Below are 129,858 nucleotides of genomic sequence, written 5' to 3'. Positions count from 1 at the left end.
CCTTTTTTACACCCAAATTTCCGTTCCAAGGCATAGCATTTTTGTCTTATTGAGAAAAACAAAACAAAGAAAGCGGCTCCAAGGCATAGCATTTTGTTCTTATCGAGAAAAAAAAGAAAGAAATCCGCTCCAAAGCTTTGCATATCTGCTGCAATTTTGGTGAAAAGCGGCCGCCGAGCACTGTCCGACCATCGTCTCTGCCCGAGCGCACCTGGCGGAGGCCACGCTAGCTGCATCATACACGCATGCCCGTTCCATAGGGGTGCATGTACGCACGTACTCACACGCTGGCGATCCGTTCCAAGGACCCCCGTTTTCACAAAATTGTAGTTCCGAAGCATAGAGATATGCCTAATTAGTATACATAACTATGTTCCGAAGCCCGTTCTGAGGACCCTCCTTTTTACAATAAACCCGCTCCAAGGCCCCCGTTTTTTGTCTCGCCCGCGGCACACCCCTACCACTTTTTTGGTCGAGTGCCCCCCCCCCCCCCCCCCGGCATCAAATTTCTTGTGTATATTTTATTTGTCTCCACCGAAAATCACCAGAAGTCAATGATTTAGCCTTAATAAACACTCTCCTGGGATTTTAAGTACCTTATCTTTTGTGTTGTATAATTTAGAGGCAGTGGCGTAACTACGCACGGGGGGGGGGGGGGCATGGGGGCACGTGCCCCCCCCCCCATCAGCTGACAAAAGGAGAAAAAGAGTGAGAAAGGAAGATAAACGTAGTGGGAAAGAAGACATTATTGTTCATTATAATGTTATATCATAATTATGTTATGCTATATTACATTGTACATAAGAAGCTTTTTTTTCATAACTTCATTAAACATAATTTGCTCAGGGCCTATGTCTTCATTGTTCCTGGTGATCGCATTGTCTGTTTACCAATAATTATTAATCCTGTTATACTAAAACCTCCTGTTGTCAAGTCAATTTACACCAAACTGCCAAATATATTTCCGCGCACTTCGAGTTATCATTGCTTTATGTACAATAGTACGCTTCTTTTTCATGACTATTTAAATTGATTGCCCCATTTTGAGGTCTTAATATGAAACATTTCCTGTCCGTGCTTACATTCGCAGTAGAGGATTGGTGAGATATGTCTGCCCTCCATGAATTCCTAAAATCAGTCCTTAAAATGTCCCCTTTTCTGATCTGAATATCAAAAATTTTCAGCTCACTCTTTGCGCTCGCATCATCTGGTTAGTGAACTACGAATAGTCTTTGTGAATTCCTACAAACAGGCCTTAAAAAGACCCTCTTCAGGTCTAAATTTTCAGCTCGTGCTCGCAAGATTTGATTAGTGACATGGGTATGTTAATCATGATTATAAGTGCTTTATGTGCATGCTTAGATGTAATTCTAACAAAATCAGCAAGTGCATATTGACACTCGCATTAGATGACTATGGCGAGATGTGTATACTCTTAATGGTTTCCTAAAATATAGTCCTTCAAATCTTCGTTTGGGGGTCAATATTAACAATATATATTTATAATTTACATTATTTAGCGAGACAGGCACGTATCATGTTTATGAAAGAATGATTATAATGTCCCTTTTTAGGTCTGAATATAAAAAATTTAAGCTCGCACTTGGCGCTTGCATTATTTGATCAGTGAGATACATATCCGTTTAATGGCACTGTCCTTAAAATGTCTCTATTAGGTCAGTATACCTGGCAACTGAGCACACGAAGCGCGCTCACTAAGTGACTCAAAATTTTAGCTGGTGCCCCCCCCAATACATTGTATTAAGCCCATAATCCATATATTATTTCTAAACAAACCACGAAATAAATTCTGCTAAAAAAAATCATTTTTTTCTGTTTTTTATATTCAGGATCTAACTTATATGGAGTCAGATGTATTTTAGGTCTAAAAGTAAATCTCAAAAATGTCTACTCTCCCAATACATTATTTCATTTTTTTTATAACCAAATGCACACGTCAGTGCCAGTTGGCAGTTATATTTGTATTCAAATTAGGGTAATGTTGAAATAATGAATGATAATAAAATATGCATATGCATATGAAAACCTATTTATTGAAAAGAACTTGATTCTCAAGTATTGTTTTTAATAGGCATAGATCTGATACTTTACGTTTTTCAGATTAGATTAGTAATCTTATACAGATTACATTAATAATTATCCTGTCAGAATTATTTGCAATGTATTCAGCTCATATTTTCTCATCAACCCAAACATTTTCCTGGAAAGATGTTACACTCAATGTATAACTGCTTGATGACATTTAGTTGAAATGAAATGAAGAGGATGTACCTATTATTCTCTAGATGATAACAAAACAGTAAATTAAAGGCCTCAAAATTTAAGACCTAAAGAAGCTACTCGAAATTAAGTATTGTGTGTAGATGAAATTAACATCCTGTGTGCAATATATTATATTAATATGAATGGAACATGAGGAATCGTGAAGTTATTTAGTTTGATATCGAGATATTGTCATGTACAACAGTTTTACATTTGTCAATCTTAAATATCCATGCCAATTCCATTTTATTACTGTCTAAATAATAATGATAATAGTGATGATTATAACAACAACAATAATAACAATAATAATAATATTGATAATAATCATAATAATCATAATGATTATACTAATAATAATAAGAATATGACGAATGATGCTTACATATGGCTTTTAACTTATTTATTTTATTGAAGGTCTCTGAGTGTTCTTCCTGTATGTGTTGTAATTGCCCTGACTTTAGCAGACCACCTGATATGTGCGAAGTATGGAATGGTTGTGCAGTATGTAGGCCTATATACACATGTTGGAAGGTTTCTTGTATCATGGTATATTAAATCAAGACAGCTTATTTGATGATTTGATGTAGATTTCAGATGACTCCAAGTTGAGACAATATATTTGTTGTATTTAATGAAAATAATTACAGAGGACCGTATTGGTTATCAAAATGAAATATATTTTAACGGAAATTTAAGTTGGTTTTGTTCTTATATATTAAGGCTTGCAGACCAGGTGGTGAAATGTAAAGATCAGATAATATGCTTGTTGGTGGTGTGAGTATTTTTTTTTAACCAAAGTAACATATCGAAAGTTTGCGTACAAAAAATTGAATGAACAATAGAAGAGTTATGAGCGCTTGAATAATGAGATCACTAACGTTAGTGTTATGTACATGTGACCAAGATCTGTGCATAAAGAACATGTACAACTTCCCCATTACATTGAACCAAGAAAAGTAACAATAACAAGGAAGTGGAATAACAATAAGCATAAAATGCCTATTTAGAAGAAGCAGAAAAAAGTTGAAAAAATCAACGTCTTCTCCGGATCAAGGTTTACATTGACTACACGATGATTATTCGCCCGTCCAATTAAAGGAAACCAAAACCCAAGAAGAGTAGCAATCTTATTGGAAAGAGTAAAATGAGAGGAACAATTAAAAAAAAAGTTTCATCAAAATCGGTTATGAAATCAGCAAGTTATGGACATTTAAAAAATCTTGTTGTACTTTCAGTGGGGATCCTCAAATTGGCAAATGTGCTTCAAAATAGCTGATTTTGTAGACAACTCTCCATTTGTTTTGTACACAAATTTCAGATTTTCATCATTATCTTTCAAATTGCATCTTGCTTCCTTCTGAGCACAACATATGTCATGGGAAAATATAACTCACACCACATATTACAAGGTCAGGAGGAGATAATGTGAATATGTCAAATAAAGGGGGAAATCTGAAAATTTGTGTACAAAACGAATGGAGAGTCATTATCCACAAAATTAGTCATTTTGAAGCACGTTTGCCAATTTGAGGATCCCCATTGAATGTACAACAAGACTATTTTAAACGTCCATAACTTGCTTATTTCATAACCGATTTTGATGAAACTTTTTTTAGATTGTTCCTCTCATTTTACGCTTTCCAATAAGATTGCTACTCTTCTTGGGTTTTAGTTTCTTTTAAATAGTAAACGTTGACATTGTCATAGTTCAGTTCGCCCCTCTTTAATTTTGAACAAGAGATGGCGCTATATCAGTTTGATCAAGGCCCTATATTATATAGAGCCTTGAGTTTGATTGGCACTAACAATCCAAAACAAAATTTGAAAGAAATAAAGAATTTTTTTATCAAATTCTATACTCACAACAAGAAAGGATAAATGAGACAGATGATCTTTTTTGGTAACATGTCTCACCTAAACAAATGAGGATAGTAAGAAATCTTGTGATGTTAAAATGTCTTTCATTATTGAATAAAATGCCTTTAAATAAATCACCTGGGAATGATGGTTTGACAGTAAAATTTTATTGTACTCTTTGGCCTTATATTTGGCATCTGGTTCTAGATACTTTCAATGCTTCTTTTGAGAATGGTCACCCACATAAAGACAGAGTAATAACGTTGATTAAGATGCTTTGTTTATTCAAATCACCCTTCTCAATGTTGACTATAAACTTTTATCTAAAGTCTTTGCTGAGAGAATAAAACTTGTATTAGGAGAAGTGATACATGTGGATGAAGTAGGGTATCTTTAGCAGATAAGAATATTGGGGAAGCAGTGGGAGTTATTGATGATATCATATTTTATAAAAAAGAGTGATATACAAGGTTATTTAGTTGCAGTTGATTTTGAGAAAGCTTTTGATACGGTTTCACATTCATACAGTACATAATGAAAAAGTATGGTTTTGTTCTATATATATTTATAGATGGATAGAAGTAATATACAATAATGCAGTCAGTTGTGTTATGAATGGAGGATTTTTTTCTACAGTTTTTGTCTCACCCACCAGAGGTGAATTCGAAGGCGAGACTGAGGGATCCAAATGACGTCCTTCCGTCGTCCGTCCGTCACAAACCTAATTGCACATAACTCCACAACCGCAAGTCGCTTTTCAACCAAACTTGGATGGTAGATGGACTTGAGGGATCTGCATGTTATGCTGCAGTCAGAGGGGTCAAATGGTAAGGTCAAAGGTCATTTTCAGGTCAATGTTAAAGTTTACATGCAAGACTCTTATTACACCTAACTCCGCAACCGTAGGTAACTTTCAACCAAACTTGGATGGTAGATTGACTTGGGGGACCTGCATACTATGCTACAGTCAGAGGACACATGGTAAGGTCAAAGATCATTTTCAGGTCAACGTTAAAGTTTACATGCAAGACTCTCTTATGACACCTAACTCCGCAACCGTAAGTCGCTTTTCAACCAAACTTGGATGGCAGATGGACTTGGGGACCTGCATGTTATGCTGCAGTTGGAGGTCACATGATAAGGTCAAAGATCATTTTCAGGTCAACGTTAAAGTTTACATGCAAGACTCTCTTAGGACGCCTAACTCCGCAACCGTAAGTCGCTTTTCAACCAAACTTGGATGGCAGATGGACTTGGGGGACCTGCATGTTATGCTGCAGTTGCATGGAGGTCACATGATAAGGTCAATTAAAGATCATTTTCAGGTCAATGTTAAAGTTTACATGCAAGACTCTTTGACACCTAACTCTGCAACCGTAAGACGCTTTTCAACCAAACTTGGATGGCAGATGGACTTGGGGGACCTGCATGTTATGCTGCAGTCTGAGGTCACATGATAAGGTCAAAGATCATTTTCAGGTCAACGTTAAAGTTTACAGGCAAGACTCGCTTACGACACCTAACTCCGCAACCGTTAATCACTTTTCAACCAAATTTGGATGGTAGATAGACTTGGGTGACCTGCATGTTATGCTGCAGTCGGAGGTCACATAAGGTCAAAGGTCATTTTCAGGTCAAAGTTAACGTTCAAGGGTCTTATGACAAAATTGTGTTATTTCACCCCAGTCATTTCACAATGAAGTTTCGATACAATTCTGTTGCATGCCCTCACAAATCACAATATTACTGGTTATTTTCATAAGTGGGCGATCGAGACACAAAATCGTTTTTGCCTTGTTTTAATATTGGTAGGGTAGTAAGACAGAGGGATCCCTTTCTCCATATATTTCATTTTATCAATTATCGAAAATTTAGCAGCGGTTGTTCGAAATGAGTAAACTTTAAAAGGTATTTCAATAGGTGACATGGAAATAATGATAGTAATGTATGAAGACGATTGTTCAATTTGTTTAAATGATACAAACAATATAGAAACAGATGAAATATTGAATTCATTCTACCATATTTCTGGATTGAAAATTAATAGGGACTTATTATGGTACTAGGTTCTTGTAGTCAAAATAGTGATCGCTTGCCTGATATTTCATAAGAAAACTTTGTACAGGTTCTTAGGATATACTTTTCTCTTGATATAAACATCAAAGATGAAAAGAATTATGAACAAATACTGAAAATAAAACGATTGTTAGGATGGTGGAAACAATGGGATTTAACCCTATTTGGGACATGACTTTTTATACGCCCGTCTTGACGGGACGTATTGTGGTATCACGCTCGGATGTCCGTCCGTCTGTCTGTTCGTTAACTTTTCCTTGTAAACGTAATAACGTCAGTTTAACTTAACCTAGGCTCATATGATTTGGCATGTATAATACTACATGTAGCATGGATTCAAGGAAGCCTATTGATTTTGAGGTCAAAAAGTCAAAGGTCAGGGTCACAATGACCTATTTTCATTGTACCCTTCTGCAGTCCTTGTTAACGCGATAACTTCAGTTTAACTTAACCTAGGCTCATATGATTTGGCATGTATAATACTACATGTAGCATGGATTTAAGGAAGCCTATTGAATTTGAGGTCAAAAAGTCAGAGGTCAGGGTCACAATGACCTATTTTCATTGTACCCTTCTGCAGTCCTTGTAAACGCGATAACTTCAGTTTAACATAACCTAGGCGCATATAATTTGGTATGTATTATACTAGCATGAATCCCAGGAAGCCTATCGATTTTGAGGTCAAAAGGTCGAGGTCACAGTTACCTATTTTCATTGTACCCTTCTGCAGTCCTTGTAAACACAATAACTTTAGTTTAACTTAACCTAGGCTCATATAATTTGGTATGTATGATACTAGCATGGATCCAAGGAAGCCTATTGATTTTTAGGTCAAAATGTCAAGGTCACAGTGACCTATTTTCATTGTACCCGTCTGCAGTCCTTGTAAACACGATAACTGTAGTTTAACTTAACCTAGGCTCATATAATTTGGTGTGTATGATACTTGCATGGATCTCAGGAAGCCTATTGGTTTTGAGGTCAAAAGGTTAAGGTCACAGTGACCTTCTAAACACGATAACTTAAGTTGAACTAGACGTAGGCTCATATAATTTGGTATGTATAATACTAGCATGGATCCAAGGAGCCTATTAATTTTGAGGTCAAAAAGTCAAAGGTCAAGGTCACAATGACATATTTTCATTGTACCCTTCTGCAGTCCTTGTAAAAGTGATAACTTTAGTTTAACTTAACCTAGGCTCTTATAATTTGGTATGTATGATACTAGCATGGATCCAAGGAAGGCTATTGATTTTTTGAGGTCAAAAGGTCAGTGACCTATTTTCATTACAAGTACTCTTTTGCAGTCCTTCTAAACACGATAACTTAAGTTGAACTTGACCTAGGCTCATATAATTTGGTGTGTATGATACTAGCATGGATCCCAGGAAGCCTATCGATTCTGAGGTCTAAAGGTCAAAGTTCAAGGTTCACAGTGACCTATTTTCATTGTACCCTTCTGCAGTCCTTGTAAACGCGATAACTTCGGTTGAACTTAACGTTGTCTCATATAATTCGGTGTGTATGATACTGGCATAGATCCCAGCAAAAAGTCAAAGTTCAAGATCATAGGGACAAGTTTTCATCTTTTCCTTCTGAAGTCCTTGGTAATGAGATAACTTTAGTTGAACTTAATCTAGGCTCATGTAGTTTGGTGTGTATGATACTAGCAATTCTATGTCTATTAATTTTGAGGTCAGAAGGTCAAAGGTGAAGATGCCATCATCCACTTTTCTTGCTTCAATAGCTCAATTTTTCGCGTTACAGACGGGCGTATTAATATGTGCTCGCCTTAGCGACACTCCTGTTATTTAAAGCCTTTGAAATATCAATTTTTTTACATGTATCTTCCATAATGTTAGTACCACAATGGGTGTTCAAAGAAATGGAGAAGATCTGTTTTAATTTCCTTTGCATTGGTCGTGGTAAGATAAAGAGGAACACTCTTTACACCAATTATGATGCAGGAGGTTTGAAAGTGTTCAATTTTAAATACATGGTTGTGCTCAGCGTGTTATGTGGATGAAAAGACTTCTTGATGGAAATAAGGAAAAGAAATGGAAACAATTTTTACAACATGTATTCAGATCTATAGGAGGGAGTTTAATATTTCATTGCAATTACAATCCCATTGAGCTTTCAACATCAATGCACCAAACCTCTACTTTGAATTTTTGGATATTTGGAATCGTTTAAAATAAAAGGAATTTATTATCAGAAAAATGCATAATGAAAACCAAAAAAAAAATTTTAACAATACCTTTATCAAAGGTAGTACCTTTCCTTTTAATGAAAAATATGTAAGGTTAACATTTTTCAAGTTAAACACATTGTTGACACAGGTGGCCGCTGAGAACAAGAGATTTTTTCTTTGGAAAATGTTTAAATGTAAATAATTTGCTTTCTCTTAACGAGTTGTATAACAAGATGCCAACTGAAGGGAAGAATCGGAGAACATCTATTTTGATATCTACAAGAATGTGCTTTTCTTTACCTCTGTGTCGTCCTATATGATCTGTAATATATTTATTAATAGAATACAAGATTTATTCGCTTTTGAACATCCAGATGTATCAGCTTTAAACTTGAATAAGTCCGTAGTTGCAACTTGTTTTTCTATCCCTCAAGTCTCCACATTTAATAGACTGGAAGCTGAGAGAATTTCAATACAAACTTTTACATAGCATCATATTTTGTAATGACAAACTTTTCCAGGTTGGTATAATACCTTCCAATAAATGACTTTTCTGTAGAAATTATCATGTCTTTTATAAATGTGCTGAAATGTCTAAGATTTGGACTGAAAAAGGAAATAAATTACATTTTTTTTAATTCCTTGATATCAGTGGCTTGAAGTATTACTTGGTGTTAGAGACAATTGATTTACAATAACTGTAAACTGGGAAGGGTCCCTACATGTAAAGAAATATGCAGTGCCATTAAAAGGTCAAAACATATCGAATATGTAAAGGCAAAAAGAAAGGATAAACTTGACTCTACACCGTACTAAATGGAAAAAAAATCCAAGTTGTCGGTTTGAGACAATTACACTCAGGTGTTTTTTTTTTCTTCTTTCTTCAAACTTTTCCTCCTTCTGATCTTTATCCATCAATTTAAATATATATATATATATATAAGATCAAAATACGATTATCTTCCTACAAAGCTTAAAATGATTTATAGTATAGCATTGGAAAAATAGTAATTCACTATTATAAAATATATCATGATGCCATTATGGGTAAAAGATAAATTAGATGGGTTTCAGTTTAGCTGCTCTCCCTTTACAATTTTTGTTTGTTTTGTTGCAATTTTGTTTTTGTGTGTTTTACATATAAGTTATTTATTCAGATTGTTGTACACTTTCTAAATATAAACATAAAAACTTACTTTTTTATTGCCATTGTCTTAATAGCAGGGCCCTCTGGGAGAACAGTTTTCGGAACTGTAGTGTAGGCTATACCCTGGGTAAATATACCGCTATTATCATATATATATACCTTGTATGTATATATATATATATATTTACCTTGTATGTACAATTGATTATTTTTATGGACTATAATTACTTATCTTCGTAATATATTACATTGCATAGTATTTACCATTGTTATTAGTAGGCCTATATTTTGTATTTTATATATTGGTTTAGATCCTGATGAAGGGCATGTGCCCGAAAGCTTGATGAAGACGGGTATTGACCTTGCTACGGCCCTCTCCATACTACTGATCTCAAATATAATTATGAAGGAGACCCGTACACGTACATCATCAAGAGTGATCACATAATATATATATATATATATATATATATATCTATATATATATATATATGTATTATCGGATAGCCTATTAGCATCTCTGTTATTATATCAATTTTATTATTTGCTCAAAACTCAAAAAGTCATGTTTGGATTTGTTTAAATCATACAATACCACATTATTATGAAAGATGGCCTTCAACCACAAGTAAAATTCTTAACACAAAAAAAATTGACAAGCAAAAAAAAAAGTCTTCGGGTTCAAAAGAGGGGGCACATGTCTATTTTCATTGCTTTTTTTTACATTACAAATGACTAATTTGCCTTCTCAAGAAGGGGGGGGGGAGAGCATATCCCCTGGATTAATTGTGACTCGTCACTGGGAGGGGGGGCAGACTGCCCACCTTAGGTACACTATAGTGCCCACCGGTATAACCACTTTAGCTGTTAGATGAAATGTTTAGGAACTAAATTTTCATTTGGTAAAATTATACCTCGGCGATATAAAAATGGGTATTAGATCAAGCGTAGTAAAGACCCCGTACAGACCAAGCAGTATAGTTGCAGAGAAATAGATTGGATCAAAATTTCAGAGATTACTCTGGATGAGTTACAGTATTGCGGGCAGTATTGGGCAAAATATGCTGACGGTTTTTCTTTTTATGTAGAGGGTACATCTTCAACGATCAAGCCATTGCCGCAATATAAAAAAAATACACTTTCACCGTACCCCGCAACTAAATCTCTCCTCAAAACTTTTGACCAATCGTCATTCAAAACATCACAACACAATCATGTCCGAATTTGTGGGCGCGGTCAGTTCTCATCAGTGTTATTCCTTACAGCGTGACAATCGGACGTCGCGGGTTGTCACCTGCATACAGCGCAGCCGATGCTAAATAACCGCAGCCCTGTGCGCCGGAGGCGCGTTTCCGTTTTACACCCTGGCGAAGGCATTTTCCGGAAAAGTAGCCAAAAGGCGACTAGTGAAGAGTCTACACACGTCGCTGGTTGCATGCAGCGTGCGACACAGGCGAGTCCACCACCGCTAGTAGATCTTGTTAAGAGGTTGAACGCTGCATTTTTTAGTACAAATATCACACTTGGCACAAATGTTCCTTGAGTCAAAAGAAAAAGATTTATCCAAAGAGACACGCTGTATCTATGCAAATAAGCAAGTAATTTGCATAAATTTGCATATTATGTCGATATGGTATAAACAAGTAATTCAGAATATATATTTCACCAGAACTGCCCTAAAATTGGAAATAAAGACTTAGGGTAAGACAGGGAAGAAAATTGTCATAAAATAATTGGGATATCCTCGTTTATTATTACCTAATTTACATAAATTATGCAAATTATGATTTAAAACAGAGTATTTTTTCAAGAATCCTGAACTGTTTTATAAAAAACAGCAATCAATACAAAATGTCAACATTCTACATGAAAGAGAATATGTTAGCGAAAACATCGATATGCTTCATGACAGTATTAGTGTCTTTATTTGCTTTGAAAGAGGGCAAATATGTCAAAATGTATGAAGTAATATTGCGCTAAAACGAGACCAAAACAACCTCTATGTCACAGTCACACTCACGAATCGGACAATAAAGCGATCAATGGTATGTCATTCGAGATAACACAATCTCAACACAATAGCTTCCATCGGCTTCTCGTATCGCTTTTGTTGGTGTGTCTGCCACACCGTAATCTATGATACCTACGGGCAAAATGCATTTCGGTATCGGTAAAACACTATTAATTTAGTTTTATTTGTCTATAATTTGTTTCTCTTGGAAAATTTACAGGAGACATTGCTTTGCAGGTTACTGCTTTAATGAAGCTCTGCATGGCACATGAATCATGACGAATGTATACCCCACCTCAATCTATACACTCATATACGCGCTCTTTAAGAGCTAAATTAGCACTTCATTTTTTAGAGTGTATATTAACTTTGTTAAAATATATATCTTTTGGAGACCCTAAAGTGGCAAAACTGCATCTCCCCAGCATTCCCGCTACTTTACAAAACCAGTTTGACTTGTATTATCAACTTGGAAAACACAGATATATGGGACATCAGACAACATGATTCCTGAAAAAGTTTTTTATTTTTGTTTATTTAAGCCCACGGGAGCCCTCCGAATTTACCCCATCCCCTCTCCGTATTTCGACTTTAAATAAAAAGAAAAAATATCATGTTTTAAAGCCATCGGCAAGGCGAATTGCGGTTTTTGGTATAATAAAGCAACTTTTATATCTATATTTTTATATTTACAATCATCATTATTGATATTATTATAATTATCATTAATATTATTATTATTATTACTATTATTGTTCTGCCGTTTGTAATAGTGCTCTAGCACAGTAAAGGATAACCCAACAGGAGCATGCCTATAGGATACCCTTTCCCTTTTGGTTTTACGTATTAAAAAAATAGTTTATTGTCTTTAGAACTCTTAAAAGATTACTTTTGTTTGTATTGATACCTTGGAATAGATTGAGGAGAAAATACTCTTCAACTGACATGTAGAGGAGCTGTGGTAAATTATTGAAGAACAGCCACACGGCCATTTATTGATTCCACTCTATGTTGAATTTAAATATTTTGAGAGCCAAATCGGAATAAAGATACATTTCTACTACACACATTAAAGCCTCTTTGCGTTCTCTTGAAAAAACAAACAAACATAGAAGGCATTGTTTTATATCTTATAAAATAAGTTCGTGTACGTGACGGTGGCCTGTCGAAGTTGCCAAAACCGTTTATTTTGTTTTGAAAATATATATTTAGAATATCGTCTAAATGAAGCCCTCATCTGGAAAAGGGCACTTATTAAAGGCAGCATCTACATTATATAGAGGAGGCCTTGGCACTGGGACGAGGGGGCTGAAGCTTGTTTAATTTCTTGGGACCAAAATTTTACATTGAAGCTTTTTTTATTTTCAAATTTACATCAATTAATTTTACAGGCAAATAAACAAAAAGGATTGCACTACAAAATTAAGTTTTTTGGGAAACGTTTCTTTTTTTGTCACATCTGCCGGAATTCCAGGGGGTGCTATCTATCGAGAATAATACACGCAGCACCCCCCCCCCCCCCCTCTTCCGGAAAATCTTGCGGGTGCTTCGGCCCCCGCTTCCAAGTACCAGGGCCTACTCTATGTAATGTAGATGCTGCCTTTAATAAGTGCCCTTTTCCAGATGAGGGCTTCATTTAGACGATATTGTCAAAACAAAATAAAGTGTTTTGCAACTTCGACAGGCCACCCTCATGTACACGAACTTATTTTATGCGATATAAAACAATGCCTTTTTTTTCAAGAGGAGAAAGTAAAGAGGCTTTTACTCTGTGTAGTAGAAATGTATCTTTCTTCCGAATGGGCTCTGAAAATATTTAAATTTAAAATAGAGTGGAAGCAATAACGGGGTTTGAGTATTATAGAGCTTACGTGTGGCTTCTTTTTTCAATGTACTACAGCTCTTCTGCATGTCAATTGTAGAGTATTTTCTTCTCAATCTATTCCAAGATATCAATACAAACAAAAGTAAACTTTTAAGAGTTCTAAAGACAATAAACTATTTTTGAATACATAAAACCAAAAGGGAAAAGGGTATCCTAGGCATGCTCCTGTTGGGTTATAGCCTTTACTGTGCCAGAGCATTATTACAAACTGCAGAACAATAATAATAACATTAATAATAATATTAATAAAGATAAAGAAAAATAAGAAATATAGATATAAAAGTTGCTTTATTGTACCAAAAACGCAATTTGCCTTGCCGGTGGCTTTTAAACACGATATTTTTTTTTTATTTAGTGTCGAAAGACATAGAGGGGATGGAGTAAATTCGGTGGGCTCCCGTGGACGTAGGCTTAAATAAACAAAAAAAAACTATCTTCAGGAAACATGTTAACTGATGTCTCATACATCTGTCTTTTCCAGGTCGATAATACAAGTCAAACTGGTTTTGTAAAGTAGTGGGAATGCCGCGGGGGAATGCAGTTTTGCCACTTCGGGGTCTCCAAAAGACACATATTTTAACAAAGTTAAAATATGGATTGAGGTGGGGGTACATTCGTCATGATTCATGTGCCAGAGCTTCATTTAAGCATTAACCAGCAAAGTAATGTCTCCTGTAAATTTTCCAAGAGAAACAATTTAGAAACAAATAAACAAACTTAATAGTGTTTTACCGATACCGAAATGCATTTTGCCCGTATATATAGCACAGATTACGGTGTGGCAGACACACCAACAAAAGCGATACGAGAAGCCGATGGAAGCTATTGTGTTGAGATTGTGTTATCTCGAATGACATACCATTGATCGCTTTATTGTCCGATTCGTGAGTGTGACTGTGACATAGAGGTTGTTTTGGTCTCGTTTTAGCGCAATATCACTTCATACATTTTGACATATTTGCCCTCTTTCTAAGCAAATTAAGACACTAATACTGTCATGAAGCATATCGATGTTTTCGCTAATATATTCTCTTTCATGTAGAATGTTGACATTTTGTATTGATTGCTGTTATTTATAAAACAGTTCAGGATTCTTGAAAAAATACTCTGTTTTAAATCATAATTTGCATAATTTATGTAAATTAGGTAATAATAAACGAGGATATCCCAATTATTTTATGACAATTTTCTTCCCTGTCTTACCCTAAGTCTTTATTTCCAATTTTAGGGCAGTTATATATTCTGAATTACTTGTTTTTACATATCGACATAATATGCAAATTTATGCAAATTACTTGCTTATTTGCATAGATACAGCGTGTCTCTTTGGATAAATCTTTTTCTTTTGACTCAAGGAACATTTGTGCCAAGTGGGACATTTGTACTCAAAAATGCAGCGTTCACCCTTTTTTTGCAGTTAACAAGTCTACTACGCATGCAATTTGCACAGTTACTGATCAGAGCACAGGGGCCGATTGCACGAAAGGGTCTTTCCAAGGACCGTCTTTCGTGTCGCCCATCTTTTATGATACGCTATAAGCGGGGTGTTTCTGAAATTTGTGATAAAGAATAAGATTTGTTAACTTGCTTTTAAATCAAATTTTATACAATTTCACGATATATCATATCATTTTATAAACAAATATTCTGTTAATTTTAAAGGACGAATGAAATATGTTTGGAGATGATTTATTTAAAATGCGTATCACACGGTGCATCATAAAAGATGGGCGACACGAAAGACGGTCCTTGCAAAGACCCTTTCGTGCAATCGGCCCCAGAGTTCCTCGGCACTTCATGTACAGAGAGAGCGGCAGTCAGGAGTGAAATCCAAACATGCTTTTGCAGTCGCGTTGTTTATGATAGTTTTTTTTCTAGAAATAAATTATTAACTAAATGAATAGAATGACAGACAAAATCAAAATAAACAGATACTTATAATGGAAAGACAAATTGAAGTTTGATACACTTAGAAGCTGCCGAAAGATAGATATAGAAGGCTGATAAATAGATAGAGACAAGATAGACAGATAGATAGATTGAAATAGAGAGAGAGAGAGAGGTGGATAGATAGATAGAAAGAGAAAGAGGGAGAGATGGATGGATAGATAAATAGAGAGAGGGGAGAGACCGAGAGGTGGATATATATAGAGGGAGGGGGGGGGGGGAGAGAGAGATAGAGAATTTGAGAGACAGATAGATAGATAGAAAGATAAAGAATGAGAGAGACAGCGAAGATAGACAAATTAACAGATAAATAGATACATAGATAGATATATAGATAGAGAGAAATAGAGAAAGACAGACAGATGGATAGATAGAGGATTTGAGAGATAGATAGATGAGAGATAGATAGGTGTTAGATAGATAAAGAGGGAGAGAGACAAAGAATATTAACAAATTAACAGATAGATAGATACTCTAGTTTAAAAATAGATAGATAAATAGAAAGATAGAGAGAATGAGAGAAAGACAAACAGATGGATAGATAGATAGAGAGATAGATATTAAATAGATAAAGAATGAGAGAGACAGAGAAGATTATTAACAAATTAACAGATAGATAGTTTAAAAAATAGATAAATAGATAGAGAGAAATAGAGAAAGACAGACAGATGGATAGATAGATAGATAGGGAGAGATAGGAGAATTTGAGAGATAGATAGATGTTAAATAGATAAAGAATGAGACAGGGAAGATTATCAACAAATTAACAAATAGATAGATACTGTAGTTACAAAAATAGATAGAAGATAGATAGATGGATGGGGGAGAGAACTTGAGAGATGGAGATATGTTATAGATATATGGACGGAAAAAGAGAAATAGAGAAAAAGACAGACAGATGGATAGATAGAGGGAGGGAGAGAGATAGAGAATTTGAGAGATTAATAGATGTTAGATAGATAAAGAATGAGAGAAACAGAGAAGATAGACAAATTAACCGATACTGTAGTTTCATAGATAGATAGATAAATAGATAGAAGAAAAACAGACAGATAGATAGAGAGAGAGAGAGCTGGAGAATTTGAGAGATAGATAGATGTCAGATAGATCAAGAATGAGAGAGAAGAGCGACTAATTAACAGATAGATACTGTAGTTACTTAGGTAGGTAGAGAGAGAGAAATAGAGAAAGACAGACAGATGGATGGATAGATAGAGAATTTGAGATAGATAGATGTTAGATAAAGAATGAGAGAGACAGAGAAGATTATTAGATAGATAGATACTGCAGTTACATAGATAGATAGAGATGAAATTTGAGAGATAGATATATAGACAGAAAGAGAGAAAGACAGACATCAGCAAATCGGCAAGGCAAATGATCAAGGCAAACATTCGTATTGAACCTGGAAAGTATAAGCTCAGCTGCATTTGCAAGTATGGTATGTTCTGAGGATAACTTCGGTGCGGACTTTGGATCGCGCGCCCAGCTGATAATGTAAACAAACGTAGACGTAGACTCTTCACTAGTCGCTTTTTGGCTACTTTTCCGGAAAATGCCTTCGCCAGGGTGTGCGCGTACGGTACGCGTACTAGACTACTAGTACCGTACCGGTGCTTTAAGGCTAGCTTAATTTAGCAGCATCAACTCTAAGACTAAGTTCATTGAAGGAGTGTTCGAGACCCTGAACGCATTCGTTGATATTTATTCTTATTTGTTCACCATCGTTTAGATCATTCATGGCTTATCCAGGTGGAAATCAAGGACACGTATGTATAGTCACCTATTTAGACAAATCGTTGTAGATCAAGAAATAAAGTTATGACAAATTGTAATGTACCGGTACCATTTACTGCGGCAGCCCGAACACTTACCGTACCGTACAAGACGTGTCGAGGTCCCCCTGCCGCGCCGGGGCAACGGTACCGTATGTAACGCCTGTTTGCGCAGCCACAGCAGAAATTTGAATCATACAGTCCCAAACACACATTAATTTGACATGTGAGCCACAAAGAAGTTTGGCATTACCGTGTTATAGGGAACCACCGTTCACTTCATACAGCAGCGCTTTATTCAGTCACACGCACGGTTCCCTATCTTCTAGTTCTATTTCCACTAAGCCTGAGTCGAATCGATTTTAAAATCGGTGTTCTTCGATCGATGTCATCGAACACCGGTGCAGATTTTGCAAAATCGGTGCATCGAAAAAAAAAAAAAACGTCGGCCTGCCGATTCGTTTGGATCACACAATCAATCATCAAAATATCAGTAATGTCCAACTTGACTACTGCTTACTTGATTTCTATTGCCCCCCAAATGAAACCGATTGTGTAATTATGATGCCTATTCACCATTAATTTGAAGTTTATTTCGATCATAGTTCGAGTCTTACTCGACTGCTCGTGCTGAGATAATTTATGCACGATGAATTCATGAATGGAAGTCATGGCCATCGATCGTGCATGCGCAGTACTGTTCTTTAATCAAACCAGAAAATGGCCGGAGATTGACGCGATCAACGTAAAATAAATCTTGCTTTCATGAACAATATTAATATCATGACCACAGAACATTATTTAATCGTAATATTTAACAATAATTTGCATATGATAATTAAATGATAATCATTAATATGAATTTAGAGCTTGATGTGAAACGTTTGTATTTCGTTTCAATTTTCAATGGCGGACATCTCATGACGATCGACTTGAGTCGAGAGAGTGCACTTGTCTAAAAAGAAATAATTATCACATCAGGATTGATTCTCGAACATTGCCTACATTCAAAAACTCTTTTCAAGATCGTAATATAACCATATAATAACATTTTACATGACAAAACAGAGAAAATTGCGTTTGATATTTTTTTCCCATCAATTTGAAGCTAGTTTGTGCCCAACTTTGGGCTCTGATTTCATGAATGGAAAATATGTCATACGTCATCGAACACGCATGCGCATTGTGCTTCTTTTCTCGGAGCTCGGAGAAGACGTCCAGAGATGGAATAACAAAAGAGATAATGCCAGTATTAATTCTTCAATATGAACATAACATACTTTGCTGACATCGTCAATATTCTTAGTATGACCATAAAATCTTGTTAAATCATAATAATTTATATGAATTTAGGGCTCGATTCGAAACATTCGTATTTATTTCGATCGCATGCTCAATATGGCTAGAAAATATGATCATGTGTCTCCTTTGTTCAAAGAACTTCATTGGTTACCGGTAAGAAAAAGAATTACATATAAGATTGCATTGCTTGTTTACATGTCCATGAATAACCTAACACCACAATACATATCATGTCTGTTTTCTCCAGTTCAACAAAGTCAATATTCATTACGTTCTAGAACAGACCCTTTTCTTTTACAAGTCCCAAGAATAAACTCCAAGAAAGGTCAACAATGCATAGGTTTCACAGGTCCCAGTATTTGGAATAATCTCCCTATCAACATCCGCTCATGTCCTTCACTGCAATTATTCAAAAACAAACTAAAGACCTATTTATTTTTTTGTAATATCCATTTGATTAATGTTGTTAGCACTTGGAGAGCAGAATATTCAACATAATTATAATATGATACTGTAAAGCGCTTTGAGCATGTTTACATGGAAAAGCGCTATATAAATATTAAATGTATGTATGTATAATATTGTGTCCACAACAAAAAATGGATTGTCATCATCAGGATTAATTCTCGAACATCATCATAACTCATATTCCACAATCGTTATATCAGCATTGAATAGCAATTCAAATGACCATCCAGAGAAAATTACGTATTTATTTGCATAAATTTATTTGGAACTCATTTTGGAGCCAACTACACAATCTCAGGCAAGTTATAGCGCTCTCCGTTGGTTGCACTTGTTTGCTGGCGCTGACAAGCACGCCTGTCGTTTCGGGAGAGTGAGTGTACGGGGCTGCGGACGGGGCTGGTGAATGCGAGTCTGGACTGCGAATGCTAGTTGACCGAAAATCATTCGGATCGACTCTGCCTGATTCATGTCTTTATTATTGTTTCACTTTAAACTTATATGTTGTCATCTGCAAATATCATTGTTGAAGATATTTTGGGAAGAATTCTGCATTGGTCCCCGGCCTTTTTTTTGTGTGTTTTGTGGTCATGGAAAATACAAACAAACTTTGCTCTGTCATCTGCTTGTGCAACGCTCACCCGGCTAACGCCAGCGCTATCGTCAGTGCAGTGCGTAGTGCATGCATAGCGCACTGACGCGATGGCCGGAGCAAATTTTTTCCCGCCTTCAATATTCGATGCATCGATGTTCGATCGAATTAAAGCTGTCGAACACCGGTTTTCAAAATAATCGATATGACTCAGGCTTAATTTCCACCTCCATTCACTTTGTACACTAGTGCGCGTACACAAATCTACGAGTGGTTCCCAAAACCACGATTTGGCCAGAAGTTTTATGGAGGTCGATGTATGTTGCAAGTTGTCACACACAAAAATGATTGTTTTTCGTGGAGGGTTATGCGGCAAGTGTGATGCAAAGAAAACAGTTAATTGGTATAATTAACGAATGGTTCAACCGGTACCGGTAATGAAAAATGAAAAAAATGATGAAAATCCATGATTTATTGTTCGAAAATAAATATAGGCCTGTAGTTACAACATGAAATGAAAATTTGCTTTGCCCAATTGATCTTTGGCCCGGCAGCCGCTTTGTGCAGCGCCAGATCGACGAGGCTCTACTTCTAGACCTATCCCCTTAATTGTTGAACGCCAAACAGGGTAGCACTAGCAGCTCTGCAGCTCCCATCTATTTTTCTTTTGGTCCGACGCGGCCGGAGATTGAACCCCCGACCTCCCGGTTGTGAGATGGATGCTCTACCAACTGAGCCAACACTGCGACTGGTCATATTTAGAATAGCAAACTTCTTGAATGTATTTCATCTAATCATCATTTTTAAAGCACTGAAATAATGGTGTCCTGCTACATGTATATACATGTAGGATACACTATCATACCAATATTCTTTGAAAGGTTGATTTCCTAATGGCTAACATTGTTCATAACCGTATGGCAATGCCCTTGCAGGCAGGAGGCACTTGAATGATGATTTGATGGGACTCATGAAACCTAGTTTTGAATTGGGGGTCTTTAGAACTGGCTAGAACAAGGTTTGAAATACAGGGGATTGGGAACTGAACTAGCCTCAAGTGCTAGGTCTAACCATCAACCTTTTTGGTCTTATTTTCACAGAATCCTTTAGCCCAATATGCTGGGGTATATGGGCCTCCTCCAACTGGTGCTCCAGGACAAGGATACCAGGGGCAGGTTCCACCTCCTGGAGGCCAGGGCTATCCCGGACAGCCACAGCAAGGTTTCCCACAGCAAGCTCCTCCCCAAGGCTACAGACCCCAGGCTCCACCTACAGCCCCGTGCCAGGCACCGCCCCAGGGATACCACCCAGGGCCGTATGGACAACAACAAGGTTAGTAGGCTTGATAAGTGGGTTCATAAATGAGGAAATCCAATTCAATTCAGTTGAATTAAACATTTATTTTTTACTGATTAACATTTCATCTGTTTTGATACAGACACAAATCGATAATATGATATGAATAAACAATGGATGTAAAGTAAAATGCAGTATGTAAATTATGTACATGTATATGGAAGAAGGCGTAAAATACCCAAAAGTAATGCTATATGTACATATGTGGTAACCCGACACAAGCTCCGGCGACGATTGCTCCGGTGACAAATGCTCCCCAAAATGCGACATTTACTCCGCGACATTTGCTCCTCGACATTTGCTCCGCCGACATTTGCTCCGCCGACATTTGCTCCGCCGACATTTGCTCCATCGACATTTGCTCCGCCGACAGTTGCTCCGCCGACTGTTGCTACGCCGACAGTTGCTCCGCCGGCAGTTGCTCCGCCGTCAATTTCTCCGCCGACAGTTACTCCGCGGACAGTTGCTCCACCAACAATTGCTCCACATTTAGCGACAAATGCTCTGGCGACAAATGCTACCCGAACGACACATGCTCCGGCGACAATTGCTCCGCCAATATTTGTTCCGCATGTAGGGACAGTTGCTCCACCGACAATTGCTCCGTATGTAGGGACAAATGCTCCGCCAATAATTGCTCCGTCCACAATTGCTCCATCGACAGTTTCTCGGCATGTTGCTTTAAAAAATAAATATAAGACCTAAATAAAATACCTGTGGCAAATGCTCCTAGAATAACAATTGCTCTGCTCACGATTGCTCTACCGACAGTTACTAGGCCTAAAGGAAGACAAGACATTTGCTCTGACGAAAATATTTGTTACATCCTTTTGCGTTACATACTTTTTTGTATTGTTTGGTTTTACCATTCAAGTTGTAGTGCCATTTACATCATAGGCGGATCCAGGGGGGGGGGGGCGAGGGACCCGGGTCCCCCCTATTGGCGGAGCAAAAAAAAAGAGAAAAAAGGGGGAAAAGGAAAAAAACAGGGAAAAGAGAGAAAAAAAGAAGAGGAAGACAAGTGAAAGACTTGGAAAATGAAATGAGTCTTTCATATTTCTCTATATAAAATTTTCGCTCGCACTTCGTTCTCGCATTGCCTGTTAGTTGATTTACATATCTTGTTCAATATGGAGCTTAAATATCAAGTTTGGAAGTCAATATGCAAAGGATATTTCGCCGCGGAAATCGAACTTTCATTATTTTGTTTGATTTACAAATTGATTGTTTTAAAGTGATTTGTAAAAATGTTAGTTAAACGATCTGAACATTAATATTTTCTGCTCGTGCTGCACGCTTGCAAATGTTAACTTATCAGTTACCTATTTTCGTGTATTCCATAAAGTTTTCAAAATATCCCTTTGCAGATTTGATTGTCAAAACGTATCAGCTAGCGCTGCACGCTCACATTTTGATTGGCAAGTAATGTATGTCTCAATATTGATTATACAACAAACTTCTTAAAATCCACATTTCTTGACAGTCTATCAAAAGTTTCGGCTCGCGATTTGCGCTTGCATTAATTGTTAAAAATGTATTTACTTATTCATAATTACCAAAGTTCTTAAAATGTCCAGTTTTCAGGCCATGATTTCGTGCCCTACTTAGGCATATTAGCTTAATAGATAAGATAAATAATTTTATAATTAAATTGTCCCTTTTGTTTCATCTCGCATTTAGCAAGAGGAATAGGAAGATCATGTGATAACATGTCCTAATGATGTACCGGTCTCTTGTCAAAACCTAAAGTAACAAAAATGAAAAACATTAGCTGTTTTTTAAGTACGATCCATATCCACCTCACAATTTTCCTACAAATTGCTTGAATTATAGAGCTGAAATACACCCTTTTTAAAATGATTTTCATGATAAAAGATATATACTTAGAATGCCTACATGTAGTTTCTAGGTCTAAATATGAAACACACGCGAGCATGTTTCATCAGATACGCAACTTGTTCTCTCTTTAAATCATTATCCAGTTTCAGATTACAATATCAACAATTTTCTGCTCGTGCTCTGTTCTTGCATTATTAAATGATTATTAATATAGGAAGATCCCATATTACTCATCCAATTCATGATTTACAAAACATGAATAGAGTGTCCCGTTTTTAGGACTAAATTTCGAATTTGTTGCTCGCGCTTCAATCGTTTAGTTATATAGCTATCCTGTTCACGATTAAAGAAATTGATTGAATTTTCTCATTCTTTATGTAGAAAGGTAAAAAATGTTCAGCTCGCGCTTCGCGCTCGCATTATTTGATTGCTGAAATAATATGTAGAGTCTTCATGGCTAACTACAAGCAGTCCTTAACAGGTACCTTTTCGATAAGTTCAAAACGTATATAAAAAAAAATTGCTTGCGCTTTGCGCTCGCATTATTAGTGTTAGGAAGATCCTCAATTACTCATCCTTTACATAATTTTCAAAACGTGAATAGAGTATTTCGTTTTAGGTCTAAATCTTGAAATTTTCCGCTCGCGCTTCGCGCTCGCATCAATTGTTTAGTTGTATACCTACATGTATCCTGTTGAAATCACAAAAAGTGCTAAGAATTTCCATTTTTTAGAAATGTCAAAAAAAATTCAGCTCGCGTTTCACGCTTGCATTATTTGATTGTTAAAATATGTAACTCCTTCATGGCTAACTGCAGGCAAACCATAATAGGTACCTTTTTGATCAGTTCAAAGCGTGTACAGGTATTAACAATTTCTGCTCGCGCTTTGCATTCGTAGTTTTTATCCAGTTGCATAGACATCTTTTCATGATAACATTGTCCAGAATGTTCAAATTTTAGGACAAAACACATAAAATCAAAAAGAATTGTTCGCGCTCGCGATTGCAAATAAGGATTATGATATCATATATTTATGTTGATTTATAAGAATAAAGCTAAGAAGTGACTACAAGGACTACCCCTTCAAAGAAATGTTAAACAATTATAATTTCACATATTCAGGGGGAAATAAAACTTTTTCACAGGAAAATGAGGAGAAAATTTGAATATTGTATATTTCTTATAATAAAATACGAAAGAAATAGTGAGTGAGTGATGTCATCAGTTCTATCATTTGCATACCGACCAGGATGTGCATATAACTATTTTGTGAAATTAAGTGAAACTTAAAAATATAACTTTCTTATTTTACATCCGATTTCGAAGAAATTTTTAGTGTTACGCTTGTGTGATTTTTCTCTTTTTATCCAAATCAACTTTTTTTGTGGTGGACATGTCCTTTAAGACGAGAGTTGTTTTCACAATGCACGTAATTGAAGGGAAAAAATAAAAGATAATGAAGTGAAAGTGACAGGAATCACCGTTCTAACAAGATTGTAAAACTTTATTAATTTTCAATTACATTAGAGAGGGTAGGAAAAAGTTAGAAGAATAAACAGTGAAAACAGAACAAAATAGCATTAGAGCGAGAAGAAAGAGATAGGAGAAGAAGGGAGAGGTTGTAAAAGAAATAGGAACAGAAGTTACAAAGAATGCAGAGAGAGAGAGAAAAAAATAAAACAGGAGAGAGGGACGGGGGAGAAGGTGGTTTTCAAGGAAAGAAAGGGAGAAATAATCGAGATAAAAGCGCTGATGGGAAATTGAATTTGAGCCAAACTATTTCTTTCCGCTGAGCAATTCAATTATGAATGTTAAAAATATATAGAATAATGATAATTACCATACAGCTTTGGAGAAGAAGCATTGTTAGTTTTACAAAAAAAAACAATAATTTTTCGGTGGATGGAATTTTCGGCGGAGCTATTATCAGCGGAGCATTAGTCCCTTCATGCGGAGCAAATTTCGGCGGAGCAACTGTCCCTACATGCGGAGCAAATATTGGCGGAGCAATTGTCGCCGGAGCAAGTGTCGTTCGGGAAGCATTTGTCGCTAAATGTGGAGCAATTGTCGGTGGAGCAACTGTCGGCGGAGTAACTGTCGGCGGAGCAATTTTCGGCGGAGCAACTGTCGCTGGAGCAGCTGTCGGCGGAGCAAATATCGGCATAGCAAATGTCGGCGGAGCAAATGTCGGCGGAGCAAATGTCGAGGAGCAAATGTCGCATTTTGTGGAGCATTTGTCACCGCCTCACCGGAGCAATCGTCGCCGGAGCATGTGTCATGGATTCACATACATGTACAGTATGTATGTAATAAAATCATGGTTTCACTATGGAGATATATGTGTACATACACAGAACTCGGGTGCCGCAGAGTGGTTTTGAGGAGGGGGGGGGGAGGGAATGCTGACCATGTAAAAAAAATCACAATTAGGTTGATATTTCATTTGTTTTGTACACAATTATTGGGAAAAAATTGTGGGGGGTGTTGCCTATAGCCTGAAGCCCTGAAAAATATATTTGTGAATGTGAGGGAGCAGCACCCCCCCCCAAAAAAAAGATAAAAATAAATGAAAATAAAAAAACAAAATTGATCAATATAGGGGAGAGTGGGGTAATTGAGGCCAAAGGGTAAATAAGAGCACCTATATGTTTTGGCTCTCTGCTCAAGTTTACCTGGGATAGCTGTTTGTGTGGTATTTGAGACAGTTCCTATGCACATATCTTGAGCATAAACAATGTTTCATAGACATAGCACAATGAACATGTCCAGGAGGAGCACAAACTTAGCAGCACTGCATTACAAATTTAGCAGCACTGCATTACAAATTTTTGAAAATAGCATTGCCACTTTAAAGAGGAGAGTAGTGTACCCACCTCATAATGTGTATCAAATTTTATCTTGGTTTACTTAAATTGTACTATAGGCATTATGGTACACGCCAGTACTGTAGTAAGATTCACCACTTTTCCTCCCTTTTTCCAACTGGAAACCTATAAACTTTACATGCCTGATGGGGCAAATGAGGCCCTCTGGATTAAAACGTCATTAAAACTGTATGGTTTACTTATAAAAACAGTAAAATATGCAGTGTAGACATACATGTATCCACAGTTTGTTTATGTACACTAAAAGTGTTAATTTCCAATAGAACATGTAGAAACAGTTCTACATGTATGACATTGAAAACTCAATCCGACAATCATTTTCAAAAATAATATTGGAGAGGATTGATTATAGATCCTTAAATGGGGTCCTTTGGGAAAATAATTAAATATCATGTGATTGTTACCGTACTACAATGTTCAGTGATTGTACCAAACCAACTAAACTATTTACTTTGAATGTAGCTACACAAAATAGTTTTTAATCAAGGGGCCTCATTTGCCTCACTTTGATGGGGCAAGTAAGGCCCCCCCCCCTTGACAACAGTAGTTAATGCTCATTAATATGCAAACATGAGATTGATTAGATCTCCTACATGTATTTCCATTGGACAATGTAGGTGGGCAGGTCCAAGCTATTGTCCCCTCTATGGCCAAAATTAAATCTTTGCCAAAATCTAACATATTGTATGTCATTTTAAAGCTTATACTCCGAAGTTTTTTGCCCTATATTTTTTTCTTCTGAAAACATAAGTTAATGAATGCCAAGGTCACGATTTCAAGAAATCATTAATTAGCGTGACGTACGGGACATCCCATTTTTTGATCTGCAGATAATGCAAATTATGTATTTGAAAATATTTCTGTGGGGACTTGTTGTGCTAAGTTCATGCAAAAATTTGAGAAAGAAAATGATTTTGAAAATTAATTAGTGAAGTTAATTACATGTATCTGGCGTCCAACAGGCAGTGTCCCGTATGTCACAATTTAGCATCTGTTTTTTAGATTCTAAATAAGAAAAAGTTGAACAGTTTTCTTCACACTTTGGAGTGTTCTAATTTATATTACTGGTCGCATGTCATAAGGTGGTCCAATTGCACGAACAGGGTAAAAATGGTCAAAAATTTTATTTTTTGATATGTTATAGCTATTACCATTCTCTAGATAATGAAAAAAATTTAAGTCTCGAATACCTTTATTTTTCCTTAAAATGACTAATTAACAGCTAATTATTACATAGACGTCAATGTAAATGTGAATTTTGAAATGTGTTTTTCTCAAATTGGACCTGCTGCACATAAAATGGTGTCAAAAGTTAATGGGCAAGTCCAAGAATTTGCGCGCGTTACGTAGGGGACATTTCAGAGGCTTCAATGACCTGCAAAATAGTGTAAATTGACTTTGATTATATTGAATACCCTCATGATGGTAGACATCTAGGAGAAGAATAATCATGGAAAAAATGGTGGCATATGACCTCGACCTTGACCTTTTAGAGAGAAAAGATGGGCCGTTACGTATGGGACGCAGAAAAAAGACAATTTTTAAAACAATTTTTACAAGTTGAGAATTCTCTGAAAGTATTTCATTTGACAACTTGTAACTCAGTGTGATAGAAGTCACAATACTCTAGTATATCTAAGGCAAGTTTCATGTCATAAGCCAAATCCCTCTAATTACAGACTCTAATTAAACAAATTAATGACATGTTACGTATGGGACAGTTACGTATGGGACATTTTGTCCCCATAGAGAATGTACACAATTTCCCCCATAATTAAAAAAATTTAAAAAATTTAAAATATGGAAATAAAAGAGTTTCTGTCTTTTAAAATGTTCCATTGAGACATATTTGATATGACTGAAAAGGAAATTAGCCATTTCAACATTTTTTTCCTTGTTTTTCATGGTTTCATGAATTTCTTATGTATTTCTAATGTTTTTTATTTTATTCATATTTTCCATTTTCACAATTCTTTCGCTTCAATTCTTTTCATTAATCAGTATTCATAACAAATCAGTCTTTAAAAACTAAAGAAAAGGTAAATAATCACTTTTTAGAGCACTCTTGAAATTTGTTTTTCTCCATTCACTTTGTACACAAATCTCCCCATTGACATTGTGTGTAAATGTCCCATACGTAACATGGTCCCATACGTAACAATTTTTTAATTAACTTTTAATTAAAAATTAAACTCTATTTTTGAAACTTTTTGGGGTATAACATTTTCATACTTTATAAATTAGAACTTCCCAGAGATGCAACAATACAAGTATTGTATTATGAGAAATAACGTAACAAAACGACCTCAAAATGTTACGTATGGGACATTCCGTCCTTGGACAAGACCTAATTTGCATAATTAATTAGATGACATCACTTCTTTTCCCCAAAAAGGTAATAAGATGCTAGGGGGTCCATGTCCCACCTATGACTAAATCTCACAAATTTCGTTTTTATTTTCTATGAGTTTTTATAATTGTCCCATACGTAAAGCCCATTTCACCAATTATGCAAATTAGGTGCCCCAAATTAGCACAAATATGCATATTATCAAATTTTTCTTAATGAAAGTTTAAAATTCAACATTTGGGCTTTCTTACCCCACCAAAGGTAACTTCTTAAATTAAAGATGAAATTTTGCCTTCTAGGGTGACCTTTTCTTGGACTTGCCCATATGCAGTGTTGGATCACCCTAGTATTTTTCAGTTATAATCTTTAACATCAATAATTAAATCTGTACCAAAAATCAAATAATTATCTATTATTATATGCATATTAATTATACTAATTAATTAACAGTATTTAATTTCACATTTTTGCCCCCAAAATACCTGTCACTGTATTTATATGCTTGGCAAAATGACAATATCATGGGTAGAAATGTTTGTTGCAATGATACACAACATTTGTACTAAAAATTAAGATTACAAATTAGATAATTAACCAAATCTCTCCGGTTTACTAATTGATTAGGTTGCAGATCAGAGCTGACATACACATGTATTCCATTGCTGCATATTTTCAAAATTGTCAAATTTTTATGACATTTAGTTGTTCCCTGCTTTAAAACGCCCAGAAATATGAGGATAACAGTCATATTACATATTATAGTAAGTTGTTAATTAGGTTTAATTAATATTTTATCATTTACCACATCCACCGGCTCCGCATCCACCGGCTCCACCACCCCTGTTACTTCAAACTTAATGTGCTACAGTTTTTGTTCCTGATATTTTATTGATTTAATTCATAGTAATATATTTAGCCTATAGTTCTAGCTTCAAAATGAGATATTACTCAATAAATTTGGTCAAGATGCTGTGATGCAGCAACAATTTATCCATGGCACCGTGTGGAAAATTGTTCATACGCCACCCTTTTTGCATACCCAACTTATGAAATGCGACCACCTGTACATCCAAAAATTAAATTGAATTAACTGAATTAATTTCATGTTTAATTATATCAGCTAATTAAGCTTTGTGACGTACGGGACACACCATAGGATTTCTATGTAATTCTATTTAGGGTTATTTTTCAATAAGGAGCAAAGATATTGTAAATTGGGATAAATAATATTATATCAGTGGTTGAATATTGGTAAAAGGCTGATATTAAAGTTATGATTTGTAATGAATAACATTAATTATTATTGATTAATTAAGTTATTAATTAAATCTTTTATAATTATCAGCTTATAAAGTTTACTAATGTTTTGTTTAATCATATACTATAGAAATACATGTATATCAATCAAAATAATCCATGTAAAATTTACTTACTTTGGTTTACATCCAGAGCGTGGATAGAAATGTGGTTTTTAGAATTTTTGTACATTTTTATTTTTTCTATCTAAACAGCTTAACATGGACCAATAATTGTAAATGCAACTAATACTCGGGTATGTTAGCTTCTACATGTATGTTCAGCATATTGAATTCTTAACCAATATCAAACTTCTGAGAAAATTGCAAATATTTTCCATCACGGACGGACATCATGGACGGACACAAACAAAATACATTGGAAGTACATGTACCCTGTAACAAGTTCTTAATACTTTTTTGGGGGAACAAATGCTATTGTATTGATGATTTGTACATATTTTAATATTATTAAACAGTATTACATGTAGTTGCACAATCAAGTTGCTACAACTTTGATCAAGATGCTGCAACTTGATTTAAGACGTAGCAACTTGTTTTCTATGCTAGACGCACAGTATAACCTTGACATATGATTGCTCTAAACACAGTTCTTGTCAAAATCAAATGTAAAGAATATTGTCTGTTTAAATTGTAGAATACTAGTAATCAACAACTAGTTGATCAATAATCATGTTGATACAAATATTTTTATGATCATGATGATTTTAAGGCATTAATTTTCCAATAGCAAAGATGTTTTTTAAGGTCCAAAAACTAAATCGAAAAGATCAACAGGTCTCTGATCCTTATGCTAGTTTGTTGGATCAACACTTGTCAGGGGCTCTCTTTAAATCAATCTTTTGCACATATCAAAGTGGAGACACCCCATTATATCAACAGCCCTCGTGTATTTAGGCCGTGACCGAATCCAAAATTGAAATTGATATACCAATCCAAAGTTTATAAAACTTCTAAACACTGCAGTGCAAGCTTTATGCATTTTCACAGTTTACCAGATAAGCGATTTGCTTAAAATTAGCTCCAAAATGGACTTCGAAAAAAGGTATTCATGTAATTTTCACAAGCCTCAAGACTGTGATGTCATGTTCTGTTATAAGCATTGTAAATCCATACATGTAGGTTTGTGAATAGAAAAATTGATTTCTACTTATCAGATTATGCATTCTACATGTACTTTCTTCTCCATCACTTTCTGCAAGCTTGAATTGATGAAATCTACAGCTTTGGACTTGTTCTTGCCATATTTTATTTCCTGCTTTTTTGTGCATTCCAATAATGTTTGACAATTTTTCCTGAGAACAATATAGCCCGAATAACAGCCAAACAAAGATATCACAAAAAATTGTGAAGAGTTAAATGTTTATTCCATTTGAATTCTGAATAATTCTCAGAGCCACTTTTCACTGCAATTAGAAGCGAAAATTAAATTCATAATCTGCTCAGCGAAGTTTTTCATTTGCATGAATCTTTCCACAATATTTCACTTGTCCGTCCGTGATGATATTAAGGTCCGTCCGTGATCTATGCATAAAATGTATGGATTTTAGCTATGTTCAAATAATATGATGTACAGTGTCCAGTGAAATATTTCTACACACTTTTATTTCTGTTTCTATTCTGATAAAGAATAAAAAGCTGAATCCATATATATTATCCTAATAAAAATGATCACGGATGGACATTAATTTCATTACGGATGGACGGAAATGTTAACATCCACAAGGAAAGTTTACTTCCCATATTTTTTTCCTACTAATTTGTGTTTAATAATAGATTGATGTTCAGAGTGCAAGACTATTAAAAAAAATTGGAGTAACTTTGAAAACAATAAAACTAGAGTGAATTAACTTTGTCCATCCGTGATGAAATTAATGTCCGTCCGTGATCATTTTTGATTGAGTTTATGATATGGATAAAATGTATGGATTTCAGCTATGTCCAAATAAAATGATGTACTGTGTTTAGAGAGATACCTCTACACCTTTTTATTTTTCATTTCTATTCTGATAAAGAATAAAAAAACTTTTCATCTTTTTTTCCATCACGGATGGAAGTTTCAAAATGGAAATGTTAACACCTACCAACAAAAATTACTTCCCAATATTTTTTTTTCTACTATATTATGTCTGATAATAGAGTAATGTTCAGAGTGCAAGAACATCCAAACCAAATTAGAGTAACTTTAAAAACAACAAGTGGAATGCCTCTGGCCGTCTCACCTGCATCACGCGGTTCAATATAGCAGCAGTGCTGACTTTGAATACTAATCTAACTCACACAAGATGTTCAGTGATACATGGTTACTCTTATGTCCACTTTTTATGAACGAGACCAATAAACTTACAGAGATATGATGGTTATTCAACAAAAACCCCCAACATAGCCAAAGTTCATTGACCTTACATGACCTTTGACCTTGATCATGTGACCTGAAACTCGCACAGGATGTTCAGTGATACTTGATTACTCTTATGTACAAGTTTCATGAATCAGATCCATAAACTTTCAAAGTTATGATGGTAATTCAACAGATACACCCACTTCGGCCAAAGTTCATTGACCTTTGACCTTGGTCATGTGACCTGAAACGCGCACAGGATGTTCAGTGATATTTGATTACTCATATGTCCAAGTTTAATGAACTAGACTAATAAACTTTCAAAGTTATGATGGTAATTCAACAGATACCCCTGATTCGGCCAAAGTTCATTGACCCTAAATGACCTTTGACCTTAATCATGAGACCTGAAACTCGCACAAAATATTCAGTGATGCTTGATTACTATTATGTCCAAGTTTCATGAATCAGATCCATAAACTTTCAAAGTTATGATGGGAATTCAACAGATATCCCCGATTCGGCCAAAGTTCATTGACCCTAAATGACCTTTGACCTTGGTCATGTGACGTGAAACTCATGCAGGATGTTCAGTGATACTTGATTAATCTTATGTCCAAGTTTCATGAACTAGGTCTATATATTTTCTAAGTTATGATGACATTTCAAAAACTTAACCTCAGGTTAAGATTTCGATGTTGATTCCTCCAACATGGTCTAAGTTCATTGACCCTAAATGACCTTTGACCTTGGTCATGTGACATGAAAGTCTAATAGGATGTTCAGTAATACTTGATTAACCTTATGGCCAAGTTTCATGAACTAGGTCCATATACTTTCTAAGTTATGATGTCATTTCAAAAACTTAACCTCAGGTTAAGATTTGATGTTGACGCCGTCGCCGCCGCCGTCGGAAAAGCGGCGCCTATAGTCTCACTCTGCTTCGCAGGTGAGACAATAAAACTAGAGTGAATTTAATTTTAGTACAAATGTCCGTCCGTGATGAGAGGTAGCAGCACCCCATGAATAAAATGGACTATTCCGCTACTTTGGGAATCATCAATCTTCATGAAACTAAGTTTTTTGAAACCTGAGATATCAAAGATTATTCTAAAAGCAAATTTGATAGAAGTACCTTAATTTTTTTTTACCTTAATGCTAACCCTTAACCGATCATGCTCTCCAATTAATTATAAATTTTGATGAAATTTCATTTTCCCCATTCGTGTAACAAATGGAATTATTTGCAGGACATCTTTCATAATATTCAGAAGGTCATAAAGTGTTTGCTATGTTTTTTTTTCAGTGTATGTTATTAAATAGATATATATCAATTATGATTATCCATGTAAAACTGAACTTACTTTGGTTTACATCAAGTTAATTATCAATTTTAATGAAATTTCACTTTCCCCATTCGTTTTACACATGGACAAATGTTCCGTACGTCACATGTCCCGTACGTCACAGCGCGTATGTTTATAGTTTGAGCTATTACATAATAACATCAATGAGTTCTATCATTTCATTCATGGTGAATGAAACTTGATAAGATACGAGATGAAAACATGAAAATGAGAGATTTCCAGCTTATTCCAATTCACAGAGTTTTAATGACAAACTTTTTTTCAAAAAAAAATCAGCTTTTGTCTGGTCCCGTACGTCACAGGGCATATTAATTAAAATATTACATCGTTTATAATGGAATTGTAGATCACTATTTTTTTTTAGTGAATAAAGAGGGCATGTCTAGCCTTCCAAAATCCATAAAAGATTCTCTGTTATGCATTTATTTTTTATGTTACACAACTTCAAAGCCTCTAAATGTCCCGTACGTCACAAGTAAAATAGCTTGGACCTGCCCAGGTATAGTCGATTTGACATCTTCCGAACCTAGAAATGTTCTTTCCGATGAAGTTTTTTTCTTGATTCGTGTTCCAATGGGGTCCTAGAACAAATTCAGCTTGGTTGCCCAAAGTTGCCGTTTGGGCAATTTTGCTAATTTGCATAAATCCAAAATGGCCGCCAGATGCTATCTTGAAAACCTAACTTTTGAACCCCTTTCCACAAAATGATGAGTAATGACTCGTTTTAGGGGTTTAGAGATGTTTAGAACCGATTTATGTAATCATTTTTGCAATACAAGGTCATCTTCAGGTCAAATCCAAGATGGCCGCCAGATGCCATCTTGAAAACTTAACTTTTGATCCCCTTGCCCCAGAATGACGAGTAATACCTCTGTTTAGGGGTTTTGGGGTGTGCAGAATCCATTTCTGCTGTCTATTTCGGAATATAATGTCATCTTGAGGTCAAATCTAAGAGGGCCGCCATATGACGCCATCTTGAAATATCAACTTTTGAACCCTTTGTGCCAGATTCATGAATAATAACTCTATTCATGAGTCATTTGGTATGTTGATTAAATTTATGCTTTAATTTTCCATAAAGGATAACCTTCAGATCAAATCCAAGATGGCTGCCAACCGCCATCTTGAGAAAAATACTTTCCGAAGCTTATACGTTTAAAAGGGATTTCAGTATAAAGAATACTCATTGATGGATGGTGCTGAGACACGTTTCTATAGAGATGCTGCCTTATAGCCTTCTTCCTAGGTCTTTGGTCTGCCAATTTAGCATTCCGATTATTTTCTGACGTCTTGACCACCTGTACCTAGTAGCTCTCCATAGAATGGCGACTATCATCTACATTTTCAGAAGTGTAAGTGTCTATGCTGACAAGTTTTATGTCATGTTTGCAGCAGTCTTTATAACGGAGGTGTGATCTACTGATGGGGGTGAGACCAATCACACAGCTCACCTTTCTTTGGCGAATCCAAGAAGGGATTCGCCAAGGTTTCATGATGGGTAATCCAAACCCATTACATGCACAGGACAGGCAGCTGTTATACATGTACATGTAGGTCTTGTACTCCCACTTCTTGAATGAGAACAATCCTGACAATGGAACAGTCTTTGGGGGAGCCTATCTTCTGCAGGACTCTATAGAATGGCAACCTCCTGTAGATAACTCGGTGTGACCATCACAGACAACCTGAGTTGGAACTCCCATGCACAGAAGATATCTTCCAAAGCTGCTCGTACTCTTGGAATCATATGTCGAGCATTGGGTAAATGTGAAAGTGAGAGACATTGCGTACAAGCAACTTGTCAGACCTCAACTTGAATATGCTTCATGTGCATGGAATCCTCACATACAGAAAGATGTTAACATTATTGAGAACATTAAGCATCAGGGTGCTAGGCTTGTCCTTCACGGCTATAGCAGGGAATCCAGTGTAACATCGATGTTGTCAACTCTTCACTGGGATACTCTCCAACACAGACGCCTTACTTCTTAGCGAATGTGAGATGTTCTACAAAATTTTGTTAACATAAACATGCCACATCAGATAAAGTTAAGCAGCAATTCTCATCTACAACGTTCACAACACACTGGACATCAGCTCAAGTACATGTACACCCAGGCTTTTTGTAGAGTGAACTGAACTGCTACATGTACAGTATGTTCCCAAGAACCATCTGTATACTCTCCCAAACGCTGACCTCTATAGCTGGCTTCCGGGGAGCAACATTGCCTATCATTCAGCAAATGTTGCCTCCCCCTCCCCTTAAGATGCTGTAAGAGGTACACACATGCACCACCCGCACACTACACCTAGCACACTGTACATGTACATGTATATAGTGCACCAAGAATACCACCACAGGATCATCACATCACCTGAAGCACTGGCAGCACCTGACACAGCAGAACCCTCTCCAGGACAGCGTGTACGCTTTTAGGGAGAGTACTTCTTCAAGGTTGAAGGAGGCTAAATGCTGACCAAGGCAATGGCTCTTGTCAAAAGGAAAAGTGCGATATAAAGGAAGTTGATAAGTTAACTATTTTTTTTGAAAAAAATACGGAGAAATCACTTTTTAATTCAAATAATATTTTAAAGCCATTTCACTGGAAAAGTATGGTTGGACAGAAATAAAAAAAAAAGGATCAGAACTCCTGAAATCATAGCCCAAACCTTCATTCTAAAGTAAGCAGTTAATGACGAAATCTATCAACCATCTATCTTAGACATGACTTGACCTCAAACTAAAATGGAGTGATTAAAAGAAATGAAGCATTCTCACTGAAATCCCCTCACATGAGCTCCCATACATTATAGTAACCTATTATTATGGAGAGTACTTATTCAAGGTGCAATACATGTAGTCTCTGGAAATAGTTTTTTTTCTTAATATGGCGTTTAGTGGCCATGTTGGATGATTTTCACCTGGAGATGATCCTATATTGCAAAATTATTAACAGAAATGGATTCGACATACCAAATAACTCACGAAAAGATGGATTCTGGGACCAAAACTTGAGAATTAATAAAAGAAATGAGTATTCTTACTGAAATCACTTTACATGCATTGTAATTAGTTCTAACACGCAAAAGCCTTGGAAAGTATTTTTTTAAGATGGCGGTTGGCAGCGATCTTGGATTTGATCTGAAGGTTATCCCTTATGGAAAATTAAAGCATAAATTGAATCAACATACCAAATGACTCATGAATTATTCATGATTCTAGGGCAAAGGGTTCAAAAGTTTATATTTCAAGGTGGCGTCATATGGCGGCCATCTTTGATTTGACCTGAAGATGACATTATATTCCAAAATAGACAGCAGAAATAGATTCTGCACACCACAAAACCCCTAAATAGAGGTATTACCCGTCATTATGGGGCAAGGGGATCAAAAGTTAACAAGTTTTCAAGATGGCATCTGGCGGCCATCTCGGATTTGACCTGAAGACATGGAAGATGACCTTGTATTGCAAAAATGATTACAGAAATCGGTTCTACACACCTCTAAACCCCTAAAACGAGTCATTACTCATCATTTTGTGGAAAGGGGTTCAAAAGTTAGGTTATCAAGATGGCATCTGGCGGCCATTTTGGATTTATGCAAATTAGCATAATTGCCCAAACGGCAATTTTGGGCAACCAAGCTGAATTTGTTCTAGGACCCCATAGGAACACGAATCAAGAAAAAAACTTCATCGGAAAGAACATTTCTAGGTTGGTGTATTGAGCCTATGAGACTGTCATATCGACTACATGTAGTATACTGTAGACCTTGTATTAGACATCTATTGTGATTCTACTGCTATGCATTAAAAATGCATTGGAAAAATGAAAAAGGTGGCCTTATCTACCCCCACTCTCCCCTATATGTACTAAAGATCTTTGTGTATTTTCATTCATCACTACATGTATATTGTTCATTAATTTTATCTGATTCAAATGATACATGTTATTCATCCAATCTCATCAGTATACTCATGTAGTTCATCATGCTACATGTTTTTAATAGTATACAGTACACATATTTAAGTATTGTGATTTTAACACTCCATTTCATTTTTAAAGGAAATTAAATTTGTTAGTTTAAATTACTTCATAATTCATTTCCATCTCTGAATATGGAAATGAGCTTTGGCAAACCTATTTGGATGTTGACTCAGGATACGAGTCCCCATAATTACGTGCCAGCAAAAGCATTATGTCCGAGTATATTTGATCAAAGTTAATGATTGACATGGACTGCTTGTCAATGATGCAGAGATATTTTTGGAATATGGTATTGACAGTTTCCAATTTTCTGATTCAGTAGGCTGTAAAAAGGGTAAACCTTTTCTTGCTCACTAGAAATTTTGTCCCATATGCCACCCCTGACCCCCAATTTCTTTTGTTCATTGTGCAAGTGGTTTTGATTATAGTTGCATAAATATTACATGCACAGAAAAGGTGCTTCATGGACCTAGGGCAGTATGCAGAGAATTCAATGAAATGAAATTCCTAGTTTTATTTTAATTTTGTTTTTTCTCAGAAATATGTGAAATAGTCAAGCTTATATTACACATCTTTACAAGCCAAACTTTTGAACAGCAAGAAAGATGTCAATGACTTCTGCATTTCACATATTATTCTTATAAGGAGATTATCAATTCACAACTGATGCATTCATAGATGATTAAAATTCCTGTAGGTCTTCGTAATGTAGCTCAGTCAGTAGGGCGGGGATTGCGTAGCCTGGTGACTTGAGTTCTATTTTCACTTGATGCACTAGAACCCTTTGGTAAGGCACTTAAATCCTCATTACCAGGTCCTTCGGAGAGGACCTTAAGTCATCAGTATTTTGGGTGCTTGCTTACAAGCAGTCATGCTAATAGCAATCACATAAAAGATCAACACCAAATCACCACCACCAAATACATGTATTTATTATGCAGGTTACGGAGCAGCAGGTGCACCACCAGCCCCTGGCCAGCCACAGGGCATGCCCCCTGGAATGAACCCTGACATCTACTCTTGGTTTGTGGCAGTAGACCAGGACAACACTGGCAAGATCGATTCCAAGGAACTCCAGCAGGCCCTCACCAACTCTAACTGGTCAAAGTTTGATGAGGCCACCTGCAAATACATGATTGGTGAGTACTTTTTTTGTGCAATTGTAAGGTGAAATAATCTCATTTGTGTGAAGTTTTCTAGTCTAGTACGTTTCTTATGACACTACACTCATAGTATTAGTGTAGTGTCATAAAGCAACTGAATTGGCAGATTTGACATTGAATGCAGTTACTGCATCATACAATGAATGTACAGAACATGTACAGATTATTTTTCTGTGATTTCATAAGAGATGTGGAAGTCCTTGATTGTTGTTCAAATTCAATCCTCTTCACTGCCATGAATAGACACACTATTGAAGCTATTGAAGTTGTTTTGGGGCAAGAATCCATTGGTCTGTGAAATTCAAGAAAATTCACATTAAAATATATACATGTAGGGGTGTTAATATGTTTTTTTTAATCGCTAGAGGGTATTCATTTGTCTCAAACCATCTGACAGCACAATACCCCCTTACCTGGCAGTGCACGCCGACCCGATCGTTCCCGGCCCCGAACGAGGGACCGCTCAGCTGGTCAACCCCCGCCCACGGGAAACTAGTGAGCCCGCCAATTTTGGTCTCATTTGCATATTGCCGACCCACGGGGTATTTGCATATACCCCCGGCTTATTTGCATATACGGATTACCGGCTGCACCGCACTCCGACGCACCGGTTGGTGAAATGCCTGACCAATCACACAATGGATCAGTGCCCACCTATTGTTCTCGCGTTCGTGCGTACGGTCCTGAAAATTAGTATAAATAGAGTACGATTTCAGATAATTTTCGTCACTTGATAAAGAGTTGCAGCGGCACTCGAAAGCTCGTGAACTTGTAAGCTAGTGAATACTTCTTGCGAGAGTGATCACGAATTTCGTAGAAAGCCAGTGAACACTTTTTGCGAGAGTGATCACAAATTTCCATGTTGACCATAGTAGATTGCGAGACAAATAAATACCCTCTAGCGATTATTTCAATCCGCAATAATGAACCTATTTAGTATGTTTTTTTAATTTATACTTTTCTGATGTAATAATTCCCTTCCTTCCCTCACTTCACCACTTATCTTTATAATATTCACTCTTATATAGTTTTTATTTCACTTTGTATTTAACAGGAATGTTTGATAAAGATAAAAGTGGCACAATAGATGCCAGCGAGTTCTCCCAACTGTGGAATTATATTCAGCAATGGAAGCAGGTCTTTGATGGCTTTGACAGAGACAGGTCTGGGGGAATTGATGCTAGTGAACTCAACACAGGTATGCGGGCTGTTCAATCAAACCATCTGTGGTGGGGGTTTAACAAAAGCGTTCGTAAATTATGAGCAATTTTACAAACAACTGGTGATTCTTTCTTCTGGTAAAAAAAATTCTCCTGGGTGTTGATTAAGCTTCTAAGAAAGGATCACCAGTTCGTGAACTCACTCATAACTTTCGAACAGCTTATGAAGCACCTCCGTCTTAAACTCTCCCAGTATGCTATACACTTTAGGAACATTCCTGTCATAATTGGAGAATATGGGATTTCTATACCCTTGTTTTCTCATCTCAAATTGAATGTACATGTATAATATTATATTAAAGATGTATTGTGTTATTATATAGCGAATTCAAGACAGCTCGATTATTTCAAACAATTCTGGAATATTTCTTTCTATTTGTGGCTGTGCGACTTTACTGCATGTTATACATGTACAGGGTCCCATTTTATTTTAATTACATTAAAATAAAATGGAAACGCTGCCATGATGTCATCAATTGCAATTACCTCAGCAGCCAATGGAAATCAAGGCTACAATAATGGCTAGTTCGCTACCGTGAATTATAAACTCACAATAACAAGATTCTTGCGACAGAACCGTGGATTTTAATTAATAATGGCTGTCACAGACCTTGTAAAACTCAGCTGATTTTCAAACAAAATTTTAAAGAGGTACATGTACACACTTTGGGCTTGTGTTTGATGTCTTATAGCATTGAATATTTGAAACACAGTTTAATCTGTTGAAAGTCAGTGACAGAAGGATTATCCTCCAGATCCCGAAAAGAAAAACAGAATAACATTGGATTTCAATATACAATACCGGTGTGCTGTTGAAAATTTGATTAAATATCAAATAAAATAATTTAATTCCGAAAGGCCTACTACAGGCAGAGTTGCTCTTATGTAGTATAAGCTGTTGTTTATGGTCTACCCTCAGCTTGCCTGATACGAGGGATTATCTGCGATACAGCACTATGGTGATAGCGCTTGGAAATGAACTATCATGGATCCTCTCTCTTTCTGTCTCTCTCCCTATCTCCGTTTACGTTTTTGTGTTTCCTCTTTTCCTTATTTACATATTATTTCTTTGAATGTTATTCTTTCTTACTTTTTTCTTTCCTTGGCTCATATCTCTCTTTCTCCCTCCCTTCGACTTCTTTTTTTCTTTCTCCCTCCCTCCCTTCCTTCTTTCCTTCTTTTTAATATTGTATATGCAGCGTAACGATTCAATCAAACTCTGTGGGCTCACCAGCACATGCAATTGTTTTTATTCTTCCTTTTTTTTCTGGGCTGATTTTCTTTGTTTTCGAAATTGAAAACACATTAACATTGAATTTCAAAATACAATATGCCTTTGAAAACTTGATTAAATATCAAATACAATAATTTAATTCAAAAGGGCCTACTACAGGCAGAGCTGCTCTTATATGTACGTAATATCACAGCTGTTGTTTATGGTTTAACGTCACAAGAGGGATTATCGGGCGATTCAGGGTTGATAGGGCTTGGGAAAGAAATATCTTGGTTCCTTCAATAAGGTTTTTGTTATTGGGGTATAGCACCTCAGCAAAACCATTAGCTGGTGTGGCGAATTCTGCAACGAGGGTTTGACGTAAAGATAGTGGTATTGAAATGCTATGTTGTATTATTATAATGATTTGATGATGCTACCTGGATATTTGTTAATATTCACAAATAGAATAATCAATAACTGGATGTCACAAAGACCCTTCTAATTGATGGGTTGGAGCAAGTAAATAATGATTAAAGTTGCATGTAATCTGTGAAAGGAACACAATTGAATGCAGGATAATGTATTGTTCAATTTTCACACTGGATCAATGAAATAATTAATGGAAGGCAGGTGATTGTATAGACTGTCTGGTATAAACAGTAACTACACGTACAAGGAATACCACAGCCCATCTACACTAATTCAATCAATATTGTCCAGCTTCATTCTCTTCTCTTTCAAGCCTTGATGACCAAATACTTCTCAGTGGATCAGTATTGTTGTATCTTTTTTTCGATACAAACACTCATTAGGAGGCATTTTAATTGATTACACAATATTCACAAGGTAGTTGGGGAAAATGAAATCTCTAAAGTTGTATGACATCATATACATGTAATACTTCCCCCTTGTTTCTATCTTCCAAACACAGCCCTTAATCAGATGGGTTACCGTCTATCACCGGCATTCAGCCAGATGGTTGTCAACAAATACGACAATGTCCACCATAAGCAGATCGGACTGGACACTTACATCAAGACGTGTGCTGTTCTAAACAGCTTGACCGCTGCTTTCAGGCAGAGGGATACTCAGATGACCGGAAGTATTAATATTAATTATGAAGATTTCTTAATGGTGGTGTTATCCTCTCAACCATGATGGAACTTAAAATGAAATTTATAAATTTTACAATCTGGATTTTAAAAAAAATCAGGGAGAAATCACGAATGTCATTAGTAATGCAATGATATCCAAAAGGAAAGCAACTGATGTTGATATTCAAAATTGAAATGCCTTATCTAGAAATCTGTAGCCTGGTCATTGATTGAATTAAAGGAAAAAAAAATGAGATAAGCAATTTGAAAAAAGATAAGGAAAATGAATTCAGATAAATAAATTTGAATGTATCATTCCATTTGTGTATTGAACTTTCAGACCTAAAAGTTAAGGACAGGAAGAAGTTTAAACCTGCATTTTTAGATTGTAAACTTACAGTATGTTGGACACAGTTGACAAGTGTATGAAAATATTGCATTCATTACTAAGACTTGAAAATGAATGTCTTTCAGGTCACTCTCATAATTCACTATACCCCCAGCAAACAAGGATTTAAGATGGGTATATAGGACAACTCAGCTCTATGGTTTGATGTCTGGGTGGTCAGTCGGTCAGTTGCAAAACTTGCAGAATGAAATATGTGTATGCGTAGTTCCTTAGTTTTTATCAAATGCTTGCAAGACTTGGCACTCGGGTCAGTTAGTTCTGAATTTAAGATGCACACAACACATATTTTTTGATGTTGGTTTAATACTTCATTGTTCTGGTTAACTTTACATCTATGCGATTAAAATCAGAGAAAATGCAGTTTTCATCTTTCAAGTAGGCCATACCAGGGTGACCAGATTTCCACAAATGAAATACGGGACAATCGACAAAAAAGATCAACAAAGAAGGCTACACAGTGTTACACCTGTGAAAAATTATGAAGAATTGGAAGGGAGGGTAAACGAAAGAATGAAGGAGAGAAAGAAAAGACGAAAGAAAAGAGATGAATTGAGAGGAAAGAAAGAAAAAATTAAGATGAAAGTGAAGGAAAAAATATTAAAAAAAGAATATAAGAAAGTTAGAATAAAAGGATGAAAGAAAGAATAAAAGAGAGAAAAAAGTTTCCGTCATTCTTTGAATTGAATACAGAAAGAAAGGAAAAGAAAGGAATGGAAAAAGAATACATTTGTGAAAGACAAAATAAAGAAAAGAAAGAGAGAAAAAAAAGAAAGTAAGAAAAAGGATGAGGAAAGAAAGACTGAAGGAAAGAAAATTTTTTTCTTCGTTCTTTTAAAAAAAGAAAGAATAAGGGAGAGGATTAGAAGGAAAAATAAAATAAAGAATGAAAGAAAGAAAGGAGGAAAGAGAGGGAGGAAGAATGAAGTGAGGATGGAATGAAAACATAATGGAAGAAGAGAAAGAATTAAAAGAAAAAGGAGAGGAAAGTTTGAAGAAAGAAAGAATGAAGGAAATAAAAAAGGGGGAATTTGATAAAGAAGACGGGTAAGAAAAAGGAGGAAAGAAAGAAAAATGAACAGAGAGAGGGAAAGGATCAGGAAAGACAAATAGGAAATAAAGATAGATGGAACATCAACGGGCAAGCAGAAAGGATAGGATGAAGAAAAAAGTTCAAACTTCAAGCAAACAAAAAAAAATCAAATCATCTAACAAAAATCATAATGATATTTAGTCTTTTTCAAATATATTTTTAAAATAAAAACATGTTTTAGAAATGAATAAAATTTCAAAGTAATTTTTTTTACTTAAAAATTAGATGAAACATCGCTGCATCATACACAACAAGACTCAAAAACGAAAGTTGAAACAACTAGATCTAGTTATGAAAACTCAATAACTTGTTTCTCCGATTAAATCTCCAAATCAGTAATCTGAGAACCCATAATATAATTATACAAATTTCCTGCCGATTTTGTGATTATTTTGGCATGTTTGGTGGGGGAGAATCTGCTCCGATCCTACATACATGCCTAGCTAGTAGCCTGCCACACAATGGCAGGAGGCCAGTTCGTTTGCGATGTATTGGATTAGCAGGAAAATCACCGCAGAACATCATCTTTCGGTTGATTTGATAAAAATTCGTCACTATAAATACATTTTGTTCAATATTCTGAAATACGGGACAAATAGGCGTCCTGGGAAGGGTTTGTCGGGACGCTGGGACAAAGAAGCAAAATACGGGACGTCTGGTCACCCTGGGCCATACAGATATTGATTAGTTGTTCTTAGTGACATTTCTAGTCTGATGTATTTTTATCAGCCATCCTTTGTTATATATTTGAGTGAAATCAAGTCTTGCCAATGAGAATTCTGTTTGATATTAGCTTGATGAAGATTCCAAATCTAGGTTGATCACGGACATTCTACTTTATAGATATATTATTATATATCCATTGATTTATTTTTTAGAGCAGAATACTATCTAAATGAATATGTACATGTATATAAAGATAATGCTCATCATCCCACACTTTTATTTGAACGAATGTTCTTTTTAAGAACACATTCCAATAACAGCAGCCCCCCCCCCAAAAAAAAAACTCAGTTACTTCTGACAACTTACTGCGTAAATATGTAAAGTAAATTGAGATTTTTTTGTGGCTTTCAAAATTTTTTCCAGGGCTCTTTTGGTCATTTAGGGGGCAAAAATTGCCGAGTCTCTGTGTAATACTTTCCCTGAATGAGAGATATGACATGGTATATTGTGAAGACTTCTGACGTCACAAGTTCTCTATCATAATGATGCGCCATCCATTTTATTGGTGTAAAATTATATTTTAGCAAAATAATACAAGGCCTATTCATGCGTGATACTACTACCCTGATCATCCCAGAGCCACCCAATAAGGGCATTCTAGAAATGAACCCACTGGGAACCCATGGCAATCGCCTTATATCAGGGTAGAATGCAGTTCATCAGGCAAAAAATATATTTTTAAGGGGCTTCTTTACGCAACCTACTGCCTGAATCTGCCACATTTGATATTCAGCTTTAACATAGCAATGAATGCAGATTTTCTAGGACTCTAAGCACTTTTGGCAAAATCGCCCCAGGTCCCTGTAGAATTTTTTTCCCAATGTGGAAAACTTTCTTGTTGATGGAAATACTTGAAATCAGTATCAAACCAACAATCCTCAGATTATACATGTAAGGTGAGAGTTGGAACCACTTCGCCATTAATCATAACTTTAATTCAACCCTACAGACTGGGCTTTTTTTAGGTGTTATATGACCTCCCCCCCTTAAGATCTTGGCCACCGAAAGCACGAAAGCCATGATAATTTGCAGAGTAATAGTTTGGGATGCAATCTACATGGCTGTTTGGTTAATTTCCAGAAATAACAAGATTTTTGTTTATATGAATTGATTATGCTAATTTATGTGTAAATCATACTTTGCTAACAATTGCAAATGAAACAAATCCTGGTTTGAAAATAGAGTTTATTTTTTTTTCTTTTTTTGCCATATAGCAGAATCTTTGGAGGCATAATGAAAATAATCATATCTTTATAAGTTGAGAAAATTCAATTTACATTGACTTTGTACACAAAATCATGTTTTAGAGCAATTTGGGGTCTTCAAGACCCAAAGACTTCAAAATAAAAAGTCAGCGGTTTTAGGGTTAACAAATACATGTGAAGAAAAACATGCAAATATGTCTACATGTATTATTAAGTCAAATTAGTGCAATAGATCTTAAAAGTGAAAATTGTTATCTTAATTCGTATTAGCAAATTGTGTGTATTCTTAAGGTGATGTACATGTACTTGAAATGGTAATCATTTAATGAATTTCGAAAAAAAATTTTTTTTTACATTGTATCATATTTTGTGCATTCTTGCACAGTGATGAAATGAATAAAATTAAGAATATGATTCCTACATACATGTATATTGACCTTGTGATTTTTTTTTCTTGTTTTTTCTGTGTTGGTTTCTTTTTAAAAATGCCACATTTGTTATCAGAAATCTTTTCTATGCAACAATCTAATATGTATAACAAGCCTCCCAAACCTTTTGAAAATTGCTACTATTCATTGAAGCAACTTAAATAAGGCCTACACATTAACATGAAAATGAATAAAATAATTCTCATTCTTTTTATATCGATGTGGTTTGCATGCAAAACCTCTCAAGGTGTGATATGCCATAAGTGGCACGCATTGCCAATTGAGACCTGAATAATATTCATTGCACAGTCAACAAAGAATGATAACAATTTTATAGTTCAGGGTACATAGGAAGATACCTCGTAATTTATTAACTTTCCTTTAAAAACAGTTAAAAATTATACATGTATTAAACAAAATACAGAAGATGATTCCATAATCAGGTATAAAAAAAGAATTATAGTTCATGCTTTGATACTGTTACGAATAAACTTGATAGTATCGTATTAAGGTTAAGTTTATTTCAATATTTTATTATATCATGTAGTTAGAATTAATATTGTGCTCTTCGGAACAAGGCTAACGGACTGTTTCCATGGTTTTCGAAAAAGGATTGGGATGGAATGGGATGAACTGTAAAAAAGTGAAAGGTGACGTCTTTTATTTTATCGGGCGAAACTTAGTCGTTCTTTTCTTTTCAACCCTATATGATTTTGATTCGAGATGAAAGTTAATTATCTTGACTATTAGCTGAACTGATTAACCTTTCTACCCAGAGGTTGACATTTTATCTGACCATTTTGGACTCGAGTCAGTAGATCGCAAAGGCAACGGCAATATTGATGTTGAGTTAGCGAAACTAGAATTAGAGAAAGAGAGACTAAAAGTTGAAGCCAAGCAATTAGACATAAAGAAGTTGGAAATGGAATCTAGTCTGAAGTATACTCGGTTTGATTTGGCTAAAGAATCAAGACTGGTGCCAAAATTTTGCGAGGATGAAATTGATGCTTTCTTTTTGGCTTTTGAGAAGTTAGCTAGGAGGTTAGATTGGCCTAAGCAATTTTGGACGCTGCTTATTCAGACTGCTCTTGTTGGTAAGGCCCAAGAGGTATTTTCGTCTTTGTCTGAAAAAGAATCGGAAAATTATGAGTCAGTGAAGGCAGTTATTTTATCTGCATATGAATTAGTACCTGAGGCTTATAGGCGGCAGTTTCGGGAGGCTAGGAAAAAGTCAGATCAAACATACGTTGAGCTTGTAAGAGAAAAGACGATGTATTTTGATCGCTGGGTCGGTGCTTTGAAAATCAAATCTGATTATGAGTCTCTTAGGGAAGCAATGATCTTAGAGGATTTCAAGGGTTCTTTGCCTACTCAGACTAGACTACATGTTGAGGAGCAAGGGATTACCCAGCTGCATAGGGCTGCTGTAGTATCTGATGAGTATGAACTGTTGCACAAGAATAAAGTGGGCCCTAAATTTGAGAGTGTCAAGGAAGGGTCGCTACCCAGGTCAAATGTTAGGTCAGATATGAACTCTCAGTCCCAGCATGAAAGCAAAGCAGGTGATCCGCAGGGTGCGCGGGGTAAATCTAAATTGCAATGCACGTATTGTTCAAAGAAAGGACATACAGAATCAAAATGTTGGAGGTTAGCATATGATAAACATGACAAGAAGGAAGTGATGTTCATCAAACCGAGTACAACAGAGCAGGTTGGTAGAGAAGTAGACCGAGGAGATAAATGTCGTTTGACTAAGTCTGTTGATGATTCAGTAGAAGGGGCGACTGATGGTTTTCGCAGTTTTCTGTCTCATGGTACTGTGTCTCACTCTGATGGCGAATCTAGGCCAGTTGTTATCCTTCGGGATACTGGGTCGTTGCAAAGCCTGTTAGTTGCAGATGTCGCACATTTGCCTGAGGATAGTTGGACAGGGCTATATGCGCTTGTAAGGGGCATTGGGGAAGGCTATATCTCGGTGCCACTGTACAAGGTATTCCTAGAGAGTGATATTGTTTCTGGGTTGGTTTCAATTGGTGTAGTTTCTAGTCTGCCAATGGAGGGCGTGCATATGTTAATGGGCAATGACTTAGCCGGTGAGAGAGTTAGAGGTTCGCCTATAGTGTCTGATGATCCTGTTTCTGGAGCCGAGACTGAGCAATTGCAGGATGACTTCCCTGGCATATTTCCTGCATGTGCAGTAACAAGGTCGCAACTTCGTAGGTCTAAGAGAGATGATGCTGAGTCGGTGGAGTTGAGTGATAATTCGGAGGTCTTGTTGGCGGAAACGTTCTTCCAGGATTTGGAGAGGAGGGCGGACGAGACAGAGTCTAATGGTGAGAGGTATTGTCGGTCATCTCTGATCAAGGCTCAAAACGGTGACCCTTCACTTCAGCGGTTGTTTGCAGTGGCAATTTCTGAGGAGGAAGCTCAAGATAGCCCACAGTGTTTCTACATAAAATCCGAGGTCCTGATGAGGAAGTGGAGGCCTCCGTCAAGACCAGCCACAGAGGAATGGTCGATACTTCACCAGATTGTTTTGCCTCAGTCTTATCGGCAGGAGGTTCTGAGGATGGCACATGAAATTCCGGTAGGCGGTCATCTAGGCACCAGGAAGACCCGGTCTAAAGTTACCAAGCATTTCTTTTGGCCCGGCTTACATAAAGATGTGTCGGAATTTTGCAGGTCTTGCCACACTTGTCAGATGGTGGGGAAGCCCCAACCTTCTTTGAAGCCCGCACCTTTGATCCCCATTCCGGCGTTAGGTGAACCTTTCAGTAGAGTGTTGGTAGACTGTGTCGGCCCATTGCCTCGAACCAAGTCAGGGTGTAAATATCTTTTGACAATCATGGATGTGTCCTCCAGGTTCCCTGAAGCAGTACCTTTAAGGACGATTACAGCGAGGACGGTTTTAGATGCATTGTTGCACTTTTTTACGAGATATGGCCTTCCGAAGGAGATACAGTCGGATCAAGGATCCAATTTTATGTCTGGTGTTTTCAAGCAGGTCATGTCTGAATTGGGTGTTCACCACCTCAGATCCACAGCTTATCACCCACAATCACAAGGTGCAATCGAGAGGTTTCATCAGACTTTGAAGACGATGATCAAAGCATACTGTGCAGATTTTCCAGATGATTGGGATAAGGGTATTCCTTTCTTGTTATTTGCTATCAGAGATGCTCCGAACGAGTCTACCACCTACACGCCTTTTGAGCTTGTGTTTGGACACGAGGTTCGGGGCCCCCTTAAGTTGGTCAAGGAGAAGCTCTTAGAGGAAGCAGGACCTGAAGAGTGCAATATCTTGGAGTATGTATCTAACTTCAGGGGTAGACTTTCAAAGGCATGTGACCTGGCAAGGGAACACTTAAGGATTTCACAGAAAGACATGAAGGTCAGAGCTGATCGGAAAGCCAAGGTTCGAAGTTTTTCGCCGGGTGACAAGGTGTTGGTACTCTTACCTATTCCGGGGGAACCTCTGAAAGCAAGGTTCAGTGGCCCTTATGTTGTCATTAAGCAGTTGAACAGTGTAAACTATGTGGTGAGCACACCAGATAGGCGAAAATGTCGGAGAGTATGCCACATCAACATGCTTAAGAGATACTACGAGCGTGAGTCAAGTGCACCAGTGGTGGTGGCTACCATGTCTGATGTAGCTGTTACGGCGCTTGAGGAGGATACAGAGGGGTCGAAGCCCTGTGGTAAAGGTGCGTGTGGGCATAGTGACCTCAAGGAAGCCATACCTCCTAAACTTTCTAATTCTGAGACAGTTAGGGACTTGGATGAAGTCTTGGATTATCTCCCTGAGGGTCGTAGACGTGATATTATTGATTTGATCGGTGACTTTCCTAGTCTTAGCTCTGACGTCCCAGGGAGGACATCATTGGCTGTGCATGATGTGGATGTAGGGGATGTTGACCCTATCAAACAGCATCCATATCGCTTAAATCCCACTAAAAGAGACCAAGTTCGGGCGGAAGTTCAAATGATGCTCAATAATGATATCATAGAACCTAGTAAAAGTTCCTGGAGCTCGCCTATTGTCCTTGTACCTAAACCTGACGGTAGTCAGAGATTCTGTATCGACTATCGCAAAGTCAATAATGTAACAAAGACTGACTGCTACCCACTTCCCAGACTGGAGGATTGCATTGACAGAGTAGGAAACGCGAAGTGTGTCAGTAAGATAGATCTATTAAAGGGTTATTGGCAGGTGCCATTGACAGACAGAGCGAAGGAAATTTCTGCATTTGCCACCCCGGATGGGTTCTATCAATGTAAGGTAATGCCCTTTGGTCTTAAAAATGCCCCTGCCACATTTCAGAGATTGATGAATGAAGTCACAAGAGGTATTGAGAACTGCGTAGTGTATATCGATGATATTATCATCTTCAGCGACACTTGGGAGTCTCATCTATCACAGTTGCGCAATCTCTTTGAGAGACTGGTCAAAGCTAACCTGGTACTAAATATCCAAAAGAGTGAATTCATGAAGGCCAGGGTAACGTATTTGGGACACATTGTAGGTCATGGTGTTGTTGCGCCTAGAGATGCTAAAGTTGAAGCTATTTTAGCTTTCCCACGTCCGACTGGCAGACGCGAGATTCTGCGCTTTCTAGGCATGTGTGGCTTCTATCGAAGGTTTGTGCCTAATTTCAGCTCCATAGCAGTGCCTCTGACAGACCTGTTGAAGAAAGGGGTTAGGTTTGTTTGGTCTGAGCGCTGCCAGCAAGCATTTGACTGCTTAAAGGCCATCCTTACTCGGGATCCTGTGCTTGCAGCACCGGATTTTAGCAAGCCTTTCAAGTTGGCCATTGACGCGAGCGACATAGGAGTAGGAGCGGTACTGTTTCAGGCCGATGACAATAAGGTAGACAAGCCTGTCGGTTATTTCTCACGCAAGCTTAATGGGTACCAAAGAAAATACTCGACGGTTGAGAAGGAAACTTTGGGTTTGGTGCTTGCTGTTCAACACTTTGAGGTTTATGTCACTAGCGGTGTTGGGGATGTACAAGTATACACTGACCACAACCCGCTTTCTTTTTTGGACAAATTCAGGGATAAGAACCAGCGATTGTTTCGTTGGAGTCACCTCTTGCAGCCTTACCCTTTGAAAATAGAGCATATTTCGGGTAAAAATAACATAATCGCGGATGCTTTGTCTCGAGTCTAAGTTCGCGTTTCTGTGTATATACGTTGATATAAACCTTGTGATGCTTGTGAAAGTGTTAAAAAGTGATACAGGTAATAATTGTATGGCTGTGCCATGTGTTATATATTTACCACTTTGTGACTTGTTGATCACAACTATGATGATGATATTACTAGGGAAGTGATAATATTTTGCTTTGAAACAACCTTGTTTTCCTCAGTATGATATTTATCTTAATGACATTTTTTTTTCTTTATGGGTGGAGGCATTAGAAATAGTGATTTTTATTCTATTTTTTTAACAGGAAGAAGCAGAAAATGAAAAAAAAAAATGTCATGAACTTTCCTGTTAGAAAGAGGTGGTTTTCGAACATAAACAAAAGAAAATGTCAAGATGTTACATTTTACTTTCAATTTGTTTAGAGATTTTTACAAAGAAACCTTTGAAGAAGTATATGCGATAAAAGAAAAATGTAATATTATTTAATTTTCAAAACATTTTTCTTTTCTTTTAGGGTGGAGGTGTTACGAATAAACTTGATAGTATCGTATTAAGGTTAAGTTTATTTCAATATTTTATTATATCATGTAGTTAGAATTAATATTGTGCTCTTCGGAACAAGGCTAACGGACTGTTTCCATGGTTTTCGAAAAAGGATTGGGATGGCAATGGGATGAACTGTAAAAAAAGTGAAAGGTGACGTCTTTTATTTTATCGGGCGAAACTTAGTCGTTCTTTTCTTTTCAACCCTATATGATTTTGATTCGAGATGAAAGTTAATTATCTTGACTATTAGCTGAACTGATTAACCTTTCTACCCAGAGGTGGACTTTTGTCTGAGCTAGTGTTTCAACGCGTTGAATAGTGAGATTTGGATTGGAACCGAGTTTGAACATGTTTCTGCACAACATGTAAATGAACTATTGGGACTACACACACATACCGGAGTACACTTCTGAGATGTATTATACACAACATTAATGAGAACTGCACAGTGAACGCTGTCAACTAGTTCAACATAGCGGATGAACTTTATGCAATTAAATCGCGAACTGGACTGTGAGTACACCATGAAAACCCCTGAATAAAACTGAAGTGTCGCTGCTAATACCGTATGGGCCCCAACGATCCGCAACATGTATTTTTGGTAACTTAAGGTAAAATTTAATCTAGATCTAGAAGTAGAACTATATAAGCTAAGTCTAAGTAGGCCTAACGTTTTAGGCTTAGATTGAAATAGCGAGTTCATAGTTATAATCCACTAATAGCCGAAATAAAGGTAAAATGCCTTGGGATTGAGTGACGGTCATACAAATTGTAAAATAATGTTCGATTTACAAGTTTATTGAACCTGCTGATATTATAATTAAAGCATGGTGTTGGAGATTGGAAGAAACTTTTGTTTTTTTAACTTTGTTTACAAAATGCAAACTTTTGATTAAAGGTCCAAAGCAGGACGATTTCATTTTTACTTAACTATATGATTGCTTTAGTGTAATTTTTTTGTGAGTTTGAAGTAGAGATAAATCTCTGTCATAACAATACACATACTGTATATCAGCCTAAAATGGTTGCTGCTTCTGAGCAGTGTTGGGGGATACGATCAAAGAAAAAACAGAGGCACAACTTGGGCATGAATGTTTCTTGAGTTGCAAATATCAATCCATGGAGCAAGCTATCCCTGGAAAATTATGAAAAAAAATACAGGGACAATCAAAGAAGAAGCTGTCACCCGTCGGTGGAGAACACATTTTTTATTGTAATTTTGATATGAAATATTTGAATATTGTAGCGTCAAATTGCTTGATTGACATGTTTACTGAAAAGGAAAATAGGTATTACCAATGAGTTTAAATGGAACAATCAATATGTACTTACACAATTTGAATCAATGTTCTGTTTGATTGAACTGCAACTATGTGTTTTGTATACTTTGATTGTTTTTGTGACAAATAAAAACTGCAACGATAAAATAAAAAGAAGGGTTATTGTTTACCTAATATTTACTGGTATATACACAAATAATCTATGCAAAGATCGCAGGAATATATTATATTGTTGCTTTTATTCAGTAGTGCACATACTTAAGAGTACATTGGTGTAAATGAAACAACATGAAACTTTATGACTTGGAATGATCATACTCGTGCATTATCTGATGTTTTTATGACAATCTAAAAATGCACAGCACCTCCCATTCTTCAACATAAACCCACTATACGATTCGTTGCGATCCGAATATCATAGAAACTGTAATAACATATTTGAACATTCTGACCAATAAAGTCTTAAGGCCTGGTCACACCGCCCGAGCGTTGTTGGAGCGGAGAAAAAAAATCATCACCGCTCGCTACCGTTCACCATTTTCGGTTTCGATTATTATTATTTTTTTTCCCCAATTTTGTGAGCGAAATTCGACCCTCTCTCCCTACCGCTCCAACAACGCTCGGGCGGTGTGACCAGGCCTTAAAGGATCAGAGTTCAGAAAAGGGGAAGGACTAATAAAATCAAATTTCAGTCTAGTTCCAGCCTCCTTGTAGGAATAAAAGCAAAATGTGATTTATTCAAAAATTGTGTCGTATCAGATTGCATACTGTCTGCTGGGCTTCGCAATCATTTCAGCATATGCACTAGGATTGTTTACCTCTAAGAAAGCCCCCACAATGCACTTTGTGCCAAGACTGAAAATGCATGTGATGTGGAAATGGTAATGGGAGTATCTCACACTTTGTTAAACCTTTTTATATCAAAATACTTGTACACTAAAACATGACAAGGTAAATTGTAAGTAATTTATTGATACACAGAATAATCACCTACATGTGCATAGATATTCCACGTTAAAAAGTAAAAAGAAGATATACATTTTATTTGGCTTACATTTATAACAGGGATGCTTGCATGGATGATTAATGACACTAAATGAAGATAAAAAGTATAACACAGGATTGGATGACATTCCATAAATTCATTTTTTTTTCTTACTCCTGCTCCCCCATTCATTTTCAAGATTAAGTTAGATCTAGGATAAAATAATATCACAAGCAAGGGTATGGGTGGAGAGAATATGGAGGTTACACAGGCCTAATTACAACTGGCAGGCAAAAGATATTCATTCGCGCCAACCCATTGCTCAATTTTTTATTTTGATATTGCTGATTGACAAAAATGAAGGAATATAACACTGATTCTAGGGAGGGTACTTACTGAACTTCCTTTTTCAACAAGTGGAATGCCTCTGGCCGTCTCACCTGCATCACGCGGTTCAATATAGCAGCAATGCTGACTTTGAATACTACTCGAACTCGCACAAGATGTTCAGTGATACATGGTTACTCTTATGTCCACTTTTTATGAACGAGACCAATAAACTTACAGAGATATGATGGTTATTCAACAAAAACCTCAACATGGCCAAAGTTCATTGACCTTACATGACCTTTGACCTTGATCATGTGACCTGAAACTCGCACAGGATGTTCAGTGATACTTGATTACTCTTATGTACAAGTTTCATGAATCAGATCCATAAACTTTCAAAGTTTTGATGGTAATTCAACAGATACACGCAATTCGGCCAAAGTTCATTGACCTTTGACCTTGGTCATGTGACCTGAAACGCACACAGGATGTTCAGTGATATTTGATTACTCATATGTCCAAGTTTAATGAACTAGACTAATAAACTTTCAAAGTTATGATGGTAATTCAACAGATACCCCCGATTCGGCCAAAGTTCATTGACCCTAAATGACCTTTGACCTTAATCATGAGACCTGAAACTTGCACAAAATATTCAGTGATCCTTGATTACTATTATGTCCAAGTTTCATGAATCAGATCCATAAACTTTTAAAGTTATGATGGGAATTCAACAGATATCCCCAATTCGGCCAAAGTTCATTGACCCTAAATGACCTTTGACCTTGGTCATGTGATGTGAAACTCATGCAGGATGTTCAGTGATACTTGATTAACCTTATGTATAAGTTTCATGAACTAGGTCCATATATTTTCTAAGTTATGATGACATTTCAAAAACTTAACCTCAGGTTAAGATTTCGATGTTGATTCCTCCAACATGGTCTAAGTTCATTGACCCTAAATGACCTTTGACCTTGGTCATGTGACATGAAACTTTTATAGGATGTTCAGTAATACTTGATTAACCTTATGGCCAAGTTTCATGAACTAGGTCCATATACTTTTTAAGTTATGATGTCATTTCAAAAACTTAACCTCAGGTTAAGATTTGATGTTGACGCCGCCGCCGCCGTCGGAAAAGCGGTGCCTATAGTCTCACTCTGCTTCGCAGGTGAGACAAAAATGAAAGATATATCACTACTATGGAACTATTTTTTTTTCAACTGGCGGAAGATTTAGGGCCATTTTACTCTAATTGATGAATTTGATATTGTCAGGTGTAGTCTTCATAAATACTGATTTATTTTTAAAATAGCTGGTCAAGGTACCCTTTTCTGGTCAGAAATGGAATGTCAGACATATATCCTGTCCACTGGTAGTAAATACTTCCTTATTTTTTATGAATTTTTTAAAGTGCCACTTTAACACGAGTCTATGGGAAATGAATTAGGCCTTTGATATCTGCAGTCATGTGAATATACTTGAGCTGTATCCATTCAAATGTCTTTGAAATACATGTATTTAATCTTGTGTACTTTTTTGTAACACAGATAGTTGTATCGATCATCTTTCTGTAGAAAGAAACTTTGCAAAACCAAAGTTAATCTAACTATATCTAATCCAATGAAAGAAAAAGAAGTTATTAGGTAAGATTGTCAAGAGCAGAATACTTTGCTAAATTCAAAATACAGCATGGTCTTAATCACTCCCTAAAAGTACCAAATGGCTTTGAACAGGATAAGATACAGTGTACAACAAACAAATAACACTAAAATATTTAAAGGGTAAACGTGGTTTTTAATGAGAAATAATCAACAAAAAGGAGAACAATGAAGTGACTATTATCATTGTCATGTTAGAATACATACTTCTGTTAAAATCAGCCCTGATACTAAAGGTTCAATTCCAATTCGTCCAATTGCCAAATTGTCTACTATCATTTGGTCCCCCATCAGTTTGTCCACTCACAACATGGTCTACTTTCATTTAGTCAAATACCATTCCATTTATCAAACCGTTGGTCCAATAGACATTTAGTATATGACTACTTGTGTTAAATTGAGCAAAATGAATGAATTTAAATGGATATAAGACTAACTGGTTATGAGACGAAATGGTGACTAGACGAAGTGATAATTGGACCAAAAGGTTAAAGGTATTATTTAACTTTGTGAGCAGCCGATTTAAAAAATTTTCAAACCAAGATGAAACATGTGTACAAGTGCATGTATTAGAACTAATAAACCCTGAAAACAACCATTATTGAGAATGAAAAGCTAAAACTAAGGGGGGAAACCCCGATTTTGTAAATAGGCGTCTTATAGACACCTAAATAGTTCACATAAGTGTAGGGGATGAAATTAAGATGGTGTTTCCGGTCACTTTATATTTCAATTTTTGAAGCATTAAATAATCATTTTTGAACGCAATTTTTTCTGGGCTTCATTTTTGGAACATAACACAGACACAGGTGACAAGTGTGACCTTCTAGCTCAGATTTTATAAAAGTCAAACCAATGTTAACCAATCACTTTAATGGATCAAATGATTGTTTGACCAAATGTTGGACAAAATGGCATTAGAGTAAATGAAAGTAGACCATGTGGTGACTGGACCAGTTGGCAGTAGACAAATTGCGGCCGTGATCTGGCAGAACTACGTATGTCCTTTTACGCGATTCTGAGATATTCGAGCTTAAAATTCAAGATTGCTTCTTTAGCTTTCTTTGGAAAAATGCAGAATGGTGTATCAGACTTTTGTTTTCCTTTGTTCTGTGGAACATATATAAGGTATAAGCACAGTTTTATCAGGCAAAACTACGTATGTTCTTGCGCATTGCAAAGTTTTATGAGGTAAAACTACGTATGTCCTGCGCATTTCAAAGTTTTATCAGGTAAAACAATGTATGTCCTTGAGCATTACAAAGTTTTATCAGGTAAAACTACGTATGTCCTTGCGCATTGCAAGTTTTATCAGGTAAAACTATGTATGTCCTTGCGCATTGCAAAGTTTTATCAGGTAAAACTACATATGTCCTGGCGCATTGCATAGTTTTATCAGGTAAAACTACGTATGTCGTGGCGCATTGCAAAGTTTTATCAGGCAAAACTACGTATAGATCTAGTGGATCATATTACCAGGTTTCCCTGGTATTATCAAACACTTATGAATTCAATATCAAGCCAAATATTCTCATAAAATTCATCAAACTTTCACAATAAATACACAAATACCTAATTAGACATATGTAAAAAAATTGCAGAATTCGTTTTTTTTTACGATATCAGCTTCCAATCGAATCCCCCCAAATGTGAAATATTTTGTTCACTTGAAAATTATATTGTATTACTAAATGCATATTTTCTGGAAAAATTGAGACTGAAACAACAAAATCACTGATTCAGTCTATCAATAGATTTACATGTACGAAGTTTAGATCTACATCTAACAGTAAATTATAGCTAAGTTGGATCGCTACCATGTAGTTAATTATGAAGACTGTATAAAGTTAACTTGTAACATGTTAGACTGCTTTTTCTAAAAGTTAATTCTTACTGTGTCAGGTCAGTGTTTCTAGTCAGATTAATAGTCTTGATACTCACTAATTTATAGCAGAAGTTTCCTTTTGGCAGATATGGCACAATGGCGGCTAATTTTACTGAGATCTAGAGTATAGATTTCATTCAAAGTAAGATCAAAGTTCATGCATAGATCTATAGAAATTAGTTTTTATGAACCCTTACTTACTCTCAGCCTACCTTAAAGTTTAGAGATGATGATCAGTGTTAGATCTCTAACTTTGATATAATCTCATGTTTTCCAGGTGAACAATAAAGTATACTAGAGAGTCTAGCTTAAGGCCTAGTCACAACGCCCAAGCGTTGTTGGAGCGGTAGGGAGAGAGGGTCGAATCTCGCTCACAAAATTGGGAAAAAAAAAAAAAAAATCGAAATAAAAAATGGTTAACGGTGGCGAGCGGTGATGATTTTTTCTCTACGCTAAATTCAAAATCCGTTTCCCTTTCCAGGCTCTGGAATTTGAAGCCATGGCACCACATTGACCATGAGAAGTTTTAAATGGCAGTTCCTTATTGCACTAAGTAACATGCAGTATACTACATGTAGCTAGCTGCGCGTGATGAGGTTCTCCTGCCAATTACAATGCAAAAATGGAGGAGATGCGTAGTTTTGCCGGATGAATCAACTTCTACTTTCGAAGCTGTTGTTCTAATAAAACTATGTAAATAAGACTTACATGTACGTAGTTTTGCCTTTTAAATTTCTGATTTTTGAGAAAATTTTTCCAAAACTGGTTTTCGAATCTCAAAATATGGTTAGAGTTCGAACTTGAAATTTTACCAGATGAAAGGGCATATTCAAAACTATAAGAAATTCGTAAGAAACAAAAGCAAAAAAACATGACTTACACTGTTTTTCCAGATCCAGCCAATTTACCATACTAAAAGCCAAACATTTGTATACTTTCGTAAATATTTCAGGAAATGTTAATGTACATAGCAACATAAGCAGAATTTTTCTACCAAATATTGGAGCAATCATTTTTTCCTCAGATCACCTCATATCATTTTGCATATCTCTTTTCTTAGTTCTTGTGCGAATATAAAAATCATACAGTTTACAATCCAATGCATACGATGGTACACTGTTAACACATCAGCTAATGTGATATCATTATCTATATAAGCAATGATTATAAAATAATCTTGAAAATCTGCATTGGATTCACAAAATTAAAGTAAGATTGAGGAAAATTTCAATCCATGCATGCTAAGAAGAGAATTCACTCTGTATTTGAGCATATACAAACAATCCCAGGTTTAATTTTTTTAAAAATCAAATTCAAAATTGCATCTGAATCAATTAAGTGATTACTTCTGAAAAGTTTACATCATGCTAAAACACAAAGTATTGATTAAAAAGCTTGATTTACTTTACCATAGTCACAATATGAATACATGAACAATGATATAGATTTTAGGTTGTGTGTATACCAGACAAGATTGATAGCAACCACTTCACTTTCCAGAAAAATAGGTCAACAACCTTTCTCTATTTAAGGACCATAATATTTCAAACATGGTTTTCATAATGCCATGGCACTTATCAATGCTAAATGTGTTAAAAATGTACATGGATTATATCAATGAGTGTGAATTAAAAAAAAATCTGCATGAGATCGGTACAAAACTTTCATGACTTTTCATGTAAGAAACCAGAATTCCAATAAAAATGGCAACATGCCATTAAAAATCAACTTGTTGAACTTGAATGCCCATAGTTCAATTATAATAATACCACTTTGTGAATACAGACCATTGTAAGCTGTAAAATGCAATTTGTATGCCCAGATATTAGAGCAAAGATGAGTATGGTTAACTATGAATCTATGCAAGAATGTATGAGAAATACTCAGCAAGTATTATGAAGGGGTTAAAATTGTAGAATGTCTTCTATTTTCCTAAGTCACTGAATATCAAGGCAAAGTCTATATAGCATTTGACCTAAAATTGTTTCCCTATTATATCTTATACACCCTAAACAAATGAATTTAGAACGAGGGGAGGTGGGTCGGGTAATGAGGGGCATAATTTCCCCACAATTTATGAAAATCACAGTCTGACAATGACTATACATGTAACATCCCCTTCCCTCTCATCATTACTCTAACCCTGTCTGTTCTGAAAGTATATGTAAAACTACCATGACTGATACCCCTGTCATACCTTGATGTTTTAGCCAGCATATGCCAACAATATTGTTCACGTTGTTAGCTATTTTCTCTTTTAATCCCAATTCTGGATACCAAGCATTCCACTTGGGACATCAAGAATTGCATGTTGTTCATGGCACAAAACATCAAGAATTCAAATTCCTTATATAAGAAATCATTTGTGTTGTTAACAAGGCAATTCTTGATATCAATAAATGGGATTAAGGGAAGGTTTTGTCATAACAAACGTACAGTGAACATAGGCATACATGTATGCTCAATTAAACGTCCAGCAGTAGCAGTCTGTTTACTGATAACTTTAGTGGACACATAGGCAAATACATGACTTCTATATTAGAGTATGTGACTAATCTAGAAATCCTTCTTAATTAGGAGTTAATCTGCACATAAACAAATAATACATCAAGATACAACAATCATTGTCTAAATGACTGTTTACAAAACTCCCAAATGATAAGTTTGCTACATGATGTTCTTACATCTCAAAAGTGTAAAATTTCACAAACCATCACAACTACAGTACATGCATCTAGACTGATCATCATCATCTTGCTTATTACAGTTGAATATATCAGCATGACACTGCTCTACTTCAAAACCTTATATTTGCTTGATCCCTTGGTCCCAACAGTAGTTCCATACTATCTGTCAATCCCATTTCCAGAGAATTCAGCATTTACAGACAGACTGCTTGTTCACACTCTAGCAAAGTATCTACAGGAACAAGGACACATCAAGGCATCTCTTTCATACGATCCATCAGTCTTTTCTTTTCAGTACAGCAGTGAGTGGCTCCAAATGCCCATTCCATCTGCAACAGGGTGGCGGTATCTGCTGGTACTAGAACACTACCCAGCACCTGTGTAAGTCTTGGTCCTTTTCTACTGCAGCAAGAAGGCAATATCTGCTGGTAACAATACTAAATGCTATGTTTAATAGTCTTTTCTTCAGATACTGAAGCGGATGAAAGAGCTACAGATAAGTGCTGAAAGGCAGCTCGAGCTAAGGCCAGGGTAATAATAATAAGAAGAATGCGCCTTGGAATAGATTGTTTCTAGATAGATGGCGCTATACAAATGATTATTATTACTCTAGCCCATCTCTCACTGCAGAGAAGAGAATAAAATCTGCTGCAAATAGAACAATACCTCACAGCTGTCAGTCTTTTCATCAGAGAATGAACCAGATGAAGCATCTACAGATACATCCAGCTCATTCTCACTGCAGCAAAGAAGCCATTTCTTTGATTCTTGAACACATCCATAACAGTTCTTTATACAACCTCTCTATCTTCTCCTCAGCAAATGGAGTTGATGAAGCAACTCTAGACGATTCATGCCATATTAAAATGCATTACTTGTTTCCAAGGGCAGCAAAAGCTAATCATCTGTCCATTCAAGGACACTGTAGTGTAGAGGCAAGAGTTATAGCGACTAGGCAACTTCCCCAAGGGCACACAGATAGTTAATGTTCAGTCGGTCTCTGTACAATGTTAGTGAAAGACGTTTCGACTCCCTGCAAAATGTTAAACGGAGAAATGGTTATATGTAATAATAATCTGATTATTTATGAAGTACTTAACCCTTATAAAACAGGGGGGGTCAAATTGACCTCCCTTGACAAATTTCATCACTACGCTGTCGCACAAAGCTTTTTGATCGCGCTGCTCACTGACTTTTTACTTTCAAGTCTTGCACATCTTTTGAGACCAAAATTGCGACGCCCGGGGACGCGGTTCTGAAATTACGCAACATTTTGTAAGTGCATGTCAGACACGACATTGCTCAAAAACGTGATGCTATGTAAAAAGTCAATGCAAATTGTGCTTTTCAATAAAAAATCATAGATGTATGATTATATTTACTTTTGCTGAATTAAATGGATTTATTTTATGTTATTTAATATCGCAGAAGGGTCCCAGACAAAGTGTGTGTCATGACAATGACCTTGAAAATACAGCTGAAAATCAATAAATCAGACAATTTTCATTAATAATCGAGTGTTTTCATCCACTTTTAATTGTGCTTCATTCCATCTTAGATTGTGAGTTCATGCTTCTAATTGCAATCATATTCTACTTTTGCTCTACATTTAATTGCATGTAGTATTTTTTAGTCTGTACCCTTTAATTTGGCCTTCATAACTAAAAGTAAGTTGTGAAGGTCAAATGCGTGATTTGAATATGCTTCTTATGAAGCACAAATAGCTATATTTGGAACTATTTCAAGGTCAAATGATATGGGTTTGAGTTCAAATATTTTATGTAGCTTAAAGTAGAACAAAAAGTGGAACATAATTTGCAATTATCAGCATGAACTCGAAATCTAAGATGGAATGACGCACAACACTCTATTAATGAAAATTGTCTGATTTATTGATTTTCATGATTTTCAGCTGTATTTTCAAGGTCATTGTAATGAAATAATAGTTTTTTAATCTGTAGATCCTCCAAGAACACATTATAGACTACTAACACTGCAAATATCAACCTGATCAAGTATTCTCTTCATGAGAAAATCCATTTTGAAATGTGTTGCAAAGTGTATGCGTGATTTGGATATACTTATGAAGCACAAATAGCTATATTTGGAATATCAAATGATATGGTTTTGAGTTCAAATATACTAGGTAGCTTAAATTAGAACAAAAGTGGAGCATGATTTGCAATTATCAGCATGAACTCACAAACTAAAGTAGAATGACACACAATTTAAGTGGATGAAAACACTTTGTCTTGATTATTGATAGAAATTGTCTGATTTAGTGATTTTTCATTTTTAGCTATATTTTCAAGGTCATTATCATTAAAGAAAATTTACTTTAACTGTAGATCCTTCAGGTACTCATTACAGACTACAAATACAGCAAATATCAACCTGATCAGGTTTACTCTTTACAACAAAATCTGTTTTGAAATGTGTTGCAAAGTACACGCATGATTTGAATATGCTACTTATGGAGCACAAATAGCTATATTTGGAATAATTTCAAGGTCAAATGATATGGTTTTGAGTTCAAATATTTTATGTAGCTAAAGTAGAACAAAAGTTGAACATGTCTTTCAATTTTTGGATTGAACTCACCCTAAGTATTGAAATGACACCTGTTTAAAAGTCAATGTAAACACACTTGAATGCCGTATGATTCTGGAAAATTAACCAATTTAAAATACTGTTTTATTGAATTTTAGGTGTGTTTTCAAGGTCATTACCAACAATACAAATTATTTCTGAAGATATATCCTTTTAATACTAATTACAGACGATCATCACAGAAGATATCACTGTCTTTTGGCTCTTCACCTTTGAGTTATCACAATTTGAAGTGTTGAAAAGCATGTATGTGTCATTTAACATAAAATTTAGGATGTTTACGACCATTTTGGAATGCAGAAATCATTTACTAAACATTCCGGTAGCAAAATTTCTCAAGTAACACTTGAAAATATGGGTAAATGTCTATAAAAACAAAGAAATTGGTCCCCCTCCTCGATGGGATGGAAGGTGATCCGTGACCTTGAACTTGGCATCTTTTGAAAAAAATCAAACTTTGAGGGCGCCCTTGAAGAAAACGATGCACACTCTTGTGTCAATATTTTGTAATTCTATTTGGTATATGAAAATCCATAAATGTGCATAATATTTGGGTCTAAGCTAATTGAATTTTGGATTTATGAGCCTCCAAACATCCTTCTGAAAACATTGACATGGACGCTTAACACCATTTTCGGTGACCTCATGTGCGAAATCCGGTCAACAGATACGCACCATAGTATACTCTGCACGTTTAAACAAAAAATTTCTTCCAATTTACTTAAAATGAAGACTGTAACCAATCAAACTTTTCTGCAGTAGTCAATCAAAAATAGGCAATTTCATTAAAAATAATTTGAGTTTGCATTGGTTGGAATGGAAGGCCGCATCTTAGCAACCGTTTGACCTTGGGGCAAAATATTTAGGTTTTTCCGTCAAACACTTGGGGCAACAATTGGTGCGAGTTTAAAGAAAATCGAAGAGGGTCGGGTGACAAATTGTCAGATATTTGTTAGAAATGTAATACATATTCCAACCAAAAATTAGCATTCTACTAGCTATATAAATTGAGCAAAAGGCAAAAACATACACAAAACACAAGATTAGGGCAAATTTCATATGCTTTTTTGCATAATAAATTAAAAATATAAAGAATTATTTTTTAAATAATTTTACCATACAGTCTTGTAGTTTTCATCTGGCTCTACGTGCAAAGTCAGTGAACGGCGCGGTAAAAAAATATCGGAAATATTGTGCAAATCGTTGAGGGGGGAAGGGTCTCCGAGGCCCGCCCCCAACCCCCCCAGTCTGGATAACTATCATCTTCTAAAGTGCAAAATGTACTAGGAGTGCATAATGCACTGAGATTAGGCTACATACTCAAAGAAAGTGGAGGCTTTAAATCAACACATTCTTCAAATCCTTTGAATTTGCAGCAATATGTCAGTGAATATGTAGCTTCTTCTTATTTAAGTGATGACACGAGGCTCATAGAATCTCGGCAAAAGAAGAGATGAATCTCCTGCAAACATTTTCTTTTCATTCATTATTAGTCAGTTTCAGTATGTTTACCAGTCAAAAATAATTACAGATGGACCAGTGACATTTCAAACCATTCCAATGTGTAAACTTAAGTGAAACCAATGCATTGTGGATTAGATCAACATAACCGCTGTCAAAATTTCCAAACAGATGAGCTCACTTACTTTGATATAACCTGTGCAAGTCGAATCTGACCCAAAGCAACATTGCAGAATCTTGTTGTTGCAGTTTTACTGGTTGCTTTATTGTCCATGCCATGTAACTTACAAGGAATAGCCTGATGACAGAAAAGAAATGCCCTTTCATTAAAATGTTTAAATGACTAACTACCAGTCTATACCAAATATTGTATACACCATCACATAGTGTATTGACCAATCAGTATCTACATGGAACATATAAACCAAAGCAAATACCGGTATACAAAACTTTCTATAAAGAATCAGAGAAATACAATAAAGTCTATATGAGCAGATGATTATTTCAAACAATTCATGTAATACAGATTTCAATGGAGAAATCTAATTCAGGGGTAACCTAAATTATGGTCTTTATAGACAGGGGGTACCTCTATGCAGGTGGCTACTAAAGTCCCATGTCAATTGCTTCAGTGGCAATCGCTCCGTTGGAAAATCAGCACGTTTGTAATTTAACCTCCAAATCCGACTAAATCCTAATCTTTACATTAATATGAATCTCTACTGTATTCCTAACTCTAACCCGATGCCCTCCGAGATATCAAGACCAGAGCAATTATTCAGAGGAAAATTTCTTTGTCACCAAGCACACTGGCAAGTAAAACTGTTTTGACGGTATGATGAAATGCATCTAATCTAAAAATAAAATTCTATATTATTCACTGGAAGGAAAATTCTATACCAATCCTGATATTTCAATGCATATGACTAGACAAGTGGAGCGCCTCTGGCAGTCTCACCTGCATCGTGTGATTCAATATAGCAGCAGTATTGACTTTGAAAACTACTAAAAAATAATCATTCACAAACCATGCCATTCATACAATACTATGTTCATTGACTTAAATGACATTTGACTTTTATCATGCGACCTAAGACTTGTCAGTGATACTTGATAACCCCTATATCCACATTTTATAAACTATATCTATAAACTTTGAAAATTATGACAGCGATCTAATAATTACCCCCAAAATGGTCAAAGTTCAATGACCTTTGACGTTGGTCATGTGACCTGAAACTCACATGAGATGTTCAATGATACTTGATTACTCTAAAGTCCAAGTTTTATGAACTAGATCCAAACAATTTCAGATTATGATGGTTATTCAACATATACCCCTAACATGGCCAAAGTTCATTGATCTTTGACCTTGGTCATGTGACCTGAATCTCGCATAGGATGTTCAGTGATGCTTGATTACTCTTATGTCAAGGTTTTATGTACTAGACCAATACACTTACAGAGTCATGATGGTAATTCAACAAATACCCCAATATGGCAAAGGTTTATTGACCTTAAATGACCTTGACCTTGGTCATGAGACCTGAAAATCGCACTGGATGTCCAGTGATACTCGATTACTCTTATGCCAAAGTTTCATGAATCAGATCCATAAACTTTCAAGATTATGATTTCAATTAAACAGATACCCCAACTTGGCCAAAGTTCCTTGACCCTAAATGACCTTTGACCTTGGTCATGTGACTTGAAACTCAGGCAGGATGTTCAATAATACTTGATAAATCTTATGTCCAGGTTTCATGAATTAGGTCCATATTTTTTTATGATGTATGACCTTTCAAAAACTTAACCATAGGCTAAGATTTGATGTTGATTCCCCAACATGGTCTAAGTTCATTGACCCTAAATGACCTTTGACCTTGGTCATGTGACCTGAAACTCACGCAGGATGTTTAGTAATACTTGATTAACCCTATGGCCAAGTTTCATGAACTAGGTCCAAATACTTGTTAAGTTATGCTGTCATTTCAAAAACTTATCCGTCGGAAAAGAGGCACCTATAGTCTCACTCTGCTATGCACTTGAGACAAAACCATGAATATTTGAGCGCAAGAAACAGAGACAGTCATTTTGAAACTTACAAAACAATAATACTTTACAAAATGTTACAAGTGTTTTGTGTGTTCAGGTTTTTTTTTTTAATTTAAGTCTTTACATTGTAAATGACTGAAATAGAAAGAGGCTTTTCATAATTATTACATGTGTTATTAAGCTTATTGAAGGAAGAGAGAGGGAAGTATAATTTTTTTCATTTGTGAATTCTGAAAGTATTTAGAGTTTGATCATTCTATACCTGGAAGGCTAGTTGATAGAACGAAGGGTCAAGAACTCTTAGATCATCAAATGGAACAGATTCTACATCACCATGATCAACCAGAAAACAACCAGCCTGAAGAAAAGAAAAAGAAAATCTTGATTTAACAGCTGCAAAGAAAATGTGTTCATCATACACTCGTAAATGCAGTCAAGATTTTGTCTCCAACATTGCCAGATCAACAGCATTATCACACACCTCACTTATCAAATTCTCACAAACTGTATAACAATTCTTCAATATCATTTGAAATTATCGCCAATCAACACCATTTCCAATGTACATGCTGTATATGCACATATACAGGGCTCCATTATACACTCTAATTGCGTCGGCTGTGTCGATTAAGGGGTTCTCAACTAGGAAGCTTAGTGCAATTCTTACTCTCACTTATCTCTTCGTGAAACATCCCTAGGTTCCAAAAAGTTATGACCTACCTCCTGGTTGTCAATGGCTACAACCTTCACCCTGAGCCACCCATCATCCATTTGAGCAGCATAAAGACTGTCAACAGTAGGCGAATTGCTCAATCTGAAATTGGGATCGTCTGCTTCATAGAACTCCCTCATATCATCTTCCAGAGTACATAGCTTATCCTGATAAGGAAAGGGAAAATTGATGTTGAATGCTTAGATGGAAGGGGTGAAAATATATTCCAAGATTACAAAAAAAACAAACAAGTGGAATGCCTCTGGCCGTCTCACCTGCATCACGCGGTTCAATATAGCAGCAGTGCTGACTTTGAAAACTACTCTAACTCGCACAAGATGTTCAGTGATACACGGTTACTCTTATGTCCACTTTTTATGAACTAGACCAATAAACTTACAGAGATATGATGGTTATTCAACAAAAAACCCCAACATGGCCAAAGTTCATTGACCTTACATGACCTTTAACCTTGATCATGTGACCTGAAACTCGCACAGGACGTTCAGTGATACTTGATTACTCTTATGTCCAAGTTTCATGAATCAGATCCATAAACTTTCAAAGTTATGATGGTAATTCAACAGATACACCCAATTCGGCCAAAGTTCATTGACCTTTGACCTTGGTCATGTGACCTGAAATGCGCACAGGATGTTCAGTGATACTTGATTACTATAATGTCCAAGTTTAACGAACTAGATCAATAAACTTTCAAAGTTATGATGGTAATTCAACAGATACCCCTAATTCGGCCAAAGTTCATTGACCCTAAATGACCTTTGACCTTAATCATGAGACCTGAAACTTGCACAAAGTGTTCAGTGATGCTTGATTACTATTATGTCCAAGTTTCATGAATCAGATCCATAAACTTTCAAAGTTATGATGGGAATTCAACAGATACCCCCAATTCGGCCAAAGTTCATTGACCCGAGATGACCTTTGACCTTGGTCATGTGACATAAAACTCATGCAGGATAATCAGTAATACTTGATTAACCTTATGGCCAAGTTTCATGAACTAGGTCCATATAATTTCTAAGTTATGATGTCATTTCAAAAACTTAACCTCAGGTTAAGATTTGATGTTGACGGTCGGCGACGTCGCCGTCGGAAAAGCGGCGCCTATAGTCTCACTCTGCTATGCAGGTGAGACAAAAATCAGTTACTTGTTTCTAATGGTGCAGTCTTTTTATTTTTTCGATCAGGTGTTTCATAAATGAAATACATAAACAACCGTTTTCCACTCGTGGTGCAAGCTCAGTAGGGGAGATGTGACTCTGCCATATAGTGAAAACTGGGATGTATTTACAAGTAAAATGCATACACTGAATTTTATCCATTATGTGAAAAAGTAGTGGCCACAGTAGTTGTATTGCATCCAAATCCTGTTTACAATTAACAAAACTTATATCTCGCAGTACTTACTCCTTCTAAAAGAGGATATGAAGTAAAATCAGACAAAAATTAGCAGCACTGTAACTCACTTTCTCGACAGTGGCGTAGCTAGGATTTTTTTCCTGGGGGGGCACTGGGGGGTCCTTGCTTTTTCAGGGGGGGGGGGTGTTGCACCCACAAATGTAATAACGCCCACAAATGTAATAACGCCCACAAATGTAATAACACTTTACCCACAAATGTAATAACGCCCACAAATGTAATAACACTTTACCCACAAATGTAATAATTTTTGATCGCCCACAAATGTAATAATGACTTTACCCACAAATGTAGTAAATTTGAAGGGATTTTTGGCGAATCCGTTCTAAACTAAAATCCTCTAGTAATGCGTTCATATAGCACAAAAGTGCAAAGTCTTTTTTTTCAGACCGGGTTAATAAAACATCAAAGTACAAATATAAATCCAAAGTCTTTTTTCCAGACCCGGTTGTTTAGAAAAATATAATAAAAGTCCAAAGTCTTTTTTTCCAGACCCGGTTGTTTAAAAAATTGTGATATAAGTCCAAAGTCTTTTTCCAGACCCGGTTGTTTCAAAATTTTAATAAGTCCAAAGTCTTTTTCCTGACCCAGTTATTTCAAAATTTATAATATAAGTCCAAACTAAGATACGATAATGATATTCCTGTGGAAAAAATGGGAATCGAGCTTAGTCTTTTCTCCAGACCCAGTTAATTAAAACTGGTGGAATTAATGTCTTTGTTGTTGTTTCAACTAATATACGGTGTATATTGTGAATATATGCACTAAGAGTAAATTGAGAATCAAGCGTAGTCTTTTCTCCAGACCCGGTTACCTGTTATTTAAACATTATGAATAACAGTTTAAAAACAGTATAAAGACCCCATAATCTTATTAATGCTGGATATAGCTTAGTCTTTCAGCCCGACCATTTTTTTCTTAAAAAAAAAACGCTAATAGTAAGAATAAAAAGAAATCAGTCCAAGACCAAACAAACCTTCAACCTAAGAACCTGTTTTAAAAGAGGTTTAGAGTGTTGTCTTTATTCCAGACCTAAAACAGTTACGAAAAAAATCTTCTAACATAATACCTTATATTCTTATTCTCGTGGAATAACACGAGTTTTAAAACGTACTCTTTCCTCAACACCCGGCTATTAAAAAAAGTAACTGAAAAACTTCGAATCTAAGACAAAATTTCCAAAGTTTCACCCAGTAAAAATATGTCTTTTTTTAAATAATACTACTACCCCTACAAAACATTGTAATAACGCGTGGGTAAAGCAGACATCCTTTCTCCAGACTTGGTTACTATTTGAAAAATAAAATAGTTTTTACAAATATTCTAAAACGAATACCCAATAATCTAATTACTGTGGAATAACATGAAGACCGATTGTCGAAGATCGACTTTCCTCCAGACACAATTATTTCAGGAATAAAAAATCAATAAAACTCAACCCCAAACAACGAATCTAAGAACCAACAATTCTCCAAATTAAGACCATGCATGTAGAAAAGCACATGTTTAGAGCGTTGTCTTTATTCCAGACCCGGTGATTTAAAAATGATTTAAACAATCCTAAAAACAAAAGACTCATATTCTTATTCTTGTGGAATAACACGAGTATTATGCTTAATATAATCGTCTGGACCCAGTTATTTAAGAGATAAAGTAATATTGAAAAAAAAGACAGCTGAGACCAATCTTCAAAATTAAACCCACTTAAAATGATTGGGCTTAGAGTGTTGTCTTTACCCCTCACCGATGTATATTATAACTTTTGAAACGACCGGGTCTGAAAAAAAGACTTTGGACTTGCATTATAATTTTTGAATTAACCGGGTCTGGAAAAAAGACTTTGGACGTATATTATAATTTTGAAACAGCCGGGTCTGGTAAAAAGACTTTGGACGTATATTATAATTTTGAAAAACCGGGTCTGGAAAAAGACTTGGACTTGTACTGTAATATTTCATTAACCGGGTCTGGAAAAAAGACTGAACTTTTGTGCTATATGAGCGCATTAATATAGGATATTAGTTTAGAACGAATTTGCCAAAAATCGCTTCAGATTTATTACATTTGTAGGTAAAGTCATTATTACATTTGTGGGTAAAGTGTTATTACATTTGTGGGCGTTATTACATTTGTGGGTAAAGTGTTATTACATTTGTGGGCGTTATTACATTTGTGGGCGATTATTACATTTGTGGGTGTAACAGGGGCACCGGCCATCTTTTCCGATGTGTGTGTATGTGTCACAAGGGCGGATCCGACTTTCGCCAATAGGGGACGGGGCTGGACCTAAATTATCTTCACCTATATTTTCCCCGATCAGTCACTTTTTAGTTTTATTATAAAACAACATAAACATGAAATAATCTCATAAGCCTTATAGAAAAAGTGCGAGCGATTTTTTTTTTTTTTAACTTTCATGTACTTTGTCCCGAAAATTTAATATTCTGGGCAATGTTATGTGTGATCCTGAACAAGATTCGTTAAGTAACTAGATGGTTACTGCGAACGCCAAGCACGAGCAGAAATTTGTATTAACTGTTCTAGCATTATCTAAGAGGGACCTGTTAAGGACTGCTTACAGTTACCCATGAAGATGGTATATATTTCAATAATGCGAGCGCGAAGCACGAGCCAATTTTTTTGACATTCAGACTTAAAAAATGGTCATTCTAAGCACTTTTTGTATTAATAAATCGGATAGGTATGTAACTAAACAATTGATGCGAGCGCGAAGCGCAAGAGGAAGAAAATTGAGATTTTAGACCTAAAAGCAGGACACTCTATGCATATTTTGTAAATCATTAATAGGATATGGGTATCATTAATAATGCGATTGTGAAGTGTGAGCAGACAATTATTGATATTCTGATGTGAAACTTGATAATTTAAGTACATTTTGACTACCGGTAAACAACATGCAGGTTATGGCGCATGTTTTAGATTTAGACCTAGAATCTGGGCATTCTGAATACATTTGTTTAATGGAACATCATGGAATACACATAGACAATATGAACATGACAAATCAAACAATGTGACAACGCAGCGTAAGCTTTAAATGCTGATATGTAGACCAAAACGGACATTTCACAGAGCACTTAAATTTGTAAATGAAAAAAAAATATTGAAAGCTCGATATCCGAGCTAAAATATGTTTAATATATTGACTTCAAAACTTGCTTCATATCAGCCTATTGTGCAAGATATGAATCTCATCGAACAGGCAATACTGGCGCGAAGCGCAAGCAAACATTTTATGTAGTAACATGAAAGATTTTTTTTGCAAGTCTTCCCCTCACATTATTTCATTCACTCGTCTTCCTTCTCTTATTTTTTCTTCTGTCTTTCTTCTTTTCCTTTTTTCTTTTCTGCTTTCTCCTTTTTTTTGCTCTGCCAATTTTTTTCTGGGGGGCACCTGGGGGGCACACCAAATCTCAGGGGGGGCACGTGCCCCCCCAGGCCCCCCCCCCCCCCCCCCCGTAGCTATGCCACTGTTTCTTGACAAAAAAACCCTGAAGATTTGCTGAGAAAAAAAATTGAATCTAAATAGAGTTATATCAGGAGTATCAACCTTTTTACCTAAAATTGTTTTCTTAATACTAAAAGGACGGGGGGGGGGGGGGGGGGCATAATGGCCCCTCTTTGTTTCCAAAATGAAATAAGAGAGCGCTGCAAAATTTTATGACTTTTTTCTTTGAAGTCTCGTGCAACTTTTGAAACCAAAATCGCGACATACTGGTATAGCATCGCGAAGCAAGGTGACTGATAATTTTTCATTCTCATTGGTCTGCTTAACATAAGAAATAAAAAAAGAAAGAAATACACAAGGAAAATATTCACTTTTGAAATTTTTCTTTGTGGAAACCTTTAGATTAGATTAAAAAGATGACTTCTTGAAAAAAAAAGAAAAGAATATTATTCATAATACATAAAAAATAATAATTTTTAGAATTTTTTTTGTACTGGCTTATAGTTTATGTTGAAAAGAATGTGCGTTCCAAATTTCGACGCGATCATGCAAATGGTGGCTGAGATCAGAAGAGGGGGGGGGGCCATCATGCTCCCCACAGTCCTCAATACATCTCACATACCGCAGTCCTTTTAGGGTTAATGAATAAGACTATTTTTTAGATAATATGAGCTTGCCACAGACTATTGTCATATTTCCAAAATACAGCATTTTACATGAGGTTTTTTTGTCATCCCAGAAACTACATGCCCATTATCATTACTATTAATCATTATATGATACTTACAGCATATTCATCCCCCATGATGACACAATAGAAATCCACTACACTTATGATATATGATACATAAACTTCCCATAGACAGTCTTCCTCGGGAATGACTATACCAGGCACTGTTGGGGGTCTGTAAAAAGAGAGAAAATGTTTGATTAATAATAAACAAGAGCGTCGCTAAGGTGAGCACATAATACCCGCGCCTGCAACAAAGAAAATGGTGTTATTGGTCAAGCAAGAAAAGTGGAAGGTGGCGACTTCACCTTTGACCTTCTGGCCTCATATTCCGCAATGTAATGGCTACATCACACCCACCAGCCGGTGGCACCACGGCGAGCCGAAATCAGCTGATACATGTAACTATACATGAATTACTATAAGATCCACCCACATGTAGCTGACACCAGGACTATAGGATCCCTTTTGTTCGTCTAGGTAGGGGGCAATCTGCCTCCCCATCCAAAATACATTAATGAATAATAAAAATATTGCTTTTTTCATTGTCAACAATTGCCATACTCTAATACCTGTTTGAGTTTAAAGATGTGACATTGCGCCTTTCTTTGCCAGAGAGTGGTGACTGGGAGATCTCCACCTTCAAATTAGGGTACAGGATCTGATCATTCCCAACAACACTAAACAAAGAGAAATACAGAAAATAAGTTAAAAGTCAAAGGACACAATAAAAATCAATCATACAATACAATGAACATTAAAGTAGAAATATATTGCAAATCCTAAAAATGGAGAATTATATATCAAATTAAAGGAGAAAATAAGAACAAGATGAAAGTCAATTAAATGATAGATTTAGAGTTTTCTCTCTGAATGCATCAAACACACAGAATTACGTTCGCTAAATTGGGGATTTTCGATGACGTATATAAGTTGCGAGGGTACGTTTTCTCCACATTGTCACTGAATACTTCCATCACGAAATGAAACAAAACCCAGAAGTTTATCTAGATTTGGATTTTCACATTGATGATTTTGAAGATGAACTTAGAGAATGATGATGAAATTTCTAGCTCTAGTGAACAACAAAGTGACGAGGATGGAGGTAAATTAGGGGAATGATGCCGATGATGATGAGTTGGACCATTCAACTTGCATGTTGAAACGCTAACAACTCATGCAGCTGCTAGCTGCAACACTGTCCAAAATAAATCCATGCAAATGAATTCCAGCATGACCCCATCCAGACAGTCTCTTTCCTCTATCAAGAAAATTTACTCTTACGGAAAATAATGATATAACCATGGAGCTATGTTTAATAGCTACATGATATGACTGTACTTAAAAACAAGTGAAAATATCCGAGCCTGAATGCAAATCAACTCAATGAATAGCAGCAGACGATATGCAACGACGATGAACTTCACGTGGCTGGGATAGATTGTCACTCGTTCTCTTAGATCAAATTTGTATCTCATTATTTTGACAAAATTATGAAACTCGAGGAATAATTTTTCTATATAGAAATATAGTAACACCTGGTACTAGTTTTTAAATTACGATAAAATAATTTTTGTAGCAAAAAGTTGAGTTAAACCAACTTGCCCGCCTTGGCGCTGGCTAAGAGATTAGATGCACAGCTCTCAATCAGCAAGACGAGCAAGCAAGCCCTGCGTTTGTGATTATTTGTTTGCAATCGCATGCGAGCTATGCATGTTGAGGATGATCTTTTACTTCTAATTTTGATTTACCTAACTATTTGCTTAAAAAAAGCTTTTATCGTAATAAGAAAAAATTATAATTGTTACTAATTTTTACTTTAAAAAAATACTTGAGTGCCGTAATTTTGGCAAAATAATGAGATCGAAATTCAATCTAGAACGAGCGAGAATCTACTCCAGCCATGGGAAGTTCACCAATAGTGCATTTCAGCTATTCGCAAATTGATTTGCCTTCAGATATTATTCAGTTTGGATATTTTTACTTATTACAGTTATATCATTGTTTTACTTCTCATTCAGAGTAAATTTTGTTGATAGAGGGAAGAGACTCTGTCTGGATGTGGTAAGCTGAAATTCGTTTTCATGAATTTGGCCCGCAGTGCAGCTAGCAGCTGCACAAGTTGGTAGCGAATCAGCATGCAAGTTGAATTGTCCGACTCATCATCACCAGCGTAATTCCCTTAATTTACGTTCATCCACGTCACTTTGTTGCTCAGTAGAGCTAGAAACTTCATCTCTTCATCTTCAAAATCATCAATTTCAAAATACAAATTTAGATAAACTCGAGGGTTTTCTTTCATTTCATGATCGAAGTATTCAGTGACAGTGTGGAGAAAACGTACCCTTGCAACAGGTTTTGGACGCAAGTGGAGCTTCACATGGGAGAGCCAATCGCGTCTCTCATACACACATCCACGTCATCAAATTCCAGTCAATTCAGAGACCGATGTGAGGTATGTTTCGGAGAGGCATTTGGGCGGATTTTAATGGGCGATTTCCACCTTATGTATTATTTTCGTTGTTTTTGAATAACCAAATGATAATCCCCACATCATTACCTTTCTACTGATATATAAAAAGGCCACATTCCTTATCAATATATTTCTCCTTTAAATACTGGATATACATTGTACTGTATATATACATACATAAACATTATTCAATCTTTTGATCTTTTTAAAAAGAATTCATCAAGGACATTCTTAAGACCATTATGGCACCGAGACAGTATAAAATCAATTCAATTTATTCAGTAAAACAGAAAATTAATTCATGATTTTTAGCAGAAAGTATATATCGATTGATACAGTGCATAAATAATGATTTTGATGATTGATCATGTGTGTAAGACTCTATAGTGCATGTCAAAAGTACATGTAATTGAACTTCATGATGACACTATCACATGTTATGAATGTAAAATTTCAACCCCCTCCCATTCAGGCTTTAATCATAGGGCTATAATTATAGTAACCCACTATGAAAGGCACACTTTACTATTAATATAACAAAGGGAGGCGAACAGACTGAGACAAAACTGAAGTACATGTAGAGTTTTAATAGAAAGAGACAGATCTATGAGAGCAATTATATCAGGAGTTGGAGAGAAGTAATGTGAAAGAAAGGGAGAAAGAATAGAAAAAGCTAACAAAGAATAGAATATAGTCACCGATTGATGTAAAAAGGATGCTGACAATTAATAAAAACTTAAAAAATAGCGGTATTCTACAACAATAAAGATAATAACTTACTAAGTGTATACGAAATATATCAATAAAATGTATCATTGAAGGACAAGTCTACCTGACAAAAATTGATTTGAATAAAAAGAGACAAATCCAACAAGCCTAAAAAATCTCTGTGGCCTGAATTTACAAAGGTGGTTTTGAAAACCTACGGTTGATTTCCTGTATGAATTACGCTTAATTTAGCGCATATCGGGCGCGTGTGTAAGAAATGTCCAATGCTGATGCGCGATTTTGTCAGAGTGCGCAAAATTGACGCCCGTTTCCATGGATACGTTATTCTATTCATGAGTCCACTGTTTGAAGAGTGGACTCACTAATTCAAAACAGTGGACTCATGAATAAAATAGTGTGGATAAACACGGCAACAGGCGTCAATTTGGCGCCACTGTGACAAAAGCGCCCATCAGCATTTGACATTTTGTAATATACACAGTAAAATAAGCATAATTTATACAGGAAATCTGTATAAACCATGGACTCAACCATGGGTTTTGAAAACCACCTTAGTGAATTCAGTTTAAAAAGTAACATTATTAGAGCATTCCCCCTGTTTTTAATGAACTCATCATCATGCTCTTGCCATTTCTATTATTTGTCTTCTCTCTTTCATACTCATAAAAACTGCATTTTTTGCAGGCTTAAATCGTGATACAACAGTCTGTTATGAATTAAATGCATTGGACAATTCTTTCTTGGAACCTAGTTATGGCGTATATTTCATCCTGAGGAGGAATTCTGAAAAATTCTACCTGAACTTCTCGCATTTGATTGGCTGAAAACAAAACTAAATCAAATAACTAATTAAAACTCACTGACAACCAATTTATAAAAAGATTGTTATAGATGTATTACTGGATAATATAATGGCTCAATAGAAGCATAGAAGTCAAGTCAAATGTGACTCGTGTTGGACAATAAATAGGGGGAATGTTTCATGAACATTCTCATCTGACAAGTTGTCCGATGAAACTTTCCTGGATTTTGATTAGCCAAGAAGCACAGTTCCTAGGGTAACTGTTGGATAAAATGTCTGACAAGTCCTCTCATGACACACTCCCCAGGGCTTCATCTGCCCATCAATCCAAATAAAAAAATGTTGAATTTCACTTCGCATAATTTTACCATAGGGCTGGAGAAGGGTCTAATATATCTTTAAATCATTTTCAAACTGGTCCTTGCCCATGCAAAGAATGAATATAACAATAACAACTATACAAGTGACTTATAATGTGCCAAGTCCACTCTGTAGAGCGCTCAAGGAGTAAAAAGAAATTAAGAAGTAAAAAAAACTTTTTAAGGAATTTTTCATAGACCCAACAGGAAGTCTATAGTATGGTGCATGCATGAGCAAAGGATCTTTTCCCCAAGTTCTTTAAACTGTTGGAACCACAAGCAAATGATCAAACATACATGTTTATAGTGATGTTACGTGTAAGTGAAAATAGTGAAAAGAGTTAGCGAGAGGTGACAGGAAAATCTCTTTGGCATGCACAAAACAAGCACCTATCAGTGACCCGATGACTCTTCCCTTTAATTTTAGTGCGGAGGTCAACAGAAGGGGCTTTAGAATCCTTTACTCTCAGGTTAAGATAAAGAATGGGATCACTCTGACACCTGTGCATTGGGATGAATGTAGAGAGGGGGGAGAAAGGAGTTATCAACATGTTTTTACTCCATTAGGATACTTAAAGCATTGTTCAGGCATGGCATGACAACACTCAACAAGGAAATCCAGCAACGATTTGAGTATAAGATCTATGTAGCTTGGTGCTTATTGCATGTTGGGGTAACAACTGAATGTCTTATTACTGAGTGAAAACCATTGGTGATTGATAATGCCATCCAGTGTGAGTAGTGACAATGTCTGAAAGCACCCGTAATTTGAGTGTGTCCAAAGAAATTTGGATAAAATTAGAGAGTTTAAATGTTATCTAATTATCTTTCTACCATGTCTGAACGAAGCTTGAGTGGATTTTAGTAGCAGAAAAATGAGAGAAACAAGTCCCTGAAAAACTGAAAAATACAAAGCTATACTATGCAAGCACATTCATATACCACCACTTCAAACTGTGAAACTAGTATAAGAAACCCACCTGCCATATCTTGTTCGCATTCACAGACAAGGATTATGAGGTCATTGGATGAAGATGAAATTCAATTAAGTGATTAGTCACACATGTATATCATTCCAACAAGGATTCTATAATGTAAACATTGTAAATGTTTTCTTGCCCTTCAATGAAACAGAATAAAGTAGAACAGGAGAATGAATTGATAAATAAACAGATTCAAGACTTAGATGTACATGTATTTATGGTAATAATACACTGGGTATAATATTAAACATCAACATGAATTATACCTTACTTAAATCAATGGAGAGACCCTGGTAACTGAATATTATAGCAATGGTTACATATATGTGTTATTGGTAGTAGACATGGGCCCCCATTTAGTGCTGTTCTTAAGTATCAAAGAAGAGCATGCAAAATTGCAGACTAAAAAAAATGAATGGACCTATATTATATCTAATTTTATTCAATTCATTCATTCAATTATTTTCAATTCATTTTTTTCTGGGGGTAGGGGCAGCACATCCAGGATATTAAAGATTATTGAAGTAGCTGTTTGACTATGTATGCACCAACTACAGTAAAGATCTTAGGTCGGTCGATGACTCTCTGTCTCCTATTCATACTCCTACATAGCCAGTGATGTGTACAACTTTCGCAGTGTTAGCTTTAAAATAAGGGGATGAATTGCCACTTTTAATTAAAAACTCCCACTTTTAATTTCTGAATGAGCATGTATAAACAAATTAACAGAAAATATTTCATACAAAATATTCCATTCATGTTATTAATTAATACCAAGATAAAAACTATGAACACCAAACAGGTAAATGTGATATTAATTGGAATAAAATAATCCAAGACAGAAATTATTTTGATTCATCAGCACCACCATCCATCGTCATGATATTGGCATGCTTACCCGATTTCCTCAGCGGTCCATAAACTAAGCCTTGAGAGTTTGTGGATGAGATCATCTTCCATAGTTGATTGGAATTCCTCCTTGTAGAGCTTCTTCAGCCCACTCAGCCACAGCCCTCCAGTCTTTTCTGCCAATGTCTTAAAAAAAGAATCGCATGAACATGGCATTCTACTCTAGCTCAGAAGTATGAAAATAGCATCTCTGCCATATAAAAATGCCCGTTGAAAAAAAATTACCATAGAAATGAAAACATATCCTTATTAGTTTTAATGAATCCCCAAAAGTGGATGTCACTTTTTAAAAAATGTTATTATAAAAAAATGTGTTAAATTGGATGAATTTACAGATTTTACGGAAAAATAGAATATCTAAGGAAGAATTTCAGGGGCGAAATTGCTCTGAGCTCCTGTGTAATTTTCGCGTTGTGAATTTTGTTTTGTTTAAACAAATCCCCTTCTCATGTATGGAATGCGCTGAAAATTTCAAGATATAACCTTTCATCTGTAGCTTCCTAATACCCAGTTTGCTAAATTTGCAATATATGTGCTCAACTCTAGGGTTGTTTTAAAATTACAATATAAAACATTACCAAGTGAGGGCAATAGATGCCATGCCAAATAGGAACTTTTAGAAACGGCTCAAGGAATGGCAGAAATGTGCATTCTAATAGCTGGCAAAGACATCAAATAACCACTGCATTTTGGTACAAGTGGCATGTTAGAGTATACTTCAGAATAAACTCACATTACTGACCCTTTATCAAAGTTTTGGACGGGTTTCAACATATTGGCTTCAGATACACAATCTCATTCATAACATAACTACATGTAATAATCTAATAATGTAATTTGTTAGAAGCAATTTATATGATCATGGCTAACAAAAAAAGTAAACCATCACAATAAAGGAAGAAACTGACCTCACTGACCCAGCTAACAATCTTGTCATCTACAGGAGGAGGCTGGTGTGGTTGCTGAGGGGGCTCCTTGGGCAGCTCTTCTCTGTCATGCTGATTGTTATTACTCTCCTCCATCACAGCTAATGAAAGGGAAAAAATGTTTTTGTCTGAAACATTCCTTTAATTCAATACTCAACTCAGAAAACAAGTCTTAGGACTCAATTCAAAATATTAGTAGACCTAAACTTATGTTCTACCAAATGAAGGTACCAACATATTTGATCATTTGAGCCCACACCATACAAATTTCAGAATGCATAAAAGTTTAATGGCCTGTCCTCACAGAAACCACATGAAACTTCTTTGGCAAGGGGGGGGGGGGGGAGATATTATGGTGCCAAACGTTCTGAGCATGTACTTCAAATGGAACATCCTATTTATTCAAACGCCATGGTGACAAAGTCAAAAAGTTAAAATATTATTTTACAATAAAAGTTAAGAAAAAGCAAAAGATTTATATTTTATTCTTCAATTTGTTATAATTTAATATAACAAGATCAATGCCAACATTTTTCTGTCATGGCCCTTGTACATGTAGAAGGGGGGAGGGGATATTAACAAGTAGGAGTATCTCTGGCAGTCTCACCTGCATCACATGATTCAATGTAGCAGCAGTGCGGACTTTGAAAACTACAGTAACATAATTATTAAACAAGTGGAATGCCTCTGGCCATCTCACCTGCATCACGCGGTTAAATATAGCAGCAGTGCCGACTTTGAATACTACTCGCACAAGATGTTCAGTGATACATGGTTACTCTTATGTCCACTTTTTATGAACTAGACCAATAAACTTACAAAGATATGATGGTTATTCAACAAACAAGTGGAATGCCTCTGGCCGTCTCACCTGCATCACGCGGTTCAATATAGCAGCAGTGCTGACTTAGAATACTACTCTAACTTTTTTTTTTTGGGTTGAGTGCGCCTGGTGGATGCCTTCCCACAGAGCTCTTAGTTTCTATCTTAATTTGTATTGTTCAAGCATATGTTTTATCTTTATTGCTATTTGATGTCCTGGTGTACGACTCCAGGAACCTACTAGACAAATTTTATCTCATTTCTTGCTATATTTTTCGTATATTTGCTATTTTTGATTTCACCACTGCATTACTGTGTTGTAAGTAAGTAGCCATCTTCACATGCATGTTGACCATTTCTTGTACTGCATAGGGTACAGTGTACGGCTGTGCGCACTTTCACAATGAAATTGGCTAGGCTGACAGCCTTAGCATCTATTGTATCCATTTGTATTGTGTCTGTCACAACTGAACTTGTTCATTATACTACTGGTACATGTACATGTAATGCTGTTAAACCTGATCCAAATGGAAAGCACAAATATGTTGGTATACCCATTCAGCGGTATGCTAATTCTCTTTCTAGATTTCGCATTTTGCTACTGATCTCGGGAGACATCAACCCTAACCCTGGGCCTTCTAGTGGATCCAACCTTTCAGCTGATACTTTAACTTCACATTTTACATATGATAGTCAGACACTTCATGCCCTTAATATAAGGGATAGTTGTTCCACGGGAAGATGGCGAGAAGATAATCCCATTGTATGGGACCGGTTGGTGTCTCTCGGGATCAGTAGACTTTGTCGAAGGCGGAGGACCCATCGGGGCAAGAGAGGAGGACGATGCCTCTTAAAGGGGCATCTTAAATTTGCCAGCATTAATTCCCGGTCACTACGTAATAAAGCTACTATTCTTCAAGATTTTGTTATAGATCACAAATTAGATTTTGTCTGTGTTAGTGAGACATGGCTGACTTCAGATGACGATGCAGTCATAGGTGACCTGTGTCCTGACTCCTACACATTCAAGCATTGTCCAAGGGTCTCTGGGCGTGGCGGTGGAGTGGCTTTTCTTTACAAGAACAGTCTTAAAGTTGTCACCAAGCCGCATGAAAATTTCAACAGTTTTGAATGTCTATCCGCAACCATCTCCAACAATGTTAATTGCATGGACATCTCTGTAATCTACAGGCCTCCTGGTGGACATAGCTTTTCCAGATTCCTAGATGAATTCTCTGATTTCCTGGATAGACGCATATATCGAACTCCACCTTTTATCATCACTGGCGACCTGAACATTCACCTAGACAATAACTCTTCACCCAACACACAGAAGTTTAATGATCTAATTAGCGGTCACGCCATCTCTCAACTAGTTGATACTCCAACACACGACAGAGGTCACATCCTTGATGTTGTCATGGTTAGGGACTCTGATGATCGAGCTCTCTTATCGAAGCCTCGAGTCATACCTGGCATCTCAGACCACTCTGCCATCTTATGGAAGGTCAACTTTCCCAAGCCGAGTCGGTCCCAGTCCACTATAATCAGTCGCAACATCAACAACATCGACAGGGTGACTTTTGCGAACGACATCACTAAATGTGACATCATTGCTCCTGGGACAGAGAGTGCAGATTTTTGTGTCGACACCGCTGTACATCGTTATAACTCGGAACTCTTCTCTGCCCAGCGTGACCTTGTCAATTCCCTTGTGAAGAGGGCAAAGCGTTCCTATTATGTGGCTATCATTGAAGACTGTCACGACGACTCTAAAAAACTTTTTTCTGTGGCTAATCGGCTGCTGAATCGTCGACAATCATCACCTCTTCCTTCCCACTCTGACAGCTCGCAAATGGCATCTACTTTCCTTCACTTCTTCCAGACCAAAGTCAAGATGATCTGCGATAGCTTAGCACCAGATGAGTCTCCACACAGTCAACTCACTTCCTCCTCCTTTGACACTATCCAACCTACCACTCCTGACGAGATCATGTTACTTTTACGTAAACTTCCTTCCAAGTCATGTCAGTCAGATCCCATTCCCACTAGATTACTTAAGGATTGTTCCCCTTCTGTTGCTCCAATTCTCTCACATCTAATTAATATGAGTATAGAACAGGCATACGTTCCTCCCTCTCTGAAAGTTGCTCTCATTACCCCACTGTTAAAAAAACCCTCCCTGGACCAAAACTCCCTCCAAAACTACCGCCCAGTTTCAAACTTACCATTTTTGTTCAAGATTCTTGAAAGGATTGTGTTCTCTCAATTGTCCGAATACCTTTCAGATAATGATTTGCTCGATCCTTTCCAGTCAGGTTATAGGTCTAATCATAGCGTAGAAACACTACTTCTTGACACGTCTAATTATATCTTACAAAGTATGGATAAAGGGAACACCACAGCTCTTTTGCTGTTAGATTTGTCCTCTGCCTTCGACACGGTAAACCACACTATCCTTTTGAACACACTTAGTTCACTCGGTGTTAAGGGTGAGGCTTACAAGTGGTTTCAGTCTTATCTGTCATTTCACTCTCAGATTGTTTGTATCAACGGTTATAAATCTGATGCTTTGCCTCTCTCTTGTGGAGTACCACAGGGTTCTGTGGGCGGGCCAACTCTCTTTTCGATTTATTTATCCGGATTGCGACAAGTTCTGTTGAAACATAACATAAAATACCATATTTATGCAGACGACATCCAACTCATGATTTCTTTTAATTCGAATCAACAAGCTGCAGAAAGTTCCATCCATCGTCTTGAATGTTGCATGGTTGATGTTCACAACTGGCTGACTTCTCACTCTCTTAAATTGAATCCAACCAAATGTGAATTTCTTCTTTTTGGCTCCAAAGTACAGCTTAGTAAAATCCACATCGACTCCATTTCATTTTCTGGTCTCACTGTAAATTTGTCAAGTTCTTGTCGCAATCTGGGTATAGTTTTTGATTCTCACATGACAATGTCAAATCACATTTCTTTTATTTGTAGATCAGTTCGCTACCAATTGCGAAATATTGGTTTTATAAGGAATTACTTGTCTCGACCGGCCACAGAAAAATTGGTTCACGCTTTAATTTCGTCCCGTCTTGATTTTGGAAATTCCCTATTGTTTAATCTACCCCAGAATCAGTTAGTGAAAGTTCAGAAACTTCAAAATGCTGCCGCTCGCATCGTTTCTCTATCCACCAGGCACACTCACATTACTCGTATTTTAAGATCCTTACATTGGCTCCCTGTAATAAAACAGCGTATTATGTTCAAGATTTTGTTGTTAACTTTCCATTGTGTTCATGGCTCATCTCCCCAGTACCTTATTTCACTGATCAAAAGTTATACCCCTTCAAGATCCTTACGTTCCTCCCTTTCCAATTCTCTTGTTACCCCCAAAGTTTCCAAAACTTGGGGTGAAAGATCATTTGTTTACTCATCCTCGAAACTATGGAACAGCCTCCCTCATAACATCAAACAGTGCTTGACTTCTGAAACTTTCAAAAATTACCTCAAAACATTTCTGTTCAATTCTTCTTAATTTCTTTTATAATTTCCTAAAAAGCGCCTTGAGCACTCTACAGAGTGGATTTGGCGCGATATAAGTCTTAATTATTAATTATTATTATTATTAAGATGTTCAGTGATACATGGTTACTCTTATGTCCACTTTTTATGAACTAGACCAATAAACTTACAGAGATATGATGGTTATTCAACAAAAAACCCCAACATGGCCAAAGTTCATTGACCTTACATGACCTTTGACCTTGATCATGTGACCTGAAACTCGCACAGGATGTTCAGTGATACTTGATTACTCTTATGTACAAGTTTCATGAATCAGATCCATAAACTTTCAAAGTTATGATGGTAATTCAACAGATACACCCAATTCGGCCAAAGTTCATTGACCTTTGACTTTGGTCATGTGACCTGAAACGCGCACAGGACGTTCAGAGATACTTGATTACTCTAATGTCCAAGTTTTATGAACTAGACCAATAAACTTTATGATGGTAATTCAAAAGATACCCCCCGATTCGGCCAAAGTTCATTGACCCTAAATGACCTTGACCTTAATCATGAGACCTGAAACTTGCACAAAATGTTCAGTGATGCTTGATTACTATCATATCCAAGTTTAATGAATCAGATCCATAAACTTTCAAAGTTATGATGGGAATTCAACAGATATCCCTAATTTGGCCAAAGTTCATTGACCCTAAATGACCTTTGACCTTGGTCATGTGACGTGAAACTCATGCAGGATATTCAGTGATACTTGATTAACCTTATGTCCAAGTTTCATGAACTAGGTCCATATATTTTCTAAGTTATGATGACATTTCAAAAAGTTAACCTCAGGTTAAGATTTCGATGTTGATTCCTCCAACATGGTCTAAGTTCATTGACCCTAAATGACCTTTGACCTTGGTCATGTGACATGAAACTCTACTAGGATGTTCAGCAATACTTGATTAACCTTATGGCCAAGTTTTATTAACTAGGTCCATATACTTTCTAAGTTATGACGTCATTTCAAAAACTTAACCTCAGGTTAAGATTTGATGTTGACGCCGCCGCCGTCGGGAAAGCGGCGCCTATAGTCTCACTTTGCTTCGCAGGTGAGACAAAAAAAACACAGTTCATATAATAACACGATACTATGTTCACTGACAATAAATGATATTTGACCTTGATCATGACATCCAAGACTTGTCAGTGATACTTGATTACCTCTATATCCACATTTTATAAACTATATCTATAAACTTATGACGGAAATCTAATAATTACCTCCATAAAAGCCAAAGTTCATTAACCATAAATGACCTTTGACTTTGGTCATGTGACCTGCTTCACGCGTACATGACAATAGCAATCAGTCGCTCAACAGGAGGGGAGGGTGGGTTGGTGGCTAAATCTTCATTTGACCCTAAATCAGGGACGCCACTAGGTGTCTTCCAAAAATACTGAACCTTATTGCGGGCAGGGACATTGTCCAACTCCAAGAACAGTGAATTGAGGCATTGGCGGCAGAAGCCCAAAAATTTAGGGTGGGTCCACCTTAAATTTTGTAATGGACATGGAAAAATTTGACAAGCAAAAAAAAAGATTTTTTTTTTGGGGGGGGGTATGTCCCCCACCTCAAAGTTAGGGGGGAGGACCAAGTGGCTTCTTACCTTGTTGTGATCGATGACTTTGAAGTCAAAGTGTGAAAAACTGACAGTAGTTGTGTTTCTAAAAGAACGCTAGACCAAAAGCTTCAGTCTCTGTATTTTGGTTGTTCCGCTGAACCGCGTTGGCTTTACTCACCCATACATAGACTGAAGAGTTGTTGGCCCGTACATAAAGACAACGTAACAGCTTACCCAGGGAGCTTCGACCCGCGAAGCGGGCAGGAGTTCCCTGGTTTACGTACCAGAAGTAACGTAAGATCTAACATTTTGGTACATGAAATGTCACATTATAAAAAAATAATTACATCCAAATTCACGAGAAAATATATGAAATTCAGAAACATCGTACCTTAGACCGCAGTTACCGCTTATTCCTTTCAAATGATGATAAAAACTTAGTCATCCTCGATCCTTTCGTTGGTCATCGTAAGTTGCCATCTTGGATGATGTCATCATCCTTACAGACGTATTACTATTTACCAGTTGCTATTATATCGCGATTCATGCCGCTGTATTGCGCTTGTCTATGTGCTTGTGTTCGGAACTTGTCGCTCGTATTGATTGGCCAGGATATTGAGAATTCCAATCGGAAGCCTTGATAAAGCATAACTCAATGAACGCAGTGGGCAGTGCGCACGTTTCTAAATTATGTACTGTATAAAAGCAAATATCTCATGGAAATATCAGCTTATTTGGTTGATCGACATGTATCGCATTGAAAGGGGGGAAAAAGGAGGACTTTCCGACTTTTTTAATATTCAGAAAACAGGAAAAGTCAGAAAAAACGGAAATAAGACAGACAGTAAGAGGGAAAAAGACGGAATTCCGTATAAAGACGGAAAGTGGCATCCCAGCCCTAAATTCCATCAACCTACTTCTCCCACTTTTGTCCTATCTCACCCCCTATTCTTCTGACTCCAATGAACAAATTGCTGAGATCCACATGATAAAGTTGAAATGCTTCCCCAAAAAGCAGAATTTGCATTCACTCATGCATTAAAGTTGAATTTAAGAATTTATGAAATTCGCTTAAACAACCAAAACTGGTAACGGTTGATCATTAATTTATCACAACGCCCCTAACTTTGCACGTTTCAAATGATTTGCCTATCAAAAACCGACATAAATTGGAAGGCTAATTCCGGCCCAGCATAATTCCCTACCCTTTGTTTCAGTGGGCAGTGCTCGCTCAAGCATGAATAGTTTTCAAACTTTTTCGTGTCAATTGAAAGTGGACTTTATTGGCTTCCATATATGTGTTTTCACCAAAGTAATATATTTTTTATTTGGCAGTTATTTCAAAAGTGTATAGGTTCAGATTATTCTGACATGAACATGCCTGGGCCAAAATTTGAAGTATATCTGTTAACAGATAATTTAGTTATCTTCAGAACGAAAATGGAACGGATAGACTGACAGCCCTAAAATATGCTGCTTTGGCCGATCACCCATGTTTGGCGGAGCGGAGCAATTAAAACAATTGTGAACTTAAGTTTGTTATTTCTTAAAACCATGCCACGTTTCTTACGGTAGTCACTGTCTGATCTGCTTCTTTCTTCATGAGATGAAGGCTCAGGTGAATCTTCACCAGCACTCCCAGTACTGTGAATCTGTCTCCTGAATCTTGGTGGTAACTCATACGAACTGGAATGTTGATGTTGATAATGATGTGTCTTTTGCTACAGTAATTCACAAAAAAAAGGAGAAAATTAGTATCATAGGAGATAAGAAAATGAGGTATAAATGATCCTATAAATGACCCTACCAGGTACCCATTCACCTCATGTGGGTCGAGTGCAGCACAATGTGAGCAAATTTCTTGCTGAACTTAAACACGCCATGGCTGGTATTCGAACCCACATCCCTCTGATTGAAAGTCGAGATAGGCGTAAGTACATGTAAGTACAACTGAAATGAAGAATTCAAATGATGTAGATTTTAAAAACACCCAAAAGTACTAATTAATGTAGAAAGTACATGTATTTTACCCCTTGATTATGCCTCTGAGAGTTTGCAAAAGATCTATTTCCAGAATTCTGAGGATTTGAGTTCCAGCCTTCACCACCCCCGCCACTGCGTTGAGTCCTCTGATGAGGACCACTGCGAGGACGATCATTCTTTGCATTGGCGATATCATTTCTCTGATAGGTACATGTACCACTATGAGGACCAGTGTTTCCCTGATAAGGACCACTAGAAGACCCTGGAGCATTCCTTCCTGAAGGATAATTGGTGAACTTCTTTGGTGGATACTGCTGTTGCGAGTGAAAACCAGGCTTGGGGCGTGGTGGAGGTCTGTAAGATCGATTACCAGATCGACCAGAATATTTGGGCAGACGTGCAGGCTTGCTCTGTGTATTTTAAACAAAATGCAATTGATTTTGAGCAAATTACAGGTATGTGCCCTGTTATATTGGGGAAAAATATTTGATGACATTTTAAGTGCTGGATAGTTCAGTTCATGGATAAATTTAACCTTAACTGTGACACTGCATTGATCACATGATCTTGGTTGGAACAATATCATCAAAACAACTTCCAAGATATATCAATCAACTGATGTTTGTTCTTCTGTGTGTATTACAAGATTCATGACTTGAATGTCTCAAGGGCAGTATCAAAGTACATGTATGCTTTCACAAAAACAACCAAAAAAACTTCAAATGTAGCCTAGGTTTAGGAATGAGTACCTACATGTAGTATCTAAGGAGCAACAAAATTTAATCTAAGGTACAGGTACAGTTAACACAAAATGTGTTGACGAATCAATTATTGTACACGGATAATTTGTTACAAAGATAAGCTTGTACTTGTTTTTTGAATATCAAGTTCACTGTGAGGTGCAAAATATCAAATTCAGAGAACATTTCATCTTAGATACAAGACTGTCAACGAAATAAACAAAATTTTACCAAATTTAGTTAAGTGGTGCATCTGTTTCAGTTGTCACTTCTCCCATTAGCAACTTAGGTGAAGTGAAAACACAGATTGTCCCTCATTCTTGATTTAAATGAAAACAAAAACTACTTTGGTGATACAAGTTCCCTGATTCATATTAATGGATATACTTTATTCAAAGAGGTCAGTATTCAGAAACCTTCGCAAACAGTAATGCATAATTACATGTACCTTCTTCTTTGTAGCCTTCTGTTTTTTGACTAGGCGATCCACATGCTTGGTTTCCTCATTGGCTACACCCATACAAACAGTATTGCCAGTTGACGGGTCTCTGAATGGAATAAGACAAAAATATGAGATGGGACAAGAGAGTAAATGTCACAAGCGGGGTCCTGTTTCAAAAAGACTATCATAAAGTGATAACAGGTTTACTATCAGCGAATCAAATTGAATGATTTCAGTAGCTTTTAAATGCAATTGCAACTTTGTTAATAAGACAAGTTTAATGAAACAGGCTACATGAAATGAAACATAAAAACATTGATTGATGGCCATCTCAATCTTACTGGACTCTCTGGCTTTTGAAAATAAATCTTCACTATCCTATTTTTATACTGGCCAGGGAAAAAAATTACAAGGGTCGCACAACAACTTCGCCCCTGAAATGCTCAAAAAGAGCCCTGGAATGTGAAGGAGCAACTAAAATTCCCATTCACTGCAACTGTGGGCAGGACATACAAGAATATAAACAGGGGCACACTTTGGCCCAAATTCACAAAGGTTGTTTCTAAAACCATTGGTTAAAGTAACCCATAGTTTATGCAGATTTCCTGTAAAAATTATGCTTATTTACCAAGTATATAAAAAATCTCCAATGCTGATGCATGCTTTTGTCAGTGCACCAAATTGACGCCTGTTGCAATGGTTAATCACACAATTTTGTTCATGTGTCCACTGTTTTTAATTGATGAGTCCAATCTTCAAAGAGTGGACTCATGAATAAAATAGCATTCTTGGCCATGGCAACAGGTGTTAATTTGGAGCACTGTGACAAAAGCGTGCATTAGCATTCAACTTAAAAAAAATATATATGCAGTAAATAAGCGTAGTTTTATACAGGAAATCTGCATTACACCACGAGTTCAACCGATGGTTTTAAAAACCACTCTATACAGTGCAGGTGAGGTACATTTTCAAATTATTCCTAGGAATACATGTACTTGCTCAACCCACCTCTTTATTTGACAGACTGTCGGCATGGTACGTAGATAGGCCTCCAGATTCTTAAAACCATTTTCTCGATATGGAATATCTTGACCCAGGAGATCTTTGAACTCATCTTTAAAAAAAGAGAAAGGAAGATACAGACCGGTGCAAACATTTGTACACACAGGAGGATCATAAAATGGGCAAGTCCAAAAATTTGCACTCATTACGTATGGGACATTTCACAGGCATGACCTGAAAAATAGTGTTAAATGACTTTGATTAGATTGAATACCCTCATGATGGTAGACATCTAGGAGAAGAATAATCATGCAAAAAATTGTGACATTTGACCCTGACCTTGACCTTTTGGAGAGGAAAGATGTGCCGTTACGTATGGGACGCAGAGAAGACAATTTTTAATACATTTTTTTGAAGTTGAGAATTCTCTGAAAGTATTTCACTTGACAACTTCAAACTTAGTGTGATAGAAGTCACAATACTATAGTAAATTTATGGCATGTTTCATGCCATATGCCAAATTTCTCTAATTGCAGACTCTAATTAAACGAAGCAATGACATGTTACGTATGGGACATTTTGTCCCTATAGAGAACGTACACAATATTCCCCATAATTCCAAAAATTGAAATAATTTGAAATATGGAAATAAAAAAGAGTATCTTTCTTTTAAAATGTTCTACTGAGACATATTTGATATGACTGAAGGGAAAATTAGCCATTTGAACCTTTTTATTACTTGATTTTCATGGTTTCATGAATTTCTTATGTATTTCTATTTTCTTTTTTCTTTTTTTCATATTTTTCCATTTTCAATTTTTTTTTGCTTCGATTGTATTCATTAATCAGTATTCATAACAAATCAGTCTTTAAAAACTAAAGAAAAGGTAAATAATCACCTTTTAGAGCACTCTTGAAATTTGTTTTTCTCCATTCACTTTGCACACAAATCTCCCCATTGACATTGTGTGTAAATGTCCCATACGTAACATGTTGTCCCATACGTAACAATTTTTTAATTAATTTTTAATTAAAAAGTAAACTCTATTTTTGAAACTTTTTGTGGTATAACATTTTCATACTTAATAAATTAGAACTTCCCAGAGATGCAACAATACAAGTATTGTATTATGAGAAATAACTCGAAACAACATCCTCAAAATGTTACGTATGGGACATTCCATCCTTGGACAAGACCTAATTTATGTAATTAATTAGATGACACCACTTTTTTCTGCCAAAAGTAATAAGATGTTAGGGGGTCCATGTCCCACCTATGACTAAATATCAGAAGTTTTGTTTTCATTTTCTATCAGTTTATATACTTGTCCCATACGTAACGCCCATTTTACCAATTATGCAAATAAGGTGCCCCAAAGTAGCATAAATATGCATATTGTCAAATTTTCCTTAATGAAATTTTAAATTCAACATTTGGGATTTCTTACCCCACCAAAGAAAACTTCTTAAAGGTCAAGTCCACCTCAGAAAAATGTTGATTTGAATCAATAGAGAAAAATCAGACAAGCACAATGCTGAAAATTTCATCAAAATCGGATGTAAAACAAGAAAGTTATGACATTTCAAATTTTCGCTTATTTTCAACAAAATAGTTATATGAACGAGCCAGTTACATCCAAATGAGAGAGTCGATGATGTCACTCACTCACTATTTCTTTTGTTTTTTATTGTTTGAATTATACAATATTTCAATTTTTACGAATTTGACGATTAGGACCTTCTTGCCTGAAGAACAAAATGTTAAAATAATGGAATTCCACGTGTTCAGGGAGGAATGAAACTTCATTTCACATGACAATGACGAGAAAATCAAAATATTTCATATTTCATATAATAAAATACAAAAGAAATAGTGAGTGATGTCATCAACTCTCTCATTTGGATGTAACTGGCTCGTTCATATAACTATTTTGTTGAAAATAAGCGAAACTTTAAAATGCCATAACTTTCTTATTTTACATCCAATTTTGATGAAATTTTCAGTGTTATGCTTGTTGATTTTTTCTCTTTTTATTCAAATCAAGTTTTTGTTGGGGTGGACTTGTCGGTCTTGTCCTTTAAAAAGGGAAAATAAAAAAGAAAGACAGTAACAAAAAATGAAAGAAGAGAGGGAAGAAACAAAGAAAGATTGAAAAGAAAGAAGGAAGGAAAGATAGGAAGAAAACAGAGGAAGAAAGCTAAAACTATCATCATAAATAATTTATCAGTTTCTTTTTGGCTCAATTAAAATAGCTACGAAAGAAAATCAGAAACCAAGTGTATCAACACACACATAAATGCATATGTGGGGCTAATATGTATTCAGACGATATCACCCGAAACCCGATCTGTTTGAACCAAACAGAAGCAGAGATGCCAAGTTCAAAGACCAGCTATGCGTGAGATTTTCTGTGAATCTGAGTGAGATCACAGACATTGTGTACAATGTATATGGGGATAGGCTGTGATATTTGCGTGAGACAGAGATTTGAGGGGATGAACAAGAGTCCAAAATGCTTGAGTCTCATGCATAATGCTATTTTTTGAAAAATTACTGCCCGAGAACATTTTTTACTGGTCATGTCGGACCAGTAAATCTTCCTATTTCTGAAAATCTACTGGCCCGACAGCAATTTTTACCGGTCTGGGACCGTCGGACCGCCACTAGTGTCGAGCCCTGTTATACCTAAATGTTTCAATATTTAGAGCCTTTTTTTTTCAAAGTAGATTTTATCGTCCTGGGGTTATTGGATATTAGATGGTACGAGGTCAACAATAGCAAGCAGCTTCATAGAGCTATATCGCTTTTATCCCTCTACTATGGGTTTTTACGGATATTGGTGAAATATATATATTTAAAAAAAATGTTAATTATCCATAGGGGCTATACAGTATACAATGTACTGTACATACTGCACTGCATCAATGCATTGGCCACCATGACAAGGCATAGTATAAACTAGTGTTATATATGTAGAAATGAGCTCTTAGGTTTAGAATTAAATGCCTCAGAAATTGAAGATATGTTTTGCCTCAGAAACTGAGGACATGTTTTGTCAAATATGCTAATTCAGAGGGAGGTAATTAGCCCCCTAAATTAACCCCACACCATGGCATTTACACTGTAGATATTATGGGCCCCGTTGCATAAAAAATTACCAAATAACTTAATGGTAACTTACATGGAATCATTGGTTCTGATTAGCTGTTGATCAATGTTACCATGAGTATTACCTGACCCCATAAACATAGGCCAGTTAGACACCACAACCAGGTAAAAAAATCCTCCAAATGAAGAAGATATGGCTCCATGTACATGTAGATATGTGATGTACATATATTTTATGTGCAATTTACATTGCTGGTTTCATCATGTACATCAGCTGAATCAAATTCACAATTTACAATCTAATTTTAAACCTTAAGAGCTTATTTCTGGGTCATTCCACGGGGTTGGGGCAAAAATTGTGACATCAGGGTCAAAAAATAGATATGTAATAAATGAAATGTTTTATTTCTTATATGTTTCATGGGACAATCCTTCAACTAAATCCACTTACAGGCATTTCATACCACCCTGCATATTGGAGTAAACTGAGAAATAAGATTTGACAAAATACCACCGTTACATGGACATCATTTATCATCCTTACTAAGACTAACTGGCTCGTTCATATATCTATTTTGTTGAAAATAAGCGAAACTTTAAAATGCCATAACTTTCTTATTTTACATCCAATTTTGATGAAATTTTCAGTGTTATGCTTGTTGATTTTTTCTCTTTTTATTCAAATCAAGTTTTTGTTGGGGTGGACTTGTCGGTCTTGTCCTTTAAAAAGGGAAAATAAAAAAGAAAGACAGTAACAAAAAATGAAAGAAGAGAGGGAAGAAACAAAGAAAGATTGAAAAGAAAGAAGGAAGGAAAGATAGGAAGAAAACAGAGGAAGAAAGCTAAAACTATCATCATAAATAATTTATCAGTTTCTTTTTGGCTCAATTAAAATAGCTACGAAAGAAAATCAGAAACCAAGTGTATCAACACACACATAAATGCATATGTGGGGCTAATATGTATTCAGACGATATCACCCGAAACCCGATCTGTTTGAACCAAACAGAAGCAGAGATGCCAAGTTCAAAGACCAGCTATGCGTGAGATTTTCTGTGAATCTGAGTGAGATCACAGACATTGTGTACAATGTATATGGGGATAGGCTGTGATATTTGCGTGAGACAGAGATTTGAGGGGATGAACAAGAGTCCAAAATGCTTGAGTCTCATGCATAATGCATAATGCTATTTTTTGAAAAATTACTGCCCGAGAACATTTTTTACTGGTCATGTCGGACCAGTAAATCTTCCTATTTCTGAAAATCTACTGGCCCGACAGCAATTTTTACCGGTCTGGGACCGTCGGACCGCCACTAGTGTCGAGCCCTGTTATACCTAAATGTTTCAATATTTAGAGCCTTTTTTTTTCAAAGTAGATTTTATCGTCCTGGGGTTATTGGATATTAGATGGTACGAGGTCAACAATAGCAAGCAGCTTCATAGAGCTATATCGCTTTTATCCCTCTACTATGGGTTTTTACGGATATTGGTGAAATATATATATTTAAAAAAAATGTTAATTATCCATAGGGGCTATACAGTATACAATGTACTGTACATACTGCACTGCATCAATGCATTGGCCACCATGACAAGGCATAACTAGTGTTATATATGTAGAAATGAGCTCTTAGGTTTAGAATTAAATGCCTCAGAAATTGAAGATATGTTTTGCCTCAGAAACTGAGGACATGTTTTGTCAAATATGCTAATTCAGAGGGAGGTAATTAGCCCCCTAAATTAACCCCACACCATGGCATTTACACTGTAGATATTATGGGCCCCGTTGCATAAAAAATTACCAAATAACTTAATGGTAACTTACATGGAATCATTGGTTCTGATTAGCTGTTGATCAATGTTACCATGAGTATTACCTGACCCCATAAACATAGGCCAGTTAGACACCACAACCAGGTAAAAAAATCCTCCAAATGAAGAAGATATGGCTCCATGTACATGTAGATATGTGATGTACATATATTTTATGTGCAATTTACATTGCTGGTTTCATCATGTACATCAGCTGAATCAAATTCACAATTTACAATCTAATTTTAAACCTTAAGAGCTTAACTATGACATAGCTTATGTGGAGGCCATGTCATATATCATTGTGGTCAATGCATGGAAATATGCAGTGTAGTATGTACAGTAACAGTACATTGTATACTGTATTGCCCCTATGGATAATTAACATTTTTTTATTTCAGAAGATATATTTCACAAATATCCGTAAAACCCATAGTATAGGAATAAAAGCAATATAGCTCTATGAAGCTGCTTGCTATTGTTGACCTTGTACCATCTAATATCCAAGAACTCCAGGATGATAAAATCTACATTTGGCTGAAAAAAGGGCTTTAAAAATTGGAAAATTTAGGTATAATTACCTTTTAACTCTACAAATAATGGTTTAAAAGTGCTAATTCTAGGAAAAACATATTGCCTGCCCCCTAAAACATACATGTATGAATAGACACCAAAACCAGAGAAAAAGACCACCAAATAAAGAAGTTGTGGCCAAAACTGTGATTTGGGGGTTTTGGCAGCCATTTTGGATTTTGGGCCGGCAAACTTTTTTCTCGGACCTGAGACAAAAAATATTGTCATTTCATGTTGAGATAAGGTAAAAGGAACACAAAAAAAACTGTTCCCACAGTAAAACCAAAAATCACCCATTTATAGCCCACTCCTACTTCTAGGGTGACCTTTTCTTGGACTTGCCCAAATGCATCTACTAGTCCAGGATAGAAGAGGCATAACCTTGTTTTTTTTAATATTTTATGATGGTTTCTTGTCAATTCGAGGGTGCTGATTACGAATCTGAATGATGCCACTCGTGTTACCTTGAGAATTTTCCGCAAATCAGCAAAATCCAATATGGCCACCAAAATATGCAAATTATCCATGAAAATCCTAAAATTGTTCACACATTGGCTACAAAATGCATGAAATTGTGTGGCAGGAGTGAAATACTCTCTGAAAAAAATAATTTTTGACAAAATATTTATTTTCCTGATATTCAAAATGGCCGCCCAAGGCCCTTGTATAGGGTCATTCCATCTGGATTCACCCAGTGGTTGCACCCGACCGTCTCAGAATTCGTTGTAATTTGGTATACATAAAATTCACCATGGCCCAAGCACAAACAAAAAAAATTAGTCCAATCGGTCCATCGGTTCTTGCGCTACGGCCCGCCCTTTTCTCCTTGTTTTGACAAAAATGGGCGTGACCTTCAACTTTCAATGGCCACTGCTTCATTACGTGTTGACCAATTTTCATGAAACTGGTACCATTTGATAGGAAATTCAGAGAGGAATCCAAAACATGCATCGAATAATGTATTGGAGCAATTTATAAGGTCATGACCTTTGACCTTAACTTTGACCTTGAGTTTGACCCCCGGACAAATAATTTTTTAACTTGATTTTCGTGTATTAACGACGCAGTGGCCATTGAAATTTGAAGGTCACGCCCATTTTTGTCAAAACTAGGAGAAAAGGGCGGGCCGTAGCGCGAGAACCGACGGACCGATTAGACTAATTTTTTTGTTTTGTGCTTGGGCCATGGTGAATTTTATGAATACCAAATTACAACGAATTCTGAGACGGTCGGGTGCAAAATTGCACATTCATTGGGTGAATTGGCATGGAATGACCCTATATTGTTATTATGTACAATATGAATAGAGAAAACTAATTTTCACAACAAGTGGAATGCCTCTGGCCGTCTCACCTGCATCACGCGGTTCAATATAGCAGCAGTGCTGACTTTGAATACTACTCTAACTCGCACAAGATGTTCAGTGATACATGGTTACTCTTATGTCCACTTTTTATGAACTAGACCAATAAACTTACAGAGATATGATGGTTATTCAACAAAAAACCCCAACATGGCCAAAGTTCATTGACCTTACATGACCTTTGACCTTGATCATGTGACCTGAAACTCGCACAGGATGTTCAGTGATACTTGATTACTCTTATGTACAAGTTTCATGAATCAGATCCATAAACTTTCAAAGTTTTGATGGTAATTCAACTGATACACCCACTTTGGCCAAAGTTCATTGACCTTTGACCTTGGTCATGTGACCTGAAACGCGCACAGGATGTTCAGTGATATTTGATTACTCATATGTCCAAGTTTAATGAACTAGACTAATAAACTTTCAAAGTTATGATGGTAATTCAACAGATACCCCCGATTTGGCCAAAGTTCATTGACCCTAAATGACCTTTGACCTTAATCATGAGACCTGAAACTTGTACAAAATATTCAGTGATGCTTGATTACTATTATGTCCAAGTTTCATGAATCAGATCCATAAACTTTCAAAGTTATGATGGGAATTCAACAGATATCCCCAATTCGGCCAAAGTTCATTGACCCTAAATGACTTTTGACCTTGGTCATGTGACGTGAAACTCATGCAGGATGTTCAGTGATACTTGATTAACCTTATTTCCAAGTTTCATGAACTAGGTCCATATATTTTCTAAGTTATGATGACATTTCAAAAACTTAACCTCAGGTTAAGATTTCAATGTTGATTCCTCCAACATGGTCTAAGTTCATTGACCCTAAATGACCTTTGACCTTGGTCATGTGACATGAAACTTTAATAGGATGTTCAGTAATACTTGATTAACCTTATGGCCAAGTTTCATGAACTAGGTCCATATACTTTCTAAGTTATGATGTCATTTCAAAAACTTAACCTCAGGTTAAGATTTGATGTTGACGCCGCCGCCGCCGTCGGAAAAGCGGCGCCTATAGTCTCACTCTGCTTCGCAGGTGAGACAAAAATGAGCACTAAACTGCAAAAAATCGAGATGTATGAACGAAGTAATATATGCAAATCATCATTACTAACGAGTTATATCATTTATTATGTCATATATGGGAACACTTCTGTATTTTGATATCTAAAATAGCCGCCACTCGCCCAAACAGTATTGCTTACAATGGCAATGGGGGCCAAAAAATTCACAAGAGTGATCACTAAAATGCATATTATTAAGATTAAATTAGTGGAATACTGACTAAAAACATAATTGTTAATGAAATATATTGGGCAAGTCCAAGAATAAAAGCGTTATGTATGGGACATTTCAGAGGCTTTAATGACCTGAAAAATAGTGTTAATTGACTTTGATTAGATTGAATACCCTCATGATGGTAGACATCTAGGAGAAGAATAATCATGCAAAAAATGGTGACATTTGACTTTGACCTTTTAGAGAGAAAAGATGGGCCGTTACGTATGGGACGCAGAAAAAAGACAATTTTTACAACATTTTATTCAAGTTGAGAATTCTCTGAAAGTATTTCATTTGACAACTTGTAACTTAGTGTGATAGAAGTCACAATACTCTAGTACATGTATATATAAGGCAAGTTTCATGATAAAAGCCAAATCCCTTTAATTAGACTCTAATTAAACAAATTAATGATGTGTTACGTATGGGACATTTTGTCCCCATAGAGAACGTACGCAATTTTCCCCATAATTCAAAAAATTGAAATAATTTTAAATATGAAAATACAAAAGAGTTTCTGTCTTTTAAAATGTTCTATTGAGACATATTTGATATGACTGAAAAGAAAATTAGCCATTTCAGCATTTTTTTTTCTTGTTTTTCATGAATTTCTTATGTATTTCTATTGTTTTTCATTTTATCTATATTTTTCCATTTTCACAATTTTTTCACTTCAATTGTTTTCATTAATCAGTATTCATAACAAATCAGTCTTTAAAAACTAAAGAAAAGGTAAATAATCACTGTTTGGAACACTCTTGAAATTTGTTTTTCACCAATCTTTGTACACAAATCTCCCCATTGACATTGTGTGTAAATGTCCCATACGTAACATGTCCCATACGTAAAAATTTTTCAATTAACTTTTAATTAAAAAGTAAACAATATTTTTGAAACTTTTTTGGGTATAACATTTTCATACTTTATAATTTAGAACTTCCCAGAGATGCAACACTGCAAGTATTGTATTTTGAGAAATAACTTAAAAAAGCATCCTCAAAATGCTACGTATGGGACATTCCATCCTTGGACAAGACCTAATTTGCATAATTAATTAGATGACACCACTTTTTTTCCACCAAAAGTAATAAGATGTTAGGGGGCCCATGTCTGACCTATGACTAAATCTCACAAGTTTTGTTTTTATTTTCTACAAGTTTATAATTGTCCCATACGTAACGCCCATTTTACCAATTATGCAAATTAGGTGCCCCAAATTAGCATAAATATGCATGGTATCAAATTTTCCTTTATGAAATTTTGAAATTCAACATTTGGGCTTTCTTACCACACCAAAAATAACTTCTTAACTTAAAGATGAAATTTTGCCTTCTAGGGTGACCATGTATGTGATGAATGTTTTAGTTTGATATTCAAAATGGCTGCCAAAGGCCCTAAAAGTATTATGCACAATGAGAAAGAGAAGCAAAGAAATCACAAGAGAGAGCACTAAAATGCATATTATATGTGATAAATTGATGAGATACTTTCTAAAAACATATTTTCTAACGAAAAATATCATTCAGGTTTCAAGTTTGTGTTAAATACTGTATTTTGACTTTCAAAATGGCCCGCCATAGACATTAACAGTATTATGTACAATGTAAAGTGGGAAACCAGAATTCACAAGAGTGAGCACCATAATAGTGAGTAAAATATTGTCTGAAAGCATAATTTCTATTAAGATATATCATTTATTCTGCCAGTTAGGTGATAAATGCTGTTTATTAGAAAGTCAAAATGGCCGCTACAGGCCCTGATGGTATTATGCACAATGTGAATGGGAAAAAATTATTTCAACAGAATTTGGTTTTGCTTGGACAAATGGTGACAGGGTTCCTGCACCTTCCATTAAAAAAAATCCATGACTTTTCCATGCATTTTTGTCAATTTTCCATGACAATATTAACCTCGCATGGCTCGCAATTTACCTGTTTCAAGCACCTCTGAGACAAACATATTTAACTGTCATGACATAAAAAGAAACAAAGTGATCAATCTTATCCACCTAATCTACAAGCTCTCCCTCTTTAATCTTGATTAACTGCTCAGCATTTTGAGCCTCTGCATCTTTTTCCTGGGCGCGCCTCCGCATAGCATTGGTGACGTTCATAATTTTCCGCGTACAAATGTATGATCTTCACGATTATAATTACGAGTGTCACTCGGTCTCAGTTTCCACAAAATAAAAACGGCCAACACATACACACTTGATTACCACTCCAAAATCAGTATATGGGACTGGGGAAAACATGCTTACGATTGTGTCGATCTTCATGTCTCAATCTGCTCATAGCAAAAATATGCTCCAAATAATTCCAATAAATTATCATCCAAAACATCTGTAATGAGGCAAAATTAGACGAAGTCTATATAAAAACAATATTTCTCGGCATTCAAGAATGAGTTTCAGTGATTTTCACACTCAGTCGCGCACACAAAAAAACAAACTCTCATTTCACGTGTAATGCATGTTATGTATTGATATTCATCCGCACGCATATCATGCCACAAATATCAGTACATACGTACACGGAAGCTTGAATGCACGAGTAATTTGTTTCTTTTGGTGGGAAATATTTTGAATGTTTATGCGATATGCTAGAAGTAGGGCACGGGCTGGAGGAACATACAGCCTTGATTCACGCTCACACTTGACTCCACACACAAATACTATCGGCACTTTTTCTTGCGTAATAATTTTATGTGGAAAACAAAGCCTAATCACACACAAACAAATACATGCTGCATGCTATGGCGGGAGAGAGTCGGCCAAACATGATTTGGAGCTGATTTCTCTGCAATGTTTGGCAGCGCTCGGAAAGAAAAAAATAAGTAGCTTAAAATAAACAAGTCACAAAATACATAATTTTGAATCATAAGGTCAAAATAAGCAAGTTTATTTTTCTAGCCTTTCGTGACCCCCCCCCCCCCCCCCCCCCCGTAAAACGAAGGAATGAAGGACAAAAAGAAAGCAAATTCAAATTCAAATTCAAAATTTATTGATTATAATCACAAACATGTTGGATTGTTCTCAAAATTATACAATGAAACACAAACAGAAACAAAATAATTTAAATGATACACATAATATTATAATAAAACATACATAAAAAATACATAATAGGCATATATCTAATATGATACATAATAGGATATAGCACACTTTTTTACATAATAATATATATAATGAACATAAACATAATACAGTATGTGGAGTCTTAGGTCACATGACCTACTGAAATAATACATATTTACATCATAATGAATTAATACAAATTATAATAAGTACATTGTGATATTTAAAGGAAGAAGGGGAGCTTGAAGAGAATGGTAACAATAATAACAACAATAATAATGACAACAACAATATAAAAACATAAGCAGATCAATAATAACAAACTTTTCTACTTTTGTCTATTAGCCATATTCAGGTGAAAAAAAATAAAAAATAAAAGGGTATAGGTAAGGGTAAATAATTACAATGTAAAGCACTTAAAAACCTTGAGTATTAGGCGCTATAAAAAGTTATATAATTATTATTATTTATTATTATTGCTATTGTTATCATTATTATCATTATTATTGTTATTATTATTATCACTATATTATTATTATCACTATTATTATTGTCATTATTTTTATTATGAATACATTACTTATTATGTTGCAAGAGCTCCAAACGTTTATCAAACATTGCACTTATTCCCTTAACTATTATTGCGTTTAAATCTATTTCGGAATTCGACATCATTAGTTTAAATTTATCATTATTGTTTAAGCTTTGGAAATCTGGTAATATTTCATTCAATTTAGAGTATAGTTCTAACCTGGGCTCTTTTAAACATGAGCAGGTGACAAGGAAGTGAGGTTCATCCTCTATACCGGCCTTGCATAGAGGACATATTCTTTCTTCTGGTTTTAGTTTCTTATATCTTCCTTCTTCAATCATAAGATTGCTATTACTTATTCTGAGTTTAGTGAATTTAGTTACATGTGACTTTTCTATGTCTAGTGATAAGTAATTTTCCATTTTGTATTCTAGTTTAAAGGTTTTATATGTTTGCAGTTTGGTGGAGTATTCGGTACTTTGTTCATTGCAGAGAGCGTCTTTCCATGATTTAATGTATCTGTCTTGTAGTTTGCTGTGTAGAGCTTTTTTTAATCTGTTAATCGAAAACGCATTTTGGTTTTCCCATACATGGGAGAAGCTCAATGAGCTTAGAAAAGATTCAATATATTTGCAGTAATTTATGTTTGTATTTTTGTCCTCAACGTACGATTTATTTACTAGGCTTTTACATGCGGAGTTAGTCATGTGGTGCCAGAATCCGATAGTATCTTTCAATGAAGTGAGGGCAAGAGGGAATCGTCCGGTTTCTGCTAGCATGGCGCTATTCATTGCCGCCTTGTTCGTACCCAAAATCACTTTTAGAAATTTTGATTGTAGGGCTTCAGGGGGGAATGTTTTATAGCAAGTCTCAATTAACTTTTTTTCTTTTATTAAATATTCAACAGCCCAAACTTCTGAATTATAGAGGGCAATTGGTTTTATACAAGAGTCAAAAAGCTTAAGGTGAGCTATAAGGGAGATTCTGTCTTTTGGTAAAATGTTTCGTAAACTGAAGAGGGCTTTTTTTGCTTTGTTGAACAAGTGTTTTATAGCATGAGTAAATGTGCACGATGGTTTAAAGATTATTCCTAAATATTTATATTCGTTAGCAATTTCTATCTCGGTATTATCAAAGAAAAATTTATTCTTATTAAGTGTTCTACCTGCTTTATTAAAAATTATTATTTTGGTTTTCTTTGTATTTATTTCTAGGTTCCACTTTATACAATATGTCTTTAAATGCTTTAATGCTGTTTGAAGCCCAAGTTCATTTTCGGAAGTGATAACAAGATCATCGGCATAGAGAAGACACGATATCTTTTGACCTGAATTCAGTGTTACTGGATGACAATCATCCCCAAATGAATCAATAATATCATTTAAGTAAATGGAAAAAAGGGTGGGGCTTAATACGCAACCTTGTTTTACTCCAACCGAAGTGGGGAATGATTGTGTTATTTTATTTTGTAATTTAATGGAAAAACGTACATCAAGGTACATATTTTCAATTATATCATAGAACGGACCAGAGATGTTGTAGTTTTTTAGTTTAAAAAGAAGAGCGTTTCTGTTAACAAGGTCAAAGGCTTTCCGAAAGTCAACGAAACATACATATAGATATTTATTCTTTTTAAACATTTTATTTATCATCGTTTTTAAAGTGAAAATATGGTCACTAGTTCTACAGCCCTTTCTAAAGCCTATTTGGTTAGGCTCAATTATGCTATTTTCTTCAAGGTACTTATGGAGTCTATTGTATAGTACTCTTGAAAAGAGTTTAGCTAGGGTGCTTGTGAGGGCAATTCCTCTATAGTTACCAGGATCATTAATGTTCCCCCCTTTAAAAATTGGTTTGATGAAGTTTTCTCTCCAGGTTTCTGGGTATACGCCTGACTTGAGTATGGCATTGAATATATCAACGTATGTATTAATGTGAATGCTGCCAGATGTTATTATCATTTCATTCAATATATTGTCAAAGCCACTCGCTTTTTTCTTTTTGAGTGTTTTAATAGCATCTAGTACTTCATTTACACTTATACTACAATTAAGCTTTCCTGGATCAAATGTTGTGCGTTTGAAGTCTGTAAGGGTATCAAAGTTATCGGTATAATTTTTGTTCATTAGTTCTTTAAAGTGATCGTACCATTCTTTTGCTGATATATTGACTGAGGGGTCATCCATCTTTTTTTCTTTCATTTTGTTTATAATATTCCAAAAGGAAGTTGTGTCTTTGTTGTCAAGAGAGTGTAATTTGTAAAATATCTCTCTTTTATAAGCTCTATGATTTTTTCGACTTAATCTACGAAGGGCTTTTTGTTCAGTTAGTACTTTAAGTCTAAGTTCATTATTCCATGGTGTTTTTTTAAGCTCTCTACAGAGTTTCCTTATCAGGCGTAGTTTGGTTCTACAGCAGGAATTAAACCAAGGTTTATTTCTATTCTTAACCCGAGCTGTCTTATGATTAGTGTGGTTACCAGCAGCGACCCTTAATGTCTGTGAAAAGTTGTCAACCATATGGTTTAGCTTTTGTTTTATATCAATATCCCTGTCACCTTTCAATATATCAGTCGCATCTGCCCTGATTTGTTCGAAGTTGTGTTTTTGTATTGAATCAATAAATTTGTCTTCAATCTTTTTAGACCATTTGCATGGCTGTATTGTGTGTAATTCCATGTCATTTTGGATATATTGAAGTGACTGGATAGTTACAGTTATTGGGCAATGATCTGATAAAACCGGGCAAAATTCTTCAACTACAAATGATAAAACATTGCTAAGTAAAGAAGCGCTACATATACAATAATCGACTATTGAGACGCCTCTTGTATTAAAGAAAGTCGCTCTTCCCTTGGTATCGCCAAGAGTGCGACCATTTAGTATCCTAAGTTGAGCGGCTATACAAAGATCTATGATTTGTTTTCCGTAATTATTTGTGGTTTGTTTGATGGACATGTTTCTGCACTGGGGAGTTGTATCGGCAATATATGCGTTTGGTATGGAGTTTATTGATTGATCAGTAGAGTCTAAATTGATATAATCACGTTCATTTTCGCTTATATGTGCATTAAGGTCTCCCATGATAATAATTTCACCTTTTGCATTCCATATTTCTATATTCTTTTCGAGATTTTCAAAAATATCTTTATCTATTCCCGTCCTAAGTGTAAAAGTAGAGTTAATCGGCGGAATATACAAAAGACATAAATAAATATCTTTCCTAAAGCCAAAAAATGTGCGACTGAGTTTCAGCCATATACTTTCGCTTGAGGATTTATCTACAATTGTGATACCCTTTACAAAAGACTGTCTGATGAGTACACCTAATCCTCCTCTCAGCCTGCTTGGTCCATCTGACCTACAATTGGCATAGTATTTATATCCCTTGTATGCTATATTATCACTGTTTGATAAGTGTGTTTCACTAAAAAAAATAATATCTGAGAAAAGATTTTCATGGAATAAGGGTTCGTCTAATTTACATTGTCTAGTTCCGTTCAGTCGTTTGATGAGGCCATTTACATTCCAAGAGCTAATTGATAATTGTTTAGAGACTTTTGAGTTATTCATGATTTGATGACAAGACGGGGTACCAGGGTTCGTTCGATTAATGATATAGATCTCAAAATTATACTTTAAATGGTTATTATTATTATCTTATTATTATTTATGAACATATATATATATATATATTTTTTTTTAATGACACATATTTATTATATTTTAGCTTTAAAGAATATCATAACCCGGTATGGAGGTTTTTACAAGTGTTACAAGTTATAAATATAAGTTTAGGGGCTATAAGTACGAGTTGAAATATTCCATTTGTATTACCTTGGAACGAACTTGGATTCGTAACTATTATGTTGGAACTTCTTCAAGAATAAGAGCAGCATGTTTTTTCTTTGTTTGATATGTGGTTGTTATTATAATATTGTCTTTCTAATTTTGCTAATTGAATTATATATTTATTTATTTAACTTCATTTTTGTTCTCATACATAAACTCAGACATTGATATAAATGGGTTTTACCCCTATCGTAAACTGTGGTTAGCATCGAAAATTATTTAAATAATTGTATACTTTCATTATCATCAATATCATTATTATTACTTTGATCATTATCATTATCATTATTAATATTATTATTATTATTAATATTATCATTATTATTCTTAGTTATACTGTTATTGTAATTATGATTATGATTATTATTATTATTGTTATTATTATCATTATTGTTGTTATTATTATTGTAATCATTATCATTATCGTTAATGTATCTAATAGTTGTTGTTATGATTATTTTTATTATCATTATCCTTATTAACATTATTATTGTTATCACCTTTATTATCATTATTATCATTATTACTCATAGTATCATTATTAGTAGTATCGTTATTAAATTTTATCATTATCATCATCATCGTTGTTATTATCCTTACTGGATATTGGGAAGAGGAAGAGGGTGAGAAAGTGGTGGGGAGAATAGAGAAGGATAGAAGGGGCAATAGGTGGTTTCAGACCGCCTCGAAGTTCGCCAGTTCCAGGTATTCTCTGATCGGGAAATTTACCCCGATCAGAAAATACCAGGTATTTTGGTAATGTGAAAGCAAACTACGCGTAATTTCCCCGAAAGAAAATACCCGCTAAATAGTAGGTACTTGGCGAAATTACGAGAACTTTCGTGGGGATTTTTCCAAGGTCGCAGGTATTTTGGCGATGTGAAAGCAAATTACGGGAACTTTTATCCCAGCGTGTCGTTGGGCGCGGCGGCGTGGGTGGCTGCTGGGCAAGTGATTTTGAATCTCCCGCCTTGCCTGCTTATCAGACCACACTGCGCATGCTCGTAACTTTGGGAACTTATCCCGAAGGATGTGTTTCGGGGCGGTGTGAATGCAGGAATAATTAACGGGTATTTTTTAGCCTTAAAAAGTTCTCGTAATTTAACGGGGATTCTTGTGATCGAGGCGGTTTGAAACCGCCTATTGAGATAGACAGAGCGAAGAGTAAGAGAGCAAAAAAAAAAAAAAAAAAAAAAAAAAAAAATAAGAAGAAAAATAAATATATATATATACTAATCGCGTATGATATACCCATATACACACCCTTACACCCTCTTATATACACATATATGCACTGTCACATTTCCTGGAGTAGGACGACTCGTATACGAAATTACAAAACAAAATTTCCAATGATGCTGTTTAGATATTACAGTAATTTTTAATAATTATGCTCGTCAAAACTTCCGTATTATTAAAAAAAAAAAAAAAAAAAAAAAAAAAATCAGATTAGTCTAAACTCTTCAATAACTCAAGAGGGTTACCCATTATGTGCTCTCTAATAATTCTAGAGTGAGGGTTGACCATTACGTACCCTATAATAACTCTAGGGTTCTTGGGTGAGGGTTACCTATTACGTGCCCTCCAATAACTCTAGCAAGACAGAAACGAAGAGAGTAAGAAAGAAAGAAGGAAGGAAAGTCAGAAAGAAAGAAAGGATGGAAGGAAAGAAGGAAGGAAGGAAGGAAAGAAGTAAGGAAAGAAGGAAGGAAAGACGGAAGGACAGTAAGAAAGAAAGAAAGGATGGAAGGAAGGAAAGTAAGAAAGAAAGGAGGGAGGAAGGAGGAAAGAAGGGAGGAAAGAAGGAAGGAAGGAAAGTAAGAAAGGATGGAAGGAAAGAAGGAAGGAAAGGAGGAAGGAAGGAAGGAAGGAAAGAAAGAAAGAAGGAAGGAAAGAAGGAAGGAAAGTCAGAAAGAAAGGATGGAAGGAAGGAAGAAAAGAAGGAAGAAAGGATGGAAGGAAGGAAAGAAGGAAGGAAAGAAGGAAGGTATAAGAAAGAAAGGATGGAAGGAGGGAGGAAAGAAGGAAGGAAAGTAAGAAAGAAAGGATGGAAGGAAGGAAAGAAGGAAGGAAAGAAGGGAGGAAAGGAGGAAGGAAGGAAAGAAGGAAGGAAAGAAGGAAGGAAAGAAGGAAGGAAGGAAAGAAGGAAGGAAAGAAGGAAGGAAAGAAGGAAGGAAAGAAGGAAGGAAAGAAGGAAGGAAGGAAAGAAAGGATGGAAGGAAGGAAGGAGGAAGGGAGGAAAGGGAGGAAAGAAGGAAGGAAAGAAGGAAGGAAAGTAAGAAAGAAAGGATGGAAGGAAAGAAGGAATGAAAGAAGGAAGGAAAGGAGGAAGGAAGGAAGGAAGGAAAGAAATAGAGAAAAAAAATTAAAAGAAAGATTGAAAAGAAAGAAGGAAAGAAAACAGGAAGAAAACAGAGGAAGAAAGCTAAAACTATTATCATAAATAATTTGTTTCTTTTTTGGCTCAATTAAAATAGCTACGAAAGAAAGTCAGAAACCAAGTGTATCAACACACACATAAATGCATATGTGGGGCTATATACATGTATTCAGACGATACAACCCGAGACCCGATCTGTTTGAACCAAACAGAAGTGAAAATTTACCCTTTTACTGCTTACAGATGACAGAGTTACTCCAATTTTTAGGAAATATGGACATTATAAGAGCCTTTCATGAGTATGAACCGTGAATTTTGACAGTTCTGTGAGAGATTTCTGCCAGAGTTTAGCCAGGCTTCGTTCGTGCGGCCAGTGGAGAATTCACCATGTGGATTGTGTGGCTGACTACATGTACACTGTACGCATGCTGTATAGTACTCTAGTAACACGTGCGATTCATTCTGTGTGTATTCTGTGTGTGAATTGCAGAATTGAACGGTGGGAAATGGTTTGCTGTGAATTTGACCATTTCTGGAAAAGTTATTGGCCCAATAATGGTTTTTATTACTGGTCATGTCAGACCCTTAAATCTTGCTATTTTTGGAAAAATTACTGGCCCGACAATGATATTTTTTACTGGTCATGTCGGACCAGTAAATCTTCCAATTTCTGAAAATCTACTGGCCCAACAGCGATTTTTACCGGTCTGGGACCGTCGGACCGCCGCTAGTGTCGAGCCCTGTGTACACAATACTTTAGGACCTATGGCAGCCATTTTGGATTTCAAAGTACAGCATTTATTACCTCCACGAGCAATATGTGATGTATTTAGTTAGAAATCATGTTTAAGACAATATTTTTACTTGTATATCACAGTAATATGCATTTTATGATTCTCACTCTTGTGAAAATTAGTTTCTCCATTCGCATTGTACATGATAAATATAGGGCCTATGGCGGCCATTATGAATGTCAAAATACAGCATTTATCACAATGACATATTAATGGCAATGATGTTTTTAGTCAGTATTCCACTCATTTATCTTAATAATATGCATTTTAGTGCTCACTCTTGTCATTTTTTGGCCCCGGCCATTGCATTATACATAATACTCTTTGGGCCAGTGGCGGCTATTTTAAATATCAAAATACAGCAATGTCCCCGTGGTCTCATGTCATAAGGTGGTCCAATTTCGCGAACAGGGTAAAAATGGTCAAAAATTTTATTTTTTGATATGTTATAGCTATTACCATTCTCTAAATAATCAAAAAGTTTTAGTTCTCGAATACCTTTATTTTTCCTTAAAATGACTAATTAATAGCTAATTATTACATAGATGTCAATGTAAATGTGAATTTTGAAATGTGTTTTTCTCAAATTGGACCTGCTGCACATAAAATGGTGTCAAAAGTTAATGCAACATTGGATCACCCTAGTATTTTGCAGTTATTATCTTTAAACATCAATAATTGAATCTGTACCAAAAATCGAATAATTATCTATTATTGTATGCATATTAATTATACTAATTAATTAACAGTATTTAATTTCACATTTTTGCCCCCAAAATACCTGTCACTGTATTTATATGCTTGGCAAAATGACAACATCATGGGTAGAAGTGTTTGTTGCAATGATACACAACATTTGTACAAAAAATTAAGATTACAAATTAGATAATTGACCAAATCTCTCCGGTTTACTAATTGATTAGGTTGCAGATCAGAGCTGACATACACATGTATTCCATTGCTGCATATTTTCAAAATTGTCAAATTTTTATGACATTTAGTTGTTCCCTGCTTTAAAACACCCAGAAATATGAGGATAACAGTCATATAACATATTATAGTAAGTTGTTAATTAGGTTTAATTAATATTTTATCATTTACCACATCCACCGGCTCCGCCACCCCTGTTACTTCAAACTTAATGTGCTATAGTTTTTGTTCCTGATATTGTATTTATCTAATTCATAGTAATATATTTAGCCTATAGTTCTAGCTTCAAAATGAGATATTACTCAATAAATTTGGTCAAGATGCTGTGATGTAGCAACAATTTATCCATGGCACCGTGTGGAAAATTGTTCATACGCCACCCTTTTTGCATACCCAACTTATGAAATGCGACCCCATATATGACATAATAAATGATATATCTCGTTATTAATGATGATTTGCATATATTACTTCCTTCATACATTGCAATTTTTTTGCGGTTTAGTGCTAGTTTTTGTGAAAATTAGTTTTCCCTATTCATATTGTACATAATAGAGTATACAATGGTCTATGGCGGCCATTTTGAATATCAGGAAAATAAATATTTTGTCAAAAAAAAATTTTCAGTGAGTATTTTACTCCTGCAACACAATTTTTTGCATTTCATAGCCAATGTGTGGACAATTTAAGGATTTTCATGCATGGGTGCGGAAAATGCTCAAAGTTACACGAGTGGCATCATCCAGATTCGTAATCAGCACCCTCGAATTGACAAGAAATCATCAAAAATATTGTATATATAAAAAAAAACAAGGTTTGGTCAAGTTCCTATGGGGCCTATCCTGGACTATAGACCAATTTCACAATGTGAGAGGGCAGCAGACTGGTCGCCATGCTGCGGTGGGCGAATCAACTTTTATAGTACACAAGTCAATAGGGTATTTGGTACATTCATTCGATTTTTTTTTATTTTGGACCAATTGAGCAGATTTCTTGTAAGATTCACAATGAGCATTAATCGGAGAAGTTCAGGTCGCAGCTGTGCTGTGTTCAATTGCCACAACAATTGGAGAAAGCTTCAGGATTGGAAGCAAAGTGAATGTGAAATTCACTCGCCTTGGACTCATGAAGCCTGTTTGTGTGTGAAGCCGTACTCCCTGCATAGGTTTCCAGGCCGTGATGAAGGAATGCGTCGCCAGTGGATAAAAAACATCAACAGAAAGGACTTTAAAAAGTGCGAATTCTGCTTCCTGATTGGCTTTTATAATAAAAGTTGCCATTCCAGCAAGAGTTGCTATCATAACTTTTTTTTATGAAATGGGCATTCTCACTTTTAACATGGTAGTTAACATTCCAGCAGGAGTTGCTATCATAACAACTTTTTATGAAACAGGGCCCTGGCTCTCTCTTCCCCTTCCTCCTTTCTCCTTCCTCTCTGTTTTATTCTCTTGCCTTGCCCCCTCCTTTTGGATACTTATAGGCCTGCATAAAATGTGGTGGTGGTGTTTTTTTTTGTGGGGGGGAGGGAGGGGTGATTTATTTGATCATGCTTAGATGGAAATATCAGTCCCTCTCTCTCTCTCTCCCTCTCTCTCTCTCACACTATCCCTCTCTCTCTCACTATCCCCTTCTCTGTATTACACTATCCCTCTCTCTCCCTCTCTCACACTCTCTCGCTAGCCCCCCCTCTCTCTCTCTCACTACCCCCCCCCCCCCCTTTCTCACTATTCCCCTCTCCCCTCTCACTATCCCCCTCCTCTCACACATACTCTCTCCCCCCTCTCCCCTCTCTCATCCTCTCTCACTCTATGTCTAGTTCACTCTCCCGCTACTCTAACACAATTTACTAGCAACAAGAAGTGAGCTCCCTGATGAAAACCAACAGCGATTCTTGGTCATCATCAACTCACTTTTACTGACAAAACTAAGGGGAAAAAGTAGCCAAAGTGCAGAAATTTATCATACCTTCATCGGTCAGATATGGCCATTGTCTTACATCGTCTACCCAGGTGTCCATGCTTTATTTTAGACTAATCTTGTGAGGAATAAACAATTCTAAGAGTAAAAATCGCTGATTGGAAAGATCATCTTCAATGGGCTGCTGTCAGCTCAGCTGTTCATTGTGACGTCACTCAGCTGGAGCTCGCAAGAGGACCGGTTGAATGCAGAAATATGGCATGAAAATAAATCATTTTTGAGAGCTGATTTCTGCAAACTCTAATCACTATTTTGAAAAGTGAAGTTATATATCTGATTAGTAATACTTCCCCTTTACAATGATGACCACAAAAAGGCATTATAAAATACTTTTGATTCTTCAGGTGTCTACTTTAATTAAATATAGGTGATATCTTTGTTTGAATGCAAAAAACCTGCTTCTGAATGTCATTCCGTAAACGTGGAACTGCCCATGACTTTTTTTTTGGGCTTGTCAAATTTTTGGGCGGACAGCTAGGTACATTTCATAAACTATATCCATAAGCTTTATGACAACAATTTCATAATTACCTCAAAATGGCCAAAGTTCACTGACCTTAAATGACCTTTGAATTTGGTCATGTGACCTGAAACTCAGTGATACATGATCTGTTCAGTGATACATTACTCTTATGTCCAAGTTTCATGAACCAGATATACATGTATCAGTCCTTCACATTTATAATTTTGTGGAGCTCAATAAATCGCTCTCCTTATTTTTTTGAGGAGCTCAATTGAGCTCCTTAGAATCGCTATCTTTGAGGAGCTCAAATCAATTCAATGAATACATATATGATAAATTTTAGATTTTTCGTAACATTGTATACATGTATGCAATAGCTGTGTAGCTATTAATCAATCTGTGGTGAAACAAGGCCTGGGTCAATACCTTTACAAACATCACTGATCACAGTCAGTCGGCAAGCCCTGAAAAAGTAGCTTCTTTTATCCAAGTGATCATATTCATGACTAGAGGGTTTTTGCATAGTTAATGAGCTTGGTGCGAACCAAAACACCTCTTTTTATTCGACCATTGCTGCTCTAAATATTGACCAAATTTCATGCTTTTGGTATCTTTGTAAAGAAGAATTATTCTTTCAGGTCATGTGTTTGGATTTTTAAAAGGATGTTGTAATATAGGGACAACTTTTGATCTAAAACATGAAACAAAATAATTTTGTCCTGCAACAAATGTTGATGTTTTCACACTTAATTTCTGTTTGAGCACAAATGAGTTTTAGATCATAATAAAGCTGAAGATCTAAGCTTTAATATCATGTGATTTTAATAAGAAGATGTATTTAAGATGGGTCAGCAGCCAGCTTTTTATAGGTCAAGTACATTTAGCAGCTCAAAAACAAGAATACTGCGCTCCGATTGGTCATACAAACCACACACCCACGCAAATTCCAATGTTCCCCACACTGGGCCTCTGCAAGGTCACACTCACCATGTGGTAATCTCTTCAAATTAGCCGCGCTTGTTGTTCTGAAAACATTATTCAGCCAATCAGAACTCTGGATTTTATGTTACTCAGAAATTTCAGAAATCTCGTCTTGCATCTTAATGGAAAAAGCTGGCTGCTGACCCATCTAAAAGATGCCACCTATCAAGAGTGACATTGTAAGAAAGTATAGAGTTTGAGCTTTCTGATGATATAAATAATGTTGGTGCCTAAAACACAAAATGTTGCACAATTTGCAAGTGAAAACAGAGGAAGAAAATTCTGTTTGATGCACCTTTTCCGGTAAAAAATTCACTCATTCATGAAAATATTTCATTCAAAAGATATGACCAATATAAAAGAGTAACATTTACTCTTGCCCATGGTACAAAAATAATCAATATTACTCAAGGAGAAAGTGGTTAAATTCTTTGAGAAATAAAGTCTCACAATTCACGAGATTTTGCAGGGACATGAATTCAGTCACAAGAGGACTTGGATAAATCTTGCTCATTTGCTCATTAACACAGGGGCTTGCAGACTGACTGATCAATATCATGCTCATGCTAAAAAAAAAATCCATGAAATGGCCATCTGTTTTCCATAATTCCTTGACATTATTTTGATTAGATGAAAACTATCAGAAAAATGAAGAATGATTTGAATTTGAACTCAGTAAATATTTTAGTCCAATATGTAGATTTTCATGGGAACACCATGGAAGTCTACATGTGGGACTACAATATTTAGGGCCTACATGTACCGAGAGTAAGTTCAAATCAGAGTCAGGAAAGAGGTGAATATTCTTCATTTTTCTGATAGTTTTCAACTAAATCAAAATAATTTCAAGGAATTATGGAAAACAGATGGCCATTACATGGATTTAAAGATGTAAAATGTGAAATTTTAGCAAAAAAAAAAATTTTTTTTTTTTTTTAGGAGCGTGATTTTTTGCTCTCCTTATTTTTTTTTTAGGAGCGCGGTAGGAGGGCCAGCGTGATCACGCTCCTCAAAAATGAAGGTCTGATGTATAAACATTCAAATTTCTGACGATTCCACATACCCCAAACATTATCAAAGTTCCTTGACCCTAAATAACCTTTGACCTTGGTCATGTGACTTGAAACTTGCAGAGGATGTTCAGGGATACTTAATTGCTCTTATGTCAATAAAGTTTCATAAACTAGATCCAAATACGTGCCTCGCATAACGTTAGAGAAGAACAATAGGAAACAAGATGGCGGCGTAAACATCGGGCGAGTCTCTTCCATCTTTTCAAATTTTTCTTATTTTTTCATGAATTCTTGTTCAAAAATATAATCGATAGTGTAGAAATGTCGGAGATGAAGTTTTACCCCATGTACATGATTAAATCAAGGCTAGATCTTTTAGAAGGAAAGTAAAAATCTCGGGGGTGAAAGTTTCAGGTTTTGTTGCCCTTCGTGCATATGAATGGGAAGGAAGACCTGGCTTTATTGAGAGTTAGTTATGTTAGTAAATGATTTTTACTCTCTAGGACTAGAAGCCGCCTGGCTAAACAAGTGCGCGTATAAAAATCGACAAGTGGTTCTATTTTTTTTCTATTTCTTTTTCGAGTTTCAAGACTATAGAGTATCCCAAAGGGACCGAAAAGTTCTCTCCTTCTACCCCAGTCTCGATCAGCCATTCTGTTACGATTCATAGCAAAAATGGCCGATCGAGACGGGGGTAGGAGAGAACTTTTCGTATTTTTGAGGTTCCAGTTTGTGCCCAGATGTCAGGAAACTGCCACTCGTTAGACCTTCATCCATATAATCGTGGTAAGTGCATAATTTCTATTTTCACAATTCATTTGGAGAAATATTTAGACCATAAATCAAGCTAGTCCTGTGAGTATGGTCAAATGCACGGTAAGCCCCTGCCCGCTGCACGGGCGGGAGCTCCCTGGGTTAAGGTTGATAATTTTGTTTTTTTTAACTTTACTTAGTTCACACCTAGCTACCATTAATGCATAGCATTTCCATTTATTTGAAAGCAGGATGAAAGAGCATTGTAGATTAAATGCCTTGCTCACGGGCATAGCTGCCGCGGCCGGGGATCGAACCCCGGACTTGTTCATGTATAGCTAGGCGCCTTAGACCACCCGGCCACGGCACCTCCACTGTTGTAGTGGTGGTAGGTGGAGCATAGTGAAGCAGAGCTACCAAGTCTCACACATTATGCGTGAGACTCAAGCATTTTGGACTCTTGTTCATCCCCTCAAATCTTTGTCTCATGCAACTATCACAGCCTAATCCTATCCCCATATACATTTGTACACAATGTCTGTGATCTCACTCATGGTTTCAAATCATCTCGCGTGTGAAGGATTCATATGCACCTGGTACACGCGAATTTTTCACACCTTTTTAGCTCAAATAACTATGACGTTACATCATAGCTAAGAATTCTAATTGTGCTATGACACTTACCGAACCATATGGATCATTTGTTGACTTCTCTTTGCTGTTTTTTTAATAAAATAAAAGCATTTTTTCGTGATCTTCACGTCGATGCCTCTGGATCAGCGTGGATATCAATTTTTGCCTAAAGAGGGCGTGTGATACTATTCACCAGTTATCAATAGACACAACAAGCCGGTTTGTTTATGGTTCTGCAGCTTGTACTGCTAGCTGCATTCTAGGCGATCAGCATTATTTTCTTGCTCGTTCAATCCACTTTCTTCATCATCTTGTCAAAAGATGGCGTACTTTACTATATAAGTATATACATGAGATGCAACCTGTTAATTTTTGGTACAATTTCCTATTATGCGCCGACGACTTGAATAGAGAATGCTCGATAGGAAAAATTGAATTCCGATTGTTGTTTGCGTAATTTCCACCGCAGTATTAATAAGGATAACTAAGGACGGATTGAACGGTTGATATTTGGAGGTAAGCGATAAAAACACTTTTATAATTAGGCTAATTCCTTTTTAAAATGAACTCAAAATACGAATGTACAATTACAAGATTATAGTGGAGAAATATTTAAAGGTTTGGCGTGTTTTATTCCCTCACATTCGTGTGATGAATGAAAACGTCTAAGGGTGCGTTTATTCGACACTTTTTTACCCTAGAATCATGATTCAAATCACGATTCTGCAGAATCACGATTGCGTTTAGTCGAAATTGAATATAATCATGATTAGAATCACAAACATGAAACACGAAAATAGGGGCGTTTGGAAAGACGTTTCTGTAGAATCACGAACGAAAAAGGTCGTATAAACGATATCGTGATTTGAATCATGATTCTATGACGTCATTGTGTCGTGCTTCTTCCGGGTTCGACTCAAAGGCGCGCGCTGTGTTTCGTGCAGGTTAATTTTCGTGTAGCAGTATTGCCAGCATTTAGGAATTATCATTCTGTGTATTGTACCCCCGGGGTTGTACTGTAGCGTCATTTGTATATTTCATTGTTTTCATCAATCATTTCTTCAAGTTCCAAAGGCACAAATTGGACTGATCGACGATGAATTAACTCAGGGCTCTGCTTGTGCGTTGGCCCGTGCTTTGGGCTCAGCCTGAAGCACAAGCATCCCTTACCGGGATTCACAGAAATAAGACGATCCTTTTCAGCGGCGCTTGCGAGGGAGGGATTTCAACGGAGATGTGGCACCGCCTGTCGAGACAAAATTAACAGAATTCTTGCCCAGTTCAGGACCATCATAGACAAGAAAAATCGATCGAGAGGTGGGAGGGAGGATAATGACCCCTTCTGGTTCCCGATCAAAAACAATATGAGGTACAATACACGGAATTCTGGAAGTAAAAGATTTATTTTTCGGAAGCCGAGTAAGCGTTGCACTTGCACAAACGTTTGCTCGTTAGCTCCGGCGGCAGCAAAAATCTAGCAGCCGACGTGAAGTTAGAAACACGTGCGAAAATGTTGACCTATACTTCCTGGGTCAAACTGCGCACTGTGATGCGCACTGGATCTGCCCGAATTCAGGGAGAAACAGCGTTAGAAAGATGGTCGTATAAACGCTGATTCTGTTGGATCGTGATTCATGCTGCTGTTTTGAATCATGATTCAAATTGTGATTCAAATCATGATTCTGGGTCGAGGTCGCATAAACGCAGCCTAAGTCCACTATGAAATCACATGCGTTGTGCGAGGTTAGTAACTAACCTCGCATGTTGTGTGAGTGACTCAGTCTCAGATTCACAGAAAATCTCATGCATAGCTGATATTTGAACTTGGCATCTCTGGTGAAGAGTGTAGTGTTGTTCTTGTTCGTTGCGGTAGTGAAGTGGAGTGGAGCCTGCACAAACATTTGAGCCTTGCCTGGCTTGCCTTGAGCATCCCAAGACCCACTCACACACTGTACAAGGTTAGTATGTACTAACCTCGTACAATAGACCGTGTTTGACCCTGGATTTCGAAGTATTCGGCAAACATCGCTTCATTGCTGAAGTAATATTTGCCGAAACTCCTTCTCGCTACGCACCGGGGCTCTTGCTGGTAAGTAGCAATAGTTTATCAAATATGAAAATAATAAAATAATAATCATTAAAAAAAAAGCAAATTTCGCTTACCACGGCCTCGAAAGTGACTTCGCTTGTCTCTTCCACGGAATTACAAGGAAGCCCTTGGTGGCGCTAATAATTTCACAACCTTGATTCAGCTCCTCGGTAATTTTATAACTGTATCTAAATTCTTTGATTGCGCAATCCTTATGATTAATTTACTTATTATGGGCACTAATGAATGAAATACCTTCAAAAACATAATTAAAGGGGAAGTTCACCCTGAAGAAAACTTTGTTGTAAAAATAGTAGAAAAAATAGTAAAAAATATTGGTGAAGGTTTGAGGAAAATCTTTTAAAAAGTAAGAAAATTATTAGAGTTCAAAATTTGGGATTTGTGACGTCATAAACGAGCAGCTGCCCCATGTGGTATGTAATATAAAATGTATGAATTTCAAATTCTGTATGGTTCCTGACGACTTAATTTTGTTTTCTTTTCATGATCGGGTGTGAAATGATTTCTCTATTGATATACAAAAGTTACAGTGAAAACCATTTTCAATTTTCTGAGAAAATGACATTTCATTGATTTTTTACCATTCGCTATGTAGGAATGCTGCTCGCAGATGACGTCACAAATCAAATAATTGAAATTCTAATAACTTTTTAATTACTTGATGAATTTTTCTCAAACCTTCGGCAATATTTTTTATTATTTTTTCTGCTATTTTTACAATAAACTTTTTGTCAGGAAGAACTTCCCCTTTAAAGATTATTGGTGACAGGGGCGTCGATCCATTTTTCAGATTGGGGGGGCAAAATCCTGAATCAACTTTCCAAAGGCAAAACAAACAAACTCACACACACATATATATGCATATATATGTATATATATATGTGACTCATGAGATATAGACACATATCTCACCAACAAATTAATGCGAGCGCGAAGCGCGAGCTGAAATTTTTTAATATACTGACATGAAAACAGGAAAAAGGTACTTGTTTAGGACTGTTTGTAGTAACTCATGAAGAGGATAGATACATGTATATCTAACTACACATATAATGCGAGTGCCGAGAGCGAGCCCTGAAAGCTTGATATTCGAAGCATTTTTGGTACCAATGATTATAAGACGGGTATCTATTAAAGAACAATAGATGCGAGCGTTAAGCGCGAGCTGAAAATTTTGATATTTCGATCTGAAAAAAAGACAGTTTAATGGACGTTTTTGATAAAGAACAAGATATATATCCAACAAAAAATTATTGCAAATCGAAGCGGGAGTTCTGTTGAGGTTTAAAACTGAAAACGGGACATTCTATTCACCTATTTAATCATGGAAAGTATGGGTTTTTGCTACATAAATGATGCGAGCGCGAAGCGCGAGCTGAAAGTTTTGATATTCCAATCTAAAAAGCGGACATTTTGAGCACAATTTTAAATAAAGAACGAGTTGGTATCTCAATCTTGCTTGCTGATTTCTGTGTAACATTACAATCTTGTTTTATTTTTACACATCGGTGGAATTATTGGGGGGGCAAAACGACATGTTTGCCCCCCCAATATTTTCATTGGTGGGGCGATCACCCCCCCTGCCCCCCCAGGATCGATGCCTCTGATTGGTGATGATAACACTTAGGGGCCTATTTGCAATTAATTTAAAGATGACTGATAAAAAAAAATGAAAATAATATACGTGCCTGGAAAGAAACCAGCAGTACAAGCTTTGACGAACGTCAATAATAATACGTATACGCCGTATACCAAAGTCTATACAATGAAAAGATTGGACACTTCACGGACTTTGCGTAATGCCTTGCGTCGATATGCGTGTAAAATAGTGTAGGTGCCTATTCTTTCCCTTGTCGTGTCTTTGATATGAATTGAATATAAATCGCGCACCCTCTTCAGGAGAAAATTGATATCCATGCTGATTGATTTCTATCTCCGTGAAATCTTCACTAAAGATCAAGAAAATATACATATTTTTAGAAAGAAACTTCAAGGAGAAGTCACGGAAGGATCTAAATGATTCGGTAGGCCTAAGTGTCATAGCAGGATGTGGAATACCAAATCATTCATGATGTTTAATGTAATATGTGGGCAAAAGCCCACTGTATTTTGGAAGTGTCGTGTGTGTCGCGTGCGTATGACTGATATTCCTTCGCACGCGAGATGATATGAACCCATGGGGCCATGGGTGCCCAAGACCCAGCCAGAGGAGCCACTGACTTTAAGAAGCTCAGCCGAACCGGGCCGCCGGAGCGGAGGCTCATAGTCTAGACAGACCATTTTCGACCTCGCGCTCGCGCTCATCACCTCCGCCTCCGGAGTCCGGGCATGGTACAAACATACAACGTAAAAAGAATACCGGCTTTTGGAAACAATTTGTGAAATAGACGGTTCTACTTACGGTTGAGCTTCTGCAAGGGTACTCCACCTTTGCTAGAAATGAGAACAGATCTCAGAACTTTTTCGATAAAACTTTCCTTTTCACTTTTCTTGTCGGACATGTTGATGAGCCTCAGAACACCTGTCACAGCGCAGCTAGCTAGCTAGCTAGCTCAGCTCAGCGCGCGCATCACGTCCACACGTACGTACCGTACCGGTACCGTATCGTACACGTACCACACTTTTGTACACTTGATGGTCAGTCGTGAAACGTAGGCAAACAGTCCCCCTCCCCCCCCAAAAAAAAAAAAATGTGGGCCAATAATGATTAGTTCAAATTCAAATTTATTTAAACCAATCAAGAACAAGAGACATATTACATAGTTTAACACAAATGAGAATACATATAGGTTTGGGACCACATAGAAGCAGAGCTTGTGAGAGCTAGTTAGGGCCGGGCCCCTACAACCATCGAGATGAAAAAAAATATTTACAAGGATAATCTAAAGATTAAATAAGAAAAATCATACAGACACAACACGCACACACCCTCACACATATATGGTTTATCAAGAATCAATTTAAGTTATTTTGTAATCTTTCAAATAAATATTTTTGACATGAATTTTTAAATATGGCCATGTTGGACTGGATTTAAAGTTTTGTGGTAACTTATTCCATTCTTTTGTACACATGAAACATATACATCACCAAAGGATTCAAAGCAGTATTTGTTCTTGCAAGTGGCTGGTGCCATCTGCCGTGTATTGTACAAATGGACATTTGAGTTAACAACAAATGCCGCATCTTTTGAACATGAACAATTTTGAGAGGATTGTGATTTGTACATAAATATCAAGCAATTGAAGGAAACTAAATCACCAAGAGGCAAAATCTTCAATTGCAGAAAGAAAGGAATACTTGGACATCTGTAATTCGAATATGTCATGAGCCTCATAACTTTCTTCTGAAGAAATGGCAGTTTGTTTAAATGGTTCCAATATATGCAACATTACAATAATTTGAGTGTGGCATAATAATAGCATTGTAAAGAGTTACTAAGGTCTGCTGAGGTAGAAAGAAACGTAAATTTATCGACACCAACACTCCTTGGTACAATCATAACTGAGGTGATTTTTCCATGATCATCAACTATACAACTCCAAAAAACCTTACATCTTGACTTCGATTGATCTGATGGCCTCCTATTGATAATGGATTAGTATCTTCAGGGACACTTTTACCCCTTGTTCTAAAGACAACATATTGAGTTTTACTAGCATTTAATAAAGGCTTGTTACAGCAAAACCATTTAAATATAATTATTTTTTATTTCAGTGTTAGTTGAAAATATGAGAGTTTCCATATCTTTGAGATAGGAAAGTAAGCAAGTACGTGTCATCTGCGAATTGTGAATAAGTAAACAATTTTGATGAATTTATAATGTCATTAACATAAATCAAGAACAATAAGGGACCCAGAACCGAGCCTTGGGGTACACCACATTTAACCTCCTTAGATTGTGATTTACCTCAATTAATCATTACACATTCGTTAAGTAATTTTTGAACCAACTAAAGCTGTTCATGCTGTTAAGGCTACCCCAATAATGCTCAAGCTTGTACAATTTTTTTTTAACAAGTGCACACCTATAGTTACCAGTAAAGCATATAGCATTTCCATTTATTTGAAAGCATGCAGGATAAAAGAGCATTGTAGATTAAATGCCTTGCTCACGGGCATAGGTGCTGCGGCCGGGGATCGAACCCCGGACTTTCCATGTATAGCCAGGCGCCTTAGACCACTCGGCCACGGCACCTCCACGGAACTTTTTTTGTTTTGTAATAGTATTTATTAATCATTCAGTTCAATACAAATCATCGTACAAATACTCATGGTATTAACATAATCATATACAATGGATAAATACAGTAACAAAAATTAACCACTTATAACCAATATAAATTCACAAAATCATACAATAGTTATGTAGAAAATTTATTACTCAACATTGATTAAACTGAATGAAATTTACAATAAAAAAAAATGGAAAAGGGTTCGAGTGCACCCCCCCCCACAGACACACACAAAAGATACATAAAACAATTAGACAGTACAACAAAAAAATACAAAAACAAATTAAGAAAAGCAGAAGGAAGGAAAATAAAGAGAGAAAAATAAGAAAGAAAGGAAAGATTAAGTAACAAGCAAAGTAATAAAGAGAGGACAGTCTACAGTGACAGACAGACCAGCCAACCCCGCACGTGTGGAAACCGGGCAAAACCATCCCTCTCTCATCCTTCTTAATTGTTTTTTAGGTGTTCCCACTTTTTATAATGCTGTGTTAATGTTTTTCTCTCTATAGCAATTTTCTTTTCTTCTTCTTTACTTTTAAAAAGCTTTACTTGAATCTCTTCAGCAGTTGGTAGTTTATGATCCCCCTCCCGTGATTATCAAAAATTTGATAAGTAAAATGATATGATTTAATAATTGTCTATTTTCTGATGTCTCGTCTAATCCAACATGGATATCCTTCCACTGTAAGCTTTTAAGAATCGGAAATTTTAATATATTGCTACACAATCTCCATAATACTTTAACCATTTCACATTCATAAAAAATATGTCTATAAGTTTCTTCATCTTTACCGCAAAAAGAACATTCATTACTCGATGTAAATAGAAACCTATATAAATGGTTGTTAACAAAGACAATATTGTATAATAATTTATATTGAAACTCTCTTAGCTTATTATCTAATGTGCAAAATCTTGGACGATAAAATACTTTCTCGATTTCTTTTTCAGACATGTTATATGATAATTCGAGATTGTAAAAACTGACAGGAGTGTCGGCAATTTTGCTTATAAAGGATCTATACAGCTGTTTTGAACAAACTGACTCAAACTGGAATTCATTTTTAGAGAAAATAAATTCAATCTTCAAACCATCAACTAAGGTATTATTTTTTAATTCGTCTTTCCATTCCACAGGAAAATGTGCAAATATTTCATTAATTGTTACTATTTCGTCGTCATTTAAACCCATAGATCTAAAGTAAGTATTTGATTTAAGATCACCATGTTCATTTACAATATGGTGTAATTTGTATGTGTTTTTTTAAGAAAATATTTTCATGAAAATACGCTTTTCCTGCATTTTTAATATAGGGGAAGGCGGGGTAAGTTGTGACAGTTTTTGCTTTTTGCATGTTAGAATTGATATGATTAATAATCTTGTCGAAATAAGTACCTTGTCTTGAAATTTAATTCTTCTGAAATATTTTCCACCTATATATAACTTTCTATCCCCACACTGAAAGTCATCGTGACCTTTGAAAAAAAAACGATGTCAAATGGCTCAACTTGCCCCATATATGGGGTAAGTTTGAGCCACCTTCTGAGGTAAGTTGAGCCACAAAAACTATGTACAAAATGTATGGGGGAGAATCAGCATGTCAATTTTTTGTTTAAAGTCTTTTCACTTGCTAATTTTCTATAAATACTAATATCCTGTAAAAGGAAAAGAGCAGTCATGTAAATTTGCTCCTTTCAGCCTGCATTTCAATCGATTTTTATGGTTTGTTTGTTTTTTAAGATACCATAGGAATTACCATGGCTCAACTTGCCCCATGCTGCTTGGCTCAACTTACCCCAGTCCTAACTTAGTGCGATAATTTTGTATCCACACATTTATTATGCATCCATCATATAAAAGACTATGACAAGAATGAAGATCCATACCTGGACTAATAATGTTGTTATCATGTCTCTATTATATTTAAATACGTGTGCGTTTATAAAGCACTTACCTATTTCACACTCTTTTTTACTTTTTTGGCTGAAATTCATATTTTTCCCTCTAAAAAACTACTTTTTGTTTCAAAGTTGGAAACAATGTGGTGGGGTTAGGGGTTATGCTATGGGTCATCAATACATGACACCACCACAATGTCTGACTAATTCATTATTGGCCTGGGGCTGATGGCTCAACTTGCCCCTATGCTCAACTTACCCCGCCTTCCCCTACCTGTTATTGAAAAAATTCATTTCTTTTATTACTTATGTCCTTTTTAATGAACACAGTTATATCAAACCAAATACTTAACATTTCCCGGTAGTACTTTGGAATTTTTATATTGATCATGTCAGGTGTAAAATTACAGTAAAATATTAAATTACCACCTAATGGTCTTAGCAGAAATTTGAAATATTTTTTCCATTTCACTTTCAGATCACCGTTTACCAGTCTTTTGACCCACATCACTCTCTGTACCATTACAAAGAGTTTAAAATTAAGCATTTTTATTCCCCCCTTGTTTATATCCCAGATACAATGTGTTTCTTTCCATTTTATCTTTTCCTCGCCATAAAAAGTCGAAACAAATTTGTTCAATTTCTCTAAAAGCCCATTCCGGCATAGGCGTTAAAGAACTTACATAAATCAATTTAGAAAATGCATAAGTTTTAAGCAGATGAATCTTTCCAAACAAAGTTAGATCTCTTTGTTTCCACCAATTTAATAACTTTTTAATTTTGCTTAATATTTCTTTATAATTCATTTCTTCAGCAACGTCAGGATTTAATGAAAAGACAATACCTAGAATTTTAACCATATCAACTTGTCTCCCAAAAGGGAAAGGGTGAGTAAGTCTAACAGAGGGTCCTAGATGCAAAATAAACGTTTTATTTTTGTTCATCCTAAGTCCAGATGTCTTCCTAAATTTTTCAAGAATTAATTCTAATCTATATACTGAATCTAAGTCTTCTACGAATATATTCATATCATCAGCAGAGAGTATTTGTTTAATTTCCGCTTCACCAAATCGAATACCCTTTACTTGATTATCATTACGAATACAGTGCGTTAAACATTCTATACAAAGTATAAAAAGGTAAGGGGAGAGGGGATCCCCTTGTCTTAGCCCCCTCTCGATTGCAAAATAACCGGTCGATTTCCCCCCATTAAAGACACAACTCAGCGAGTTGGTGTAAAGAACGTTAACCCAGTTACTAAAAATCGGCCCAAAACCAAACGATTTAAGCACCCTTTGGAGGAAGGAATGTGAAATTGAGTCGAACGCCTTTTCAAAATCGATTGCAACTAAGTATCCTGGTTTATTAAAATTTGAAGTATGAAAAATCATATCGTTTATTATTCTTACAGCATCGCCAATATTCCTATTATTTAAGTAACCTACTTGGTCGCCAGACACAATATTATCCAAAATGGTCTTAATTCTTTTCGAAAGTATTTTGGTTAGGATTTTATAATCTACATTCAGCAAGGAAATTGGTCTATAATTGCTAATAAACATCGGATCTTTACCTTCCTTATGTATAATTGTAATTATTGCTTGTTCTTGTGACGGTGACAATTCTTTATATTTCATAGCATCATTAAAAGCATTTAAGACTAGGTCACCTATTACCTGCCAAAATGTAATATAAAACTCGACATTTAAACCGTCATTTCCTGGTGATTTATTTAGTTGCATTTCTTTTAAAATTTCAATACAATCCCCCTGGTTTATTTTCACTTCGCAATGATTCTTTGGTTTTCGCTTAATTTTGGTAAGTTACTAGGAAAAAAATAATCACCAGGTTCTACCTCTCCTATAGAATATAAAGAAGAATAAAATTCTTTGATTTCTTTTAAAATACTAGTTTCGTCCTTAATTACATTTCCATTAACTTTAAGTTCTTTAATAAAACCCTTCCGACCATTATAATCTACCAGTTGTTTAAAAATGCAGTTTCTCGTTCTCCACTTTCAAACCATGGGGCTCGAGATCTGATTTTTATACCGTCATTTAAGTACACATAAATTGTTTTTAGCTCACTTCTTCTTTTTCTTGCCAAAAGATCAATCAAAATATCATTTTTGTTCGATGGTGTTTGCTGTAATTGAACCTCCTCTTCCAATTTCATAATTTCCTTTTCTAACTTATCAACCTTCTCTTTTCTTTCTTTAGCTTTTTTCTTAGAATATTTTCTTGTGAAATTTCGAATTTCCATCTTAACATAATCCCACAGTATTCTATTATCCATAATTTCTTCAGACAACCGAAGTTTTAGACGAGTTATTTCCTCTTTCATTCCTTTAACATATTCTTCATCGTAACATAGGCTATTGTTGAATTTCCAGTATCCTGTCTTTATAACAGGATGAGTAACGGCAAAATTAACATTTAATGATAAGTATATACTGCATCTTATCGATATTTCTAAATCGCCATATATCTATTGCCTTATGATTATCCAAAAAACTTTCAAAATCAATACTAAGCCTAGATTGTCTTTTATTAATGCTACTTCCTTTGTAATCTAAAAGTACATTCCTCATCATATTAAAATCCCCTCCTATAATAAAAGGTTTATTTTAAAATTCTTTCTCCTTCAAAATCTGGGAAATATTTTGCAAAAAATCTAGTTGCTCATGTTCTTTACTTCCTACAGGAAAATAAACATTTCCCAGTACAACCTGCTGATTCTGCAATAGACCGATTATGAAAATATATCTGCCATTTGGGTCAATAATATGTTTTATCTTTATGTTGACCCCTCTAGCAATAAGTATGACTCCTTTACCATGATTTGTATCATGGCTATAAATGCAATTCCCCTCCCACGATGAGCTCCAGTTCCTAACTATTTCTTGAGTACTAAAAGTTCCCTGTAAAAAGATTATATGCCCATTTTTGTCCTTACACCATTTGAAAACACTTTGTCGCTTATTTTTCTCTCGAATCCCCCTCACATTTAAAGAAATAAAATTACAAACAAACTTATTCATTTAAGGATATGTTGAAAAGATACTACACAGGATGAAAAATGGATGGCTCCCTCCACGGCCTACCCCACCCGAAGTCGATCATGATCAAAGTGTCACTGCAAACTGACCTTAAGAAGAAAGAGAAAGAAACAAGCAACAAAAAAGACAAACGACACAAACGAAAACTGACCACGAAAAGACGTACCCAACTCAAACATAACGCCCTCCCCTCCCTATATAACACCCGATGCTCTTGGTTATTTATCGTAAATACTTAAACAATACACCAGATTCATTCTTATCAGCCTAATAAAAAAGGCATAATCTGATATGAAAAGGAAATAGATTATTTTCTGGGGGAAAAAAACGACTTCACCGCAGCCAAACCATTAAAAAAGATCCACAAATCAACAAGAGGAAGACGAAAAATAGCACCTAAACTAACTTGAGCTGTTGAAATCAACAAAGGAAAAGAGAGATTAACTATCAATAAGGCTCCTGCGCAGACCATCAGGGCGCAATATTTTGTTGTTTTACGTAATCTTGAATGCGCAAAATTCCTTTTCTTTTTTTCAGAAAAAAGGGCAAAAAAATAATAATAATAATAAAAAAAGTTCCAAGCTGCACGACAATATGTCAAATTCCGTCTCTCTATCTATTCCTCTTTCTTTTCCCAAGTTAGCATTTGGAGTTATTGTACAAAGATTTAAGGGGTTTTCACCTCTTATTGATTCCATGTACAAAAGCTTGTACGGTGAACTGTACTAAAAACCATTACAATTCATACCAAAAACATTTGATTGAAACAAATAACTTGGTATGTCAAGTTGCATGTTTACTGAGGCAAGTTACAACAACTACTTTGCATTCAATCAGATCAATTAAAGTGGGAGTCAGTGAACGTTTAAAACATTTCTATTACTGGTTGAGCAGTGAAACATAATGATTTTAACGAAATTGAATGAAACGGATTCTTGTCTAAAATAGATTCAACTATTTCACAAAGGATTTGAATATTTGTATCTTAGTATTGACGTATAACTTTGGTTGTACACAAACGAAATATTCCGTTCAGTATTTTGCAATAGATGCAAGCACACACAATAACTTTTTTTTCAAAGAAATGAATGTGCTACATTATCTGATTATACCTTCTTGTTAACCCTAAATAGACTGGGCTATTTCGACGCCTAAGAAGACTGGGGGGGGGGGGGGGCTGATTCAGCCCCCCTTATGATTTTGGCCATCGATCGGGCGATCGCGTCGAAAATTGGCACACGCGTTACCCATGGCATTATCTACAAAACTATAACATCAAATTCTGCAAAAAATCTCATGTCTCATTAATTATGCTAATTTATGCGTAAAATCATAAGTTTGCTCTAATTAATAAAATAATGTCCCTGAAATGCTAATTTTTGTTTCACATACTCTAGATAGGCATCTGATCAAATTGATCTAAAAAAATTTCGAAATCACATATATTTTGTTATGTATTCTATTGTTTTCTAAATTTCTTATGTATTTCTTTTGTTTTTTGACTTTTGTTTTTTATCTTTTTTCGTTGGAAATTGTCGGGGAATTTATTTTGACCATAAAAAAGATAAAATTGATTGATTTTAAGCAGTAAAAGGAAAAAGCGCGGCGGATTTATCGCGAAAAATGTCGAGTGGGGGGGGGGGCTGAATCAGCCCCCAGTCTTTTTAGGGTTAAGTTTAAGGGAAGAAAAAAAAACAACCCCGCCCGTTTGTTTAGCATTAGAGAATGCAAGCCACTTGAAAGCCACCATGTTACGTGCGAAATAACATCGAGATTATAGAGCCTTGATTGATTCCATGTACAAAAGCTTGTCCAGTGAACCATTACAATACATACCAAAAACATTTGATTGAAACAAATAACTTGGTATGTCAAATTGCAAGTTTACTGAGGCAAGTTACAACAACTACCTTGCATACCATCAGATCAATTAAAGTAGGAGTCAGTGAACGTTTAAAACATTTCTATAACTGGTTGAGCAGTGAAATATAATGACGTAGATTTTAAATAAGTTCAGCTTCTTGCTTTAGAACCATCGATTTCTTATTGGATTTTTTGCATCTCAGTATTTGAATTATAACCGAGCATCCACATATTTTTGTATGGATTTTACAATAGACATACACACATAAAAAAATCGGTTCTTAGAGAGGGGAAAAAAAGAGTGGTAATTATCCCTAATAGACGTAGAGCATTGTCTAAATCTATTCTGAGAAATGTTGCCACGCCCAGTTGTTAAACGTTAAAATTTCAATGCAGCTTTCATGACTGGAGACATGCAAATTAAGTCAACGTTACCCTTGCAAGGTTGATTCTCACCAATGCCTCCTTTACATGCTAATTGAAAATTCAAATTAATTCAGTGAACGTTTAAGACATTTCCATGGCTCGTTAAATAATGAATGATGGCGAAGTTTAACTATATGCATAGTAAGCGTAACAAAACCCCATCATGTCAAAGAACAAATTGTTTCTTTTAACTTGGTTAAAGAGAGAAAAAAAAGTTTGACTCCACCTCTCATTCATAATGTACTTTGCATATCAAAGAGAAAAAAAAAAATAGGGCATGTCAACCCTCCCCAACATTCAGAGTTTGTCAATATTCATTTCCAGCGTGTTCATGAATCGATTTACATACAATCCCGTGCATGCAATAAATATGGGATTCTAAAACTTAGCCGTTGTTCTTTTTTTTTCAAAGATAACCGACCACATTGTTTTGATATGAAATTACCTTAAAGATTTGTAATACAAAAAACACTTTCTATGTTTCTATAATCAGAATATGCGGGAAAAAACACGCCAATGTTTCATGAATCCGCAAACTTAAACGATTACTTGTTACTCAGTACACACTCATGTTCACTGCACACCGGTAGCAATCTTTTTGTGAGTTTTACTTAACGACCATTCTTTTTTCCAAAGCTTTCATCGATGATAATTCGTTAAATTAGATCTTTACAAGATCTCAAATTCTCTAATGGTCCACAGACGGTTATCCAAACAGATCAAAATACTGTCAGATTCTCCGACCGAATGAAATCTTTCCTTTTCCTTTCCAAAACCAGTAAAAACAAACATTATTGTATATTTGATAGGCCTGTATTATCTCTTTGTTTTGCGAATTAATATCAACAATCTTTAAAACATCATGTACTTAATATAGGCTTTTCA

General features: G+C 35.9%; 3 protein-coding genes across 5 annotated transcripts; 2 read left to right on the top strand and 1 right to left on the bottom strand.

Moving 5' to 3' along the window:
• The first annotated feature begins 17,018 nt into the window (after positions 1-17,018).
• On the top strand, positions 17,019-42,480 carry LOC121415604 (peflin-like). The gene is made up of 5 exons (XM_041608885.1): positions 17,019-17,172; positions 20,638-20,869; positions 37,920-38,117; positions 39,196-39,339; positions 41,509-42,480. Exons 1-5 carry the CDS (start codon positions 17,143-17,145, stop codon positions 41,733-41,735), a joined length of 831 nt encoding a protein of 276 aa, XP_041464819.1. The 5' UTR covers positions 17,019-17,142; the 3' UTR covers positions 41,736-42,480.
• On the top strand, positions 42,191-50,699 carry LOC121430866. The gene is made up of 2 exons (XM_041628292.1): positions 42,191-42,194; positions 46,306-50,699. The coding sequence occupies exons 1-2, from the start codon at positions 42,191-42,193 to the stop codon at positions 50,697-50,699; spliced, it is 4,398 nt and encodes a 1,465-aa protein (XP_041484226.1).
• Positions 50,700-57,821: 7,122 nt separating this feature from the next.
• On the bottom strand, positions 57,822-120,049 carry LOC121415585 (tudor domain-containing protein 7A-like). Of its 3 annotated transcripts, none has more exons than XM_041608857.1 (14): positions 119,894-120,049; positions 89,844-89,949; positions 88,842-88,941; positions 87,701-88,063; positions 87,241-87,391; positions 79,699-79,817; positions 78,780-78,916; positions 77,289-77,399; positions 73,108-73,215; positions 72,593-72,710; positions 66,902-67,060; positions 66,444-66,539; positions 64,312-64,424; positions 57,822-61,088 (listed from the first exon to the last, which is right to left on the bottom strand). In XM_041608857.1, exons 1-14 carry the CDS (start codon positions 119,991-119,993, stop codon positions 61,007-61,009), a joined length of 1,863 nt encoding a protein of 620 aa, XP_041464791.1. In that variant the 5' UTR covers positions 119,994-120,049; the 3' UTR covers positions 57,822-61,006. The 3 variants fall into 3 exon arrangements, with proteins under 3 accessions (XP_041464791.1, XP_041464798.1, XP_041464807.1); XM_041608864.1 differs by lacking the exon at positions 77,289-77,399 and adding an exon at positions 77,879-77,887 and having other exon boundaries at positions 119,894-120,048; XM_041608873.1 differs by lacking the exon at positions 77,289-77,399 and having other exon boundaries at positions 119,894-120,048.
• Positions 120,050-129,858: the final 9,809 nt, after the last annotated feature.

Source organism: Lytechinus variegatus, chromosome 1 (genome assembly GCF_018143015.1).
Source record: "Lytechinus variegatus isolate NC3 chromosome 1, Lvar_3.0, whole genome shotgun sequence".
Taxonomy (NCBI): Eukaryota; Metazoa; Echinodermata; class Echinoidea; order Temnopleuroida; family Toxopneustidae; genus Lytechinus; species Lytechinus variegatus.
Note: the sequence above shows the minus strand (reverse complement) of the source record. Positions and strands in the feature narration are given on the sequence as shown.

Excerpts from the sequence above, each read along its gene's own strand:
- LOC121415604 (XM_041608885.1), top strand. The coding sequence starts at position 17,143 with ATGGCTTATCCAGGTGGAAATCAAGGACAC. Across the intron at positions 20,870-37,919 it reads GCCGTATGGACAACAACAAG|GTTACGGAGCAGCAGGTGCA; the intron begins GTTAGTAGGCTT and ends TTTATTATGCAG. Across the intron at positions 38,118-39,195 it reads CACCTGCAAATACATGATTG|GAATGTTTGATAAAGATAAA; the intron begins GTGAGTACTTTT and ends TGTATTTAACAG.
- LOC121415585 (XM_041608857.1), bottom strand. The coding sequence starts at position 119,993 with ATGTCCGACAAGAAAAGTGAAAAGGAAAGTTTTATCGAAAAAGTTCTG. Across the intron at positions 73,216-77,288 it reads AGTCATCGGGTCACTGATAG|TGTTGTTGGGAATGATCAGA; the intron begins GTGCTTGTTTTG and ends CTCTTTGTTTAG. Across the intron at positions 64,425-66,443 it reads TCTATCAACTAGCCTTCCAG|GCTATTCCTTGTAAGTTACA; the intron begins GTATAGAATGAT and ends TTCTGTCATCAG.